The sequence below is a fragment of the Triticum aestivum genome, chromosome 6A, assembly GCF_018294505.1.
Source record: "Triticum aestivum cultivar Chinese Spring chromosome 6A, IWGSC CS RefSeq v2.1, whole genome shotgun sequence".
Lineage (NCBI taxonomy): Eukaryota > Viridiplantae > Streptophyta > Magnoliopsida > Poales > Poaceae > Triticum > Triticum aestivum.
In genome coordinates, this window is record NC_057809.1 from 423407000 (window position 1) to 423551178 (window position 144179).

Genomic DNA, 144179 nt, shown 5'->3' on the forward strand with positions numbered 1-144179 from the left:
TTCATTTGAAAAGTGTTCAGCATGTATCAAAAATATTTCATATGCACAAAAAAATGTTTAACGTGTATTGGCAAATGTAGACATGTGTTGAAAAAAATAAAATCTTAAAAGGAAAAAGGAACAAAAAACAAAGAGAAACGAAAAGAAACTTAAAAAAATGAAAACCCAAAAAACCTCGATGAAAACCAACATCAGAAAACACAAAAAAGTAATAAAAATAAAAGCCACGCAAAATATTACAAAAGTCATTACAACTGGTTATAGAAGCTTTGTAAAACCGTTCTGAAAGAAACACATATTGGGCTGGCTATTGTTAGTTGGCGAGATTATGACCCCTGCTTTAAGTGGCCAAATCCTATTCGGCGCCTTAAGCGCCGAATACAGGCCATTTGGTATGGGGCACCCCCCTGTACACTCGGCTCTATAGCGAGCCGGCCCATCCTGCTTTCCTGTTTTTTAAAAAAAAAATCTTAAAAGGAAAAAGGAGCAAAAAACAAAGAGAAATGAAAAGAAATTTAAAAAGTTGAAAACCCAAAAAACCTCGATGAAAACCAACATCAGAAAACACACAATAGTAATAAAAGTAAAAGCCACACAAAATCTTACAAAAGTCATTACAACTGGTTATAGAAGCTTTCTAAAACCGCTATGAAAGAAACACATATTGGGCTGGCTATTGTTAGTGGTGAGATTATGACTCCCGCTTTAAGCGGCCAAATCTTATTCGGCGCCTTAAGTGTCGAATACATGCCATTTGGTATAGGGCGCACACCTTTTTCTTGTTGCTTCATAAGAGTGAATTGAATAGATTCAACTCACGTTATAAGAGTAAAAATTCCGCGGGTCTTTTCTGCTCTAATCAGATAAAGGGGGGTAAGGACCCGCTAAGCTCCTACTTTTTCATGTTTACAATCTGGTCCCTCCGATTACTATAGAGATGAACCCAATCCAAAATATAACCATAAAAGAAAACACCTATTAAACCAATCACAACAATACAAGCTACAGTACCTATCAGCCAAAGAGGAACTCTTCTAGCTGTACACTCGGCTTTATAGCGGGCTGGCCCATCCTGCTTCCCTGTTTAAAAAAACCTAAAAGGTGCTTCCGCCGCGACTCAAACCCCGCTCGTTCATTCAGGAAGAGACAGCACTAACCAGCTTGACCAGTTGACGACATGTGCTAGTATTATACTTCCTTTTCTATTCTTTATAAAACGCAAAAAAGGCAGCTGTTTTCCCTGTTTCCTTTCCTTTTTTCTCTACCTTTTTTTTCCTTTTTCCTTCAATGCGTGAACTTTTTCAAAAGCGACCAATTTTCTGCAAAATCGGTGAACTTTTTTTCAATTTTGATGAATTTTTCTCAAATCCAATGAACATTTTTCAAATTTAATGAACTTTTTTTAAAAATCATGATTTTTTTAAAAAAATCTTGAACTTTTTTCAAAGTTGATGTACTTTTTCAAACTCGATGAACTTTTTGTCAAACTCAGTGAACTTTTTGTCAAACTCAGTGAACTTTTTGTCAAACTCGATGAACTTTTTCAAAATTGACGAGTTTCTTTTTCAACATTGATGAAATCTTTTTAGATCAATGATCTTTTGTTTCAAAATCAATGATCTTTTTTTACTTTTGTGATTTTTCTTCAAAATTGATATACTTTTTGAGGGATTTCGCAAAAAAAAAACTTTTTTGAGGGAGTTCGATCGAGAGCGAACGTACCTCTGCGCAATCGAGAGTGATATTTTTCTTCTCCGAGCGAGTGCTGCGAATCGATCGATGCTGTGCTGTTTTAATGGGCCGGCCCATTTGTTCCTGCGTGTAGGCGCCAGGAACGGGACCTCCTATGCGCCGCTCTTTGCGTCCGATTCGCACGCGCCGCACAGGTACAGCCCCCCGAATGGGCCGGCCCATCGTCGCGACGAAACAGCAAAATGATCACCTAAAATTATAACGCGGAGCGGGGGATCGATCCCTGCATCTGGAGCTAGTATACTCTTGTCACTAACCAGGTGAGCTAACTACCTCCTTCGGTCATATGTAACGCGGGTACTTTAAAAGATCATCTACTACATATCTAACACCCCCACCTAGAAACCTTAAACATTGGATATGTTCAAAAAATTTAAAACTTGTTCGCGTTTGCTGAATGCTAGAAGAACAACTAAAAAACTTGAACAAAGTTTTGATAAAATGAACACTTTTTAAAATCCCGAACATTTTTTGAATTTAGAGAACAAAATTTTGTACGCGAACGTTATGTTTGAGAGAAAAAGTAAAGTCCGTATGAAATATGTGAACATTCTTTAATACTCCCGAACAAAATTTGAAATATGTGAACAAATTTTTGAAATGGGAACATTTTACGAAACTCACGAAAAAAAATTTCAAACACGAACATTTTCTGAAAAAATGCAAACAAAATTTGAAAAGGAACATTTACTGAAACTCACGAATTTTTTTTTGGAAAAAACGAACATTTTTCTTAATTTGCAATTTTTTTTGCAAAGTTGTGAAATTGTGAAAAAAAACATAAAAAAGAAAAGAGAAACAAAATTTGAATATGAGAACATTTTTTTAACTTTGAATAATTTTTTGAAAGCATGAACATTTTTTCAAGTCAGGAACAAAAATTGAAAATGAGAACATTTTGTGAAGTTTTGAACAATTTTTTTGAAAGGATGAACAAAATTTGAAAATGAGAACATTTTGTGAAGTTTTGAACAATTTTTTGAAAGCATGAACAAAATTTGAAAAATGAGAACATTTTGTGAAGTTTTGAACACTTGTGAGCAACACAAAAAAATTGAAAAGTTAATAATATAACTTTGAAAAGAGAAAAACAAAAAACGAAAAAATGAAAAAGAAAGAGAAAACAGGAAAAAAGAAACATAAAAAACGAAAAAAAGATAAAAAAGAAAACAGAAAAAAAGAACATTAAAATGAAAAAGAAAAAGAAACAGTAAAAAAAAAGAAACAAAAAGGGGTAAAGGGGGGAATAGAAAACCCGATTCAGGAACCTTCTAGAAGGTTCCCAAAACCAGAAAACCCGGCTACGAACTACCTAGAAGTTCCCAAAACCGGATTCACTTTAACTTTTGAACAGGCTGGCCCATCCTAACGCGCTCGTCAATCTGCCTGTGCGTCCGGTCGACTACTTACCGCAAAGAGCGGCAAATAAGAAATTCCACCAGGAACGGGATCGGGCGCTGAGAGCGCTGACGAGGAGATCTCCTTTAAGCGAGACTTAGGAAAACCCTCGCGCTGGAGAACACATCCTTCGTTTTTTCTTCTTCTATTTTTCTTAGGCGAAGACCTAGGGTAGCTCCATATTGACTGGTCCAGGTGCGCTGGAGAATACATCCTTCGGTTTTTTTGTTCTATTTTTCTTTCACATTTATTGGTTCTTGTTACTTTTTTTAATTTCATTTACACTTAACTAAATAATAAACATATATATTAAAAATATATAATTTAATTATATTTTGAATCTTTATTATTTATTTTAAAAAATAAATGTATATAGAAAAAATGATGACCATCTATTAAAACTATTAAACTTGCAATTTAAAATGTTAAATTTGTATTGAAAAATTGTTAAACTTGTATTTCAAAAATGTTATATTGTATAGGAAAAGCGTTGACAATGTATTAAAAAATGTTAAATATGTATAGGAAAATGTTGACCATGTATTAAAAAAATATTGAACCTGCATTTTAAAATTTTAAATATGTATATAAAAAATGTTGACCATGTATTCCAAAAATGGTAAATTTGTATTTGAAAAATGTTAATTGTGTATTAAAAAATGTTGATCATGTATTCAGAAAAATGTGTAAGTTGTATTTGAAAAATGTTAAATGTGTATACTAACAATGCTGACCATATATTCAACAAATGTTAAACTTGTATTTCAAAAAAGTTGAATATGGATAGAAAAAACGTTGTCCCTGTATTATTATTTTAAAACTTGTATTTGAAATATGTTAATAAAGCATTTTGAAAATAAAAATGTTAAATATGTATAGAAAAATGTTGACCATGGACTATTTTTTAATTTGGTATGGAAAAAATGTAATCAAGCATTAAAAAATGTGAAACATGTGTTAGAAAAAATTATTAGTATGTACAAAAAAATGTGTGAGAAAAATTCTTCTCATTTAGTCAAAAAAATGCAATCCAAAAGTAGACAAAGAAAAGCTTTGAAAAGCGAAAGAAAGAAACAAAACAAAAGAGAAAACGAAGAAAAAGGAAAGAAAAGAAAACCCAATGAAAACCCGAGAAATAAATAAAGAAAATTGAAGAGAAACAAAGAAAAAGGAAAGAAAGGAGAAACTCACCCTAGTACATTATTTGTATCTATGTTAATTAAAAGGACTAAAAAATAACTAAAGTATTTAAATTCAAAATTTGAAAAGGGGGGGGGGGGTAATCCTATGCATTGTGCATCGTTACTTAAATAATACTAAAAATAGATTGAATAACCAAGATTTCTTGCCGACAATTTAATAAAAAAATCTATTCAATGACCAGAGGAAAAAACCGAAGAAAACCCCTTGAAAAAAAATATGAAAATAAATATTACAATACCGATGGAAAACCACCTCCGTTAACCTGAAGTAATCCACGCCCCGAGGTACTTATTGAGCATCTTATCTACTTGGATCAGGTAACAACTTCATTTCTTTTCAGAAGCTCAAACACAGTGTTTTCCAATATAGAAGCGGAGTAGTTCTTGTGCAATCTAGGCATAGGGATACTAGAATCCATCACTAAAAGAGGAGTTTTCCGATCTCTATCGACACAACAGGACTCTAGATATTGGCAACAAAAAGGGCACTTACCCCTAAACTAGATTACTCTTCTTCTTCCTATGATGAAGCAGGGGCTGAAAGGGACTCTTTAAAGTCCTTCAACGTTATCACTGGACTTTCGTGTCAATCCAACTTGAGGAGGGAAATCGGGAGAATAAAGAAGTCTTGCACGAGGGCGGCCTCTTTCCATGCCTTCAAATCCATTTGCCACACTTTCAGATCTCGGATATACAATGATGAATCTTGACGATCTACGATCACATAACGTAGTAATATGAATGTCCCTCACGAGCCCCAAGGAGTCAATCAAGTATGCCTGCTTTATTGGCATAGGGAAAGGTAGAACGACCTTCCGCCATGTCAACCGCTCACTAGGCTTCTTGCTGCGGTGAAGTTGCTTCATCACCCGGCTCAACATCAGCCTCATCCCCCCCATTCATAAGGCTTTCAAGGAATATTGAGATATCTACAGAAAAGAGAAACAAACATTCTCAGTTGGTCCACTATTAGCGAGGCCTAAAGTCTTCACTTCATCAGTCTAGGAATAACACTAAAGTAGCACCCCTCACTACATTCTTGTTCACTGAACATAGATCTCTAAAGAACAGTGCACTGGTACACGATATGATCTGTCGTCATGACCCATGAACTGAGCTTCTCACTAATCGAAATGGTCCTCTTAGCATGTTTCAAGGGAAGCAATAGAGGAACAAAAACCGCAGGGTATGAAATTTGGGTAGGGTTGGCAAGGAAAGTCCAGCTGAAACTTTCTTTGATTACCTTTTTTTTCTCCAACTGGCTCAAAGATTGCATTTTCCCTTAACCGGTAACGGGAGAGTAGAAATAAGAGAAGAATGAAGGCCATAATAAGTAGTTATAGAGAACCCTGTCGTGGGAGTTAATGAGTTAAGCCAAGGTAGGTAAGTAAAGATTGGAGTGATGGGAAAGACTATCTGTTTCCTGTAGATGAGCTAGGCAAAGAACGTTCTCAAGGATAGAGGGGCCATTGCTTGAATTCGTATTGGCGTGGAGGAGCCCGAGGAGAGAACCGTTCCCCCTTTCCTTTTGGGAGTACCACTTACTGATCAGGAGTGGTCAAGGGAGGATCATCTTGCGAAGAAGAAGCACGAGGCTCGCCCACAAAGCAATAAACAGAAGGGGGATGGGCATGCACAACGGATTTCAATTAGAAGAGAAGGTGGGGCCGCCCCTTCCGCTCTGAACTACCACTCTACTCCTATGCTAAGTGTCTTTGTTTGGTTTGATTTCTTGTGAAAGCGGCTAGCCCCATCACTAAAGCATGCATGTTCCATATGAAAGGTGATGTAGGTAGGGCTGGTAGGGGAAGTAAGAAATAGGTGAGACTCGTTAATGAAACTAGCCTTCAGCCTTAGATTTCTCTTTACCAACTTTAATTCATAAGGAGACCGAACTCTATGCATGCTCAAGTGAACCACGGGTGATGATATTCCGCTGTTCTGAAATCAAATAGGAAACACATGGCGCTTGAGTTTTTTTATCTCGGCATGAGAAACTATTCCTCCTCCTTTTGCTTACAATCACCTCACTTCCCTTATAAGAACATAATAGTGCTTGTATCCTGGGTCATGAGGTTCCCCTCTTCAGTCTGATAAGAAGAAGTCAAGGTCTCGGTTCCGTATTAAGTAAAGATAAGGAACCCGCCCAAATTTATATATATATATATAATTATTGATTCCATTCACACCCTTTGGGAACAGGAAACGAAGAACTTGTTGCTTTCTTCTGTTTTTGCTGTAGCTGAGGACAACTTAGATTGAAATGATTGACTTGATCTAGGTACGTGGTCCAAACGGATAGGTACAATTACCCAGAGGGAGCCCTAGTTTCGGCATAAAAGGAAGAAGTCGGGTCCGCGCGGTTTGCCTTTTCGAATGCAGCAGACCCAAGTTCAAGACGACCTACCTAAGAGTACAAAAGATGGACAACCAAAAAGCGAGTAACGAGTAAGAGAGCGGCGGGTGACTAGCAGTGCACCTGACCGTAGTGGCTAGCACTGTGGTTGATACTCTTGGAGAGCAGGGTTCGAACCCTGCAACTCTCCTTTCCCCTTCTCTATATTTTTTATTGTGCGTGAACGAGTCGGCCCGATAACTGAAAATGCTTCAGCAAGACATCCTTTCGTCTCGCTGAATGCGAGAATTAGTCGTCGTGGCGGTGTATAGCACCGTCCCCGGCTCTCCTGGGCTGACCAGAGCTTGTTTACTTTTCTTTAGAGGGATCTCAAGGGCTCATTTACGGGAGCGCCTATGTGACCGGTCAGCTGTGTGGGTACTACACTGCCTCATTTTCTCTTTTGTTTTTTTCCACATTTGTTTATTCCATTTATTAATTTTGTTACACTTTCAAGTAGTCTAAACATATATATTACAAAAGAAGACTTTACATAATATTTTTAAAAATATTAATGATGCATTTGAAAAATGTTGAATGTGTATACAAAAAATGTTGATCATGTATTAAAAAATGATGAATTCTTTTGATTATGTATATAAAAATATTAATCAAAGCATTTAAAAAATGTTGAACACGTATTTCAAAAATGTTAGACAAAACATTTGAAAAATGTTAAATGTGTATGCAAAAATTGTTGACCATGTATAAAATAATTGATGAAATATCTTGATCATTTATATAAAAATGTTATTTAAGCATTTGAAAAAATGGTGAACAAGTATTTGTAAAATGTTGATCGAACATTTTAAAATTGTTAAATATGTATACAAAAATGTTGAATATGTATTAAAAAAATGTTGCATTTCTTTGATCATGTATAGAAAATTGTTAATCAAGCATTTGAGAAAATGTTGAGCAAGTATTGAGAAATTGTAATCAAGCATTTCATAAATGTTGAATTTGTGTAGAAAAAAATATTGATAACGTGTTTCAAAAAATGTTAATATTGCATTTAAAAAATGTTAATCAAGCATTTGAGAAATATTAAATGTGCATAGAAAAAATGTTAACCATGTATTAAGAAAATGTTGATCTTATATTTTAAAAATGTTAATCGAGTATTTGATTAAGTTTAGAAGTGTGTGTAGGAAAGAAGTTGGTCATGTATTAGAAAAATGTTGTTGACATATACAAAAAATGTAGAATGAAAACCAATAGAAAAAAAATGAAAACCAAAGAAGAAACAAAAATTAAAGTAATAAAGAAAAACAAAAAAACAAAGAAACAAATGCAACAAGAATGAAAAATGGAGAAGAACAAAGTAAAGAAATAATAAAAAACGAAAAAAAAAGAATAGCTGGAGAATACCGGATGCACTTGCTTCAAGTAGATCACGTCCTTGTACACATATCATGAATTGTACGCCGGCGAGTTGGTTAGTAGTGCTGGTTAATAATCCGTCCTGTTGCCATTTTCCTTCTCTTTTTCCCATTAACTGTGCGTGAAAATGGGGCGGCCCATAACGGCCACAACCAGGAAAAACTGGACGCGAGAGTTTCCTCTGGACTCGCTTAAGGCGAGATATAGTCGCCGCGCTCGTTTACTTCATGTACTAGTTTTCCAATCGAGGAACACATAACCAAAGCTACCGCACGCGTGATTCGTTTGTCTATTCATTCACTTTGTCCAAAATTCTGCGAGTTGAACACCGGCACAAAATTGACGATTCACTCGATGAAGGAAAAGAAATGCTAGCCACCTACCAGAGACAAAATTTACCAGTCGTAAGAATCTATGCCGAGCAGCCTCTGTTTGGCCAAGTCCTTAGGCTTGAGTCATGGTAAAACCGAATCAGATTTACGACGGCGCTACTAGCGGTTGCATGTCAAGCCGGCCGAATGTTTAACTTGTTTTCTTGATCCGGTCAAGCTTTGCTTTTCTTATCTTGGAGAATACGGTGGAACGCGAATACGTTCTCGCCCTGTCAAGACCGCTCATAACACATTCGGGCGATACCACAATGTTGAGTTTGTTGACCCGGAGCCATCTTTCTACGTTAGCAACTAGTAGTAGTAAGGTATTAGTCCCCTTCCATGGCATTTTCTTTTGAACCGAGCTTTTGGGACCGTTAAGTTGCTTCAGACTGCTCTTTGTGTACGGTAAGGTCGTACCCAAATCACAAATGTCGTAAAGCCAACAAGATTCAGCACTCACTCGTAAACAGTGGACCGGAACGGGAACGTCCTGTTTTTCAACGGCCGTGATGGATGGACCTAATTCCACGACGGCAAGTGACGACGACCTGACGGAGTGTCGACACCACATCCCACTTGCTCTTGGATACTGCATGTTTTGCTTTGCACGTATGAAAAACTCCTTCAGTCGCGCTCGTGCGTGTGAACGTATGCGCCTCCTAAATAATATCCTGCTAACTCCCCTACTCGTTTCTTATCCCTCTTCTTTAAGACAGCGGCCTCGTCCTGCTATAAGCTTGTTAATAGTGGTCAAATCCTAATTAGATTTTTATAAATCTACTAGGCTACAGCGATTCTCTGGTGTGAATACGCGCTTCTTGCGGTTGCCGCAGCGGGTCCTACTTGCCTGCAGTCCCTCTACTCGACTCTATTTGTCAAGCTAAGTAAGGACGCATGCCAGTCAATACGACCTAGTAATACCAGCACTCTATAGAGTGTATATACAATGGACTACTGGCTGGTACAAATACAATACCATTCTCTTCCCTGCACGAGGCTATTGTGATTTTTCTGTTTTTTAACAGAGCAAGATTGTGACTTCCTGCTGTGCTGAGAACCGCCTTCATGCCTGGGGGCGGCAGACGTCGCGGATCTTGTCGTGGGGCAGGCAGGCCCCTTTCATGATTACTGCTAATTGCTGTGGATCAGTAGTGCGTACTGTATTAAATTTGGAATGGAAAGAGCCTGGTAGCTGCGTGTGCATGGATGCATCGGTTTTGATTACTTGATGCATGTCAAGTTGGCAACGAGATGGAGAGGGAAAGGCATGCGTACGACTTGTATGTTGCGCACGGGCTCGTGTCTTGTCCTGTGCTGGATCCTACCATGGATGTAGAATATTCGAGCAGGACTGTTATCCTTTGGTAGTAGTATTATCTACTATCCAGAGGAATGAATGTTCAGTTTTTGTCCGGAGGCACCGGTTTCATCGTCAGTTTCATGCGTGGACTACATGTACTGCTCCTTTGTCTTAGCTTAATATGGTTGAAGCACCCAAGTCCCCGCGCAAGAAAAACGAGGTCGCAAGCGTCAACTTTCTCTCGAGACAGAACAATATCTCCTACTAGTACTGCTCATGAACTTTTTTTCTTTCGAAAAGACTGCTCATGAACTTAACTAGACTACTTTCTTAATGACACTGGCCCGGCAGAATATCGCACACGAAAGCGAGATCATACGGCCAGTGTCAACACTTCACTACAGATGGTTGATGGACGACTCGTGTCCTGTCTCCTGTGTATGAACGTGACATCGGTCAGTCGTAGGAGCAAATGTTTGAAGCGGCATCATCAATTTCCTCGTCGCATCCACCAGTAGGAGAGCGTCGTTTGCAAGCTAGTCTGACTAGCTTGGGCGCACATATGGCGGCCCGTTCGCAGTTTGACCATTGCCCTAGCAGCAGCGTAGGTTCTTTGGTCAATATATTACCTACATGCTCACATGCGTGCTAGCGTCCAAACAAAGTTCTATTTAGTGCTCGGTCAATTTATAGAAATATAATACGTACATTGAAATTTTGTATATGCTCAACGTCCTTGTTTTCAACGTATGAACCTTTCACCTCTAGCGTGATCCGCCTGTTTACGCGTCTAAGTTTGTCTTCCAAGTATAGTTTTATTCAATTTTATATTGTCTGAGGGCATCTCCAACGGTGACCTGTAAATTTTCTTCCGCATCCATCCGCAAACAAGAGGACCAGTCCACTCACATGGATACGGGAGACCACCATCCAACGTTATCCTGTATATGTCCGTTAGTAAAGAGAAAATTTCTTATATAACACTATTTTAAGTTTTCTTTCCCTATTTGACATTGATTTTTTTCCTTATTTATCACCATGTCTAAATTTTATGCCCTTAAGTTTTGTTTCCCTATTTGACATTGCAAAACTTTTTCAAGTTATAACGCTTATGAAATTACTCTTTCGGGTTAAGGGTTTACTAATTGTACAAGGAGGGGTTTATTACTGTTTTGGCTTTAGGTGTTATGATTTTTAATATTTACTATGTACTAGGGTTTACTCTAAATAAAATGGAGACAAACATAGAGATTAAGTTTCATCTTCTGTAACTAACTTGTACTTCCAAATTCATGCAACTTTCGGTGCACCAAACTCAGCACAACACGGTTTACATACGTTTACCTAGTACATCTATTTTTATTTGCGTTCGAAGATTCAAAGATTGAATTGTCCCAACATGTGAGTTCATGGAAGATAACATGCGGTACAAGCACAAAAAGCTAGAAGCATAAACATCAGCAATAAAAGCACATACCAAACAGGATGTAACGGTTGTACCAACACAAAACCCAAATGCTGGTCAAGCATACAAATATAGCTAATCTCTTCCACAAAAGGTTTGGATATACCTCTACTATTGTTGTTACTATCCTTGACGTTTTTCAATCGCTAGCAACAGAATTGGATCTGTCCTTTTTACTCTACAACATTGGTGTTCAAACTTAAGAATTGTTGGAAATGAATAGCCTATTTGAAGAACAAAAAGCAAGGAAGAAGAAGAACAAAATGAATAATTTTCCCAAAACGCCACTGTTTCTGTACAAAACAATTTGCATCCACTATTTACTGAAATATCTATAATCATGAAACCAGCCCCACAACATGTATATCGCTTCACATTTACAAAAAAAATATATATATATCAAGAGCTGTACCAGGTGAAATAGGTGATATATACATAAACATACTTCGGAATCCTGGCACTCATCGGCGGTCCACAATCGGCGAACCCCTTCCCCTTGTGCGTCACAAATCGCCTCCCCTAACTCAGTGGAGCTCTAGGGAGAAAGAGTATGAAATGGATTGACACATAGCTGCAAACAAACTAGCAAAATTTTTATTTTGACTTATGAAGCTTAATTAGCTGGGAAGTTTAGTGTCAAAGTTATGTTCGACGATACGTACACCGAAAACCCCAGCATTGACCCAAAAATATAAGATCCGCTCTATTTCGCTGTATCAAGCTGAATTTGTCACACAACATTTTGAATCGATCCCTCCTGCCGTGCGGAAGGATTTCAATTCGAACTTGGTCTGTCAAGCCCGTTCCCCGGTTGCATTTCGCCATGATACTGCTGTCTGATGCGCATGCATGATTGGGACGCATGGGTACTTAATTCAGCACGAATTAACAAATGATCCGCTATCGGGGCCAATTCAGAGAACCCGTCCAGCTTTCCTCGTCAAGTTGATGACTTGATTGATGTTGCTTTGTGCACGTCTTCGTTGCGGCGGGGCCGTGTCATTTTCACTATGGAGATCTTGATGGCTTCTCTGGTTCTATTATCCTCATCCCTTTATCTCATTAGAAAAATCGCCATTCATTATTCCAGAGATGCGAGTCTTTATTAATTTGACCACGTCAACTGAAGCTCGTTTCATTTTTGAAGAAAATAACTGAAGTCTAAAGGTTTTGAGCACCATTTCTCTTCTCGAAGAAGGAAAAAAATATATCTGTGATATCGGTATATATGGCCACTGAATCAACCTGGTACAGTATTCAACTTTCTCTAATTTTCCAACCTTGAAGCCTCAACTTAGCTAACGTACGTCACCCACATGTAGTACCTTATGAGAGACCAGGACAAAGCTGGTGTGATACCAGTTCATCCGTACAGACAGGCTAGCTTACCAATGTGATTACTGATTAATCTTGTAGTACATCTGTGTACCAGTTCATACATTTTGCGTGGTAATTAGTGCAAGTAACACTGAAAGCGTCACAAGATACAAGATAGCTGAAGTAAAAGTTTAATTGCGTCACATATAATGCTCTTTTAATCAATCAAAGAACGCCGCAAAGCCAGGTCTCTCCTCTTCTTCTTCAGGTGAAGCCGGGTCTCTCCTTGTTGAATCGATCAGTATTCAGTAAAAAATGTACTGTAAAAGATTTTGAAAGAGTGATTGCTGATGACACCTCGACGTCGTGTCGACGGCAAGCAACCCGCGCCGATTCGCTACGACTTAGCAGAGACCAAATCAGCTCATAAGATCCACTCGATTATATCATGCATCCTCGCTCGTCTAAAATCGCCCACTTGATGATGATCACACAAGTCCCAAAGGCCAAAAGGTAGTTTGAACTTGGAAGTTGGAACCATGCTGATGACGGAACTGAAACCCATTCAGAGAAATTGGGAGGTGGTTGATAACTAATCAGACATCTCCAGCGCACTTTGCTTCGTCATACTACTAATCATCAGGTACTTACGGACCATACGGCCGGTTCGTCTCAAGGAGAGCGAAAGGAAGAAAGTAAAATGTTGCCGCCACCTTTCCGCTTTCTTTACCGAAAAAGGCTTTCGCCCCGCTTTATATTATAAAGCCAACCGCACAATAAACATCCAACACAGACCAACACACCACAAACACACACACACGGAGGTCCACAGGAACCACAATAGTACACCAAAGGGTCATAGCTGAGGGCACAACACAACAAGCCCTAAAACCAAAAGACGCACGCCACAATCCACATAGATGCCAGGCGGACTAATCAGGCTCAGGGGAAGGAGGCGGCAGCGGGGGAGCCAAGCGGAGCGCCATCGAGCGGAGATCGGAGAGGAGGGCGGTGATGACGTCCCGGTCCTGGGGACGGCTAAGCGGCCGCCAAAGCTGGAGGTAGCCACACAGTTTAAAGATTGCGTCAGTCGCACGACGAAGGGGCACCTTCTGAATAACAAGCTTATTACGGATGTTCCAAAGCGTCCAGGCAAGAACCCCTACGCACAGCCATCTAATATGGCGGTAGCGGGCAGGGCAGGCGTTGAGCTCAGCAAGCAGGTCGGGGAAGTTGGTATTACATCACTGTCCACCAACCGTTTCGCGGAAGCAGGCCCAAAGGAACTGGGCAGAGTGGCACGAGAAAAAGATGTGGTTAGCATCCTCAACGGTGCCACAGATGGGGCACATTCCATCACCCGAGCCATTCCGCTTGAGGACCTCAACACCAGAGGGGAGCCGGCCACGGATCCATTGCCATAGGAAGATCCTGATCTTCAGCGGGAGACGGATATCCCAGATCAGGCTAAATGGTTCCGGGGCCGACGAGGGTGCAATGGCACCGTATAAGGACTTCGTGGAGAAACGCCCAGAAGGCTCGAGGTGCCAGGACAGGACGCCCCGGTCCTCCGCCACCTCCATCGGCAGCAGAGCAATGTCCTGAAGGAGGGAGTCCCAGGCGGCCACCTCAGGGGGACCAAACGGGCGCCGGAAGGCGAGACGCCCTAAGTCAATAAGGGTCGTCTCGACCGAGACTCGAGGGTCAACTGCAATGGCAAATAGCTCAGGGAAACGCACCGCCCGGGGGGGCGTCCCCTAGCCAACGGTCGAACCAAAACAGGGTCGAGGCTCCGGAGCCAACAGATATAGAGGTGCCAATGCATAGTACGGGCAGGAGCTGGATCACAGACTGCCAGAACTGGGAACCGCCCGTACGTTGGCAAAAGGCGAGAGGCTGGCCACGAAGGTATTTATTGCGGATGATGGTGAGCCAGAGGCCTCCCTCCCCATTGGCAATACGCCACAGCCAGCGAGTCAGGAGGGCAATGTTCATGCGTCGGGAAGAGAGGATCCCAAGACCCCCTGGTCTTTGGGCTTGCAAATGTCGGACCAGCCCACCATGTGGTACTTCTGTTTGCCATCCTCGCCAGCCCAGAAGAACCTCGATTGGTATTTGTCCACCTCCTGGTGGAGGGTCTCATGAAGGCAGTAGAAGCTCAAGAGGAACCAGAGGAGGCTCGCCAGCGAGGAATTGATAAGGATCACCCTGGCGGCCTTCGACAGCCAGCGGCCCCTCCAGGGTTCAACCCTGTGTTGCATCCTAGTCACCGTCGGTCGAAGATCCGCGACGGTGAGTCTGGAGTCACTAATGGGCACCCCCAAGTAAGTGGTGGGGAAGGTGCCCAGGCGGCAGTTAAGCCGGTCAGCAATGGACAAGGCTTCGTCCGGGTTGTAGCCAAGGACCATCACTTCGCTCTTGTCGAAGTTAATGGTGAGTCTGGACATTTGTTGGAAGCATAGAAGAAGGAACTTCAGGTTGGCGATGTCGGAAGTGGAGCCTTCAACCATGATAATGGTGTCGTCTGCATACTGGAGGAGGGAGACCCCTCCCGCACCAACAAGGTAAGGAACCACGCCCCGAATATGGCCGCAGGCCTTGGCCTTATCCAGGATGACAGCAAGGGCATCGACCACCATGTTAAAGAGAAACGGGGAGAACGGGTCTCCTTGGCGCACCCCGCATAAGGTGGGGAAGTAGGGCCCGATCTCACCGTTGATGTTGACCGCCGTCCGGCCGCAGGTGACGAGTTGCATAACCCGTGTCACCCAGCGGTCGTCGAAGCCTTCCCGAAGCAAAACTTCCCGAAGGAAGGGCTAGTGAACCGTGTCGTAGGCCTTGTGGAAGTCGAGCTTAAGGAACACCGCGCGGAGGTGTTTCGCTCGAACTTCGTGGAGGACTTCGTGAAAGACTAACACCCCATCCAAAATATATCAGCCTTGTATGAAGGCAGACTGGTTGGGGTGGGTAATAGAATCTGCAAGCAGGGTCACCCTATTGGCGTACCCCTTGGCCAGGATCCTGAAGATCACGTTGATCACGGTGATGGGACGAAACTGGCGGATGTCCGAGGCCCCAGGGACTTTAGGGATGAGGGTAATGATCCCATAGTTCAGGCACCCCAGGTCCATGGTCCTAGAGAAGAACTCATCGAAGAGGGCCATGACCTCCGGCTTGATGGTCTGCCAGAATGTTTTAAAGAACAAAACCGGCAGTCCATCCGGGCCCGGGGCCGAGGAGGGGTTCATTCCTTTGATCGCCGTAAGGACTTCCTCCTCCGAGAAAGGTGCCACTAGAGCGCCATTGGCCTCGGCGGAGACAAGCTGGTCTCCCGACCAGGTATCGGGGGCCAGTGTAGCCCCACCCCGAGGGGTGGGGGTAAAAAGGGCTTTATAAGAGCCATCTACGTGCGCGCGGATATCCGATGGACGAACAAGCTGAGTGTCGTCCGCCCACAAGGAATGAATGGAGTTGCGGCGCCGCCGGCCGTTGGCAATCGCCTGGAAGTAGGCCGTGTTGGCGTCGCCCTGAAGTACCCAACGTTGGGTGCCGCGCAACCGCCAGTAGGCCTCCTCGTCAGAGTAGATGGCCGAGAGCTGGTCCTCGAGATCGTATCGCAACATCCACTCATCTGGGGAGATCCCGGACATGTCTGCCCGGGCGTCCAGGGTCTGGATATCGCTTAAGATGGCCTTCTTGCGCTCACGAATATCCCGGCCAAGATTCGCACCCCAGCCCTTCATAAACTAGCGGGCTAGCTTGGCACAAAACTGCTAGGAGTCGACCGCAGACACGGGCGGCATTGTTTTTCTTATCCAAAAAATCGCTTCGCCATGTGCTCTGGGCAATGTAAAAGTTGCGGCTTCACTGAATAAAATGGTCGACTATGTCAATGATTTTCTAAATTAGTAATTCCATCTGGAAAGGGTAAACGTGAGGAAATGGTCTTCAAATTTTCTTAAAGCTTATCGATCTGGGCATACTTATTTTCTTAAGTCTTCATCATGTCAACACCGTTATGTGCTAAGCATTCAAAAAGCTGTAAAGTGTGTCTGCCCAGAAGATGTATACAGTTAACGTTGGTTCTTGTATACCTTGTCTTACATGAGAAAGAGTATGCGGTTGATGAATACTTCAGCACTGCCAAACCATCTGGACGTGCAGAGGCAGGCTAATCTATGACATTCTGCCATTTTATACAATCATGTTTGCTTCATGCATGATCAATCTACATCATTTCTCCCATATGAAGTCCCTTTGAATCAAAGAGGCTCTATAAATCTGTGTTTTCTCAAACTTAACTACTACTTAACTTGTAATCTGAAATTAGAGATTGTGGCACACGATGCTGAAGTTTGACCTTGGCCATCGGGAAGAAGTTGTGCGGTGTGACATTATGAGAATTGGCAAGCAGACTCCTCTCCAGCTGGTACGTTCCCTGTGACATTATGAGAATGATACTATAGTATCTTCGGCTTTATAATTTGACTCATGTTGAGTTTTCAAATGGGTGTCTTCTTGTTTGCGCAGAGCTTGTCACGAGATTGTGCTTGCTGGCATCAAGCTATGGACTTGCTAGAAAAAGATATAATGGTGTGTTTGGTGCTTATACGAGGCCCCAGAAGATGATTATATGTACTACTTTATTTTATTCTTTGTGTTTTTCTGTATATTGCCAAACAGATTTAGAGCATAGCCATGGCATTATGTGGTATCTGTGTGTGTTCCCTACATTTTTTGTATGTTGATAAACATGGAAACACGCTGTCAGAGTGGGTCCGTTTGTATATCTGAGTGTCTACACATGAATCTTGACTATATATAGTAGTATGGGCACAAGAACCCTTTAAATTTTGTCATATGTCACATCTACTAATTTTTCCTTCCAAATGTTTTAAGTATTGAGAATTCTGAGAGAAGAACAATTCTGCATATATATTATTGGATTGATGAATGTAAATATTATGAAATATAACACAAATGCATTGTTGCATGGTTCTGTGTTTGAAATTCGAAGTCTGTATGGGGGTGGAAGGAAAGGATTGCGAGTCATGCTGCTATCTCTGCCTCCTCAAATGATGCTCGCCACTTATGTTAAGGATTTATGTTTATTTTAGTCCACCAAGAAAAAATAAATTAGTGACCAACTGTGCTTATCTACTACCACTTCAAGATTTTTTTCTTTAAAGGTCTGATAATACATTTGTAGATATTTTGACTGTTTTTGTTACTACTATAAATTTAGTTACATTTCTCAAAATAAAAGTAAATACTAAAATTTTCTATGAACATACAGATCTTAATTTGAATTTACTGTAATTTAGTTACATGAATTATTAAACTCTCGAAGAGCATGTAACAATCACAATGTATGTTTCTCATGCTCAAAGGCTATTCCATGTGCCACTACTCTTCCATCCGATGGTTGTATGTTTCTCATGCTCAAAGGCTATTCCATGTGCCACTACTCTTCCATCCGATGGCAGTGCGAAGCTAGATAGGGCCGACCAAGGACATTAGGGTGACTTCTTCACATCCACACTTCATGGTCCGAAAAGCGATAATTCAACCAGTGGCAACACAAAGGCATATTCACCTTATAAAGAATGAGGGTAACGTTATTTCTGACGTTTGTCGAAATTGAATATAAAAATTTGGCCTGTAGTGGTACGCAGAGCAGGTTTTTCGATAAAAATCACCCGGTGCAACGCACGGGCATTTGTACTAGTATTTTCTTAAGTCTTCATCATGTTGACACCGTTATGTGCTAAGCATTCAAAAAGCTGTAAAGTGTGTCTGCCCAGAAGATGTATACAGTTTTGAGTGTTTACAGGTTGGAGAAGCCCCCCTGCCCTAGGCGACTTGGGGGCTTCTCCAACCCTAGGCGCCGCCGCCGCCGCCCTCTCTTCCTCCCCTCCTCGCGCCGCCGCCGGTTGAGGCCGTCGGGTGAAACCCGCGTGGCAGACGACAGCGGCGGGGGGACTTCCTCTCCCGACTCCCCTTCCTCCGCGGGCGACAGATCTAGGCGGCAGGCGGCGGCGTCATGCGGCGCTCGCGGTCGGGCACGAGGTGTCAGAACTTGGCGAGCGGTGGCGGGGCGTGGGGCGCGCGGTGGCGGGCCTCGGCAGGTGGTGGTGGGCGCTGGGCTCGCGGCGGCGGGCCTCGGCAGGTGGTGGTGCGCGGCGACGCTCTGGCGTGTGCAAGTGGCGACGCTCTGGCGTGTGCAAGTGGCGGTGGTCGTTCCCTTCTTGAAAGGCATCGCCGTGGAGAAGTTCTAGAGTATGATCTGCTACCTCCGGGGGAAACCCTAGATCGACGGATCAGAAGATGGCGACGCATTTGTGTCGTTTCCTCCTTGGAGGCATCTTTCTTGGAGGTGTACGCGGGCTCGAGGTACTAGTGGACGACGTCTTTGGTGGAGTGGTGCTTCATCATGCACATTGATGGTGACAGATCTCGATGGCATGGCGCTCTGGAGATTAGGCGTGTGATGTGCGATGATCGACTCGCGCAGGAGGGTGACACTGTCTGGCGTCGTGGTGGCGTCGACAGAAGCTAGACCGGGAAGGTAGATGCAACAGTACAGCTCTGAAGATGGATTGGTGACAGGTGGTTGTGGCGACCTCATACCCGGAAGGCGTCCTGGTTGAGGAGTGCGCCGGACTGGTGGGTGTCCCATACCCGGCAGGCGTCCTGGTTGGGACCTCAGGTCTTAGATGTTAAGTTTGGCTGCGAGGTCTGTTTGGTATTAGGCCTAGACTATCAGCATCCCTTCATCAACTGGATAGGAGTAACGACAGATATTGCCTAGACGGTGGCTTTAGTCTTACTGTTGTATAACTTTATAAGGTCTTGTATGAATAATTAATAAAGTGGCAGCATGCATCGTCCAAATGTAGAAGCCGGGGATCCTTCTCTTTTTCTAAAAAAAACATGTTTGAAAAATCTTGATAAATGTGTTCTTGAAAAGAAAACTGAATACATATTCTGCTTGTTTGGGTCACAAATGTTTTTTATGAAAATGCCAAAGCCATATATTGAGTAGCCTAAACCATTACAAAAACATCCTTACAGAAATGGGAAAATAAACCCAAATCCAAATCGTTTGGTGTGCCCAAGAACACAACACACGGCCGTGACCAAAACTGCTGCCGCGTTTGAGTCTTCGTTGGAACAGAGCAAACTTGTTGAAATCTAGTAACTTGTAGAAACGGTGGCTAGGAAGTCAAAGACACAAATCAGAAGTTGTCGGTGACCATGATCTGCGTACCAGATCGTAGCCCCAAAAAAGAAAACATCAGAGAGGGCCTATAAATGCCCCAGGTCCGATGAGGCTATTTTGGGGAGTACATCTCTCACATGCTTCCCAACGACGTCGAAGCTGACCAACCTTTGTCGATCAAAACTAGAGTCAGAGGACCAAGATGCTCAGTCGCGCCATCTGCCCCACAGGACATTGCCATCGATATAAACAAGTAGAAAAAAACCACCGACTCGATGAAGAAAATTTATGGACACACCTGATGGGGTTATGTACCTAGGGTAGGGTCACGGACCTGTTCCAAGTAACTTACCCTAGAACATCCCTAGAAGAGGTCGCCTTCCAGTCGACCAACGAGGACTCACTCGACCAACGAGGACACACTCGACTGGCCTGAAGGACTCGACCACGAAGACTCACTCGACCACCAGGAGGTCAAGAGGCACTCTGCACCGCAACGGTCTGTAATTAAGTAGACTTTATGATAGTAAAGGCACTTTATGTGGGGCGTTACCAGTAACGCCCCAGACTTAACTCACCTTAAACCCTCTCCTACGTGGGCTGGCTGGGGTCCTGGCGCACTCTATATAAGCCACCCCCCCTCCACAGGCAGAAGGGTTCGGCACCTTGTAATCCATACATTCATAATCCACTCGACCGCCTCCGGGCTCCGAGACGTAGGGCTGTTACTTCTTCCGAGAAGGGCCTGAACTCGTACATCCTTTGTGCTTACAACCTCTCCATAGCTAGGACCTTGCCTCTCCATACCTACCCCCCACTCTACTGTCAGGCTTAGAACCACGACAGTTGGCGCCCACCGTGGGGCAGGTGTTTTAGCGATTTTGTGGAGAAGTTGCGATTCTTCCGAGTATTTTCATCATGGTGTCTGCTGGAGTTTTGATCGAGGGTCAAGAGATCCGTCTCGGCACTCTCACCTTCATCGCCGACGACTCCGCATGGCTCCAAGAGGCTCCACTCGACGTAGATGCGCTCCCCGTCCGCGGTGCGACGCATTTTCGCGCATGTGTCCGCGGCGTTCTGCTGCGGCAACCATCGACCCAGTATCGGTCGGCTCCTCCGTCTTCCACCCTCCCGGTCTCCCGCCAGCGCAAGCGCTCAGGCCGGTCGAGGCTTCAGCGATGGGTGAGTCACGCGGTGGCTCGCCAGTCGACCACTACACAAGTTGCGGCAATCGAGCCCAACGAATCTCTCTACGGCTTGTTCGATCAGTCGACTGGCTCCGGAGAGACTGCATCCGAGTGCGGAAGCAGTGATCCAGCGGCGGAAATCTTGATGGTCGACGGGCCCCACAGCCCTCCTGGCTTCGCCCGCGGTGGTGGAGCAGGTGACGGCGGCGACCCTGCTCGAGGCTACGAAGAGTACCAGCCCGAGCCACTCGACTCTCTGCAAAGAGAAGAGCTTCGCCGCAGGAACGAGGATCCCCTGCGTATTCCCATCGCAGGAGAAACCCCCGAGGCTCGTGCCTTGGAGGAGGCGCGTCTGGCCAATTTGGCCGAGCGCACTCGACTGGAGAACCTTCAGCGAGCACTCGACGAGCGCGCGCGGCAACGAGTTCCCGACACCAGTCGACGTCAACTCTTCCCGCCGACTCAGGTATATCGAACCCCAATTCAGAATTTAGCAGCTGCGACCCGTATAGCAGAGTCCATTCAGCCTTCGCAGTCAGAAGCTGGCAGAGGTTTGCTGCAGATCAGGGATCTGCTCCGGGCAGCAGGAGATCAGAATTCAGCCGTGTCTCAGTCGCGCAACAGAATTCACAGTCGATCTGTCACTGTGAATACGGTTCAGTCGGCTCACAGCCCCAGATCGCCTCCGCGGCGCGAAGGGCGTGAGTATCGGCGAGATCAATATGGCGACAGACTCGACCGAGATGATAGGCGTCGAGTGCCCTATTCCCCTCCGAGGGGTGGGTCTTACGCTCCTCGGCAGCCAGATGATAGGCGTCAGTACAGTACAGGGCGTAGGGTTCCAGTTGACCCCAGAGAGCCAGGCTTCGACGCGCGATCCATTATCGTGCAAGGGTTGGTCGACCGGAACAGAGCCCATCGAGGTGCACTCGACAGAGAAGTGCCCACGAGCAGTCGAGTACATGTTTCTGGTCCTGAATGTTTCAGCAGAGCTATCAGAGCCGCTGTTATCCCCCCAATTTCAGGTTGGCAACAGGAGTCAGCAAGTTCACTGGTGAGTCTAAGCCTGAAACTTGGCTTGAAGACTACCGAGTGGCAGTTCAGATCGGTGGTGGGAACGACGAGGTGGCCATGAAGCATTTGCCCCTCATGTTGGAAGGTTCTGCCAGGGCATGGTTGACTCAATTACCTCCTAGCAGCATTTACACTTGGGAAGATCTGTCCCGAGTGTTCGTCAGAACGTTCGAAGGGACTTGCAAGCGACCAGCGGGATTGACAGAGTTGCAAGTCTGCGTGCAGAAAACCAATGAGACTCTCAGAGAGTATATTCAGAGGTGGATCACTTTGCACCACACTGTGGAAAATGTCTCTGACCATCAGGCAGTATGCGCCTTCAAAGATGGTGTCAAGAACAGAGAACTGAGTTTGAAATTTGGTCGAACCGGTGACATGACCTTGAGTCGGATGATGGAGATTGCTACCAAGTACGCCAACGGCGAAGAAGAAGACCGACTCCGAAGCGGCAAGCACAAGCCGAGTCAGTCGGAAAAAGGAAACACCAGTCGGAAACAGAAGCGGAAGGCTGAACCGGCAGCTCCTGGAGAGGCTCTGGCCGTGACTCAAGGAAAGTCTAAGGGGAAACCAAAAGGATCCTGGAACCCCAAGAAGGTGAAGGATAAAGAAGGGAACGACGTGATGGATATGCCGTGTCATATTCACACGAAGAAAGATGAAGAGGGAAATATCATTTACCCAAAGCACACCACTCGCCAATGTCGACTCCTGATCCAGCAGTTTCAGGGAAAACAGTCTAAGGACAAGGAGAAGGAGTCAGACAAAGCCGAAGACAAAGAGGACAGTGAGGGAGGATATCCGCATATCAACTCCACTCTGATGATCTTCGCAGATGTGGAAAGCAGAAGTCGACTGAAAGTGATTAACCGAGAGGTTAACATGGTTGCCCCAGCAAAGGCAAATTATCTGAAGTGGTCTCAAACACCCATCACATTCGACCAATCTGATCACCCGACTCATATTGCCACCCCTGGGAGGCAAGCTTTGGTGGTCGATCCAGTTGTCGAAGGCACTCGACTGACAAAGGTGCTGATGGACGGTGGAAGTGGGCTGAATCTGTTATATGCAGACACGTTGAAAGGTATGGGCATTCCGATGTCCCGACTGAGCACTAGTAACATGAGCTTCCATGGAGTTATACCAGGGAAGAAGGCCGAGTCACTCGGCCAGATAGCTTTGGACGTAGTGTTTGGCGATTCAAAGCATTTTCGCAAAGAAAAGTTGACGTTTGAGGTCGTGGATTTTCAAAGTGCATATCATGCCATTTTGGGGAGGCCAGCCTATGCACGGTTCATGGCTCGACCATGTTACGTGTACCTCAAATTGAAGATGCCCGGTCCCAAAGGTGTGATCACTGTCACCGGTGATAGGAAAAAGGCAGAGGAGTGCTTTCAGAAGGGCTCCAAAATTGCCGATTCCCAAGTGACAGCGGTCGAGTTCGAAGAATACAAGCAAAACGCAGATCCGAGTGACTTGCTGCGATCCAAGAAGCCCGCCACAGAATCTGCATTCCAGTCGTCCGGTGAGACGAAGCCTGTTCACATTCACCCGACCGACCCCGAAGCAGCTCCGACCCGCATCTCCACAACACTCGACCCAAAATAGGAAGAAGCGCTCATCCAGTTCCTCCGTGAGAACTGGGACATTTTTGCATGGAAGCCCGCTGACATGCCAGGTGTTCCCAGGGGACTGGCTGAGCATCGCCTAAGAGTCGACAAGTCTGCAAAGCCAGTCAAAGAACATCTTCGGCGGTCCGCCGTCCAGAAGAGAAAGGCCATCGGTGAAGAAGTGGCTCGACTGTTGGCGGCAGGATTTATCCGAGAGATATTCCACTCCGAGTGGCTCGCTAATGTCGTCATGGTTCCTAAGAAGGACAAGTCGCTCCGAATGTGCATTGATTTCAAGCACATCAACCGGGCCTGCCCGAAAGATCACTTTCCTCTCCCTCGCATAGATCAAATTGTTGACTCGACCGCGGGATGCGAGAGGTTGTCTTTTTTAGATGCTTACTCCGGGTACCACCAGATCCGTCTGTATGGGCCCGATGAAGTAAAAACAGCTTTCATCACTCCATTCGGGTGCTTCTGCTATATCACCATGCCATTCGGCCTCAAGAATGCCGGAGCCACATTTATGCGAATGATCCAGAAGTGTCTACTCACTCAAATCAGTCGGAATGTGGAAGCTTATATGGATGATATTGTTGTCAAGTCACGAAAAGGTTCCGACCTGCTCGCTGACCTCGCCGAAACATTTGCCAACCTCAGAAGGTATGATATCAAGCTCAATCCATCAAAGTGCACATTTGGAGTTCCTGGTGGCAAGTTACTCGGTTTTCTCGTTTCCGAACGGGGAATCGACGCCAACCCAGAAAAGATTGGCACTATTCTCCGAATGAAACGCCCTGTGCGAGTGCACGATGTCCAGAAGCTTACTGGATGCTTGGCCGCATTAAGTCGATTCATCTCACGACTCGGTGAAAAGGCATTGCCTCTTTACCGACTGATGAAGAAGGCTGACAAGTTCGAGTGGACTCCAGAAGCTGATGCAGCGTTTGCCGAGCTAAAAGCTCTGCTCTCCACCCAGCCGGTGCTTGCTGCTCCAATCAGCAAAGAGCCTCTGTTGCTCTACATCGCAGCCACAGGACAAGTCGTCAGTACTGTGCTAACGGTCGAGCGGGAAGAAGAAGGAAAAGCTCTCAAAGTTCAGCGCCCAGTGTATTATTTGTCTGAAGTCTTGACTCCATCCAAGCAGAGATATCCTCATTATCAGAAGCTTGTGTATGGAATATACATGACCACAAAGAAGGTTGCTCATTATTTCTCTGACCATTCAATCACAGTCGTCAGCGACGCTCCACTATCAGAGATTTTGCACAACAGAGATGCAACTGGTCGAGTGGCCAAATGGGCGATTGAACTTCTTCCCCTTGATATCAAGTTTGAGGCAAAGAAAGCCATTAAGTCCCAGGCAATAGCAGATTTCCTCGCCGAGTGGATCGAACAGCAGCAGCCGACTGAAGTTCACTCGGAGCATTGGACCATGTTTTTCGATGGTTCTAAGATGTTGAATGGTTCCGGTGCTGGGGTTGTCCTGGTTTCCCCCAGAGGAGATAAGCTCAGATATGTGCTCCAGATTCACTTTGATTCCTCCAACAATGAGGCAGAATATGAGGCCCTCCTATATGGGTTGCGCATGGCCATTTCACTCGGCGTCCGTCGCCTAATGGTCTATGGCGACTCGGATTTAGTGGTCAATCAGGTGATGAAAGAGTGGGACGTGAGAAGCCCAGCCATGACTGGATACTGCAGTGCAGTGAGGAAGCTGGAGAAAAAGTTCGAGGGGTTGGAGCTCCATCATATACCCCGACTGAAAAATCAAGCAGCTGATGATCTAGCAAAGATAGGTTCCAAGAGAGAAGCCATTCCGAGTGGTGTGTTCTTGGAGCATATACATACTCCGTCAGTCAAAGAAGATCCTTTCACCGAAGAAACTCCGCAGCCCAAGAGTGCCACAGATCCGACTGAAGTTGAAGTCCCAGCGGTGGTCGACTTGATCATGGAGGTTTTGGTAGTCATTCCCGACTGGACGATTCCGTATGTCGCATATATCTTGAGGAAAGAGCTTCCGGAGGATGAGGAAGAGGCTCGACAGATCGTCCGTCGATCTAAGGCCTTTACCGTCATCAAAGGACAATTATACAGAGAGAGCACGACTGGAGTCGGTCAGAAGTGCATAACACCAGAAGAAGGTCGACTCATCCTCAATGATATTCACTCGGGGACCTGTGGTCATCATGCGTCCTCCCGGACCATCGTGGCCAAAGCATACCGAGCCGGATTTTACTGGCCCAAGGCGAATGAGATGGCAAAGGAGATAGTGGATAAGTGCGAGGGATGTCAGTTCTACTCGAATATGTCGCACAAGCCTGCGTCAGCTTTGAAGACCATCCCACTCGTCTGGCCTTTTGCAGTTTGGGGGCTGGACATGGTCGGCCCTTTGAGAACAGGACGAAGTGGCTTCACGCATGTACTGGTGGCAGTCGACAAGTTCACCAAGTGGATCGAGGCTAAACCAATCAAGAGCCTCGACACCGGTACTGCTGTTAGCTTCATCAGGGAACTAATATTCAGATATGGAGTCCCGCACAGCATCATTACGGATAATGGGTCGAACTTTGACTCAGAGGAATTCAGAACCTTCTGCAACTCCCAGGGCACACGGGTCGACTACGCATCAGTCGCCCATCCGCAGTCGAATGGACAAGCAGAGCGAGCTAATGGACTGATTCTCAAGGGACTGAAGCCGCGACTGATGCGTGATCTCAAACACGCGGCTGGAGCTTGGGTCGACGAACTTCCATCTGTACTCTGGGGACTGCGGACCACGCCCAATCGGTCGACCGGAAGAACTCCATTCTTCTTGGTCTATGGAGCCGAAGCAGTCTTGCCGAGTGATCTTCTCCACAATGCTCCTCGAGTCGAAATCTACAACGAAGCTGAAGCTGAACAAGCGCGGCAGGACGCAGTCGACCTTTTAGAGGAAGAAAGGGAGATGGCTCTGATTCGGTCGACCATCTACCAACAAGATCTGCGCCGTTTCCACGCCCGAAATGTGAGAGGTCGAGCCTTCCAGGAAGGGGACTTGGTTCTCCGAGTGGATCAACACAAACCACACAAGCTTGCTCCTTCTTGGGAAGGCCCCTTCATCGTCACCAAGGTTCTCCACAATGGGGCGTACCGTCTTTACAACGTCGAGCATAATATCGACGAGCCCCGAGCTTGGAACGCGGAGCTACTCCGCCCGTTTTACACTTAAGTTTTATCACTCGGATGAGTTACAATAAAGAACTTCTGTAATTCATGGGTTTAGAAATAATTGTGTCAGCACTTTTTATTTTTGTCCACATAAAACTCCCCCTCAGTGGGTGGCTTAGCCGCGAATCCGTTTCGCCTAAGTTTATCAAAATCCTACCGAGTGGTAAGCCAGCCTTCCACTCGGGGGCTTAGCTGCAGTCCAAGCACTCGCCTAAGTTTATCAAAATCCTACCGAGCGAAGAGCAATCCTCTCACTCGGAGGCTTAGCTGCAGCCTCGTGCTCGCCTAAGTTATAAAAATCCTACCGAGTGGTAAGCCAGCCTTCCACTCGGGGGCTTAGCTGCAGTCCAAGCACTCGCCTAAGTTTATCAAAATCCTACCGAGTGGTAAGCCAGCCTTCCACTCGGGGGCTTAGCTGCAGTCCAAGCACTCGCCTAAGTTTATCAAAATCCTACCGAGTGAAGAGCAATCCTCTCACTCGGAGGCTTAGCTGCAGCCTCGTGCTCGCCTAAGTTATAAAAATCCTACCGAGTGGTAAGCCAGCCTTCCACTCGGGGGCTTAGCTGCAGTCCAAGCACTCGCCTAAGTTTATCAAAATCCTACCGAGTGAAGAGCAATCCTCTCACTCGGAGGCTTAGCTGCAGCCTCGTGCTCGCCTAAGTTATAAAAATCCTACCGAGTGGTAAGCCAGCCTTCCACTCAGAGGCTTAGCTGCAGTCCAAGCACTCGCCTAAGTTATTAAAATCCTACCGAGTGAAGAGCAACCCTCTCACTCGGGGGCTTAGCTGCAGTCCAAGGACTCGCCTAAGTTGTGAAAATCCTACCGAGTGGTAAGCCAGCCTTCCACTCGGGGGCTTAGCTGCAGCCTCGTGCTCGCCTAAGTTATAAAAATCCTACCGAGTGAGGAGCAACCCTCTCACTCGGGGGCTTAGCTGCAGTCCAAGCACTCGCCTAAGTTGTAAAAATCCTACCGAGTGAAGAGCAACCCTCTCACTCGGGGGCTTAGCTGCAGTCCAAGCACTCGCCTAAGTTGTAATAATCTTACTGAGTGAAGAGCAACCCTCTCACTCGGGGGCTTAGCTGCAGTCCTGCGCTCGCCTAAGTTACAAAAATCCTACCGAGTGAAGAGCGACCCTCTCACTCGGAGACTTAGCTGCAGTCCAAGCGCTCGCCTAAGCACGGGCACCTTGCTTTGAACCTGCAAAAGACATTTTGAGCCGAAGGCAATCATATTCAAGCGCCAAATTCAAGTTTGAATAGATATCTAAAGGAACCGAAAGTGCTCAGGCGTCAAGCCTGTTAAAGTTTGTCGGTTACAATTCCACTCGGCATACCGAGGCAAATTTAAAGAGTTGAGCCAGAAGAAGTTTTTTACCCCTCCTGTGGAGGGCTGGAAGGTGCAACAAATTCATCAAGGTCAATTCCGTCAGCGATCCGAGTGGCAGCTGCAAGGAAAGTCTCCATAAAGGACCTGAAGTCGTGCTTCTTGGTATTGGCCACCCGAAGGGCCGCCAGCTTCTCCTCTCGTGCATCTTTGCAGTGGACTCGGGCCAGACACAGAGCGACATCTGCACCACAACGAGCCGAGGACTTCTTCCACTCCTGCACTCGACCAGGGATCGTGTTCAAGCGGGCCATCAGCGACTCAAGGTCATTCTGAAGTGTCTCCTCAGGCCAGAGCGTCGAGTCGATGCGAGATGTGGCGGCCTTCAGCCTTGCGAGATAGTCCACGACAGCTGCGACACGAGACTCCAGTCGGAAAACATCCATGGCAACTTCGTCGTTCACCGGAGAATTGACGGGGTCAAGGTTTGGCTCCAGTCGGCTGGTTTCCTCTTCAAAGTTTTGACAAAATTCTGCAAGGGTGATCACTAAGTCAAGGGGATAGTCGAATGGAAGAAGCCACAGTTGGAAATATTTGCCAAACATGGAGGTTTACCTTCAAGCATAAGAAACAGCTTCTTGGCAAGGCCACTCAGGAAGGCCTCCAGTTCAGTCTTCTTCTCAGTCAATTTGCTGACTTGGTCGGTCAAGGCAGCTTTGTCAGTTCTCAGTCGACTGACTTCCTTGTTGGCAATCCCAAGAGCAGTTTTCAGATTGGTATTGTCTTGTTCGAGCTTGGTGACTGAAGCTAACTTCTCGTCAGCAAGCTTGATCTTCTCAGCTAGCTCAAGGTCTTTCTTCTGCTGGGCCTCCCTTACCTTACCTGCAAGTTACAGCGAGATCAGATGCCGAAACAAGCAAGGGGAAAAGCAGTCGTCAGGGTCTCACCAAACATACCTTCGGTCTCCTCCTTTGCCTTTGTCAGCTTCTCCTGAACCAGCTTCAAGCTCAGCTCGACTTGAGTATGTTTTGTTCCAGCTCTGAGTAGCGAGCCACAAGATCACAGGAGTTCTGCGAAGAACCAATCGACTAAACGTCAAAATAATTCACTTCCGAGTGAAAAGGGAAAAACACACGTTTCTAAGACTACAGCCGAATACAAGCATTCGACCGTAGTCTCGGGGACTACACCCAGTGGGTGCACTCAGCGTGCCCCCACTAATCCTGTTGAAGACAAAGTCGACCAGTCGACCTCAAAAAAAAAAACAGTGTGCGAGACGCATTCTCTAAGACTGTGATCAACTGCAAGCAGTCGACCACAGTCTCGGGGACTACACCCAGTGGGTGCACTCAGCGTGCCCCCACCGGTTTGCGAAATCCAGTCGACCAGTCGACTGACAGAAAGATTGACATCATAAAGCCTAAGGCCGACTGCCAGCAGTCGACCTTAGCCTTGGGGACTACACCCAGCGGGTGCACTCAGCGTGCCCCCGCTAACACGGAGTTTATTCGACACACCCAGTGGGTGACTAATATAAATCCCGGAAAAGAAAAGTTTTTGGTAGCATATCCAACAGAACAAACAGCAGTCGACTGACCTGGACATTGCTTTGGAGGGCAGAGCTGGCGTCATAAGCTGCCTGGCTCGCATCCCGGATGGTCTTCAGCTGCTCCATCATGAGTCCCGCCTGGCGTATTGCCTCCTTCGCTGCACCAGCTTGGTCCTCTGGGACGTGGTGAGTCGTGAAGAGGGAGGGCTGCTGAGCACTCGTCAGTGGGTCGCGAAGGTCACCGTGTGTCGAGTGGTGTTCTCTTCCTCCACAGTCAGAATTTCAGGCGCTGACACATCCTGAGGCACCTTACTGGCGGACGCTTTCCGACTCCTCCTGTGCTTCAGCGGCTCTTCATCCTCATCATCATCAGGAAGATCGATAACAGTGTTGGGTGGAGCTGCGGAGAAGGGTCAGGATCAGAGATCGCGAGTCAGTCGACTAAGAATGGTATTAAGAACACAGTACCTGGATTCGAAGTTGCTGCATCCTCCATCTCGTGGTCATCGGCCCGGGCCGAGGTCTCAGAAGTAGCAGCACTGCAACTCCAAAGGATCAGTCGACTAACCTCAGCGTCGACCAGAGATAAAGTTCGCACAAGAATAAGAAAATATGAGCAACACAATTACCCTGATATGGTGGGGATGGACACCTTCATCTTCGGCAGGAGCTTGGTCGGCTTCGATGAGGCCGCCCTGGGCTGCTTCGGCGCCTTTTCAGTCGGCGCCGGAGAGGTGGTCCGAGGGCGCTTGGTCGACTGAGTGGCAGTCGCAACCCCCTTACCACGTTCGGTCGAAGGGTCGTGGACAAGCTTCGACCGCCTTTCTGAGCGCGGTGGAACGACCTCCTCCTCCTCTTCTTCCTCGTCCTCGATGTCATCTTCATCACCTTCATCATCATCATCGTCGTCATCATCCCCTGCAGCATCCGAGTCCCATTCCTCCTCTTCCTGGCTCTCGCCCCCCGCTCGCCCCTCGCCCCCCCGCTCGCCTCGCCTTCCTCAGTCGAAGCTTGTGCCCCATTGGGCATCGAGTACAGCTCGGTGAAGGCCTAGCAGATGCCCAAACAAGGATCAGTCGACCAGTCGACAGGGTTAGCAGAAATGAATACGACAAGGACACAATGGAAAGCAGAGCAAGTGTACCTTGTTTGGGATGCTGTTGTGGTCGAGTGGAGGAATCCTTCTGGCTCCGCGCGGGTTGTCCCTGTTTCCGGTAACGGCTACCATCCATCTTTCCAGAGTGACATCGTCGACTTCTTCTGGATGGACTCTAGTCTCGTCTTCGGGCCCACAGTACAACCACATGCAGTGGCTCCTGGAACTGGAGAGGCTGGATGCGACGCTTGAGGAAAACCTCCAAGAGGTCCATGCCTGTCACACCCTCCCGAACCAGCTGCACCACGCGCTCCATCAACATCTTCACGTCGGCTTTCTCCTCCGGAATCAGCTTCAGAGGGGAGGGCTTGTTCACTCGGTCCATGGTAAACGGAGGGAGTCCACTCGACTGCCCTGGCGTCGACTGGACCTGGCAGTAGAACCAAGTCGACTGCCAGCCTCTGACGGACTCGGGAAAGGACATGGGCGGGAAGGTGCTATTATTCCTCACCTGAATCCCCAGGCCCCCACACATTTGGACGACTCGGGTCTTCTCGTCACCTGGGCTCGCCTTCTTCACGGTCTGAGAGCGACACGTGAAGATACGTTTGAACAAGCCCCAGTGCGGTCGACAGCCCAAGAAACCCTCACACATGGACACGAATGCAGCAAGATAGGCAATGGAGTTTGGGGTAAAGTGGTGGAGCTGCGCTCCAAAGAAATTCAAGAAGCCACGGAAGAAAATGCTTGGCGGCAAGGAAAACCCACGATCGACATGAGTGGCCAGAAGCACACACTCACCCTCTTCTGGCTGTGGCTGCCACTCCTTCCCCGGCAACCTCGCAGCTCCGTGAGGGATCAAGCCCTCGTTGGCCATGTCGAGGAGGTCCTTCTCCGTGATGGTCGACTGGATCCAGTCTCCTTGGACCCAGCCTTTCGGCAGGCGGGATCTGGACGAGGACCCTCTGCGGCTGGTGGATCTCCCCTTCGCCTTCTCCGATGCCGACGCCTTCTTGGCACGCTCCAGCGCCGCCGTCTTCTCCTTGGCCATGGTCGCCGGTGAGATGCACGAAGGGAGGTGGTGCGGGGGCGAGAGCGAGCACGCTGAGCAGGGAGGAAGGGAGCAGAGGGAGAGAGGGAGAATGCTGAGGCGCAGCACAGAAATCCTCGCCGGGCACATTTATAAGGTCCCTTCCGAGTGGCTGACATGTGGGCCCGGTCGATCTAATCATATCTGTGAGCAGTTATGAGGACTGGATACGTGGCGAAAAAGGCGGCGCGGAGATCGAGGCGTCTACGCCCCGTCCCATCCGAACGCCGCGGTCTGCCCCGCTTCGCGCGCGCCCCCAAATTTCGCACCCCGCAGAATCCGCGAGCAACAAATCAGTCTGTCAGACGCGGTGATTCCGGCGATCCGTCGCTCGGAGATCGTCGAAGCTCGAAAGATCACTCGACGCAAAAATAGAATGGATCGAGTCGACCGAAGACAAATTGCTCCCTGTCAACGAAGAGATTCTTTGATCCAGAACAGCGCACAACTAGAGCGCAAAGGTTAATCGGAAACGACATCAACTCCTTCTTCACTCGAAGCCTCAATCCATTCGGGGGCTAATGATGGGGTTATGTACCTAGGGTAGGGTCACGGACCTGTTCCCAAGTAACTTACCCTAGGACATCCCTAGAAGAGGTCGCCTTCCAGTCGACCAACGAGGACTCACTCGACCAACGAGGACACACTCGACTGGCCTGAAGGACTCGACCACGAAGACTCACTCGACCACCAGGAGGTCAAGAGGCACTCTGCACCGCAACGGTCTGTAATTAAGTAGACTTTATGATAGTAAAGGCACTTTATGTGGGGCGTTACCAGTAACGCCCCAGACTTAACTCACCTTAAACCCTCTCCTACGTGGGCTGGCTGGGGTCCTGGCGCACTCTATATAAGCCACCCCCCCTCCACAGGCAGAAGGGTTCGGCACCTTGTAATCCATACATTCATAATCCACTCGACCGCCTCCGGGCTCCGAGACGTAGGGCTGTTACTTCTTCCGAGAAGGGCCTGAACTCGTACATCCTTTGTGCTTACAACCTCTCCATAGCTAGGACCTTGCCTCTCCATACCTACCCCCCACTCTACTGTCAGGCTTAGAACCACGACAACACCATCCTCCGCACGTCACCCAATGATGCCAAGAAGCATCATAGAAGAGGACGAAGCGGGAATCGCCTTACCACCGACGACTAGGGATGAAACCTAAACTAAAAACCTTACCCTATCATCAATGGTTTTAACAACAGGGTCTCTGCCCCTCCCTGCGTCGAAGCGGTGGAGGGAGGGAAGGAAGGCTCATGATCTCGTCGAGGAGAAGGTAGATCAACATCGCCGCTCTAGCTTCTAGAGTTTTGATGGAGGGACGGAGTAGGAAAACCTTTAGAATGATCAATTGAGTACTCTCTCAACCACACAACATTTCCAAGGGGTACGGTATAAACAAGGTAGTATGATTTTTCAGAAATGTTCATATTCCTTAACCAAGATGTGTCGGTATATATTGCGTCACACGATATACATCTATGATTTTTTAGATTTTTGAAATAGGAGTTGTTATTAGAACAATTGCTAGTACAACTTTTTTTGGAAATGGAGGTATACCTTCGGCCTCTGCATCATGATGATGCATGCGGCTCTCTTATTAAAAATCCAGAACGTATCATCGTAAAAATCTTACAGCTCGCAAACGGAGCAAAACAAAGTACATAAACCGGAAAATTACAAGTGGACAAAGGCAATCGATACGGTAATAATAAGGATAAACTCTCTAGACTCCTATCCTGTTATGCGAACGCTATCCGAACCGGTTGAATATAACCCGAGCCACCATCTCCCATTAGTTGCACCCAGTAACCAAAGGCTTCCTGGAGTCCATACAAGTGAGTAAGGACCACATACGGATCCAAGCTGTAACTCTGAAGATGACCTGTAAAAAAGTTAAGTTATGTTGTGTGTTAAAAATCATATCATTTCTGCAGTTCCATATAGCCCATAATAACGCACATATTCCAATCCGAATACGAGCTGCCGTGATCTGTTCAACCCCAACTAACCACGTCCCAAACAAAGACGCAATATCTACTGGAGGATTGATATTAAAAACTGTATGAATCGTTCTCCAAAGTAACTTGGCAAGTGAGCATTCAAGGAATAAATGTTGTTTTGTCTCATCCTGAGCACAAAAACAACACCGCGAATTGCCTACCCATCGCCTCTTAAGTAAGTTGTCCTTTGTGAGTATTACTTGCTTGTGGACAAATCACATAAAATTTTTAATCCATAAAGGAAGCTTAACCTTCCATATATGTAGTGACCTTGAGAGGGGGCCAGAATTAATCAGATTCGTATAAAAAAATTTCACCGTAAATATTCCATTTTGCTTGATGCAAACTGCAGTTTACTCAAGGATTGCTGTAGTGCTTGTCTTGCAGGCCCCTGAATCTGATTGAGAATCCAATTGATGTTTTTGTTGCAGCTAAGCTAAGTACGCCCACTCCTGAGACAATCGAGGCAGCAGTTCACTAATCATTTCAGAGAGAATACGGCCACCAGAAACACATGCGCATCCAACATGTGGATTTTAAAATGGGCACACGAGTATATATTAGTAGTAACTAAAGTAGAAGCAAAGCCAGCAATAAACAAGGAAACAAAACCGTACATGGGCTCCATCCAATTCCAAACAACAGAAAAAAGGACAAGTGGGAGCGAACGTTGCTATTCCGCCTCGTTTTGTCACCCAGCGGTGTGGCCATTCCGCTCGATCCTTCCCAGAAGCTGCCCATGAACCCCAATTGACCACGTTTTGCTGTCGACGCGGGCGAGCATAAATAGCCCGACGCCCTCGCAATCCACAAACCATCATCTGCTTCCTCCGAGCATCCGACTCCCTCCCTCGCCTCCGACCCATCACACACACAGCGCGAGCGTCTTATCCGGGCCTGCGCAAAGAAAAGAGAAGAGTGCAGAGGAGCACACAGAGACAGAGTAAGCAACAGCAATGGTGAGGGCTCCTTGCTGCGAGAAGATGGGGCTCAAGAGGGGCCCGTGGACGGCGGAGGAGGACATGACCCTGGTCGCTCACATCGAGCAGCACGGGCACAGCAACTGGCGGGCGCTGCCGAAGCAGGCCGGCCTGCTGCGCTGCGGCAAGAGCTGCCGCCTCCGGTGGATTAACTACCTGCGCCCCGACATCAAGCGCGGCAACTTCACCAGCGACGAGGAAGAAGCCATCATCCAACTCCACGCCATGCTCGGCAACAGATGGTCCACCATTGCGGCCAGGCTGCCTGGCAGGACGGACAACGAGATCAAGAACGTCTGGCACACACACCTCAAGAAGCGATTCGAATCCTCGTCCAAGCCGTCCGGCCAGGCAGCGCCTAAGCGCAAAGCCAAGAAGCCTGCTGTGGCTGCGACTGCGAGCGCGCTAGAGGGACCGACCTCCGAGCCGGCGGCGTCGTCACCGGGGCAGTCCCTCTCCATGTCGCCGGGGCAGTCCCTCTCGACGTCGTCCGCCGCTGACTACTCGATGGCCTCGTCGTTGGAGAACACGGGCAGCTCTTCCTCGGAGTCGGAGGAGTTCCAGATTGATGACAGCTTCTGGTCGGAGACACTGGCGATGTCGGTGCACAGCTCCGGTTCCGGGATGGAAACCAGCGACACCTTCGGCGTAGATAGTGCATCGCCGTCGTCGAGCAACGATGAGATGGACTTCTGGGTCACACTGTTCATGCAGGCTGGTGACATACAGAGTTTGTCGCAGATTTAGATTTTAATGAGAAGATTGGGCCATGTTCATATTTCTCGCTAGCATTCGCGGCGGACCAGGCGAACGGCCTGGCCGAACCTGGACCAGGAGTCCAGGACGAACAAAGGGGCCATTTTGGCCGGAAGTTTCTGTAGTTCGTCGGCTGAGTTGACCCTTGTTGCTGGCTCAGTTTCACGTGTGCATTGGCTGGCCATAGGGAGAGAATTTTCTCGAGGTAGACGAGGGATAAAATACCAACAATTCTGCTGGTAAATTAGAATAATAACCCGAACATTTGATCACTACAGGAAAATCACACGTCACCTAGTATCAAGACATACCTCGACTATTTTCTTTTGAGTGTATGCCAATGACGTACCATATCTTTATAGAAGGTAGAAAAAATATATTTACAAGATGTGTTAACGGGATGCGCACATTCGGTCGACGACACAACCTTTACACCCACACCTACAAACAAAGCCTTATAGCTACTCTCTCACAAAACGTTGTAAACCACCAACTCCACCCAAAGTTTGCTTCCACTCTGCTATCTCCATTAAGATCATCATGGCCACCTCCCTCGGTCTCTTTTGCCGGTCCATCCTGCCGAATACCCTCGCATTTCTCTGTTTCCATAGCGCCCATATTGTCGCAGTGAATACCGTGTCAAACCCTCTCTTTTCTGCTTTGTGGTAGTTACCCCTCTCTTTGAGCCACCATTGCAAAGTAGTGTCAGTCGATTGCGGGCCATGTACTTGGATCCCAAGCGTGTCCCAGAGTGAGTACCAGACCTCCTTCGCAAACGTACACTTTGCCAGTATATGATCCGCATCGACTGTCAAAACACGGGTTACACTTGCTTACATACCTTGACTGTCAAAACACGGGTTCACGGTCCTACATAAGCCAAGTATATATGCAGCCGGGGAACGACACCCCCTCCCAGGCGGCAAGGAGGGAACCCTAGCGGATGCCGCTGGGCTCCCCCTCCTCATCTCCTCGCTCCCTCACCACCACCAGGGGACGGAGCGCGGCTGTCGCTGGCGGTGGCGGGGAGACTTCATCCTCTTGCGTGCGGCCCTGACGCGGGACGGGGCGTCCGGGCTGGGGTGCAGCGCTGGCGGCGGGTGCTGCGGCATGGCGGGGCACCCGAGTGGCGTGACGACATCAGCTTGCTGGCTACGCAACGGGCGGAGTGTGATGGGCGGAAGGGGCTGGAGCAGCGCGGCCCCGCCAGATCTGGCCGCATGGCGACGCGGGTTGCGGGTGACGAGGGCTGCGGGCGGCGTCGTGGTTTTGGCGCGATGGTGGTCGTCTATGGAGCGGTGAGGCCTCGGCTGGTTTGGCCAGCTGGCGGCTGGTGACCGGGGTGGTGGTGCGCGCTTGGCGGCGGACCCGTCCAAATGGGGGTGTGCGGGCGTCAGGCGACACGGGGGGCGGGCTGCGACCTAGTGGGGTCATGGCTATGGCCGTGGACCATGGCGGTGCGCCAGCTGCTGCTACTGGCGGTGGCGGTTGCCAGCCAGATCGGCTCGGATTTGGCCCATGGCCGCCGGTTGGCGGCTCAGGGCTGTCCCCCGGGGGTCCTGGTGTGGATGTGGGCTGCCATGGTGTGGCGGTGGCTCATGGCGGTGGTCTGGGCCATTCCACGGTGGCGCTGGTCTTCTTTGGCGTCGTCCTGTCAGTGAGCGGCTTGCGAGGTGGCAGGTTGGTTGCAGCGGTGGTTGGCTTGTTCCGGCTTCTTCTTTCTCGTAGGCGGCCTATGTCAGCCTTCGATTCCTCTCCTCGTCGTTCAGGCACTACTTTCATCGAAGGGTTGTCCTTCTCCCAGCTGCGGTCCATCGCTCGTCTCGCGCCCGGTGCGGCAGGACCAATCTCGTCTCGCGCACAGTGTAGTAGGACCGAGCTCGTCTCGTGCATGGTGCAGCAAGACCGATCTCATCTTGCACACGGTGCCGCGGGACCGAGCTCATCTAGCACCCGGTGCTGCAGCGTGGGTCAATGGAGGCCAGTTTTGGCCGGCCTATTGGGTCTCGGCGCAGGGAGCTGCCCAGGGATGTGAAAGGCAGGACCTTTTCGCTCGTATCTTTGGTTGGGGTAGCGGCGGATCTTGGGTGAGGTGGTGTCAAGGTCTTGGCTGCTAGGGCGGCGGCCCTGTTGGTGTTAGTGTGGTGCTCATGGGTAGAGCCCGTGGCTTGGTGCTACCCGGTGGCCATGGCCGTGTGGACGGCGTGGTAGTTGGGGTGTGGCGTTCGGTGGCGATAAGTGTTGTCCGAGGTGAAAACCTGCTCTATCTTCGGACAAACCGGCAGCGGCGAAGCTCGTTCCCTTCTTGAAGGCGTCATCGCGTCTCTCACTGCCCGTCATGCGGCTCCAGGGGAAACTCTGATCCTCGGATCACGCGGTGGCGACGCTCCAATATCGTATCCTCCCCGAAGGCGTCGCTTTGAAGCCCACGGTTCATCATATGCGGTTTCATTTTTTATAGACATAATTTCCTATAGACATTATGTCTGGGATAAGTAGACCGTTAATCCAATTGCATCTACTAATATTGCTCCACCCCAAGACCGCTATCCAGCATGCATCACAAAGTATTAAGTTTACAAGAAAAACATAGTAACACGATAAGCAAGATGACATAACGTAGACATGAAGAAATCTAGCGATAAGATTAAACCCCATTGTTTTATCCTTAGTGGCAACATTACAAAGACATGTCTTATCCCTTTCCACCATTAGGATATAGAAATCACCGCCAAATTGAACTCACTACTATGCATCACTTCCTCTAAAGAACTACTCATGTATCTTGGCCAAAGAAAGACTCATAGATCGGAAAGCATACATAGCTATTTTATTATGCACCAAAGAAACTTCAAGAGATTCAATAGAAATCAATGAATAAGTTGGTCATAAATCCATAATTCATCAGATCCCAACAAACACACCACAAAAATTACATCGGGTTGATCTCAAAAGAGAACATGGTATTCAAGATCCAAAAGAGGGAGAGAAAGCCATCTAGATATTATTATGGACCCATAGGTCCTGAAGGAACTACTCACACACTATCATGGAGGCAACAAGGTCGACGAAGATGGCCACCCCAATGGTTTCCCTCTCCCGCAGAACTCCAGAACATGGCTTCAGATGGGTCCGCTTCAGAACAGAGGCTTGCGGGAGTGATAAAATTGTTTCAGGTCTCGCTCTGAGGGTTTTTGAATATATGTGAATTTGCATGCAAGGAATTAGGGCAAATGAAGCCACAAGTGCCCCACAAGCCTGGGTGGCGCGCCGAGCCACCACCCTTGTGGGAGCCTCATGGGTCTTCTGGTCTTCTCACGAAGCTTCTAGCATCTCTATTGTTCCATAAAAAATCATCAAAAGGGTTCATCGTGTTTGGACCTTCATGGGTACCAATTTTCTGTAAAACCAAAAATAAGAAGAAAACAACAAATGGCACTGGGCACCGGATTATTATGTTAGTCCAAAAAAATATAAAGTTATGGAAAAATATTGTAAGAATGAATAGCATGAAACAATAAAGAAATTATAGATACGTCATAGACGTATCAAAGCCCAAAGAAAGCCAAGTCAGCAGCAAAAGAAAAAGGCTTCCCAAGGAGCTTCCAACACCACTACCTCCCAGAAGAAGAGGAAGGCTAGGCCCCACACAAACAGTTCAAGTGCCCCTCACCTCCAGCTCCATACCTATGGATGAGTCATAGAACTCGCCCACCAATGCAAATCACAAACCGACAAACCCTGAACTCAAGAGGCATAAGAAAATGAAAACCAAGTAGTGTATTCACTGCTCTGCACTGCCACCTCTATTAGAATAACATGTTGATTTCTCTCATGATCATCCTTCTACTTTTGCTGACCCTGATGAAGCAAGAGAAACATTATCTATTGAAGAATGTGGCTCCAAATTCTACCCCAATGAAGAAGATGTTGCTACCGTACCAGAAGATAATGCCCCGCCTCCTCCTCAGCCTCAAGTTCCTCCATCTACTGCTGATGATGAAGATGTCTTGGACAATATTCCTCTCTCATGGATCTAGAATGTTAGCTCAGGGACCCAAGAAGGTCCAACTACCTCTGTTGATGGGATTCTTGACTTGGAACCTATCAAAGCCTACATTGCTCACTGGGTAAAGGCCATGAACAATGTAAAAATTGATGATATTCCTCTGCCCCATGCCTCAATGGAAGTCTTTTCAAACTATATGGCTACATAAGAATTCAAAGCTAAGAAGTCCAAGTGACATGCCAAACTATTCAACATATCTGTATAATATGATGAGTGTGTTTCTTGTGGGAGCATGTTCAAGGAAGAGAAGAAAATCCATGAAGCGAAACTGCCCCCGACAAAAAGAAACCTTGCAACAAATAAAAGGTTGGCTCCAAGGTTAGGACCCGGTTTATTCAGCTGTTCACAAAGACTTTGAGAGACTACAATGCAATCATTGCACGCGTAGTCAGTGAGAAGGTTGAGAAAGAAAGTTTTTTCATTGACAAAGCCACAACACAGAAGAAAAAGTGCAAGGAAGAAATCACCAAGAAGAAGAACTTGCAACACAAAAATGTGCTATGGAAATTGAATCTACGCACAAGATGGAGGAGGCAAAGAAGCTTGTTGTCGAGGTAGCTTGGAAGAAAAGGGCTGCCCAAGAGGCAGAGAAGAAAAAGGATACGAAAGCTGCAACAAAGCAAAAGGCTGCCCAAGAAGCAATAAAAAATGGGTTGTTAAGGAAAAGGCCCTAACCAACCAAGCACATGTGTTTGAAACAAGATATTTTATTTCCTTTGATTCATTCACCAACTCCATCACCTTTAAATAGTTTGAATTTCATGTTAGAATTAGGTGGTCTATAAGTCCAGCTTTAATTTCACCTTACTCATCATTAGCACGATGACAAATACCCCCAATGACTCCCCGATACAGCTTATGGTACAAAGTGTCAATCATTTGTGCAACAGTTGCATAATCATAAAGCAGTATCTTTGTGCCCTGGCATCTCGCCAGCCTTGAGAAAAAGCTTGTTGCACCTATACTCCATGTATTGATGCCTCACTTCGCTTATATCAACGACACTTGTGTGCAAACCACCTCCTTTTAAACTATCTAAGGCAGTAGTTGCTGCTTTAGAATTTGCTTCACACAATGTGTAACATTTTGTCCCAGAATAGCTTATTGTTTCAAATATCTTCTTCAATTCGTCTAGTGGTATACTAAATGACATTTTGACATAAAGCATACTGTCTAATACATCCTCCATCTAGTAATCATGCCACATACCTCCTAAGTCTTTTATAACCTGCAACAATGTCGGTCTCCAACGGATCTGAATCTCCTCCAAAGCAACATCTTACATATTACAAAACATGTATGTCACCACCATCAAAGATAAAGAACAAATATTCAGATTATATATGGCAAACAACAAACAAATTCACCTGATCTATCCTTGAATGCTGAGTTGATCAAGGCTGCAAATATAGTCTGCTACCTTCCATTCCAGCCACACTTTTCCTTCTATGATCTACCCACAGACTAAGCTTAATCGAGGACATGGTGGAAGCATATAACTTGTTCCCCGATCCGTTTTGGCTCGATTTTTACATCAACAAAGCTGACCAACTTGTAATAAGCAACAATTGATACACAACCTATTACGTACTTGCTAGGTTCTTGACAGGATAACTATATATGTAATGAACTTATATGTAAAAGTACATTTCTCATTACTTAAGTTTTTTCAGGCAAAACTTGTGGGAACTTTTAACTACCATGCTATATCCTTTAATAAAATACATTTATGTTCCTTACTTATTTTCAATTCATCAGCATTTTTCAAACATACTTCCATTTCTCACCTACTTTATTTATCCTACTGTTCAAATCTAATACCATTCCCAATGTAATAAAGATTCAAAATATGAAATGACACTTTCTATCATCTTTAGTATACCCATAATCCATAAGTTTTGTTCGATGAAACTTGGTAACTATTACTAGGCTAACCACTATGCTATATTGACAAATCATTAAAGTTGTTTTACATACTACTTTGTGACGCCTCTACACTTTTTAACTTTCTTCGAAAGCCTTCAAATCTAGAAGGACTACCATTCCAATAAATAATAAACATCATCATGTTACATGATAGATTATATTATATTTCTAAATAAGTTTGAAATCAATTTCACGTTACCATTTAGGGTGTAGCATTATTATCTAGGATAAAGCATAGGCTTGCTGTTTAAGATTATGGTTTAGGTTTTTGAGGGTAGTTTAAGTTTTGCAAAGTTACACTTTAGTCTTTAGGGTTTATTGTATTATGGCTCTTATGTTTGAGGGTTTTGGTTTAGGGTTAATGGTTTAACTTTCATAGCATATAAGGTTTAGCCGTATCGTTTACTATAAGCGTTTAGAACATTTAGGGATGATGATTTAAGATATAGGGTTTAGGTTTTAAAGTTAGGATTTCTTTATTTTTAAGTTATAACGCTTATGGAATTACCTTTTAGGATTAAGGCTTTACTAATTTTACAAGGGTTTAGGGGTTACGAGTTTAGTGTTTTGGGTTTAGGTGTTAGAGTTTATGTTATATCGTTTTAATATTTACCACGTAAGGTCTAGGGTTTACTCCAAATTAAATGGAGAGAAACATAGAGATTAAATTTCATCTTCTGTAACTAACTTGTACTTTCAAATCCATGTAAGTTTCGGTGTGCCAAACTTAGCACAACACGATTTACATACGTTGACTTTGTACATCCACTTTCATTTGCATTTGAAGATTCAACGTATAAACATTGAAAGAACAAAGATTGAATTGTTCCAACATGCGAGTTCATGGAAGATAACATAGTACAAGCACAAATAGCTAGCAGCATAAACATCAACAATAAAAACACATACTAAACATGATGTAATGGTCCTACCAACACGAAACCCAAATGCAGATCAACGATATGAATATAGCTAATCTCTTCCACAAAAGGTTTGGATATACCTCTACTATTGTTGTAACTATCCTCAACGTCTCTCAATCGCTCATGACAGATTTGGATCTGTTTTTTTACTCTACAACATTGGTGTTCGAACTTAAGAGTTGTTGGAAATGAATAACCTATTTGAAGAACAGAGAGTGAAGAAGAAGAACAAAATGAATAATTTCCCAAAATGTCACCATTTCGGTACAAGACAATTTGCATCCACTATTTACCAAAATATCTGTACCCATGAAACCATCCCCGCAACAACATGTATACCACTTCACGTTTATGAAATAATTATAGGTACATATATCGAGGGATATACAGAAACATACTTCTGGATCTTGGCACTCATCGGCGGTCCATAATCGGTGAGCCCCTTCCCTCTACGCATCACAAATCGCCTCCCTAAGAGCATCTCCACTCGTTTGGCCCCCCAGTGCACCCGGTGAATGCGTTTTGGCATTTACACCGGCGGTTTTTTGCCCTAGGGGCGATCGAGTCCCCAGCCGCGCCCCCAGCTTTTGGCCCCTAGATGCCCAAAAAATCAAACTTGTCTTTCCCGCTGCCAAAAACCGCCACAAGTTCGGCGATCACCATGCCACAAGTCGGCAATCATCATGCCACAGTTCGGCGATCAAACATACCTGAAAGTTTGATGATCAAAAGGAAGGAAGCATAGACAAGGAACACATCAAGCGGCGGGCTCCTCTGGCGTGGGATTGGCCGGGGTCGGCGTGGGTGCAGGCGTGCTCGGCGTTGGCGTGGCTTCTGTGCTTGGGCTCGTAGTCGGCGTCGCCGTGGCTTCCGTGCTCGGGATGGGCGTCAGGGTTTTCCCTAAGGCATGGGCGTAGGGGTGGTGGTCGACGCCGGCTTGGGAATCTGGTTCAAGATGAGGCCACGCTCCGCCAGGTACCACGCCTTGACCTGCTCGTCCATCGTCGACATGTCTGTCACCACCAAGAACGCCAGGTCGGTGTTCCTCTTCTTCATGGCGAAGTTGGTCCTAAGAAGGTCGAGCTTGACTTCCTGCTTCGTCACCAACACCGACCATTGCGCGTTGGATTTCTCCTCTCTCTTTGCGGCGCTGTTCTTGACATCGGTGATGCATTGCTCGATCGATGATTGCAGTCGTTCGGCAGCGGGTGCCGCGTCCCTCGCCACCTTAGCTGTTTTGTTGCCATCAGGGCGCCCATCCGCTGCCCCTGGGACAGGCGCGTCCGGCTTGTACGTCTCCTTGGCCTTGGTGAGGGTGAGCCGGAGCTGCCTCCACTTCTTGCACGACTCGATCCTGGAGAACACGTGAAGGACCTTGAACTCTTGGTCGGTGCTGACCTGGCGATACATGTTGAACATCCGAACCATCTGCACAGCTGAAGAACAACTGTGGCGAAGTACTGAAGGAAATATGCCCTAGAGGCAATAATAAAGTTGTTATTTTATATCTCCTTATTCATAATAAAGGTTTATTATTCATGTTAGAATTGTATTGATCGGAAACCTTAATACATAAACAAACACCGTGTCCCTAGTGAGCCTCTACTAGATTAGCTCGTTGATCAAAGATGGTTAAGGTTTCCTAACCATTGGCATGAGTTTTTATTTGATAACGGGATCACATCATTAGGAGAATGATGTGATGGACAAGACCCATCCGTTAGCTTAGCATAATGATCGTTCAGTTTTATTGCTATTGCTTTCTTCATGTCAAATACATATTCCTAAGACTATGAGATTATGCAACTCCCGGATACCGGAGGAATGCCTTATGTGCTATCAAACGTCACAACGTAACTTGGTGATTATAAAGATGCTCTACAAGTATCTCCGAAGGTGTTTGTTGAGTTGGCATAGATCAAGATTAGGAATTGTCGCTCTGAGTATCGAAGAGGTATCTCTGGGCCCTCTCGGTAATACACATCATAAGCTTGCAAGCAAATTGTCGGTGTCAAAACCGGCGGATCTCGGGTAGGGGGTCCCGAACTGTGCGTCAAGGCCGGATGGTAACAGGAGACAAGGGACACGATGTTTTTACCCAGGTACGGGCCCTCTTGATGGAGGTAATACCCTACTCCTGCTTGATTAATATTGATGATATGGGTAGTACAAGAGTAGATCTACCACGAGATCAAGGAGGCTAAACCCTAGAAGCTAGCCTATGGTATGATTGTTGTGTATGGAGTTGATGTCCTACGGACTACTACCCTCCGATTTATATAGACACCGGATAGGGTTAGGGTTACACAGAGTTGGTTACAATGGTAGGAGATCTTGAATATCCGCATCGCCAAGCTTGCCTTCCACGCCAAGGAAAGTCCCATCCGGACACGGGACGAAGTCTTCAATCTTGTATCTTCATAGTCCTGGAGTCCGGTTGAAGGTATAGTCCAGCTACCCGAACACCCCCCAATCCAGGACTCCCTCAGTAGTCCCCGAACCAGGCTTCAATGACGACGAGTCCGGCGCGCAGATTGTTCGGCATTGCAAGGCGGGTTCTTATCCAAATCTTGTGTACCTGTAGGAATAATGTCCGATTTTTGTAATGTAGTGCTCCTCGGCTTCCACGCCCAATAATGGCCGTCTTCCATGTGTCAAATGAATGCGAAAAGCCGGGGTGTTTTTACATCCACACCCCTAGCCGTATAAACGAGCCGCCTATTTAACGGGATGGGGATTTAGGTCCAAACCACATCTTCTCCTCTCCGCGAGTTATCATCAGAGCGCTTCCAGCAAAGGTCCATTCCAACATGACCAGCCGTCGCAGCTCCTCCCCTCGCCCCTCCGGTCCCAAACCCGGGGACTAGGAGAGTTGCACCATCCCGCATAGCGAGTTAGTGTCACTTTAGGCCAAGGGATTTCTCCCTCCGGCATACATGGTCCCGGTCCGAGCCGGTCTCGCCATCTACAATGGCGGAAAACAAGCGGAGAGCACCCCCAATCCTTCTAAAGGAGTGTGGGTGTGCCTCGTCCCCTATCTAATAAGGGGACTGGGGTTTCCAATTCATCCATTTCTCCGCGAGCTTCTGGAGTTCTACAGCCTCCAGCTGCACAATCTCATGCCCGCCTCCGTATTACATATTGCGGGTTTCGTCGCCCTTTGCGAGCTATTTTTAGGCGTTGAGGCTCATTTCGCGCTGTGGAAGAGGTTATTCTGCCTGGTGCCCCGTTCTCGAGAGGGGTCTATATACCAAGTGGGCGGAGCCAAAGTATGGCGCATCGCCGGGACCGGATACCTATCCGGAACCCCAAAGAAGGCGTCCGAGGACTGGCCTTCGGAATGGTTCTATATAGATGACGTCCCGCTACCGGACCCTATCCGGGTCGGTCTCCCTGAGTTCAACAGTGCTCCATTGAAGAAACGCTTGAGCTGGCGTCCGCAGAGCTCTCAGAGAGAAAGCGACAGAGACGTCCTTTACCTGATGGACCGGATAAGACTGTTGGCTCATTCCGGACTAACCATGATTGGAGTCATGGCCACATGCATTATGCGGGGGGTGCAGCCACTTCAATACAGAGGCCACCCCATGTGGGATTTCAACGGGGAGGATGACGCCACCCGTTACGGTCGTAAGGGGCCGGCCTCAGCTGCCGCTCTAGTAAAGATCTTATCCTCTTTGTACAAGGGAGAAAAGGAGGAATTCCTCCGCGTCAACCCGCAGGCCGGATTTACTATGTACGATCCTCCAAGTTGGGTAAGTGAACAACTGCGCTTGCCCGTTTGTTTTATACTCCCATGGTTAGATATGTAGTCTAACGACTTCAATGCAGGAACTGCGACAGGTGGTAAAGGATATAAACAGCCGCCCTCCACAGCCCGAGGACCCAGAACGGTCCCTCGATCCGGACTCCGAAGAGGATCCGGACATATCGGTGGAGCTTATCGACGGGGTGTTCCATCAGCTAAGCAAGGACAATACCTTGGTAGCCATCACGGCTGATTACCCAGGATTAATCACGGCCTCCCAGGTGACAGAAACCGGAGTCTCATTCCCTTGAGAGAGATTCCACTCTCACGTATTCCGGTGTTTCTGACGACAACCGTGTTTTGCAGGGGAGATTTCTGAGGCAGGAGGCCGAACCTGCGGCGGCTAGCCAACGAGGGGCCGCAGGGCCCCGTGGGGCAAAAAGGAATGTAGTCCGGACTGAGATGCCGGCGAAAAGGTATAGCGCACCCTCTGTTTCCCTGGTGTTATTCTGTCAGGGCATATTAATGTTCGTGCTATCTTCAGAACGAAGAGACCTCGCCGGACTACATCCGGAGAGGTTGCCAATCGCGCCTCCACCAGCCAGGCTCCAACGTCTAGCCAGGAAGCGGAGGCGAGCACAAGGCGCGCATCGGACGCTCCTCCGACAGAGGATGTGGACAGGCTGTGTGCCACAAATTCTGAAGTGGAGAGTGCCATGAACCACAGGCGTCGCCGGATAGTTCTACGCGACGCTTGTTTCTCCCAAGAGGCTTTAGATGCCTTTAATTCGGGAGATGCGTACCTCCTTGCCGCTCAAAATGGTTTAGCCAGAGCCACGGAGCAGTATGTAAAAGACATACGGGTAAGAAAATTTTGGTTATATATATATATATATATATATATATATATTCCAGTAGCCCCCGAGACTTGAAGTAGTTAGAGCAACTGATTTAAGGATCATTTAATATTGAGCTTCTTACAGAGAAGAATACCGTACTGTCCCAGGAGCTGGAAAAGTGCAAGGCCCAACTAGAGGCCGCACTAGCCGCAGCAGGGGAGCCCAAAGAGACCCCCTCAGGTAAGATACACTTCGAAAGATTAGTATTGTGCGGTGTGGGTGCAAATCTGACAAATCATATTGCAGATGGCGCCGGACTCGATCCGGACAAGCAACAACTCTTACGCCGGCTAAAGGCCGGTGAGAGTACGTTGACAAAGGTGAGGCGAGAGAAGAATGATCTTCAGGATGCCAACACCAAGCTGGACGTCGAACTTAAAGATGTTCGTGGCCAGCTGTCGGACTCCACGAAGGAGAATCAGCGGCTTCGACGCGGCATTTTTAGTAAGTGCTTGAACGAACTTTGAAAAAAGAGTTCGGCGAGGAAGTCGACTAACAGAGTAATGTCTGTAGGTATGCTCACAGGTCGTCCTGCAGAGGAGATGCCCGGTTCTACGGGTGACCTTCTTCCCGAACTCATGCAACTGCACGAGCGAATTCGGCAGGCGATGCGAGGCATTGCCCAAGCCTTATGGCCTGCCCACTCCATGCCCGAGGGCCTTGGAGAGCTTGCGGAGAAGCTGAAGGGAGCTCGGCGGCGCTTCCGGTTGTGGAAGATATCGGCCTGCCGACAAGGCGCTAGGGAGGCCTGGGCCATGGTGAAGACCCGTTTTACGAAGTCTGACCCAAACCACATGGCCGAGGTCGGACCAGTGGGGGCTGACGGGAAGGAGATCCCTGTAAGCTTAGTATACGGCCAAGTAGAGTTGGCCGTGAAGTATTCCCAGCAGGACTGTAAATTAGACAGCCTGTTAGATGGTATAGAAGAGGAATACAATCAGTCAGAATGACTATGTAATTTTGAATTGACATGTGTAATGCCTTCTAGCCGGATTGTAGATCGTTTGTCGTTGCCGACCTTTTCGCTTCAACCTCGGGACCTGACGGTCCGGAGTGTGTCCGAATACCATAGCGGTTATATAAGAACCGGGGTATGCGTGGAGACCAGGCGTAGGGGTCATTAGTGCTTTATCAGACAAGTGCCCAACTAGTTATGTTATATTACATGGTTAGTAAGAAACATCTTCCAGAGAGAATAGTTCCGTTAAGGGGTTCCTTTCGCTGGGAGGCATGCCCTAAAGTGCATGTCCGGACTGCGTGAAAAGACGCAGAAAAAGCATCTGGGGGCGCATAAAATGAGTAAAAAGATCATCTTTTATTTCACCGACCGAATATTCCCTTAAGAACGCTAGCTTTCGGCTTCACCCAGTCTGAGGTACACATCCGGCTGACCCGGCAGTAACAATCGCAGAGGTGCTCCCTTTACCGCCTAGCCGAACAATCGGGAACGTAGGGGTAAGCACAGGAGCCAGGCAACCCAGCTTGGCCAAAACTTAAGTCATATCGATGCATATAATGGTGAAGAAAAAGGTACATGCGGAAGTTCGACGCATGTGTTGGGCGTGAAGCCCGTATAAATAAGCTTCTGTTAAAGAAGCCCCAGGTTTAATGAGCGCGAGTGGCGCGTCACTAGATGAGCCTTTAAGGGCTATAAAAGAAAAGAGGGGAAGGAGAGAAATGTAAGACAGAAAAATGCAAAAAATGGACAGAGGAAGGAGACGAACACAGAGTCCGGCGCTAGGCATAGAATCTTCGGAGACGGGTGGCGTTCCACGGGTTCGGCTCGAGTCGGTTATCCGACGCATCTCGCAGGCGGTACGCCCCACCAGTCAGGACTTGGTCGATTATGAATGGACCTTCCCACTTGGGCTTGAGTTTGTCCTTTTTCTTATCCGGCAGGCGTAGAACTAGTTCGCCAACATTGTAATTTTTGGCCCGTACTTCTCTGCTTTGATATCTTCGGGCCTGCTGTTGATAAAATGCAGAACGGGCTTTTGCCACGTCACGCTCCTCCTCCAAGGCGTCCAAGTTGTCCTGCCGATCGAGCTCGGCTTCTCTTTCTTCGTACATGCGCACTCTAGGTGAGTCATGAATTATGTCGCATGGTAGAACTGCCTCTGCGCCGTACACCATAAAAATGGTGTGTATCCGGTGGTGCGATTTGGCGTGGTCCGCAGCCCCCATAGCACGGAGTCGAGCTCCTCTACCCAGTGCGTGTTAGATTCCTTGAGGGACCGCACCAGTCTGGGTTTAATGCCGCTCATGATAAGACCATTTTCGCGTTCGACCTGGCCATTGGTTTGTGGGTGATAGACGGAAGCATAATCGAGCTTGATGCCCATGTTTTTGCACCAGAATTTTACCTCGTCGGCAGCAAAGTTTGTACCGTTATCGGTTATGATGCTGTGGGGGACACCATAACGGTGTACAACCCCGGATATGAAGTCTATCACAGGTACGGATTCGGCCGTTTTACCAGGCTTGACTTCTATCCATTTGGTGAACTTATCCACCATGACCAGTAAGTATTTTTTTCCTATCGGTCCCACCTTTAAGGGGTCCGACCATGTCAAGCCCCCAGACCGCAAAAGGCCAGGTGATGGGTATAGTTTGGAGTGCGGTGGGTGGCATATGGCTTTGGTTGGCAAAAAGTTGGCAACCAGCGCATCGTTGGACTAGGTCCTGAGCGTCTGCCCGGGCCGTCGGCCAATAAAAGCCTGTACGGAAAGCCTTGCTAACAAGGGACCGAGCAGCGGCGTGGTGACCACCGAGTCCGGCATGAATTTCAGCCAGAAGGTTCCGCCCTTCATCTTCGGAGATGCACCTTTGAAGGACTCCGGTAGTGCTTTTCTTATAAAGCTCTCCCTCATGGACTCTATAGGCTTTAGATCGCCGCACTATGCAGCGGGCCTCGTTTTGGTCCTCCGGGAGTTCCTGCCTAGTAAGGTAGGCTAGGAATGGTTCTGTCCACGGGGCGATAACCGCCATTATTACGTGGGCTGAAGGTGTAATTTCATTGGCAGAGCCTCCAATTGTGTCAGATTGTTCGGCGTCGAGTGGTGCGGCTGGGTCCGGGCTGTTATTTGCGGGTTCCCCCTCCCATGCTACGGATGGCTTGAACAATCTTTCCAAAAAGATGTTGGGGGGACTGCATCGCGTTTTGCTCCGATGCGTGCCAGGACGTCCGCTGCTTGATTGTTTTCTCGAGCTATATGGTGAAACTCCAGCCCTTCGAACCGAGCTGACATTTTTAGGACGGCGTTGCGGTAAGATGCCATTTTTGGGTCATTGGCGTCGAAGTCTCCATTTATTTGGGATATCGCGAGGTTTGAATCCCCGCGTACCTCTAGGCGCTGGATACCCATGGATACTGCTATCCGGAGACCATGTAGGAGGGCCTCATATTCGGCTGCATTGTTGGAATCCGTGTACATGATCTGGAGCACATATTGGACTGTCTCTCCTGTGGGGGACGTCAGGACGACGCCAGCCCCAGTCCGGCCAACATTTTGGAGCCATCGAAATGCATAATCCAGTTTGAATATGTGCCGTACTATTTAGGGAGCTCGGCCTCCGTCCATTCTGTGACGAAGTCGGCCAAAACTTGCGATTTAATAGCTCGCCGTGGCTTATAGGTTATATCGAACGGGAGAAGCTCGATGGCCCATTTTGCAATCCGGCCCGTTGCATCGCGGTTGTTGATAATATCATTGAGTGGTACTTCCGAGGCTACTGTTATGGAACACTCTTGAAAGTAGTGTCGTAGCTTCCGGGATGCCATGAATACCGCGTATGCAATCTTTTGATAATGCGGGTACCGTGATTTGCATGGAGTGAGGACAGTGGACACGTAGTAGACCGGCCTTTGAAGGGGGAATTTGTGTCCGTCCGTTTCCCGCTCGACAACGAGCACTGCGCTGACAACTTGGTGTGTTGCTGCAATGTACAATAACATTGGTTCGCCGGTGATTGGCGCGGTCAGGACTGGGTTTGTTGCCAATATGGCTTTTATTTCATCAAGTCCGGCCGTGGAGGCATCCGTCCACTCAAAGTGTTCGGTGCGCCGAAGGAGGCGATAAAGGGGTAGTGCCTTTTCTCCCAAGCGGGAGATGAAGCGGCTTAAAGCCGCCACGCACCCGGTTAATTTTTGTATTTGTTTAAGGTCCTTTGGGACATCCAATTGTGACAAAGCTCGGATCTTGGCTGGGTTTGCTTCAATTCCTCTACCGGATACAATGAAGCCCAAGAGCTTTCCGGCTGGAACGCCGAAGACGCATTTTTCTGGGTTGAGCTCGATGTCATATTGTTGGAGGTTATTGAATGTAAGTCTCAAGTCGCTTATTAGGGATTCGACATGTCTTGATTTGACGACCACATCATCCACATACGCCTCCACTGTTTTGCCGATCTGGTTTGCCAGACATGTCTGGATCATGCGCTGATATGTTGCGCCGGTGTTTTTCAGCCCGAAGGGCATTGTGTTGAAGCAGAATGGGCCATATGGTGTGATGAATGCTGTTGCAGCTTGGTCTAATTCTGCCATCTTGATTTGATGGTAACCGGAGTATGCGTTGAGGAAACACAACAAATCGTGTCCTGCGGTGGCATCGATAATTTGATCGATGCGGGGGAGGGGGAAGGGATACTTTGGGCAAGCCTTGTTAAGGTCTTTAAAATCGACACACAGGCGCCAGGATTTGTCCTTCTTTGGTACCATCACGACGTTTGCTAGCTAGTCCGGATGTTTTATGTCTCTGATGAATCCGGCCTCCAATATCTTGGCTAGCTCCTCTCCCATAGCATGTCTCTTGGGTTCAGAAAAACGCCGAAGGGCTTGTTTGACAGGTTTAAATCCTTTTAGGATATTTAAGCTGTGTTCGGCCAGCCTGGGTGGGATCCCTGGCATGTCTGAAGGGTGCCTGGCAAAAATGTCCAGTTCTCTCGTAGGAACTCTCACAGTGCGGCGTCTGCATCAGGGTTCAGTCGTGCCCTGATTGAAGCTGTTTTATTGGGGTCCATTGGATGGACCTGGAATTTGACTATTTCGTCGGCTGGCTTGAAGGATGTGGATTTGGATCTCTTATCGAGTATCACATCATCCCTGTTAACCGTGGAGCGTAGCGCAGTCAGTTCCTCGGTCGCTAAGGCTTCGGATAGCGCCTCAAGGGCTAATGCGTCCGTCTTGTTTTCGGCGCGGAGTGCTATGTCCGGATCACTAGCTAGAGTGATAATTCCATTCGGCCCGGGCATCTTAAGCTTCATGTACCCGTAATGGGGTATTGCTTGGAAGATTGTGAATGCTTCCCGCCCTAGTAAAGCGTGATATCCGCTCTTAAACGGGGCCACCTGAAACGTGACTTCTTCGGACCTGTAATTATCCGGCGTGCCGAACACCACATCTAGTGTGATTTTTCCTGTGCAGCGCGCTTCCCGACTGGGGATTATTCCTCTAAAGGTTGTGCTGCTTCGCTCGACGCGGTTCCAGTCTATTTCCATTTTTTGAAGGGTTTCCTCATAAATGAGGTTCAGTCCGCTGCCTCCATCCATGAGCACCTTGGTGAGGCGAAAGCCGTCCACTATGGGACTGAGGACCAATGCGGCTGGTGCTCGGGCTGTTCGGAATCTAGGTTCATCACTTGCGTTGAAGGTAATGGCAGTGTCGCTCCATGGATTTATTGTTGCAACTTGAAAGACTTCGGCGAGGCTGCGGAGTGTTCTTTTTCGCACATTGTTTGATGTGAAAGTCTCGAAGACTGTGAGAATGGTACTGGTGTCCTTGGGCTGGCTTTCTGCGGCCTCCGGAATTAAGAGGTCCTCGCCGATTTTGGCCACCTGCCGGAGTATCCAACATGCTCTAAGGCTGTGAGTTGGTGTGGCGTCCTCTGTAGTGTGAATTCTACAGGGTCCATCAAGCCATCTTTTCAGTACGGTTCCATGCCCTGTAGAGGGTTTTGGCTTTTTGGTGTTTATCCCGGGTGTCCTGTGATGATGCACCCTCTTAGTTCGGACGGGGTTACTATTCAAGGCTGGATTATCCCAAAAATTTATTTCAGTTTTCCAGGCGCTTTCCATCGCACAGTATTTTTGTACTATGGACGCCAAGTCAGCGAAGCGTGTGATATCACGACGACTTACATCGTTAAGGATTCCCTTGTCCGTGCAATTATCGCAAAAAATTGAGATTGCGTCTTCCTCGCGGCAATCCTTTATCCTGTTCATAACCAGGAGGAATCTGGCCCAGTAATGATGTACTGTTTCCTCGGGCCTCTGCCTGATTTGGGAGAGATTGCTTATGATTGGGTGGGCGGGTGTCGTTGAATCTGAAACCTCACCCAATCCAAGATTCGGAGGCCGGAGAGTTTCCGAACTCTGAAGTCCGGGTTCTTGGATGTTGTCTAGTGAATCTGGCCCGTTGCCTGATCCTAAGCTCAGGTCTTGAGTTATATCTCCCCCTCCGCGGGTATCTGGCTTGGAGGGGTCGAGAATTCGAACGCAGCTAGTCCTTAAAATAGATGAAGGGTCGCCGCACAGCGTCTCTACCACGACAACGTGGTGGGTGACTTGGGGAGAGTTAATTTCTCTTAGATCGGGTTTAAGCCCAACCTGGTCGTAATCCGTAGTGACCCCCAGGGCGGCGATGCGATCCAAGAGCTCGTTTACGGAAGAGAGCTCCATTGGATCTAGCTGCTCGACGAGCTCCGAGCTGACGTGTAGGTTGCTTTTGATGACCCGAGAGGTCACCGTCGGCGCAACAGCCGAACAGGCGGTCATGAGGAAACCACCTAGCCGGAGGGTTTGGCCAACATCCAAGGCTCCCTTAGCAACGGCGCCGTCTTTAAAGATGGGAGGAGGCATCCTTCCTGATTGTGATGGCACAGAGGAACTCTCAATGAAAGCACCAATGTCGGTGTCAAAACCGCGGATCTCGGGTAGGGGGTCCCGAACTGTGCATCAAGGCCGGATGGTAGCAGGAGACAAGGGACACAATGTTTTTACCCAGGTTCGGGCCCTCTTGATGGAGGTAATACCCTACTCCTGCTTGATTAATATTGATGATATGGGTAGTACAAGAGTAGATCTACCACGAGATCAAGGAGGCTAAACCCTAGAAGCTAGCCTATGGTATGATTGTTGTGTATGGAGTTGATGTCCTACGGACTACTACCCTCCGGTTTATATAGACACCAGATAGGGTTAGGGTTACACATAGTCGGTTATAATGGTAGGAGATCTTGAATATCCGCATCGCCAAGCTTGCCTTCCACGCCAAGGAAAGTCCCATCCGGACACGGGATCAAGTCTTCAATTTGTATCTTCATAGTCCTGGAGTCCGGCTGAAGGTATAGTCCGGCTACCCGAACACCCCCTAATCCAGGACTCCCTCACAAATGAATAAGGAGTTGATTATGAGGTGATGTATTACGGAATGAATAAAGAGACTTGCCGGTAATGAGATTGAACTAGGTATGAAGATACCGATGATCGAATCTCGGGCAAGTAACATACCGATAGACAAAGGGAATTACGTATGTTGTCATAACGGTTCGACTGATAAAGATCTTCGTAGAATATGTAGGAGACAATATGGGCATCTAGGTTCCGCTATTGGTTATTGACTGAACAGGTGTCTCGGTCATGTCTACATAGTTCTTGAACCTATAGGATCCGCACGCTTAACGTTCGTTGACGATATAGTATTATATGAGTTATGTGATTTGTTGACCCAATGTTGTTTGGAGTCTGGGATGAGATCACAGACATGACGAGGAGTCTTGGAATGTTCGGGAGGTAAAGATTGATATATAGGACGATGGTATTCAAACACCAGAAGTGTTTCGGAGGGTACTGGGTACTTATCGGGTCACCGGAAAGGAGTTTCGGGCACCCCCGACAAAGATATGGGCCTTATGGGACAAGAGAGGGAACACACCATCCCACAAGGGGTTGGTGCGCCCCTATTCAGGCCGGCCCTATGAGGAGGAGAAGGAAAGGGGGGAGGGAAAGGACAGTGTGGAGTAGTACTCTCCCTTCCTTCCCTCTCCCCCTCTTTCCTTCCCCCTTCTTCTTACAAGGAAGGGGGCGCAGGGCAAGGCAGCAGCCCTAGGGCTGTCGCCGGGTCTCTTGGGGTGCCCTAGGGGCTGCCTCCTCCCATCCCACCTATATATACATTGGTAGGGGGCGCCACACAAGGACACACAACATTGTCTTGGCCGTGTGCGGTACCCCTGTCCACTGTTTACTCCCTTGGTCATGTTTTCGTAGTGCTTAGGCGAAGCCCTACGGAGATCACTTCACCATCACTGTCATCATGCCGTCGTGCTGCCGGAAGTCATCTACTACCTCGATGTCTTGATGGATCAAGAAGGCGGAGGATGTCACCGAGCTAAACGTGTGCAGGACGCGGAGGTGCCGTGCGTTCGGTACTAGATCGGTTGGAGCGCGAAGAAAGTTCAACTACATCCACCACGTTGTGAAACGCTTCCTGAGGGAGTCCTGGATTAGGGGGTGTTCGGGTATCCGGACTATACCTTCAGCCGGACTCCAGGACTATGAAGATACAAGATTGAAGACTTCGTCCCGTGTCCGGTTGGGACTTTCCTTGGCGTGGAAGGCAAGCTTGGCGATGCGGATATTCAAGATCTCCTACCATTGTAACCGACTCTATGTAACCCTAACCCTATGCAGTGTCTATATAAACTGGAGGGTTGTAGTCCGTAGGCAATCAACTCCATACACAACAATCATACCATAGGCTAGCTTCTAGGGTTTAGCCTCCTTGATCTCGTGGTAGATCTACTCTTGTACTACCCATATCATCAATATTAATCAAGCAGGAGTAGGGTATTACCTCCATCGAGAGGGCCCGAACCTGGGTAAAAACATCGTGTCCCTTGTCTCCTGTTACCATCCGGCCTTGACGCACAGTTCGGGACCCCCTACCCGAGATCCGCCAGTTTTGACACCGACATTGGTGCTTTCATTGAGAGTTCCTCTGTGCCGTCACAATCAGGAAGGATGCCTCCTCCCGTCTTTAAAGACGACACCGTTGCTAAGGGAGCCTTGGCTGTCGGCCAAACCCTCCGGCTAGGTGGTTTCCTCATGACCGCTTGTTCGGCTGTTGCGCCGACGGTGACCTCTCGGGTCATCAAAAGCAACCTACACGTCAGCTCGGAGCTCGTCGAGCAGCTAGATCCAATGGAGCTCTCTTCCGTAAACGATCTCTTGGATCGCATCGCCGCCCTAGGGGTCACTACGGATTATGACCAGGTTGGGCTTAAACCCGATCTAAGAGAAATTAACTCTCCCCAAGTCACCCACCACGTTGCCGTGGTAGAGACGCTGTGCGGCGACCCTTTATTTATTTTAAGGACTAGCTACGTCTGAATTCCCGACCCCTCCAAGCTGGATACCTGCGGAGGGGGAGATATAACTCAAGACCTGAGCTTAGGATCAGGAAAAGGGCCAGATTCACTAGAAAACATCCAAGAATCCGAACTTCAGAGTTCGGAAACTCTTCAGCCTCCGAAACTTGGATTGGGTGAGGTTTCAGATTCAACGACACCCGCCCACCCAATTATAAGCGATCTCTCCCAAATCAGGCAGAGGCCGAGGAAACAGTACATCACTACTGGGCCAGATTCATCCTGGTTATGAACAGGATAAAGGATTGCCGCGAGGAAGATGCAATCTCAATTTTTTGCGGTAATTGCACGGACAAGGGAATCCTTAACGCCGTAAGTCGTCGTGATATCACACGCTTCGCTGACTTGGCGTCCATAGTACAAAAATACTGTGCGATGGAAAGCGCCTGGAAAACCGAAATAAATTTGTGGATAATCCGGCCTTGAATAGTAATCCCGTCCGAACTAAGAGGGTGCATCATCACAGGACACCCGGGATAAACACCAAAAAGCCAAAACCCTCTACAGGGCACGGAACCGTACTGAAAAGATGGCTTGATGGACCCTGTAGAATTCACAGTACAGAGGACGCCACACCAACTCTCAGCCTTAGAGCATGTTGGATACTCCGGCAGGTGGCCAAAATCGGCGAGGACCTCTTAATTCCGAAGGCCGCAGAAAGCCAACCCAAGGACACCAGTACCGTTCTCACAGTCTTCGAGACTTTCGCATCAAACAATGTGCGAAAAAGAACACTCCGCAGCCTCGCCGAAGTCTATCAAGTTGCAACAATAAATTCATGGAGCGACACTGCCATTACCTTCAACGCAAGTGATGAACCTAGATTCCGAACAGCCCGAGCACCAGCCTCATTGGTCCTCAGCCCCATAGTGGATGGCTTTCGCCTCACCAAGGTGCTCATGGATGGAGGCAGCGGACTGAACCTCATTTATGAGGAAACCCTTCAAAAAATGGAAATAGACTAGAACCGCGTCGAGCGAAGCAGCAGAACCTTTAGAGGAATAATCCCCAGCCAGGAAGCGCGCTGCACAGGAAAAATCACACTAGATGTGGTGTTCGGCACGCCGGATAATTACAGGTCCGAAGAAGTCACGTTTCATGTGGCCCCGTTTAAGAGCGGATATCACGCTTTACTAGGGCGGGAAGCATTCACAATCTGCCAAGCAATACGCCATTACGGGTACATGAAGCTTAAGATGCCCGGGCCAAATGGAATTATCACTCTAGCTAGTGATCCGGACATAGCACTCCGCGCCGAAAACAAGACGGCCGCATTAGCCCTTGAGGCACTATCCGAAGCCTTAGCAGCCGAGGAACTGACTGCGCTGTGCTCCACGGTTAACAGGGATGATGTGATACTCGACAAGAGATCCAAATCCACATCCTTCAAGCCAGCTGATGAAATAGTCAAATTCCAGGTCCATCCAACGGACTCCAATAAAACAGCTTTCATCGGGGCACGACTGAACCCTGATGTAGACGCCACACTGCGAGAGTTCCTATGAGAGAACTGGGACATTTTCGCCTGGCACCCTTCAGACATGCTAGGGATCCCACGCAGGCTGGCCGAACACAGCTTAAATATCCTAAAAGGATTCAAACCTGTCAAACAAGCCCTTCGGCGTTTTTCCGAACCCAAGAGACAGGCTATGGGAGAGGAGCTAGCCAAGCTATTGGAGGCCGGATTCATTAGAGACATAAAACATCCGGACTGGCTAGCAAACCTGGTGATGGTACCAAAGAAGGACAAATCCTGGCGCCTGTGTGTCGATTTTAAAGACCTTAACAAGGCTTGCCGAAAGGATCCCTTCCCCCTCCCCCGTATCGATCAAATTATCGATGCCACCACAGGACATGATTCGTTGTGTTTCCTCGACACATACTCCGGTTACCATCAAATCAAGATGGCAGAATCAGACCAAGCCGCAACAGCATTCATCACACTATACGGCCCATTCTGCTTCAACACAATGCCCTTCGGGCTGAAAAACGCCCGCGCAACATATCAGCGCATGATCCAGACATGTCTGGCAAACCAGATCGGCAAAACAGTGGAGGCGTATGTGGATGATGTGGTCGTCAAATCAAGACATGTCGAATCTCTAGTAGACGACTTGAGGCTTGCATTCGATAACCTCCAAAAATATGACATCAAGCTCAACCCGGAAAAATGCGTCTTCGGCGTCCCAGACAGAAAGCTCTTGGGCTTCATTGTATCCGGTAGAGGAATTGAAGCAAATCCAGCCAAGATCCGAGCTTTGTCACAATTGGATATCCCAAAGGACCTCAAACAAATACAAAAATTAACCGGATGCGTGGCGGCTTTAAGCTGCTTCATCTCCCGCTTGGGAGAAAAGGCACTACCCCTTTATCGCCTCCTTCGGCGCACCGAACACTTCAAGTGGACGGATGACGCCACGGCCGGACTTGATGAAATAAAAGCCATATTGGCAACAAACCCAGTCCTGGCCGCGCCAATCACCGGCGAACCAATGTTATTGTACATTGCAGCAACACACCAAGTTGTCAGCGCAGTGCTTGTTGTCGAGCGGGAAACGGACGGACACAAATTCCCCCTTCAAAGTCCTGTCTACTACGTGTCCACTGTCCTCACTCCATGCAAATCACGGTATCCGCATTATCAAAAGATTGCATACGTGGTATTCATGGCATCCCGGAAGCTACGACACTACTTTCAAGAGTGTTCCATAACATTAGCCTCGGAAGTGCCACTAAACGATATTATCAACAACCGTGATGCAACGGGCCGGATTGCAAAATGGGCCATCGAGCTTCTTCCGTTCGATATAACCTATAAGCCACGACGAGCTATTAAATCACAAGTTTTGGCCGAATTCGTCGCAGAATGGACGGAGGCCGAGCTCCCTAAAGAGTACAGCACATATTCAAATTGGATTATGCATTTCGACGGCTCCAAAATGTTGGCCGGACTGGGGGCCGGCGTCGTCCTCACGTCCCCCATAGGAGACACAGTCCAATATGTGCTCCAGATCATGTACACGGATTCCAACAATGCAGCCGAATATGAGGCCCTCCTACATGGTCTCCGGATAGCAGTATCCATGGGTATCCAGCGCCTAGAGGTACGCGGGGATTCAAACCTCGCGATATCCCAAATAAATGGAGACTTCGACGCCAAGGACCCAAAAATGGCTGCCTACCGCAACGCCGTCCTAAAAATGTCAGCTCGGTTCGAAGGGCTGGAGTTTCACCATATAGCCCGAGAAAACAATCAAGCAGCGGACGTCCTGGCACGCATCGGAGCAAAACGCGATGCAGCCCCCCAACATCTTTTTGGAAAGATTGTTCAAGCCATCCGTAGCATGGGAGGGGGAACCCGCAAATAACAGCCCGGACCCAGCCGCACCACTCGACGCCGAACAATCTGACACAATTGGAGGCCCTCCCAATGAAATTACACCTTCAGCCCACGGAATAATGGCGGTTATCGCCCCGTGGACAGAACCATTCCTAGCCTACCTTACTAGGCAGGAACTCTCGGAGGACCAAAACGAGGCCCGCTGCATAGTGTGGCGATCTAAAGCCTATAGAGTCAATGAGGGAGAGCTTTATAAGAAAAGCACTACCGGAGTCCTTCAAAGGTGCATCTCCGAAGATGAAGGGCGGAACCTTCTGGCTGAAATTCATGCCGGACTCGGTGGTCACCACGCCGCTGCTCGGTCCCTTGTTAGCAAGGCTTTCCGTACAGGCTTTTATTGGCTGACGGCCCGGGCAGACGCTCAGGACCTAGTCCAACGATGCGCTGGTTGCCAACTTTTTGCCAACCAAAGCCATATGCCACCCACCGCACTCCAAACTATACCCATCACCTGGCCTTTTGCGGTCTGGGGGCTTGACATGGTCGGAGCCCTTAAAGGTGGGACCGATAGGAAAAAATACTTACTGGTCATGGTGGATAAGTTCACCAAATGGATAGAAGCCAAGCCTGTTAAAGCGGCCGAATCCGGACCTGTGATAGACTTCATATCCGGGGTTGTACACCGTTATGGCGTCCCCCACAGCATCATAACCGATAATGGTACAAACTTTACCGCCGACGAGGTAAAACTCTGGTGCAAAAACATGGGCATCAAGCTCGATTATGCTTCCGTCTATCACCCACAAACCAACGGCCAGGTCGAATGCGCAAATGGTCTTATCATGAGCGGCATTAAACCCAGACTGGTGCGGTCCCTCAAGGAATCTAACACGCACTGGGTAGAGGAGCTCGACTCCGTGCTATGGGGGCTGCGGACCACGCCAAATCGCACCACCGGATACACACCATTTTTTATGGTGTACGGCGCAGAGGCAGTTCTGCCCTGCGACATAATTCATGACTCACCTAGAGTGCGCATGTACGAAGAAAGAGAAGCCGAGCTCGATCGGCAGGACAACTTGGACGCCTTGGAGGAGGAGCGTGACGTGGCAAAAGCCCGTTCCACATTTTATCAACAGCAGGCCCGAAGATATCAAAGCAGAGAAGTACGGGCCAAAAATTACAATGTTGGCGAACTAGTTCTACGCCTGCCGGATAAGAAAAAGGACAAACTCAAGCCCAAGTGGGAAGGTCCATTCATAATCGACCAAGTCCTGACTGGTGGGGCGTACCGCCTGCGAGATGCGTCGGATAACCGACTCGAGCCGAACCCGTGGAACGCCACCCGTCTCCGAAGATTCTATGCCTAGCGCCGGACTCTGTGTTCGTCTCCTTCCTCTGTCCATTTTTTGCATTTTTCTGTCTTACATTTCTCTCCTTCCCCTCTTTTCTTTTATAGCCCTTAAAGGCTCATCTAGTGACGCGCCACTCGCGCTCATTAAACCTGGGGGCTTCTTTAACAGAAGCTTATTTATACGGGCTTCACGCCCAACACATGCGTCAAACTTCCGCATGTACCTTTTTCTTCACCATTATATGCATCGATATGACTTAAGTTTTGGCCAAGCTGGGTTGCCTGGCTCCTGTGCTTACCCCTACGTTCCCGATTGTTCGGCTAGGCGGTAAAGGGAGCACCTCTGCGATTGTTACTGCCGGGTCAGCCGGATGTGTACCTCAGACTGGGTGAAGCCGAAAGCTAGCGTTCTTAAGGGAATATTCGGTCGGTGAAATAAAAGATGATCTTTTTACTCATTTTATGCGCCCCCAGATGCTTTTTTCTGCGTCTTTTCACGCAGTCCGGACATGCACTTTAGGGCATGCCTCCCAGCGAAAGGAACCCCTAACGGAACTATTCTCTCTGGAAGATGTTTCTTACTAACCATGTAATATAACATAACTAGTTGGGCACTTGTCTGATAAAGCACTAATGACCCCTACGCCTGGTCTCCACGCATACCCCGGTTCTTATATAACCGCTATGGTATTCGGACACACTCCGGACCGTCAGGTCCCGAGGTTGAAGCGAAAAGGTCGGCAACGACAAACGATCTACAATCCGGCTAGAAGGCATTACACATGTCAATTCAAAATTACATAGTCATTCTGACTGATTGTATTCCTCTTCTATACCATCTAACAGGCTGTCTAATTTACAGTCCTGCTGGGAATACTTCGCGGCCAACTCTACTTGGCCGTATACTAAGCTTACAGGGATCTCCTTCCCGTCAGGCCCCACTGGTCCGACCTCGGCCATGTGGTTTGGGTCAGACTTCGTAAAACGGGTCTTCACCATGGCCCAGGCCTCCCTAGCGCCTTGTCGGCAGGCCGATATCTTCCACAACCGGAAGCGCCGCCGAGCTCCCTTCAGCTTCTCCGCAAGCTCTCCAAGGCCCTCGGGCATGGAGTGGGCAGGCCATAAGGCTTGGGCAACGCCTCGCATCGCCTGCCGAATTCGCTCGTGCAGTTGCATGAGTTCGGGAAGAAGGTCACCCGTAGAACCGGGCATCTCCTCTGCAGGACGACCTGTGAGCATACCTACAGACATTACTCTGTTAGTCGACTTCCTCGCCGAACTCTTTTTTCAAAGTTCGTTCAAGCACTTACTAAAAATGCCGCGTCGAAGCCGCTGATTCTCCTTCGTGGAGTCCGACAGCTGGCCACGAACATCTTTAAGTTCGACGTCCAGCTTGGTGTTGGCATCCTGAAGATCATTCTTCTCTCGCCTCACCTTTGTCAACGTACTCTCACCGGCCTTTAGCCGGCGTAAGAGTTGTTGCTTGTCCGGATCGAGTCCGGCGCCATCTGCAATATGATTTGTCAGATTTGCACCCACACCGCACAATACTAATCTTTCGAAGTGTATCTTACCTGAGGGGGTCTCTTTGGGCTCCCCTGCTGCGGCTAGTGCGGCCTCTAGTTGGGCCTTGCACTTTTCCAGCTCCTGGGACAGTACGGTATTCTTCTCTGTAAGAACCTGCATATTAAATGATCCTTAAATCAGTTGCTCTAACTGCTTCAAGTCTCGGGGGCTACTGGCATATATATATATTTAACCAAAATTTTCTTACCCGTATGTCTTTTACATACTGCTCCGTGGCTCTGGCTAAACCATTTTGAGCGGCACGGAGGTACGCATCTCCCGAATTAAAGGCATCTAAAGCCTCTTGGGAGAAACAAGCGTCGCGTAGAACTGTCCGGCGACGCCTGTGGTTCATGGCACTCTCCACTTCAGAATTTGTGGCAGACAGCCTGTCCGCATCCTCTGTCGGAGGAGCGTCCGGTGCGCGCCTTGTGCTCGCCTCCGCTTCCTGGCCAGACGTTGGAGCCTGGCTGGTGGAGGCGCGATTGGCAACCTCTCCGGATGTAGTCCGGCGAGGTCTCTTCGTTCTGAAGATAGCACGAACGTTAATATGCCCTGACAGAATAACACCAGGGAAACAGAGGGTGCGCTATACCTTTGCGCCGGCATCTCAGTCCGGACTACATTCCTTTTTGCCCCACGGGGCCCTGCGGCCCCTCGTTGGCTAGCCGCCGCAGGTTCGGCCTCCTGCCTCGGAAATCTCCCCTGCAAAACACGGTTGTCGTCAGAAACACCGGAATACGTGAGAGTGGAATCTCTCTCAAGGGAATGAGACTCCGGTTTCTGTCACCTGGGAGGCCGGGATTAACCCTGGGTAATCAGCCGTGATGGCTACCAAGGTATTGTCCTTGCTTAGCTGATGGAACACCCCGTCGATAAGCTCCACCGATATGTCCGGATCCTCTTCGGAGTCCGGATCGAGGGACCGTTCTGGGTCCTCGGGCTGTGGAGGGCGGCTGTTTATATCCTTTACCACCTGTCGCAGTTCCTGCATTGAAGTCGTTAGACTACATATCTAACCGTGGGAGTATAAAACAAACGGGCAAGCGCAGTTGTTCACTTACCCAACTTGGAGGATCGTACATAGTAAATCCGGCCTGCGGGTTGACGCGGAGGAATTCCTCCTTTTCTCCCTTGTACAAAGAGGATAAGATCTTTACTAGAGCGGCAGCTGAGGCCGGCCCCTTACGACCGTAACGGGTGGCGTCATCCTCCCCGTTGAAATCCCACATGGGGTGGCCTCTATATTGAAGTGGCTGCACCCCCCGCATAATGCATGCGGCCATGACTCCAATCATGGTTAGTCCGGAATGAGCCAACAGTCTTATCCGGCCCATCAGGTAAAGGACGTCTCTGTCGCTTTCTCTCTGAGAGCTCCGCGGACGCCAGCTCAAGCGTTTCTTCAATGGAGCACTGTTGAACTCAGGGAGACCGACCCGGATAGGGTCCGGTAGCGGGACGTCATCTATGTAAAACCATTCCGAAGGCCAGTCCTCGGACGCCTTCTTTGGGGTTCCGGATAGGTATCCGGTCCCGGCGATGCGCCATACTTCGGCTCCGCCCACTTGGTATATAGACCCCTCTTGAGAACGGGGCACCAGGCAGAATAACCTCTTCCACAGCGCGAAATGAGCCTCAACGCCTAAAAATAGCTCGCAAAGGGCGACGAAACCCGCAATATGCAATACGGAGGCGGGCGTGAGATTGTGCAGCTGGAGGCCGTAGAACTCCAGAAGCCCGCGGAGAAATGGATGAATTGGAAATCCCAGTCCCCTTATTAGATAGGGGACGAGGCACACCCGCTCTCCTTTAGAAGGATTGGGGGTGCTCTCCGCTTGTTTTCCGCCATTGTAGGTGGCGAGACCGGCTCGGACCGGGACCATGTATGCCTGAGGGAGAAATCCCTTGGCCTGAAGCGACACTAACTCGCTATGCGGGATGGTGCAACTCTCCCAGTCCCCGGGTTTGGGACCGGAGGGGCGAGGGGAGGAGCTGCGACGGATGGTCATGTTGGAATGGACCTTTGCTGGAAGCACTCTGATGATAACTCGCGGAGAGGAGAAGATGTGGTTTGGACCTAAATCCCCATCCCGTTAAATAGGCGGCTCGTTTATACGTCTAGGGGTGTGGATGTAAAAACGCCCCGGCTTTTCGCATTCGTTTGACACGTGGAAGACGGCCATTATTGGGCGTGGAAGCCGAGGAGCACTACATTACAAAAATCGGACATTATTCCTACAGGTACACAAGATTTGGAGAAGAACCTGCCTTGCAATGCCGAACAATCTGCACGCCGGACTCGTCGTCATTGAAGCTTGGTTCGGGGGCTACTGAGGGAGTCCTGGATTAGGGGGTGTTCGGGTAGCCGGACTATACCTTCAGCCGGACTCCAGGACTATGAAGATACAAGATTGAAGACTTCGTCCCGTGTCCGGATGGGACTTTCCTTGGCGTGGAAGGCAAGCTTGGCGATGCGGATATTCAAGATCTCCTACCATTGTAACCGACTCTATGTAACCCTAACCCTATGCAGTGTCTATATAAACCGGAGGGTTGTAGTCCGTAGGCAATCAACTCCATACACAACAATCATACCATAGGCTAGCTTCTAGGGTTTAGCCTCCTTGATCTCGTGGTAGATCTACTCTTGTACTACCCATATCATCAATATTAATCAAGCAGGAGTAGGGTATTACCTCCATCGAGAGGGCCCGAACCTGGGTAAAAACATCGTGTCCCTTGTCTCCTGTTACCATCCGGCCTTGACACACAGTTCGGGACCCCCTACCCGAGATCCGCCGGTTTTGACACCGACACTTCCACTTACGATCTACGAGGGTACGTAGACACACTCTTCCCCTCATTGCTATGCATCTCCATGGATAGATCATTGCGTGTGCGTAGATTTTTTTGTTTTCCATGCAACGTTTCCCAACAATGGAATCATGAGCCAGGTCTATGCGTAGATGATATGCACGAGTAGAACACAAAGAGTTGTGGGCGGTGATAGTCATACTACTTTCCACCAACGCCTTATTTTGATTCAGAGGTATTGTGGGATGAAGCGGCCCGGACCAACCTTACATGTCCACGCACATGAGACCGGTTCCATGGACAGACATGTAACTAGTTTTGCATAAAGGTGGCTGGCGGGTGTTTGTTTCTCCTGCTTTAGTTGAATCGATATTGACAACAACTAGTCCTTGAAGGAGGTTAAAACAAAAAACTTGATGAATCACCATTGTGGTTTTTTGCGTAGGTAAGAATGGTTCTTGCTAGAAGCCCGTAGCAGCCACGTAAAACTTGCAACAACAAAGTAGAGAACGTCTAACTTGTTTTTGTAGGGTATGTTGTGATGTGATATGGTCAAGACATGATGTGATATACATTATTATATGAGATGATCATGTTTTGTAAGTTATCGGCAACTGGCAGGAGCCTTATGGTTGTCTCTTTATTTTATAAAATGCAACACCATGTAATTGCTTTACTTTATCACTATGCATTAGCGATAGTTGTAGAAGTAATAGTTTGCGAGACGACCATGAGGCAACGATGGAGATCAAGGTGTTGAGACGGTGACGATGGAGATCATGACGATGGGTTGGAGATGGAGCTCAAAAGCACGAGATGATGATGGCCATATCATGTCACATATTTTGATTGCATGTGATGTTTATCTTTTTATGCATTCTATTTTGCTTAGTACGGCGGTAGCATTATAAGATGATCCCTTCACAAAATTTCAAGGTAAAAGTGTTCTCTCTGAGTATGCACCATTGCTACAGTTCATCGTGTTGAGACACCACGTGATGATCGAGTGTGATAGACTCTACGTTCACATACAACAGGTGCAAGACAATTTTGCACATGCGGAATACTTGGGTTAGACTTGAAGAGTCTAGCATGTGCAGACATGGACTTGGAACACTGGAGATCGAAAGGTCGAACGTGAATCATATATTAGATATGATCAACATAGAGATGTTCACCATTGATGACTACCCCATCTCACATGATGATCAGACATGGGTTAGTTGATTTGGATCACGTATCACTTAGATGACTTGAGGGATGTCTATTTAAGTGGGAGTTCTTAAGTAAATTGATTAAGTAAACTTAATTTATCAAGAACTCTGTCCTGATAGTACTTGCATATCTGTGTTGTAGATCAATAGCTCGCAATATAACTCCTATATTTTTTATATGTTCCTAGAGAAAACTAAGTTGAAAGATGATAGTAGCAATGATGTGGACCGGGTCCGTGATCTGAGGATTATCCTCATTGTTGCACAGAAGAATTATGTCCTTGATGCACCGCTAGGTGACAGACCTATTGCAGGTGTATATGCAGACGTTATGAACGTTTGACAAGCTAGGTATTATGACTACTTGATAGTTTAGTGTGCCATGCTTCATAGCTTATAACCGGGACTTCAAAAACGTTTTGAATGCCATGGAGCATATGAGATGTTCCAAGAGTTGAAATTGGTATTTCAGACTCATGCCCATGTCGAGAGGTATGAGTCCTCGGACAAGTACTTTGCCTACAAAAGGGAGGAGAATAGCTCAGCCAGTGAGCATGTACTCAGAATGTCTGGGTACTAGAATCGATTGAATCAAGTGGGAGTTAATCTTCCAGATAAGATAGTGATTGACAGAGTTCTCTAGTCACTATCACCAAACTACTAGAACTTCGTGATGAACTATAATATGCAAGGGATGACGAAAACAATTCCCAAGCTCTTCGCTATGCTGAATGGACAAAGGTAGAAATCAAGAAAGAGCATCAAGTGTTGATGGTTAACAAAACCACTAGTTTCAAGAAAAAGGGCAAGGGACAGAAAGGGAACTTCAAGAGGAACAACAAACAAGTTGCCGCTCCCATGAAGAAGCCCAAATCTAGACCCAAGCCTAAAACTGAGTGCTTTTACTTCAAAGGAAATGGTCACTAGAAGCGGAACTACCCCAAATACTTGGAGGATAAGAAGGATGGCAAAGTGAACAATGGTATATTTGATGTACATGTTATTGATGTTTACTTTACTAGTGTTCATAGTAGCCCCTGCGTATTTGATACCGATTCAGTTGTTAAGATTAGTAACTCAAAACATGAGTTACAAAATGAACAGAGACTAGTTGAGGGCGAGGTGACGATGTGTGTTGGAAGTGATTCCAAGGTTGATAAGATCACCATCGCATACTCCCTCTACCTTCGGGATTAGTGTTGAACCTAAAAAAAATGGTAATTGGTGTTTGCGTTGAGCATAAATATGATTGGATCATGTTTATTGCAATACAGTTATTCATTTAAGTCAGAGAATAATTGTTGTTTTGTTTACATGAATAAAACCTTCTATGGTCATACACCCAACGTAAATGGTTTATTGAATCTCAATCATAGTGATACACATATTCATAATATTTATGCCAAAAGATGCAAAGTTGATAATGATAGTGCAACATATTTGTGGCACTGCCATTTAGGTCATATTGGTGTAAAGCGCATGAAGAAACTCCATAAAGATGGGCTTTTGGAATCACTTGATTATGAATCATTTGATACTTGCGAACCATGCTTCATGGGAAAGATGACCAAAACTCCGTTCTCTGGAACAATGGAGCGAGCCAGTGACTTATTGGAAATAATACATGATGACCCACAAGTATAGGGGCTCTACCGTAGTCCTTTCGATAAGTAAGAGTGTCGAACCCAACGAGGATCAGAAGGAAATGATAAGCAGTTTTCAGTAAGGTATTCTCTGCAAGCACTGAAATTATGGGTAACAAATAATTTTGTGATAAGGTAATTTGTAACGGGTAACAAGTAATAAAAGTAAATAAGGTGAAACAAGATGGCCCAATCCTTTTTGTAGCAAAGGACAAGCCTAGACAAACTCTTATATAAAGAAAAGCGCTCCCGAGGACACATGGGAATTATCGTCAAGCTAGTTTTCATCACGTTCATATGATTCGTGTTTGGTACTTTGATAATTTGATATGTGGGTGGACCGGTGCTTGGGTACTGTCCTTCCTTGGACAAGCATCCCACTTATGATTAACCCCTCTTGCAAGCATCCGCAACTACAAAAGAAGTATTAAGGTAAACCTAACCATAGCATGAAGCATATGGATCCAAATCAGCCCCCTACGAAGCAACGCATAAACTAGGATTTAAGCTTCTATCACTCTAGAAACCCATCATCTACTTATTACTTCCCAATGCTTTCCTCTAGGACCAAACAATGGTGAAGTGTCATGTAGTCGGTGTTCACATGACACCACTAGAGGAAAGACAACATACATCTCATCAAAATATCGAACGAATACCAAATTACCATGACTACTTATAGCAAGACTACTCCCATGTCCTCAGGAACAAACGTAGCTACTCAAAAATCATATTCATGTTCATAATCAGAGTGGTATTAATATGCATAAAGGATCTGAACATACGATCTTTCACCGAATAAACCAACTAGCATCAACTACAAGGAGTAATCAACACTACTAGCAACCCACAGGTACCAATCTGAGGTTTTAGGACAAAGATTGGATACAAGAGATGAACTAGGGTTTGGGATGAGGTGGTGCTGGTGAAGATGTTGATGGAGATAGACCCACTCCCGATGAGAGGATCGATGGTGATGACGTTGGTGATTATTTCCCCCTCCCGGAGGGAAGTTTCCCTGGCAGAACAGCTCCGCTGGAGCCCTAGATTGGTTTCGCCTCATGGCAGCGGAGTTTCGTCCCGTGAGCTAGCTTATGATTTTTTCCTGGACGAAAGACCTCATATAGCAGAAGATGGGCATCAGAGGGCTGCCAGGGGGCCCACGAGGCAGGGGGCGTGCCCCCCACCCATGTGGATGGTGGGTGGCCCCCCTCTGGTACTTCTTTCATCCAATATTTTATATATATTCTGAAACACGCTCCCGTGAAATTTCAGGACTTTTGGAGTTGTGCAGAATAGGTGTCTAATATTTGCTCCTTTTCCAGCCCAGAATTCCAGCTGCCGGCATTGTCCCTCTTCATGTAAACCTTGTAAAATAAGAGAGAATAGGCATAAGTATTGTGACATAATGTGTAATAACAGCCCATAATGCAATAAATATCAATATAAAAGCATGGTGCAAAATGGACGTATCAACTCCCCCAAGCTTAGACCTTGCTTGTCCTCAAGCGAAAGCCGATATCGAAAAATATGTCCACATGTTTAGAGATAGAGGTGTAGATAAAGTAAAATACGTATGTGAGGGCATCATGATCATTCTTATAACAGCAACATATATATATATATTGTCATATGATTTCTTATGCTAAAGTAACAATTCAATCACAATTTCAAGTATGAATCAGAAACTTCATTGAAAACTAAAAAACTATAATCTCAGTCATTGAAGCAATTGCAATTTATCATAACATGGGAAAGATTCAATGTAAGAGCTTTTCAGCAAGTCCACATACTCAACTATCATTTAGTCTTTCACAATTGCTAACAGTCACACAATATTTATGGTTATGAAGTTTTAGTCGTACACAGAGAAAGATAGGGGCTTATAGTTTTGCCTCCCAACCTTTTACCTCAAGGGTAATGTCAACAATAATAGTTCATGAAAACTTACATCCAATTAGCTATATATATCATGATCTTTCCAACACATTGTGCTTGCCAAAGGATAAAATGTAAAAAAGAAAGGTGAAGATCACCATGACTCTTGTATGAAGTATAAGACAAGAATAAAAGATAGGCCCTTCGCAGAGGGAAGCAGAGGTTGTCATGTGCTTTTATGGTTGGATGCACAAAATCTTTATGCGAAAGAACGTCACTTTATATTGCCACTTGTGATATGGACCTTTATTATGCAGTCTGTCGCTTTTATTTCTTCCACATCACAAGATCGTATAAAGCTTATTTTCTCCACACTAATAAATCATACATATTTAGAGAGTAATTTTTATTGCTTGCAACAATGAAAACTTACTTGAAGGATCCTACTCAATCCATAGGTATATATGGTGGAATCTCATGGCAAAACTGGGTTTAAGGATATTTGGAAGCACAAGTAGTATCTCTACTTGGTGCAAAGAATTTGGCTAGCATGAGAGGGAATGGCAAGCTCAACATGTTGGATGATCCATGACAATGTAATTTATTTCAGATGTAAGAAAACATAACCCATTACATTGTCTTCCTTGTCCGACATCAACTCTTTAGCATGTCATATTTTAATGAGTGCTCACAATCATAAAATATGTCCAAGATAGTATATTTATATGTGAAAACCTCTCTTTCTTTATTACTTCTTATTAATTGCAACGATGACCAAAACTATGTTTGTCAACTTTCAACAACTTTTATTCATCATACTCTTTATATGTGAAGTCATTACTCTCCATAAGATCCATATGATCTCTTTATTGCTTTTTATTCTTTCTCTTTTCTTTTATTTTTATTCCCTCAAGATCATAGCAAGATAATCAATCCCTTGACTCAACACTAATCTTTATTATATATAGATCACGGACTCGATTACATAGGAGGATCATAAAGCAAAACTCAAAACTAGATCATACTAAAACTTTATTCTACTAGATCAAGATATTACCAAAAGGATTGAACTAAGAAAAATGGTAAAGGTAAAAGTGTGATGGCGATATGATACCGGGGCACTCCCCTAAGCTTGGCAGCTTCCAAGGGGAGTGCCCATACCCATGTGTTTATGTCTCCTTCCTCGGAGGTGGTGATCATGGAGTTGTTGATGATGTAGGCTTGTCGTCCATCTTCCAAGGCATAGGCTCACCATCATAGAAGGATGATCGAGTCTTCGAAATCCTCAAATCTGCATCCAAAATCATCCTCTTGAATCTATATTCATACTCACAGTTTTGGTTTTGCAGGTCATAGATCTGGGCTTGGAGGCGCTCAATTTTCTCGTGAAGCTTGAAGATGGCCTCCCCAATGTTCTTGTCATCCAGCTTGTGGTTGTTGGTGAACTCCGTGATCATTATATGATTAGCGTCGACTCCACGTTCCACCATCTCCCGGCACTTGAAAACTTGTTGCTCCATTGCCTCGAGCCTTGTCTCCATGCTTCCGGTCCTCCTTGGTCCCTCAGCATCGCGGATGCGCAGCAACCCCTCACGCATCTCAATGGTTTGAGGGTGTTGCAACACCTCCGCGAGGTAGGGGTTGATGACCTTCTCGAAGAACTTGTCCTTGGGGGCACTTGGAGACGTCATGGCGATCTAGATCTGTCAGAAAAACACCTCAAACCAAAGACAAAATATATTTGTATCATACGGTGGTCAAAAACCTTCGGGAGATTATATAGTGAATTTTTACCGACCAAAAGAAGTATCTGCTACCTCTTGAGCACTGTGTTGGTTTTCCCTTGAAGAGGAAAGGGTGATGCAGTAAAGCAGCGTAAGTATTTCCCTCAGTTTTTGAGAACCAAGGTAACAATCCAGTAGGAGACCACGCGCGAGTCACCTCGTACCTACACACACAAATAAGAACCTCGCAACGAACGCGATAAAGGGGTTGTCAATCCCTTCACGGCCACTTGCAAGAGTGAGATCTGATAGAGATGCTAATAACAAGATAAGTATTCTTGGTATTTTTATGATATAGATTGAAAGTAAAAGATAGAAATATAAAATTGATTGGAAACTTGTATGATGGAAAATAGACCCGGGGCCATAGGTTTTACTAGTGGCTTCTCTCAAGATAGCATAAGTATTACAGTGGGTGAAAAATTTACTGTCGAGCAATTGATAGAAAAGCAAATAATTATGAAAATATCTAGGTATGATCATGTATATAGGCATCACGTCCGAGACAAGTAGACTGAAACGGTTCTGCATCTACTACTATTACTCCACAGATCAACCGCTATCCAGAATGCATCTAGAGTATTAAGTTCATAAGAACAGAGTAACGCCTTAAGCAAGATGACATGATGTAGAGGGATAAACTCATGCAATATGATATAAACCCTATCTTTTTATCCTCGATGGCAACAATACAATACGTGTCATTTCCCTTTCTGTCACTGGGATCGAGCACCGCAAGATTGAACCCAAAGCTAAGCACTTCTCCCATTGCAAGACAAATCAATCTAGTAGGCCAAACCAAACTGATAATTCGAAGAGACTTGCAAAGATAAACCAATCATACATAAAATAATTCAGAGAATATTCGAATATTGTTCATAGATAAACTTGATCATAAACTCACAATTCATCGGATCTCGACAAACACACCGCAAAAAGAAGAGTTACATTGATTAGATCTCCAAGAGAATCGAGGAGAACTTTGTATTGAGATCCAAAGAGAGAGAAGAAGCCATCTAGCCACTAGCTATGGACCCGAAGGTCTGAAGTAAACTACTCACACATCATCGAAGGGGCCATGAGTTGATGTAGAGGCCCTCCATGATCAATGCCCCCTCCGGCGGAGCTCCAGAAAAGGCCCCAAGATGGGATCTCTTGGATACAGAAGGTTGCGGCGGTGGAATTAGGTTTTCGTGGTGCTCCTGGATGTTTGCGGGGTACATGGATATATATAGGAGGAAGAAGTAGGTCGGTGGAGCAACGAGGGGCACACGAGGGTGGAGGGCGCCACTAGGGGTTGGGCGCGCCCCTGCCTCATGGCCGCCTCATTGATTGCTTGACGTCCACGCCAAGTCCTCTGGATCATGTTTGTTCCAAAAATCACGTTCCTGAAGGTTTCATTCCGTTTGGACTCTGTTTGATATTCCTTTTCTACGAAACACTGAAATATGCAAAAATACAGCAATTTGGGCTGGGCCTCCGGTTAATAGGTTAGTCCCAAAAATAATATAAAAGTGTAAAATAAAGCCCGTCATCATCCAAAATAGATAATATAATAGCATGGAACAATCAAAAATTATAGATACGTTGGAGACGTATCAAGCATCCCCAAGCTTAATTCATGCTCGTCCTCGAGTAGGTAAATGATAAAAACATAATTTTGATGTGGAATGCTACTTGGCATAATTTCAATGTAATTCTTCTTAATTGTGGCATGAATATTCAGATCCAAAAGATTCAAGGTAAAATTTTAATATTGACATAAAAATAATAATACTTCAAGCATACTAACTAAGCAATCATGTCTTTCAAAATAACATGGCCAAAGAAAGTTCATCCCTACAAAATCATATAGTTTGGTCATGCTCCATTTTCGTCACACAAGAATGCTCTCATCATGCACAACCCCGATGACAAGCCAAGCAATTGTTTCATATTTTAGTAATCTCAATTTTTTTCAACTTTCAGGCAATACATGAGCGTGAGCCATGGATATAGCACTATGGGTGGAATAGAATATAATGAAGGGGGTTATTTGGAGAAGACAAAAAGGAGAAAGTCTCACATCGACGCGGCTAATCAATGGGCTAGGGAGATGCCCATCAATTGATGTCAATGCAAGGAGTAGGGATTGCCATGCAACAGATGCACTAGAGCTATAAATGTATGAAAGCTCAACAAAAGAAACTAAGTGTGTGTGCATCCAACTTGCTTGCTCACGAATACCTAGGGCACTTGAGGAGGCCCATTGTTGGAATATACAAGCCAAGTTCTACAATGAAAAATTCCCACAAGTATATGAAAATGACAAAACAAGAGACTCTATCATAAAGATCATGGTGCTACTTTGAAGCACAAGTGTGGAAAAAAAGTTAGTAGCATTGATCCCCCTTTTTTTTGGGCCTTCTTTTTTTTGCCTTTCTTTTTTTTCTTTTTATGGGACAATTCTCTATTACTGATGATTATCACACTTCTATTTATTTACAACTCAATGATTACAACTCGATACTAGAACAAGATATGACTCTATATGAATGCCTTCGGCAGTGTACCGGGATTACGATGAATCAAGAGTGACATGTATGAAAAAATTATGAACGGCGGCTTTGCCACAAATATGACGTCAACTACATGATCATGCAAAGCAATATGACAATGATGATGCGTGTCATAATAAATGGAAATGTGGAAAGTTGCATGGCAATATATCTCGGAATGGCTATGGAAATGCCATAATAGGTAGGTACGGTGGCTTTTTTGAGGAAGATATAAAGAGGTTTATGTGTGATAGAGCATATCGTATCACGGTGTTTGGATGCACCGGTGAATTTTGCACCAACTCTCAAGGTGAGAAAGGGCAATGCACGGTACTGAAGAGGCTAGCAATGATGGAAGGGTGAGAGTGCGTATAATCCGTGGACTCAACATTAGTCATAAAGAACTCACATACTTATTGCAAAAATTTACAAGTCATCAAAAAACAAAGTATTACGCACATGCTCCTAGGGGGATAGATTGGTAGGAAAAGACCATCGCTCGTCCCTGACCGCCACTCATCAGGAAGACAATCAAATAACACCTCATGTTTCAAATTTGTTACACAACGTTTACCATACATGCATGCTACGGGACTTGCAAACTTCAACACAAGTATTCCTCAAATTCACAACTACTCAACTAGCACAACTTTGATATCACTATCTCCATATCTCAAAACAATCATCAAGTATCAAACTTCTCTTAGTATTCAATGCACTTATATGAAAGTTTTTATTATGCCTAAAAGCAAATTGCCATGTTGTTCTAAAGGACTCTCAAAATAATATAAGTGAAGCATGAGAGATCAATTATTTCTATAAAATAAAACCACCACCGTGCTCTAAAAGATATAAGTGAAGTACTAGAGCAAAAACTATATAGCTCAAAAGATATAAGTGAAGCACATAGAGTATTCTAATAAATTCCAATTCATGTGTGTCTCTCTCAAAAGGTGTGTACAGCAAGGATGATTGTGGTAAAAAAAATAAAAGACTCAAAATACAAGACGCTTCAAGCAAAACACATATCATGTGGTGAATAAAAATATAGCTCCAAGTAAAGTTACCGATGAATGAAGACAAAAGAGGGGATGCCTTCCGGGGCATCCCCAAGCTTAGGCTTTTTGGTGTCCTTGGATTTTACCTTGGGGTGCCTTGGGCATCCCCAAGCTTAGGCTCTTGCCACTCCTAGTTCCATAATCCATCAAATCTTTACCCAAAACTTGAAAACTTCACAACACAAAACTTAAAAGAAAATCTTCGTGAGCTCCGTAGTAAAAGAAAACAAGCCACCACTTCAAGGTACTGTAATGAACCCACTATTTATTTATATTGGTGTTAAACCTACTGTATTCCAACTTCTCTATGGTTTATAAACTCTATTACTAGCCATAGATTCATCAAAATAAGCAAACAACATATGAAAAACAGAATCTGTCAAAAACAGAACAGTCTGTAGTAATATGTAGGTTTCGAATACTTCTGGAACTTAAAAAATTCTAAAATAAATTACTGGACGTGAGTAATTTATCTATTAATCATCTGAAAAAATAATTAACTAAATAGCACTCTCCAATAAAAAATGGTAGCAATTATCGTGAGCCCTAAAGTTTCTGTTTTTTACAGCAAGATCAAAAAGACTTTCCTCAAGTCTTCCCAACGGTTCTACTTGGCACAAACACTAATTAAACACAAAAACACAACAAAAACAGAGGATAGATAAATTATTTATTACTAAACAGGAGCAAAAACAAGGAATAAAAATCAAATTGGGTTGCCTCCCAACAAGCGCTATCGTTTAACGCCCCTAGATAGGCATAAAAGCAAGGATAGATCTAGGTATTGCCATCTTTGGTATTAGGAAAGAAAAGAGAAAATTTCTTTTCTATAGAATTTATCTTTATATTTTGAGATAGAGCATGTACATTGATAGTGGAAGAGAGATTAAGAACGTTACAGAAATTGGCATCTAAGCTAGCCCTCATTTCTTTGATAGTTTCATTTTGGTAAAAGCACAAAAGAGAGGTAGATTCAACCTTCTCACTCATGGGGTGCCCAAATATAGCTTTCATCCTTTCATAAGTATCAATGGGATCCCCCTCAAGAAAACTTTCTTCAAAGATAGAATCTAGAACTTGCTTGAATGAAGAGGGTAAACCGATATAAAAGCTTTTCAGGTAAACCTCAATTTGATACTGGGGCACATAGCTAGCTCGAATTCTTAATAGCCTATCCCAAGCGTCTTTCAAAGATTCATCAAGTAAATAACAAAAAATTCTGGGATCATCTTCATCAAAATTATTCAAAGTCTCATTGATAACCCCGGTAGGTCTCTCCATAACATCATTATTTATGAGCTTAGAGAGGACAGAGGGACTATCCAAGGTAAAACCCAGGAGAGAACCCTTAGCACTTTTTGAACCGGCCATGGTACAAGAAAACAAATGGGAAAGAGAAGAATAAAACGTTAAGGGTGAAGTGGGGGAGAGGAAAACGAGAGGCAAATGGCAAATAATGTAATGCGAAGGATAAGAGTTGTGATGGGTACTTGGTATGTCTTGCCTTGGCGTAGATCTCCCCGGCAATGGCGCTAGAAATCCTTCTTGCTACCTCTTGTGCACTGCGTTGGTTTTCTCTTGAAGAGGAAAAGGTGGTGCAGTAAAGCAGCGTAAGTATTTCCCTCACTTTTTGAGAACCAAGGTATCAATCTAGTAGGAGACCATGCGCGAGTCACCTCGTACCTACACACACAAATAAGAAGCTTGCAACCAACGCGATAAAGGGGTTGTCAATCCCTTCATGCCCACTTGCAAGAGTGAGATCTGATAGAGATGACAATAATAAGATAATTATTTTTGGTATTTTTATGATATAGATTGAAAGTATAAGATAGCAAAATAAAATAGACCGCAAACTTGTATGATGGAAAATAGACCCGGGGGCCATAGGTTTCACTAGTGGCTTCTCTCAAGATAGCATAAGTATTACGGTGGGTGAACAAATTCCTGTCGAGCAATTGATAAAAAAGCGAATAATTATGAGAATATCTAGGTATGATCATGTATATGGGCATCATGTCCGAGACAAGTAGACCAAAATGATTCTGCATCTACTACTATTACTCCACACATCGACCGCTATCCAGCATGCATCTAGAGTATTAAGTTCATAAGAACAGAGTAACGCCTTAAGCAAGATGACATGATGTAGAGGGATAAACTCATGCAATATGATATAAACCCCATCTTTTTATCCTCGATGGCAACAATACAATACGTGTCGTTTCCCTTTGTGTCACTGGGATCGAGTACCGCAAGATTGAACCCAAAGCTAAGCACTTCTCCCATTGCAAGAAAGATCAATCTAGTAGGCCAAACCAAACTGATAATTCAAAGAGACTTGCAAAGATAAACCAATCATACATAAAAGAATACAGAGAAGATTCAAATATTGTTCATAGATAAACTTGATCATAAACCCACAATTCATCAGATCTCGACAAAAACACTGCAAAAAGAAGAGTTACATCGAATAGATCTCCAAGAGAATCGAGGAGAACTTTGTATTGAGATCCAAAGAGAGAGAAGAAGCCATCTAGCTACTAGCTATGGACCCGAAGGTCTGAAGTAAACTACTCACACATCATCGGAGGGGCCATGGAGTTGATGTAGAGGCCCTCCGTGATCAATGCCCCCTCCGGCGGAGCTCCGGAAAAGGCCCCAAGATGGGATCTCTTGGGTACAGAAGGTTGCGGCGGTGGAATTAGGTTTTCATGGTGCTCCTGGATGTTTGCGGGGTACATGGATATATATAGGAGGAAGAAGTAGCTCGGTGGAGCAACGAGGGGCCCACGAGGATGGAGGGCGCGCCCAGGGGGTGGGCGCCCCCTGCCTCGTGGCCCCCTCGTTGATTGCTTGACGTCCACTCCAAGTCCTCTGGATCACGTTTGTTCCAAAAATCACGTTCCCGAAGGTTTCATTCCGTTTGGACTCCGTTTGATATTCCTTTTCTACGAAACACTGAAATAGGCAAAAAAACAGCAATTTGGGTTGGGCCTCTGGTTAATAGGTTAGTCCCAAAAATAATATAAAAGTGTAAAATAAAGCCCGTTATCATCCAAAATAGATAATATAATAGCATGGAACAATCAAGAATTGTAGATACGTTGGAGACGTATCAATATCGTGTAAGAAAATGGAGTCAGGAGAGCGCACGAGGTGCCCACAAGGCAGGGGGCGTGCCAGGGGGTAGGGCGCGCCCTCCTGTAAGTGCATCTAGTGCCCCTTAGTGATTTTGGTGTATTGAAGACTTATAGGTCAAGGGACTAATGCGTTTGTGAGTGTACACAAGTCTATAAGTCTATGAGGAGTTTGATATTTTACAGAGAAAGTCAACCCCTAAAAATGAAGTTCTTCGACTGAAGACTTTGAATTTCTGAAGACTTTGAAAGTGAAGAAATTGGTGTGACCTTGAAGACTTGGTATTCATTCAAGGAACATGAAGAGTGAAGACTTTTGTTTTCGTAGTTTCATTTTCTCTTTCTTGAGTCATAGGAAACACCGTACTGTTAAAGGGGGTCGAGGAAATACTAAGGAAAAATTTCCATGTGATGCTCAACTCAAAATCCTACACCTACCAATCCCTTCGAGTGAAGCCTTTGGAAATCTCATACAGTCCAGTCATATTCTTCAGTGACAGAGACCGAGTTCTTCTGGTCTCTGAGGAATTTGTTCTGACTAAGGAGTTAGGAATTCGCCAGTGCGGATTGCCTACACAGTGAGGAACATGATAACCCTGAGGATTTTGCTACTCAAAATTCCGTCCGTTGTCGTGCTATGCGCCAGCTGTCCCAAAATATCTATCCACCTAACGGTCATATCATTGAAGGGCATTTATGTCTTATCATGTCGGGCTGCTCCCTAGGCTATAAATAGCTGCCCCCTACAACCACTAGCTGGTTGGCTGCTCCGAGAGAAACTGACACTTGTCATTTGATAGCAACCCATCCTCCAAGGACTTTGAGCAAAAATCATCAAGTGAGGAAAAACTCAAACACCTATAAACCCCAAGTGATTGAGCATCACTGAAGAGATTGATCCTGCGTGGATCCGACGCTTGTTACCTTTGAAGACTGTGCTTCTTCTAGACGGTTAGGCATCATGGTCTAGAGCATCCAAGAGGAATTATGGATCGTCAAGTGACCAAGTTTGTGAAGGTTCAGAAGTCACCTGAAGACTTACCACGAGTGATTGGACGAGGTTTGTGTGACCTTAGTTCAAGGAGAATACGGTGAGGACTTGGTGTCCTGAGCTGCGTGTTTAGGACTGGGTGTCCGGGACTGTGTGTCCTCGAGTTTAAATACTCAGCCGCTCCAACCAGACGTACAACTGAGACAGCAGTTGGAACTGGTCTACCAAATCATTGTCTTCACTAAGCTTACTGGTTCTATTTCCTCAACTCTTTCATTTCCTCATAACTGTGTTTTGTGTTTGTTCATATCTGTGTTTGAAGACTTTGACTGAAGACTTTCTCAATTTCTTCAGTTAAATTTCTTTAGTCTGTTTGTCTTCATCCTGTGTTATCCCGTGCTTACGCTTCATGTACTCTGTGCCTGTCTTCATTTCATCATGATGACTATGCTTGTGTTCTGTTATGTTTACTTTTGAGTACTTATTCTGCTGCTAGTAGTTCTTCGCTAAGGAATTTCCTCACCGGCAAATTTCTCAGTGAAGAATTTCATAAAAATCGCCTATTCACCCCCCTCCAGTTGATATAACGCACTTTCAATTGGTATCAGAGCAAGGTACTCCCTTGTTCTGTGTGATTTTGGTTTAACCACCTAGAGTTTTAGTTCTGTCAACCGCAGGTATGATCAAGGTCTCTGCTGGGTGTCCTACCTTCGATGGGACGGACTACCCCTACTGGAATAATAAGATGCGAATGCATCTTGAGGCAATTGATAATGATCTCTGGTATGTTGTGGAAAATGGTGTTCCCTCAGTCACACCTTCTCCGAATGCTGCTGATGTGAAGAGATTCAAGCAACTCGACTCTCAAGCAAAGAATATCATATGTGGCCATCTGAGCAAAGGACAGTATGGCAGAGTGAGTGCGTTGGAGACAGCGAAGCTTATCTGGGATAGGTTGTCCAAAGTGAATGAAGGAGTCTCAACACAGCATGACTCTCGAGTTGATGTTCTTCGCAATCTCTTCAAACACTTCAAAAGACTCGACAATGAAAATGTTCAACAAACCTTCGATCGCCTCACTGACATCTCAAATGAGCTTCAAGCACTTGGTGCCACTGACATCACCGACCATGAGGTGGTGAAGAAATTGCTGAGATCGCTTGATTCCTCATTTGACACTCTGGCATTGATGATACAAGAACGTGCTGATTACAAGTCACTTGATCCCGCTGATATTCTTGAGAGGCTAAATACTCATGAGTTCCAACTTGCTGAAAAAAGAGATCTCTATGGTTCGAGCTATGGCAGATCACGCGCAATGAAGGCCAAGGAAGTATCTGAGTCCGAAGATGAAGACTCTGGTAGCAGCCTTGCTGATCCTGAAGAACTAAGCCATGATCTGGCTCTGCTCGTGAAGAAGTTCCAAAAGTTCTCAAGACATGGTCGCTTTGGAAGACCCTCAAGGAGCAATGATTCCTCATCCAGTGACTACAAGAGGAGGCTCTCTCACAAGTGCAAGAAACCTTTGTCCTCAGTGGGAAAAGGAATCAAAGAAGAAGAAATACAAGGATTACAGTTCTGATGATGCGAAGAAAAAGAAGAAATCCACAAAATCTTCATCATCAAAATCCTAAAAGTCTTCATATCACAAGAAGAGCAGCTCCAAGAAGGCTAGGGCATTCATTGGCAAGGAAATGGACTCTGAGGCTGAATCTGAAGAAAATGAGGAAGAGGAGACATCTGAGGAGTCCGAATCCGGAGTGGCGAGCCTAGCTCTCGCTACTGCATTCGTCAGCAAGTCTATCTTCAACACTGAAGAAAATGACCTCACCAACAAGGCTAATGAAGGCAATGATGACTACGCTCCCACCTATTGCTTCATGGCAAAGGGTGCCAAGGTACTCAAATATACCTCCTCTGAATCAAGTGAGCATGAATCTGATGAAAACCTTAAGCCCAGCTATTCTAAACTTGCTAAGATTGCTGTAAAACAACAAAGGGCTCTTGAAAAGGTTCAAAACATGCTAGACAAAAGTGATGATATGTTGCGTGAAGAAATGGATTGCACTAAAGCCTTGATTGAAAATCTTCAGAGACTTCAGACTAGGTTTGACAATCTTCAAGGTCATCATAACACTATATTATCTGATCATGAGAAGCTTTCTTATGAATTTCTTCAAAGAAAGCAAGACCTTGAGAAGCTAAGAGTGAGTTATGAAGATCTTCAGAAGGAGTGTGATTCATTACTTGCTCAACAAATCAACGCTTCTCAGGAAGAATTTGTTCCTCCATGCTTGAAGTGCATTGAACGTGAATCTGCTAATTCTTCACCTGAATGTTCAAATGCTGCTAATGTTTCAAATTCTTCACATGCCTCTACTATCACTAATTCCTCATCTGAGGATATTGCTAGTATCACTGACGATGCAGGGCTGAAGGAATTGTACATGACAGGCATGTACAAAAGCCTCAAAGGGCATCAGACTCTTTGTGATGTGCTTAAAAAGCAGATCCTCAACATGAACCCTAGGAAAGAGGGTATTGCTTTTGAGAGGAAACTCAATGCTGATGGTACATATTGGAAGCCTGAGCAGTACCCCAAAACTACATGGGTTGCTGCAAAGGGACCTCTAGTTGATCCATCTAACTTATCTAGATTTGCATGTGAATCTCGTCGTTCTGATGATGAGTCATTTGACTCCAACTATAAACTGTTCAAAAATCAGAATGGTGAAGTATTTGCTAGATATGTTGGCACTAACTGCAGGAACGGTCCTCCTATGAAGAAAATCTGGGTTCCCAAAAGATGCCTTGAAAATCTTTAGGTGAATGTCATCATGACACCACCTGTGAAGAATAGGAACCCCAGATCAAATTCTTCATATGGATCCAAGTCCTCATACGGACCAAACTCCTCACATGAATCATATTCCTCAAAAGGATCAAAGTTCTCATATGAACATCATCGTGCTAACCCGTCTGTTTCGCAGGGAAGATCTAAGGATTATGGATATGTGCATTATTCTTCAAATCATTATGTCCATAAGTCCTCGAAGAATTTCTCTGCTTACTCTTATGCTTTGTAACATCCCAAAATTCTAAATTTTGGAATGTTATAATAAATAGATAGATTTGATTGATTGTTTGATTGATTTTCTGAAAGTGAGTGAATTCGAAACTTTTTGAAAGTTAAATGAGAGGGAATAAAAGGACTTTCCCAACTTTCATATTTGCTTTTGATCTCCATGAATTCAAATTCTTTTCAAATACAAAACCCTGGAGAGAAGATGACATGACTTCTTCCATTTATATAAAATGAAAAGGGTGTTTGAAAAATATTTGAATTCCATTAGGAAATATTTTCCATTTCAGAAACTTTATGCAACTCAATGATTTTCATGAGAGAAGATAAAATGACTTCTTCAAATTATGAAATATGAGTTGGGAGTTTTAGAGGATCAATTTCAAGTCCTTTTGGAATTAATTTTCAATTTGGAATGTTATACGTTAGATCATCATGCATATCTTATTTTCTTGCATTTTTGTCGATCCTAGAAATTTCACGCAACTCAAGGACCTTCGGAGAGAGTTGGAGATTTCGTTATTTTCATATTTGAGAGTTTTCTCGAATTTGAAAAGAGAATCATTTGATTTATTTATTTCATCTTCAAATTATTTTTCCGATATCAAAATATATAAGAGAGGGAATAATATGACTTTCCCAAAATTGAGGAAAAATGAAGATTTAATAAATAGATCAAATTTTGTTTTCCGGTGTTTATTCGCATTTTATTTGGATAGGAAAAAATGCGTGTTTTCAAAAATTGCATTTTAGGCCCGGAGTAAAGTTCATTTTGTTCGGCTCATTTTTAGGAGTCGGGGAAAATTTACTTTAGGAATTTTGGAGCTCGTTTAGATTTTCTTTTCTGTGTTTTTCTGCGCGCGAAACCGTTAAAAAAAAAAGCCAGGCCAGCCGGGCCAAAGGCCCAGCCAGCCGCCGCTGCGCCCCAGCCCCAGCGTGCGCTGCGCGCCAGGCGCCAGGAGCCGGCCGCCGCCTCTCCGCTCGATGGCCGAGTCCCAATAGGACTTAGGCCGGTTAGCCCCCTTTTTTTTCCTTTGTTTTGTTTTCCTTTTTCCTCTCTTTTTCTTGCCCCCTACCCCAAGTACACCCCTCCCCTCACCTATATAAATACCCCCACACCCCCCATCTCCTCACACCAAAAACCCAAACCCCCTCTCCTCCCCAAGCCGCGCCCCACCCCACGCCCCTCACCCGCCGCCGCCGCCCTATAGCGCCGCCGACGCCGCCCTAGCACGCCGCCGTCGCCACCGTTCGCCCCGCCTCGCCGGAGGTAGCCCCGCGCCTCTTTTTTTCTTCCCTGCTGTTCGGTTCTTTTAAAAGAAACCGTTCCGGTTTTCTTTTTCAGTTTTTCTCTCCAATTCTTCGTTTCGGTTTCTTTTCCGAAACCCTAGATCGGTTTTCCGTTTTCCTTTTCAGTTACTTTTCCGAAAACCCTAGATCGGTTTTCGTTCTTCTTTCGGACCGTTCGTCTCAACGAACGTGATCACCGATTATTCCCGGTTAACGACGCCCGTTCGTTTAACCGTTCGTCTCTTTCTTTTCGTCGGATTTATTCCGTGATCGCGATCTCAGATCCGATCTTCGTTCTAATTTATCTTCTCGCCCGTTTATCGGAATCAGGTGATTCAAGCCCTGATTGGAATGGAAAAGTCCAGAAAGAGAAGTAGATTGGATTCCAGGAAGGATCTGAGTCATGTCACCTGTTATGGGTGCAAGGAGTCAGGGCACTACCTCAACAAATGCCCAAAAAGGAAACCTCGATACTTGTCAGAAGTAATATGTTTTAGTTGAAATAAAGCAGGGCACTTTGCTAGAGAATGGCCCAAGGAGAAGGAAACTTGTGCTAGATAGTTGAGTTTGCAACAAAAGAAATGGAGTAGTAGAAGTGAGAACATTTTCTTTTATATCGAGGTGTTGAGTTGAGACATGTAATGGAAAAGCAAGAGATTGTAATTAATTGAGAGTGAATAAAGTTAGCAGTGTTGGTACTGATTTGGATCTTTGAGTTACTCTATGAGGAAAGATGTTGACCGTTTTTGAGGATATGAGAAATATGGTCTATAAAATATTGGGGCATTTTAAGGGTGGTAGTACCCTGTAAGAACCGTTGACCCCTGGAAAAGATAAGGATACCCCATTGAGTGGATTTCGGACAAAATGAATATGAGTTTTGTCTCGATATGTGCGATACCCCAAGAGTGTGTGGGATGAAGTTGGAGACGTCAGTTGTTTGGACCAAATGTGATCAAGGAGTCAGAAGAGAATGTTAAGTTGAATTGAGATAGACTGAAGGTAGCTCAGTCCAGGCAGAAGAGTTATGTAGACTCAAAAACTCAAGGAGGTAGTCTATGAAATTGGAGACAGAGCATGTCTTCATGTGTTCCCTCTGTGAGGAGTTAAACGAATTGGAATTAAGGTAAAGTTAGCCCCGAGATTTGTAGGACCATACCGAGTTTTGGAGCATATGAGAGAAGTGGCCTACAAGTTTGAGTTACCGGAAGGACTAACAGGAGTTCAAGATGTGTTTCACGTTTCCCAGTTGAAGAAGTGCCATGCAGAGATGACCAATGTTCCCCTGTAAGGACGCTTGACCGCGGAAAGGATAATGATGTTCCACGAAGTGGAATATGGACTTCATAAGTATAAGTTTTTTATCTCGGTATGAGGGATATCCCACGAGGATGAAGAGACAAATTACTATTGGATATAAAGGAGGTATGATGTTGGTATTATGGAACGATTATAATTCCATGATGAGTCTGAGTAATCATGTCCTAGTTTGGTGCCAATAGACGGAAGGAAGACAGTACAATTGGATGGATTTAAGAATACTAGGAAGTTGGATGTTGGAATAATGATCGGTTGCCCGATGATAAGTTCAAGGACTACAAGTGATGAGATGGGCCATAACCCACAGGCCCAGGACCTGCAAAGAAGCAAGCACATTCTTGCTGAAGGCAGGACCCTGGAAGAGGATATACCTTTGTCGACAGACGATCTTATAGGAGTTACGCAAAACCTGAGAGTTGTGAAGGAACGATAGATGGTTGTTTGGCTTGCAGAATCCATGGAATTATCCGAACTTAGTTCGTCGACAAGAGAAATTCTGCAAGGCTTGTGAGGAATGACCAAGTGTTAGTATGCGAGATTCGCTAAACTGTGTACATGGTAATGATTTGGGTGCGGGATGGATTGATCACCATACCGACTTACTCTTATTATTCGCCTTGCTATATGGGATGGTAAATCTAAGTGACTTACCTATAGTAGAGAGACGACGATGAAAACCTTGTTTAAACCTTTAGAATGGTATAAGTATTTTTCCCTTGTACACGGCAGTTGTGCCAACCGTAGGTTATACGGTGAGGATCAACCTAGACCCATTTCCTGCAGGAGAAACCATAAATTGTTGACCACCATGAGAGATCGATAGTTGTTTAGTCTTGGCGCCAGACCCATCAGCTAAGAAGACCCAATCTCGGAAGAACCTTACCAAGATGAAAGGATAGAAAAATTGTGGTAAGGTTATGCCACTACATGAAGAGCCTAGAGAAGGAATTGTCCTTACGATCTGAGAAGACCGACACTGTCAAGAATAAGGATGGAGTATATGAGTTTCAATGGAACCGTAACAATGATTCTAAGGGTGGTAGCACCCCAGACACCGTGTGATGATCGATGGATTTTGAGAAGACCCCCAAACCCTAACCTTTTCTTGCTAGCCTCTCCGAATCTCGAGGACGAGATTCATTTTAAGGGTGGTAGGTTTGTAACATCCCAAAATTCTAAATTTTGGAATGTTATAATAAATAGATAGATTTGATTGATTGTTTGATTGATTGTCTGAAAGTGAGTGAATTCGAAACTTTTTGAAAGTTAAATGAGAGGGAATAAAAGGACTTTCCCAACTTTCATATTTGCTTTTGATCTCCATGAATTCAAATTCTTTTCAAATACAAAACCCTGGAGAGAAGATGACATGACTTCTTCCATTTATATAAAATGAAAAGGGTGTTTGAAAAATATTTGAATTCCATTAGGAAATATTTTCCACTTCAGAAACTTTATGCAACTCAATGATTTTCACGAGAGAAGATAAAATGACTTCTTCAAATTATGAAATATGAGTTGGGAGTTTCAGAGGATCAATTTCAAGTCCTTTTGGAATTAATTTTCAATTTGGAATGTTATACGTTAGATCATCATGCATATCTTATTTTCTTGCATTTTGGTCGATCCTAGAAATTTCACGCAACTCAAGGACCTTCGGAGAGAGTTGGAGATTTCGTTATTTTCATATTTGAGAGTTTTCTCGAATTTGAAAAGAGAATCATTTGATTTATTTATTTCATCTTCAAATTATTTTTCCGATATCAAAATATATAAGAGAGGGAATAATATGACTTTCCCAAAATTGAGGAAAAATGAAGATTTAATAAATAGATCAAATTTTGTTTTCCGGTGTTTATTCGCATTTTATTTGGATAGGGAAAAATGCGTGTTTTCAAAAATTGCATTTTAGGCCAGGAGTAAAGTTCATTTTGTTCGGCTCATTTTTAGGAGTCGGGGAAAATTTACTTTAGGAATTTTGGAGCCCGTTTAGATTTTATTTTCTGTGTTTTTCTGCGCGCGAAACCGTTAAAAAAAAGCCAGGCCAGCCGGGCCAAAGGCCCAGCCAGCCGCCGCTGCGCCCCAGCCCCAGCGTGCGCTGCGCGCCAGGTGCCAGGAGCCGGCCGCCGCCTCTCCGCTCGATGGCCGAGTCCCAATAGGACTTAGGCCGGTTAGCCCCCTTTTTTTTCCTTTGTTTCGTTTTCCTTTTTCCTCTCTTTTTCTTGCCCCCTACCCCAAGTAAACCCCTCCCCTCACCTATATAAATACCCCCACACCCCCCTCTCCTCACACCAAAAACCCAAACCCCCTCTCCTCCCCAAGCCGTGCCCCACCCCACGCTCCTCACCCGCCGCCGCCGCCCCTATAGCGCCGCCGCCGCCGCCCTAGCACGCCGCCGTCGCCGCCGTTCGCCCCGCCTCGCCGGAGGTAGCCCCGCGCCTCTTTTTTTTCTTCCCCGCGGTTCGGTTCTTTTAAAAGAAACCGTTCCGGTTTTCTTTTCCGGTTTTTCTCTCCGATTCTTCGTTTCGGTTTCTTTTCCGAAACCCTAGATCAGTTTTCCGTTTTCCTTTTCGGTTTCTTTTCCGAAAACCCTAGATCGGTTTTCGTTCTTCTTTCGGACCATTCGTCTCAACGAACGTGATCACCGATTATTCCCGGTTAACGACGCCCGTTCGTTTAACCGTTCGTCTCTTTCTTTTCGTCGGATTTATTCCGTGATCGCGATCTCAGATCCGATCTTCGTTCTAGTTTATCTTCTCGCCCGTTTATCGGAATCAGGTGATTCAAGCGCCTGGAGTTTCGTCTCGAAACCGCCATTCTGTCTAATCAACTTGAACAAGATTTTGCTACAGTAAAATTTGACCTAGTTTCAACTTGCTAGAACTGAGTTGTTTTCTTCCGCCGTTTGTTTTCCGTCGTTTGTTCGGTTCGTTCTTTCTTTGCAACCGGAGTTCTTAAGTTGAACTATCTGGTTCGTTCTCTTGTTCGAGTTTTACTTGTGCTTTAGATGAGTACTTATTGTGTGGTTACTATTGTTTGCTTACGATAGATTGACCGGAGTGTGACGAGTAGATCTATCAAGAGTTTTAAGTGCGAATCATCTTCATCTACATTGCAGGCAAGTTCACACTTTGATCATACCTTTTTCTACAACCCATGTTTTATTGCATTAGATCAATCCTCTCACATTGCATGATTAGGATCTAATTAAATTGTGGGATGGGAAGTAGATGAGGTAGTACCTATTACCTGTTTATTATGAAACCTTTGGGAGTTACTTCTACGTTTGCTTATTATGCCATGCTATGCTAGTAGACATGGATTGGGTGAGTGATATCCATGACAGATGTGAGTTGATAATTTTAATGGTTTATCTAAGGTGGCAACTTAAACACACATCTGGGTGGATTGAGGCACCTGATGTCTATCAGGACTTGCCTGTTTTTTTCTGGACCGCCACCCAGGCTCAAAGGGATCATAAGATCTTTCATGCTAGAAACTTCCGTGTGCAGCCACATGCTACTATGGGCTCTGGCATAGTTGACTAAGTTGTGCGAACTCTTACGGGGTGGACTAGCAGATGTAGGGGTTGTAGGTGGTACGGTCTACCCCACATGTAAGGTGCTAGCGCTTCTGAAAGACTATGTCTCGGTCACCCGTTTCTCAAACACCTTGTAGTGCGAGAAAACAAACGGAGGCGATCGAGTCATGTGGGGAAAAGTGCGCAAACCTCTGCAGAGTGTACAAACTAATCATGATTAGCCGTGTCCCCGGTTATGGACATCTTGAGTATCTAGTTCTTGGATTATCCTGTTGATCTCATCACGTTACTTCTAATTAATGTTGTTGGGTTTTAATTGTACTTTTAATTGGGATTGAGAATGCTGTCAACCATTCTCGATGTTTCACAACCACCATGATAGTTAAATAAATTTATTCCTTTGCAGTAGGGAAAAATTGGCTTTTCGCAAAAACCTTATAACCATAGAGCTTTTCCACCAGCCATATATGCATATAGTGATAGCCATTGTTCATCATTCTCTATGGTGTGAATTTGCCAGTACATTCAATGTACTGACCCGTTTCGGGCTGCAATGTCTTATGTTGCAGGTTTCTTACGACGAGTAAGTGATACGTTTACGATTTCTACACTCAACTTTGCCGTTGGTGTTGATGGGAATCCACAACTTTGTTGCTTCCGCTATATGGATTGAGGTAATAGTATTGACGTTGCTTTTTACATGTGATTTACCTCTGTTATAAATCCTTCGAGTACTGTGTGTGTCAGCATACCGATCCAGGGATGACACATAAGCACAGAGACTTGATCCATTCGGGTCGGGTCGCTACATGCTTACTCTAACCCCTCTTATGTGAAACGAAATGGACTGGCTTCTATGCCATCCTTCTCTTATGGAGCTCGCAGAGTGATGAACTCTTTGCCACCCCTTCAGATGTGGGTGGTGAAGAAAAAGAACTAATCTCTTCTGCAGGGTCAGGTCTCCAGACATACGTAATCGTGTGAAGAATTTGCTGGAGACCTGAGTATGCCTGATAGGACGCAGGCTAATCATGAAGAAATGAACTTTCATTTCTCATGTCCTCATACTGCTTTATCTGTTCTATTGCTTGATGAAATTGATCTAATGAATGGATGTCATATTCTTCACTGATGAAGTATATGAGTTTGTAAGCTGCACTAATTCATCTGCAGGATGATCAACCCAAAGCCACTGAGTGGGTCCTCGATAGTGGATGTACAAATCACATGACTGGTGACAAGAATCTATTGATGGATGCTCCATTATCTCCGTCGCATCTGAAGCATATCATGTTTGCCAACAAAGGAAAAAGTTAGGTATTGGGTCTAGGTAAGGTTGCAATCACAAAGGATCGACACATGGACAAAGTCATGCTTGTCGAGTCCTTAGGATACAACCTTATGTCTGTCTCAATGCTTTGTGATCTTGATATGGTTGTTGTCTTTGGCAAGTATCGTTGTGTTGTGGTTATGGAAGCTGACAATTCCAAAGTCTTCGAAGGCTTTAGGAGAGGAGACCTGTATATTGTTGATTTCTCTACAGGACCACAACCAGCTGTGTGCCTACTTGAAAAAGCTTCAGAAGGCTGGCTCTGGCATCGACAACTTGGTCATGCAGGCATGAGGAATTTGCACACGCTTGTGAAGAATAAGCATGTCATTGGCATCGAGAATGTCAAATTCCTCAAGGATCACCTATGCGGAGCCTGTGAAGCCTGTGAGGCCAAGCATCCAAGGAAGACTATCATAACCACTACTCGCCCATTTGAATTGCTTCACATGGATATCTTCGGTCCTAATCATTATTCTGCTGTTTCAAATAAAGCATATCAATATGGCTTTGTTATTGTTGATGATTACTCTCGTTACACATGGGTACACCTTGTTACTTACAAACATGAAGGGCAGGAAGTCTTCAAACGATTTTCCTTGAGGGCTTCAACCAACTTTGATGTCAAGATCAAGCACATCAGAAGTGACAATGGCACTGAGTTCAAGAATTCTGGTCTCGATGACTATCTTGATGAACTTGGTATTACTCATGAGTTATCTGCTCCTTACACTCCTCAGCAGAATGGCGTCATGGAGCGCAAGAACATGACTCTTGTTGAGATGGCACGCACTATGCTTGATGAATACAAAACGCCTCGTCGTTTTTGGACTGAGGCAATTGATACTGCGTGCCACATCATCAATAGAGTATATCTTCACAAATTCTTCAAGAAGACTACCTATGAACTCCTCACTGATAAGAAACCAATGTAAGTTATTTCAAAGTCTTCGGTGCTAAATGTTGGATTAGAGATCCTCGTCACAACTCAAAATTTGCACCGAAAGCACATGAAGGTTTTATGCTTGGTTACGGAAAGGACTCGCACACCTACAGAGTCTTCAACAACGTTCTTCACAAGGTTGTTGAAATTGTAGATGTGCGGTTCGATGAAACAAATGGCTCGCAAAGAGAGCACCTACCTACTGTGATAGATGAACCAGCACCTGAGGAAACTATCAAGTTCAAGGCTACTGAGGATGTCATTCCTACTGAAGAATCTGCTGAAGAATTCATTCCAGAACATGAAGAACGTCGAGCTAATGCACCTGAAGAAAATACTGAAGAAAATGGTGCTGAAGAGAATGCTGATCAAATTCCTCAACGACAACCAGCTCATCGTCACATTGCAAAAGAAGTGCAAGTTGAAAAGATCATCAATGACATCAAAGCGCCAGGTCCTCTCACACGCTCAAAAGCTTCACATTTATCTAACTTTTGTGGGCACTATGCCTTTGTCTCTATCACAGAGCCCACTAAGGTAGATGAAGCATTTCTGGAGCCTGAGTGGATTCAGGCCATGCAAGAGTTACATCAGTTCGAGCTCAACAATGTCTGGGAACTGGTCAAACGTCCAGATCCTCGCAAGCACAATATCATTGGCACAAAGTGGATCTACCGCAACAAGCAAGATGAAAATGGCCTTGTGGTGAGGAATAAGGCACGGCTTGTAGCTCAAGGCTACACACAGGTTGAAGGAATTGATTTCGATGAAACTTTTGCACCTGTTGCTAGACTTGAGGCTATTTCCATATTACTTGCTTATGCTAACCATCATGATATCACTTTATATCAAATGGATGTGAAAAGTGCATTCCTCAATGGTAAGCTTCAGGAAGAAGTATATGTTGCTCAACCCCCAGGTTTTGAAGATCCAAAGAATCCTGACAAAGTCTTCAGACTCAACAAGGCCCTCTATGGCCTCAAGCAGGCCCCACGGGCGTGGTATGATACCTTGAAGGAATTCTTCATGAAGAAAGGCTTCAAACCCGGTTCACTCGACCCTACTCTTTTCACTAAATCTTATGATGGTGAATTGTTTGTGTGCCAAATATATGTTGATGATATTATCTTTGGCTGTACTGACCAACGTTATAGTGATGAATTTGCCTATATGATGAGTGAAGAATATCAAATGTCTATGATGGGAGAGTTGAAATTCTTCTTAGGTCTTCAAATTCGTCAACAACGCAATGGCATATTCATATCTCAGGAGAAATACCTCAAGGATGTACTGAGGAAATTCGGCATGCAAGATTGCAAAGGCGTCAAAATTCCTATGCCCACAAATGGCCATCTGTGCACTGATGAAAATGGTATTGACTTCGATCATAAGGTATACCGCTCCATGATTGGTTCTTTATTGTACTTATGTGCATCTAGGCCAGATATAATGCTTAGTGTTTGCATGTGTGCCCGATTTCAAGCTACACCGAAGGAATCACACCATAAGGCTGTGAAGCATATTCTTCGATATCTAGCTCACACACCAACACTTGGATTATGGTACCCCAAGGGCTCGGCTTTTGATCTCATTGGATATTCTGACTCTGACTATGCTGGTGATCGTGTGGACCGCAAGTCAACATCTGGTACATGTCATTTCCTCGGACGATCTTTGGTCTGTTGGTCCTCGAAGAAATAGAACTGCGTATCACTATCTACTGCTGAAGCTGAGTACATTGCCGCTGGTTCTTGCTGTGCTCAATTGCTATGGATGAAGCAAACTCTCAAGGACTACGGCGTCAACATGAAGAATGTGCCTCTCTTTTGTGACAATGAGAGTGCCATCAAGATTGCTCACAACCCAGTTCAGCACTCGAAGACTAAGCACATTCAGATTCGTCATCATTTTCTTCGTGATCATGTGTTGAAGGGCGACATTTCTATGGAGCATGTGAAGACTGAAGAACAGCTAGCCGATATCTTCACAAAGCCCTTGAATGAGAAGAGATTTAGCAAGTTGCGGTGTGAGATAAATATCCTAGAATCTTTGAATGTTCTTTGAAAAGGACACTCATCCTAACACTTATGCAAAATTGATGACTTAGATGTGCAACACATGAAGAAACGTTTTTCCTCAATCAATGAAGAATAACACTCTTAGTGTGAAGAAATTAATGAAGAATTTGAACCTCAGAACCCTACGATAATTGTACGCGGTGTCTGAAATCATCATTCTTATACGGTGGGTCACGCCACCACCAAAAGTTGAAATTCCTCAATTGTTCATATTCTTCAACTTTGCATTGTCTTCACTGTTTCCTTCGTTTTTCTTCATTGGCTATATATATATATATATATATATATATATATATATATATATATATATATATATATATATAAGTTTATGTCCTCTACAGCATTCACTTATTGCTAATTCTTCAACTTGGTTTTTCTGCTAAGTAAATGTGATCGGACCCTTTCCCCTCTATGCTAAACTCAACCCAATCTGTTCACAAATTCTTCATGTGCATTCTATTTGAAACTCGTTCAAAATCTTCATTGTGTCCTTGTCAGCTGAAGAAATTGCGAACGGAACTTTAAAAACTATCTTATCTAAATTTTCGGCTTTGCCGCTCAAACCGTTCCGCATCCCACGATACACTTATCCTTTCACCCACGATCGCACACGATCTCCACCTCTCAGTACATGGGTGACACATGTCAAGCGAATGAGAAGGGTCAGGGGCACGTTCGTCCAATTTCTTCGGGCGAACAGTTTTTCACCGTGGCTATAAATAGCCCTCTTTCCCTTCCTCACTTCTTTTACTCCGCTCGACCTCTCTCTAGCTCGAGCTTCTCAAACCCTAGCGCCGCTACTACTTCATCGTCGCCGGTGAGGAAGAGCTTCACTGCCTCGACCTCGTCGCCGCGTACTCGCGCCGGCCGCGGAAATCTTCACTCCGCCGCCGCCGTAGCCGTCTTCCTCTGCCAAGTTAGGGCGTGGAAGATCTACACAGACGAACTTCACCTCTCCACCTCACTGTTCGTCGTGTTCTTCATCCAGGGTAATTAAAAATTACTTTTACTGCCCTCGTTGATTCAAATGATTATCTACAAAATCTTCAAAGGTGTTTTTCTTCAAATCTTCACACACTAAAACACCTCACATATCATCTATTCTTGATTCGTTTCTCTAAGCTATGTTTTTCTTCAAGATTCCTCAAATGTGTGGATTTTTTATCTACACATCTCTGGAACCTAAGACAAAGAACGCTTAGTGAAATTCTTCAAGACTCATCTGGTCAAATTCCTCAAACTTGTTCTTTTTACAAAACCTTCTGAGAACGCATATGACCTCTCCAGATTCCTCGCAACTATACTCTGTTCACAGGTACTCATTTCAGCTGCTGAATCACTAGGTTCTCATCAACTTAACTCATTTGCAGCGTTCCTCGAAGAAAAGTTGCATACTTCTTCAGAGAATTCAATTGTTCAAATTCCTCAACTGAAGAAAATGGTTGACGGTAAAAAGCCATAGAAAGGAGGAAAGAGGGCTGAGGTCAATACTGCTTTTGAGATCCCTGATGAAATATATGCTGGGTACTGCACACCTCCTGAGGAAACCAAGAATGAGCACAAGGTGCGCATTCAGAAGATAGAGAGGAGATGGGCAAGAGAGTGGAGGGAGTACAGGTATGTTACTCCCAAGTACATGAAGAAATTCACACTTAATCCTCCATGCCCAAGACCTCCATTGGCACCTGGCCAAATAGCTGATCCCACCAGCCTCAAGCGCGGCGAGGATTATCGTGACGAATGGACAAAGCGCCAAGCCAAGCTGGCCAGGCAAGCCAGAGAAGCAGTGAGGAAATTCAATGAAGACTCTGCTGCTGCCTCTGCTGAGGCCTCTGCTGTCAAGCCAAAGAAGGCTATGTCAAAGAAGCCTGCGCGCAAGCCAAGTGCTTCACCAACAGTGCCCTCAAGGCCAAATTCCTCAGCAATGCCCTCGCGGCCAGAATCCTCAAAGCCCTCACAGCAAATTCCTCATGCTGCTCCTGCTCCTTCAAAATCCTTAGCTCCTCCAAAGTCCTCAGCTGTTCTGACAAAGTCCTCAGCACCTGTGCATCTTGCCTCATGCCAAAGGACTGCAGGCATCTCAATTGCCTCAGGAGCTTCAGCTAGTTCCTCAGCTGCACCAAATTCCTCAACGGGACCCTCACTACTAAAGACAAAGGCCACTGCTGGACGAGGTCCTCGCCCTAGTCCTTAGAAGAAGCATGTCGCCTTCCAAGTGCCGTCTGAAGAAGACGAAGCTGATGATGATGAACTTGCTGAAATCATCAGAGATAGGCAAGTCAGGGCCGCTAGAGCCAAGGGAACAAATGTGCCATTAATGCTGGATCCCAAGTTGATCCTAGACTTCATTGACTTGTGGCACAAGGACCCCAACACACCTCTGCCTGAGCTGAACCTCACTCCTGGTCAAAGTCATGTACTGACTCACTTCATTGATGAAAAGAAATGGAAATTTGAACGGGGGAGGAGGGTGAAGAAAGCACAGTACAAGAAAGAGCGCTTTTTTGAAGCAAAACATTCTGAAGCTTTCACCTAAAGAACTTGTTGCTCTCCAATCTGAAATCAGGAAACTGAGTGATGAATTTGATCGCTACTATGCTGACTGGCTGGGAGCCAAAGTTAGATTTGTAAAGATAACATAACAGTTCACCTCCAATGTTGCAGCCCCAACGCAACAGGAAATTCCTCAGGCTGAAGCATCTGCTCAGCCTACTAAAGAAAATGCCAGCACCGCTGATGACAATCAGGCTGCTGAAGAAAATGTGAGTTCCAGGGCTGATGACTGCATTCCAGCCGCTGAAGAAATTGCCAGGGCATCCACTAGTGGTGCGCCTGAAGAAACAGAAGAAATCAGGGCAACTACATCAGTTGTGCCTGAAGAAAATCAACCAGATTCCTCTGCTCCTCCTACGCCAACACCAACTCCGATACTTCCATCTACATCAGATGTGAAGAAAACCAAGGCTGCAAAGCGTGCAGTAGTGAAGAAAAGGAAAGTATCAGCTACTTCAGATTCTTCAGCTCTGAAGATGATGAAGCCTTTGACCAGTTCATTTGCTAATCCCATTGATGCTGTTCCAATCTCAACCATGTCATCAAAGGACCTTGTTCCTTTTGGTGAAAAATATGAGATCCCTAGCGGACCTGATGAAGAAAATCATTCTGCTGCTTCGTCAAAGCAGATTGATGAAGAAATTGAAGTGGATACGATCCCTTCAACACCTATCATCTCCTCGCCCATGCCTCAGTTCATAGCTGAAGAGGCTGGCATTGAAGAAATGGAAGATGAAGATGTTGACATTAGCTGCTCCACACAAGTAATAAGTGATGAATTCTGGGAAAGTCAGCATCCAAACTCTCCAATGTTCATGTCGTTGTAGCAAATACCTCAGTCACCTGCACAAACTGTTCAAATGGGCTCTGAAGAAACTCACCCCACTTCATCTGTGCATGAAGAAATTCCAGCCAGTAGCGCTAAAGAAACTGCTGCTGCTGAACATTTGAAGACACAGACTGCCACTGAAGAGGAACCAGAAATTCCTCAGCCTGAAGAACCTGAGATTGTGATTCCTGAGGTCGTGATGCAACTCACTGACACTCCTCTGCCCAAGCCAAAGGATCCATTCTCACGCAAGCAAAAGTTCAAGGCTGATGATTTCTTCGGCGAGCATGTATTCTTCGAAGACTACAACCCTTATAACTCTGCTCGCATTAGGAAGAGGCATTTCTGGACTGCTGGTCAAGCCAATTTCTATTCCTCAGTGCTGTTCAACAAAGAGAAAAACTTCTACCATGAGCACATTCCTCACGTGGATATGGAATCTCTGCCGTGTTTCGGGTCAGTCCTCAGTGTTCTTCATGATGCTGGACTGTTAAACTTTTGCTCTGACATCTGTGATTGGAGTGAAGAACTGATTCTTCAATTTTATGCAATGCTACACATCACAAGAGATTCTGAAGATGTGAATTCATAGGTGGTGGACTGGATGACTGAGAACACTCACTACACAACACCAGCTTCTGAATTGCTTCGTGCCTTACCACTCAGTCCTCCCCTTGAAGAAGCTCGTTGCATCTATAGTGAACCTGAGCTTATAAATCACTACATGCAGGTTCTGATGAAACCTTTGAAGCCAGGTCAGGCCCCACAAACCAAATTCCTCGTGAAGGAATTACTCTATGTGCCCAGAACTGTCTATCATATTCTTACGAGGATAATGAGTCCTATCAAAGGCCATGACTCATCTGATGAGGAAATTGTTGGCATCATGAAGAATCTGGTATTCAACATCATTCATGGCATTCCTGTCAATTATCACAATTTCTTCATGAGGACTCTGGCAAATGTTGCACTGTCTCCGTTTGAGCTGAAGCCTTATGCACCTTGCATTATGAGATTCCTCAGGACAAGGTCTTCACTCAACTACAAAGCTGATTTTCAGAATCACCTCAGCTACTTGCCCCCGATTGAAGTCCTCAAGAAGACCTATTCCTCAGTTGATGAAAGGGCAAGGCACCAGCTGTTATAGATGAAGGCATTCGTCCATTGGATGGACAGTTTCGCAAAGCTGCCTCTTATTCCACCAATGATGACTCTGCCACACATGACTCTGCCAATGCACCCAAGTCTACTCCTCAAGCCACTGCTCCTCGTGTGATGACTGATCGTGAGCTTCTGCTTAGTCTTCACCAGAAGGTGGATCGAAATCATAAATGGGTTAAGCGTCAGTTTGGTTCATTTCTTCACAACATGACTGCTACACACAATGCAGTGAAGAAAAACCATTACTACCTCCATGAAGTCTTCGGTCGCACCTGGGCAATACTGTCACATCTGTATGGTGAAGAAGATCTGAAGAAAATGGGTCTCAAGGAAGATTTTGACTGGTCTGCACCTCCACCGAAGAAATTCAAGAAGGTCAAGGTTCCTTCCTTGGTGGCCAGCTCATATTCTTCATCGCGCGACACTGATGAGAATGAAGACTTGGACGACACTGCGGCAGGCCCTACTACGACAAACGACCCCAACAACGCTGGCGCTCCTTCATCAACTTGATATTCTTCAGGGGCGTTAGTCCTCATATTCGATCCTTTTGGTCATTTGATGACAAAGGGGGAGAATTTTGAGTTAGTCTTCAAGCGGGTCTTTCTATATGGGCGTTTTTTTCAAGTTACAACTCTCGTTCTTCTGAGACTTTATTGGATCGAGTTGTAAACTTAAACCCGATGGTGCTCTGATACTTTTGATATGTTTTTCTGCATGCTTATTCCTCATATATGCTAATGCACGCATGCTGAATTACATCAGTCACCATATTTCATCATGCATTTCAAATTCTTCATTATGATATGTCAAATGCGTGTATGAATTTCAAGATATAGGGGGAGATCTCCATGATTCAACTCTTCAAGTGTGCATTGCTTCAAAAGCAAATTCCTCACTATGCACATATTCAGGGGGAGTTCTTCGATATCTTGCAATCAAATTCCTCAATATCAGTATTTACACTTCATATGTTTATCCCCGTTGAAAACTTAACCTATATTGTCATCAATCACCAAAAAGGGGGGGGTTGTAAGTGCATCTAGTGCCCCTTAGTGATTTTGGTGTATTGAAGACTTATAGGTTAAGGGACTAATGCGTTTGTGAGTGTACACAGGTCTATAAGTCTATGAGGAGTTTGATATTTACAGAGAAAGTCGACCCCTAAAAATGAAGTTCTTCGACTGAAGACTTTCTGAAGACTTTCTGAAGACTTTGAAAGTGAAGAAATTGGTGTGACCTTGAAGACTTGGTATTCATTCGAGGAACATGAAGCGTGAAGACTTTTGTTTTCGTAGTTTCATTTTCTCTTTCTTGAGTCATAGGAAACACCGTACTGTTAAAGGGGGTCGAGGAAATACTAAGGAAAAATTTCCATGTGATGCTCAACTCAAAATCCTACACCTACCAATCCCTTCGAGTGAAGCCATTGGAAATCTCATACAGTCCAGTCATATTCTTCAGTGACAGAGACGAAGTTCTTCTGGTCTCTGAGGAATTTGTTCTGACTGAGGAGTTAGGAATTCGCCAGTGCGGATTGCCTACACAGTGAGGAACATGATAGCCCTGAGGATTTTGCTACTCAAAATTCCGACCGTTGCTGTGCTATGCGCCAGCTGTCCCAAAATATCTATCCACCTAACGGTCATATCATTGAAGGGCATTTATGTCTTATCATGTCGGGCTGCTCCCTAGGCTATAAATAGCCGCCCCCTACAACCACTAGCTGGTTGGCTGCTCCGAGAGAAACTGACACTTGTCATTTGAGAGCAACCCATCCTCCGAGGACTTTGAGCGAAAATCATCAAGTGAGGAAAAACCCAAACCCAAACACCTACAAACCCCAAGTGATTGAGCATCACTGAAGAGATTGATCCTGCGTGGATCCGACGCTTGTTACCTTTGAAGACTGTGCTTCTTCCAGACGGTTAGGCGTCATGGTCTAGAGCATCCAAGAGGAATTGTGGATCGCCGAGTGACCAAGTTTGTGAAGGTTCGGAAGTCACCTGAAGACTTACCACGAGTGATTGGACGAGGTCTGTGTGACCTTAGTTCAAGGAGAATACGGTGAGGACTTGGTGTCCTGAGCTGCGTGTTCAGGACTGGGTGTCCGGGACTGTGTGTCCTCGAGTTTAAATACTCAGCCGCTCCAACCAGACGTACAACTGAGACAACAGTTGGAACTGGTCTACCAAATCATTGTCTTCACCAAGCTTACTGGTTCTATTCCCTCAACTCTTTCATTTCCTCATAACTGTGTTGTGTGTTTGTTCATATCTGTGTTTGAAGACTTTGACTGAAGACTTTCTTAATTTCCTCAGTTCAATTTCTTCAGTCCGTTTGTCTTCATCCTGTGTTATCCTGTGCTTACGCTTCCTGTACTCTGTGCCTGTCTTCATTTCATCATGATGACTATGCTTGTGTTCTGTTATGTTTACTTTTGAGTACTTATTCCACTGCTAGTAGTTCTTCGCTAAGGAATTTCCTCACCGGCAAATTTCTCAGTGAAGAATTTCATAAAAATCGCCTATTCACCCCCTCTAGTCGATATAACGCACTTTCACCTCCACCCTCGTGGAAGCCTCGTGTCCATCCCGGACTGCTTCTTATTTTACTATTTTCTTAAATATTCCAAAACAGAGAAAAATTGCTATTAGAACTATTTTGGAGTCGGTTTACTTACCGTACCTCATACCTATTCGTTTTCGGAGTCTGAAACATTCTGGAAAGTTTCGCTTATATATTCCTCAGGGTTAAGGTTTCAATAACATTAGTTTCAATATTTATGGGATTACCTGAGATACAATGTTTGATTCTTTGACCGTTCACCACCCTTGGATTTGTGCCTTCAAAGTTGTTGATTTTTATGGCACCGAAACGATAGACCTCCTCGATGACGTAAGGACCTTCCCATTTAGAGAGGATTTTTCCTGCAAAAAATCTTAAACGAGAGTTGTATAACAATACATAATCACCTACATTAAACTCACGTTTTTGTATCCTTTTGTCGTGCCATCTTTTAACTTTTTCTTTAAACAGTTTGGCATTCTCATAAGCCTGGGTTCTCCATTCATCAAGTGAGCTAATGTCAAAAAGCCTCTTCTCACCTGCAAGTTTGAAATCATAATTGAGCTCTTTAATGGCCCAATATGCCTTATGTTCTAGTTTGACAGGTAAGTGACATGCTTTTCCATAAACCATCTTATACGGAGACATACCCATATGATTTTTATATGCAGTTCTATAAGACCATAATGCATCATCAAGTTTCTTGGACCAATTCTTTCTATATCTATTAACAGTCTTTTGCAAAATTAATTTAAGCTCTCTATTGCTCAGTTCTACTTGACCACTAGACTGTGGATGATATGGAGATGCAATTCTATGATTAACATCATACTTAGCAAGCATCTTACGAAAAGCACCATGCATAAAATGTGAACCACCATCAGTCATTAAATATCTAGGGACTCCAAACCTCGGAGAAATAACTTCTTTAAGCATCTTAATAGAGGTGTTATGATCAGCACTACTAGTTGGAATAGCTTCTACCCACTTAATAACGTAATCAACAACAACTAAAATATGTGTGTACCCATTAGAGGAAGGAAACGATCCCATATAATCAAAGCCCCGAACATCAAATGGTTCAATAACAAGTGAATAATTCATAGGCATTTCTTGACGTCTACTAATATTACCAATTCTTTGACATTCATCACAAGACAAGACAAACTTACGGGCATCTTTGAAGAGAGTAGGCCAATAAAAGCCGGATTGCAATACCTTATGTGCATTTCTATCTCCAGCATGGTGTCCTCCATAAGCCTCAGAGTGACACTTGCGTAGGATATGTTCCTATTCATGCTCAGGTACACAACGTCTAGTAACACCATCTACTCCTTCTTTATAAAGGTGTGGGTCATCCCAAAAGTAATGTCTTAAGTCATAGAAGAACTTTTTCTTTTGCTGGTATGTGAAACTAGGTGGTATAAATTTAGCAACAATATAATTAGCATAATCAGCATACCATGGAGCAGTACGAGAAGCATTTATGACAGCTAATTGTTCGTCGGGAAAGCTATCATCAATAGGTAGCGGGTCATCAAGAACATTCTCTAACCTAGACAAGTTGTCTGCAACGGCGTTCTCAGCTCCCTTTCTATCAATAATATGCAAATCAAATTATTGTAGCAAGAGAACCCATCTAATAAGTCTAGGTTTAGCATCTTTCTTTTCCATAAGATATTTAATAGTAGCATGATCAGTGTGAACAGTAACTTTAGAATCAACTGTATAAGGTCTGAACTTATCACAAGCAAATACAACTGCTTAAAACTCCTTTTCAGTAGTAGCATAATTTCTTTGAGCACTGTCTAGAGTTTTACTAGCATATTGGATAACATTTAATTTCTTATCAACTCTTTGTCCTAGAATAGAACCTATAGCATAATCACTAGCATCACACATAATTTCAAATGGTAAATTCCAATCAGGAGGCTGAATAATAGGTGCAGAAATCAAAGCTTTCTTAAGTATTTCAAATGCTTCTACACAATCATCATCAAAGACAAAAGTAACATCTTTTTGTAAGAGAATAATCATAGGCCTAGAAATTTTAGAGAAGTCCTTAATGAACCTCCTATAAAAGCCAGCATGACCAAGGAAACTTCTTATACCTTTAATATCCTTAGGACACGACATATTTTCTATAGCATCAACCTTAGCTTTATCAACTTCAATACCTCTTTCAGAAATTTTATGCCCAAGACAATACCTTCATTTACCATAAAGTGGCACTTCTCCCAATTCAAGACGACATTAGTCTCTTCACATCTCTGCAAAACTCGATCAAGGTTGCTTAAGCAATCATCAAAAGAAGTTCCATATACAAAAAAATCATCCATGAATACCTCAATAATCTTTTCACAAAAGTCAGAGAATATAGCAGTCATACATCTTTGAAAGGTAGTAGGTGCATTGCATAAACCAAAAGGAACATGTCTATAAGCAAAGGTACCGAAAGGGCAAGTAAAAGTTGTATTTTCTTGATCCTCTTTTGACACAGGTATTTGAGAGAAACCAGAATAACCATCTAGAAAGCAAAAATGTGTGTGTTTGGATAATATCTCTAGCATTTGATCAATAAAAGGTAAATGGTAATGATCCTTTTTAGTAGCTTTATTTAATTTGCGGAAATCAATTACCATTCTATAACCTGTAACAATTTGTGGGATCAGTTCATCTTTATCATTAGGAACAACAGTAATACCTCCCTTCTTAGGGACACAGTGGACAGGACTTACCCACTGACTATCATCAATGGGACAAATTATACCTGCCTCCAGAAGCTTTAGCATTTCTTTTCTTACCACTTCTTCATCTTAGGATTTAACCATCGTTGGTGATGAACAACCGGTTTCACGTCTCTCTCCAATTTTATTTTGTGCTGGCATAGAGTGGGGCTAATGCCCTTAAGATCATCAAGAGTATATCCAATAGCAACACGATGCTTCTTGAAAGTTTTCAATAATTTCTTTTCTTCATGCTCTGAAAGGTTAGCACTAATAATAATATGATATATCTATTTCTCATCAAGATAAGCATACTTAAGAGTATCGGGTAAAGGTTTAAGCTCAAACACGGGGTCACCCTTGGGTGGAGGAGGATCCCCTAGAATTTCAACATGCAAGTTGTGTTTCAAAATAGGTCCCTGTTTAAAGAATACTTTGATACGTCTCCAACGTATCTATAATTTTTGATTGTTCCATGCTATATTATATCCTGTTTTGGACATTATTGGGCTTTATTATACACTCTTATATTATTTTTGGGACTAACCTATTAACTGGAGGCCCAACCCAGAATTGTTGTGTTTTGCCTATTTTAGGGTTTTGCAGAAAAATAATATCAAACGGAGTCCAAACGGAATGAAACCTTCGGGAACATGATTTTCGGAACGAAGATGATCCAGAGGACTTGGACCCTACGTCAAGCAATCAACGAGGAAGGCACGAGGTAGGGGGGCGCGCCTACCCCCCCCCCCCCCCAAGCGCGCCCTCCACCCTCATGGGGCCCATGTTGCTCCACCGACGTACTCCTTCCTCCTATATATACCTACGTACCCCCAAACTACTAGATACGGAGCCAAAACCCTAATTCCACCGCCGTAACTTTCTGTAGCCACGAGATCCCATCTTGGGGCCTTTTTCGGAGCTCCGCCGGAGGGGGTATCGATCACGGAGGGCTTCTACATCAACACCATAGCCTCTCCGATGTAGTGTGAGTAGTTTACTTCAGACCTACGGGTCCATAGTTATTAGCTAGATGGCTTCTTCTCTCTTTTTGGATCTCGATACAAAGTTCTCCCCCTCTCTTGTGGAGATATATTCGATGTAATCTTCTTTTGCGGTGTGTTTGTTGAGATCGGTGAATTGTGGGTTTATGATCAAGTTTATCTATGAACAATATTTGAATCTTTTCTGAATTCTTTTATGTATGATTGGTTATCTTTGCAAGTCTCTTCGAATTATCAGTTTGTTTTGGCCTACTAGATTGATCTTTCTTGCAATGGGAGAAGTGCTTAGCTTTGGGTTCAATCTTGCGGTGTCCTTTCCCAGTGACAGTAGGGGCAGCAAGGCACGTATTGTATTGTTGCCATCGAGGATAAAAAGATGGGGTTTATATCATATTGCATGAGTTTATCCCTCTACATCATGTCATCTTGCTTAAAGCGTTACTCTGTTCTCTTGAACTTAATACTCTAGATGCATGCTGGATAGCGGTCGATGTGTGGAGTAATAGTCGTAGATGCAGGCAGGAGTCGGTCTACTTGTCTTGGACGTGATGCCTATATACATGATCATACCTAGATATTCTCATAACTATGCTCAATTCTGTCAATTGCTCAACAGTAATTTGTTCACCCACCGTAATACTTATGCTCTCGAGAGAAGCCTCTAGTGAAACCTATGGCCCCCGGGTCTATTCTCCATCATATTAATCTTCCAATACTTAGTTATTTCCTTTGCCATTTATTTTACTTGCATCTTTATTTCTCTTTATCATAAAAAATACCAAAAATGTTATCTTATCATATCTATCAGATCTCACTCTCGTAGGTGACCGTGAAGGGATTGACAACCCCTTTATCGCGTTGGTTGCGAGGAGTTTATTTGTTTGTGTAGGTGCGAGGGACTCGTGCGTGGCCTCCTACTAGATTGATACCTTGGTTCTCAAAAACTGAGGGAAATACTTACGCGGCTCTACTGCATCACCCTTTCCTCTTCAAGGGAAAACCAACGCAGTGCTCAAGAGGTAGCATACTTCATCTATTTCCCTTATTTCATTCATAAACATATCATTTTCATGGTTGAGCAAATATTGTTCTAAAGGATCATTAGGAGGCATGGCAATAGAAGCAAGACCAATAATTTCATCTTTACTAGGCAATTCTTTATCATGGAGTTGTCTACGAAATTTAGCAAAATTAAACTCATGAGACATATCCCCCAAACCAATAGTAACAACATCCTTTTTGCAATCGATCCTAGCATTAACAGTATTCAAGAAGAGTCTACCAAATATAATGGGACAAAAGTTATCTTGTGGGGAACGAAGAACAGGAAAATCAGGAGGATATTTAACTTTCCCACACAAGACTTCAACATCTCTAACAATCCCAACTGGTGAAATAGTGTCTCTATTGGCAAGCTTAATTGTAACATTAATTTCCTCTATCTTAGCAGGTGCAATATCATGCATAATTTCTTTATATAAGGAATGAGGTATTGCACCTGCACTAGCACCCATATCACATAAGCCATGATAGCAATGATCTCCTATTTTAACAGAAATAACAGGCATGCCTACAACAGGTCTATGTTTATTTTTAGTATCGGGTCTAGCAATTCTAGCAGCTTCATCGCAGAAGTAAATGACATGCCCATCAATATTATGGGCCAAGAGATCTTTAACCATAGCAACACTAGGTTAAACTTTAATTTTCTCACAGGGAGTAGGTGTTCTAGTATTACTCTTACGAACCACAGTTAAAGCTTTAGCATGATCCTTTATTCTAACTAGGAAAGGTGGTTTCTCAATATAAGCAGTAGGAACAACATAATCATTATAAGTGATAGTATTTTCTTCAACTTTAATAGGTGTAACTACTTTTACTTCAATGGGAGGATTACATTTAAACCACTTCTCCTTAGGGAGATCAACATGAGTAGCAAAGGAGTCACAGAAAGAAACTACTATCTCAGAGTCAAGTCCATATTTAGTGCTAAATTCATGGAAAGCATCGGTATCCATAAAAGATTTAACACAATCAAAATTAGGTGTTATACCTTACTCCTTACCTTCGTCTAGATCCCAATCTTCAAAGTTGCATTTAATTCTTTCCAATAAATCCCATTTGAATTCAATAGTCTTCATCATAAAATAGCCAGTACAAGAAGTATCGAGCATGGAGCGATTATCGAGAGAAAGCCGAGCATAAAAATTTTGAATAATATTTTTTCTTGAAAGCTCATGATTGGGGCATGAAAATAACATTGACTTAAGCCTTCGCTAAGCTTGAGCGATGCTTTCTCCATCACGAGGCCAAAAATTATATATATAATTACGAACACGATGAACAAGATGCATAGGATAAAACTTCTGATGAAATTCCAATTTCAATCGGTTGTAGTTCCATGATCCCATATCATCACATAGCATAAACCATGTCAACGCCTTTCCCTTCAAAGATAAAGGGAAGACCTTCTTCTTGATAACATCCTCGGGCATACCTGCAAGCTTAAATAATCCACAAACTACATCCACATAGATTAGGTGCAAGTCGGGATGTAATGTTCCATCTCCTGTAAAAGGATTAGCTAGCAGTTTCTCTATCATAACCGAATGAATTTCAAAGTAAACATTTTTAGTAGGTTCAGTAGGTTGAGGAGAAACTCTTTGATCTACTGGTCAGGGCGAAGATACCCCTAACAAGCCCCTCAAAGGATTATGTTCCATAGTAACAAGTGACAGTAAATTTCAGCACACTATATAATTTTTTCCTGACCAAATTCCACCTACCAAAGGTGCTTCACTCCCCAGCAACGGTGCCAGAAAAGATTCTTGATTACCCACAAGTATAGGGGATCTATCATAGTCCTTTCGATAAGTAAGAGTGTCGAAGCCAACGAGGAGCAGGAGGAAATGATATGCAGTTTTCAGTAAGGTATTCTCTGCAAGCACTGAAATTATCGTTAACAGATAGTTTTCTGATAAGGTAATTTATAACTGGTAACAAGTAATAAAAGTAAATAAGGTGCAACAAGGTGGCCCAATCCTTTTTGTAGCAAAGGACAAGCCTGGACAAACTCTTATATAAAGAAAAGCGCTCCCAGGACACATGGGAATTATCGTCAAGCTAGTTTTCCTCACGTTCATATGTTTCGTGTTCGGTACTTTGATAATTTGATATGTGGGTGGACCGGTGCTTGGGTACTGCCCTCCCTTGGACAAGAATCACACTTATGATTAACCCCTCTTGCAAGCATCCGCAACTACAAAAGAAGTATTAAGGTAAACCTAACCATAGCATGAAGCATATGGATCCAAATCAGCCCCTTACGAAGCAACGCATAAACTAGGATTTAAGCTTCTGTCACTCTAGCAACCCATCATCTACTTATTACTTCCCAGTGCCTTCCTCTGGGCCCAAACAATGGTGAAGTGTCATGTAGTCGTCGTTCACATGACACCACTAGAGAAAAGACAACATACATCTCATCAAAATATCGAACGAATACCAAATTCACATGACTACTTATAGAAAGACTTCTCCCATGTCCTCATGAACAAACATAACTACTCACAAATCATATTCATGTTCATAATCAGAGTGGTATTAATATGCATAAAGGATCTGAACATATGATATTTCATCGAATAAACCAACTAGCATCAACTACAAGGAGTAATCAACACTACTAGCAACCCACAGGTACCAATCTGAGGTTTTAGGACAAAGATTGGATACAAGAGATGAACTAGGGTTTGGGATGAGGTGGTGCTGGTGAAGATGTTGATGGAGATTGACCCCCTCTCGATGAGAGGATCGATGGTGATGACGTTGGTGATGATTTCCCCCTCCCGGAGGGAAGTTTTCCCGACAGAACAGCTCCGCTGGAGCCCTAGATTGGTTCCGCCTCATGGCGGCGGAGTTTTGTCCCGTGAGCTAGCTTATGATTTTTTCCTAGACGAAAGACCTCATATAGCAGAAGATGGGCATCAGAGGGCTGCCAGGGGGCCCAAGAGGCAGGGGGCGCGCCCAGGGGGTAGGGCGCGCCCCCACCATCGTGGATGGTGGGTGGCCCGCCTCTAGTACTTCTTTCGCCCAATATTTTTTATATTTTCTGAAACGTGCTCCCGTGAAATATCAGGACTTTTGGAGTTGTGTAGAATAGGTCTCTAATATTTGCTCCTTTTCCAGCCCAGAATTCCAGTTGCCGGCATTCTCCCTCTTCATTTAAATCTTGTAAAATAAGAGAGAATAGGCGTAAGTATTATGAAATAATGTGTAATAACGGACCATAATGCAATAAATATCAATATAAAAGCATGATGCAAAATGGATGTATCAATACATACCGATGTATGCGGTCCAATGAGTGTTGAAGCACGCGGCGGATATCATCATTTTCTGTTCTTCACAGATGATTTGAGCAGATATGGGTATATATACTTAATGAAACACAAGTCTGAAACATTTGACACGTTCAAAGAATTTTAGAGTGAAGTGGAGAATCATCGTAATAAGAAAATAAAGTTCTATGATCTGATCGCGGAGGCGAATATTTGAGTTACGAGTTTTGCCTTCATTTAAAACAATGTGGAATAGTTTCACAACTCACGCCACCTGGAACACCATAGCGTAATGGTGTGTCCGAACATTTTAATCGTACTTTATTAGATATGGTGCGTTCTATGATGTCTCTTATCGATTTACCACAATCATTTTGGGGTTATGCCTTAGAGACAGCTGCATTCACGTTAAATAGGGCACCGTCTAAATCCATTGAGACGACACCATATAAATTGTGCTTTGGCAAGAAACCTAAGCTGTTGTTTCTTAAAGTTTGGGGATGTGATGCTTATGTCAAAAGGCTTCAGCCTGATAAGCTCAAACTTAAATCAGAGAAGTGCGTCTTCATAGGATACCGTAAGGAAACAATTGGGTACACCTTCTACCATAGATCCGAAGGAAAGATCTTTGTTGCTAAGAATGGGTCCTTTCTAGAGAAGGAGTTTCTCTCAAAAGAAGTGAGTGGGAGGAAAGTAGAACTTGATGTGGTAGTTGTACCTTCTATCAATTTGGAAAGTAGCACAACATAGAAATCCGTTCCTGTGATGCCTACACCAACTAGAGAGGAATCTAATGATGATGATCATGAAACTTCAGATCAAGTTACTACTGGACCTCGTAGGTCGAACATAGCATGTTCCGCACCAGAGTGGTACGGTAATCATGTTCTGGAAGTCATGTTATTAGACCAAGGCAAACCTACGAACTATGAAGAAGCTATGACGATCCCAGATTCCGACAGATGGCTTGAGGCCATGAAATCTGAGATAGGATCCATGTATGAGAACAAAGTGTGGACTTTGGTGGACTTGCCCGATGATCGGCAAGCCATTGAGAATAAATGGATCTTCAAGAAGAAGACATACATTGATGGTAATGTCACCATATACAAAGATCGACTTGTCGCGAAAGGTTTTCGACAAGTTCAATGGGTCAACTACGATGAGACTTTCTCACCCGTAGCGATGCTTAAGTCTGTCTGAATCATGTTAGCAATTGTCACATTTAATTATGAAATCTGGCAAATGGACATCAAAACTGCATTCCTTAATGGATTTCTTAAAGAAGAGTTGTATATGATGCAATGATGACCCACAAGTATAGGGGATCTATCGTAGTCCTTTCGATATGTAAGAGTGTCGAACCCAACGAGGAGCAGAAGGAAATGATAAGCGGTTTCCGGCAAGGTATTCTCTGCAAACACTGAAATAATAGGTAATAGATAGTTTTGTGATAGGATAATTTGTAACGAGTAACAAGTAACAAAAGTAAATAAAGTGCAGCAAGGTGGCCCAATCCTTTTTGTAGCAAAGGACAAGCCTGGACAAACTCTTATATGAAGAAAAGCGCTCCCGAGGACACATGGGAATATCGTTAAGCTAGTTTTCATCACGTTCATATGATTCGCATTCGGTACTTTGATAATTTGGTATGTGGGTGGACCGCTGCTTGGGTACTATCCTTACTTGGACAAGCATCCCACTTATGATTAACCTCTATTGCAGGCATCCGCAACTACAACAAAAGTATTAAGGTAAACCTAACCATAGCATGAAACATATGGATCCAAATCAACCCCTTACGAAGCAACTCATAAACTAGGGTTTAAGCTTCTGTCACTCTAGCAACCCATCATCTACTTATTACTTCCCAATGCCTTCCTCTAGGCCCAAATAATGGTGAAGTGTCATGTAGTCGACGTTCACATAACACCACTAGAGGAGAGACAACATACATCTCATCAAAATATCGAACGAATACCAAATTCACATGACTACTAATAGCAAGACTTCTCCCATGTCCTCAGGAACAAACGTAACTACTCACAAAGCATATTCATGTTCATAATCAGAGTGGTATTAATATTCATAAAAAATTTGAACATATGTTCTTCGACCAAATAAACCAACTAGCATCAACTACAAGGAGTAATTAACACTACTAGCAACCCACAGGTACCAATCCCGGACTTGGAGACAAGAATTGGATAAAAAGATGAACTAGGGTTTTGAGAGGAGATGGTGCTGGTGAAGATGTTGATGGAGATTGCCCTCTCCCGATGAGAGGAGCGTTGGTGATGACGATGGCGATGATTTCCCCCTCCTGGAGGGAAGTTTCCCCGGCAGAACAGCTCCGCCAGAGCCCTAGATTGGTTCCGCCAAGGTTCCGCCTCGTGGCGGCGGAATCTCATCCGGAAAGATGGATTATGATTTTTTTCCTCATCGAAAGACTCCATATAGCAGAAGATGGTCATCGGAGGGCCACCAGGGGGCCCACGAGGTAGGGGGGCGCACCCATGGGGGTAGGGCGCGGCCTCCACCCTCGTGGGCTGGGTGTGGCCCCCTGGTGAACTTCTTGCACTCAGTATTTATTATATATTCTGAAAATGACTTCTGTGAAGTTTCAGGACTTTTGGAGCTGTGCAGAATAGGTCTCTAATATTTGCTCCTTTTCCAGCCCAGAATCCCAGCTGCCGGCATTCTCCCTCTTTATGTAAACCTTGTAAAATAAGAGAGAATAGACATAAGTATTGTGACATAATTTGTAATAACAGCCCATAATGCAATAAATATCGATATAAAAGCATGATGCAAAATGGACGTATCATGCAACCAGAAGGTTTTGTTGATCCTAAAGGTGCTAACAAAGTGTGCAAGCTCCAACGATCCATCTTTGGACTGGTGCAAGCATCTTAGAGTTGGAATATACGCTTTGATGAGGTGATCAAAGCATATGGTTTTATATAGACTTATGGTGAAGCTTGTATTTACAAGAAAATGAGTGGGAGCTCTGTAGCATTTCTGATACTATATGTGGATGATATATTGTTGATCGCAAATGATATAGAATTTCAGGATAGCATAAAAGGATACTTGAATAGGAATTTTTTGAATGAAAGACCTCGGTGAAGCTGCTTATATATTGGGCATCATGATCTATATGGATAGATCGATACGCTTAATAGGACTTTCACAAAGTACATAACTTGGAAATTTTTTGAACAAATTCAAAATAGATCAGTCAAAGAAAGGGTTCTTTTCTGTGTTGCAAGGTGTGAAGTTGAGTAAGACTAAAAACCCAACCACAGCAGAAGATGGAGAGAGAATGAAAGTCATTCCCTATGCCTTAGCCATAGGTTCTATAAAGTATGCAGTGCTGTGTACCAGACCTATTGTGTACCTTGCCATGAGTTTGGCAAGAGGTACAATAGTGATCCAGGAGTAGATCATTGGACATCAGTCAAAATTATCCTTAGAGTGGATCCTTTCTAGAGAAGAAGTTTCTCTCGAAAGAAGTGAGTGGGAGGAATGTAGAACTTGATAAGGTAATTGTACCTTCTCCCGAATTGGAAAGTAGTTCATCACATAAATCAGTTCTAGTGATCTCTACACCAATTAGTGAGGAAGCTAATGATGATGATCATGAAACTTCAGATCAAGTTACTACCAAACTTCATAGGACAACCAGAGTATGGTCCGCATCAGAGTGGTACGGCAATCCTTTCTGGAAGTCATGTTACTAGACCATGACGAACCTACGAACTATGAGGAAGCGATGATGAGCCCATATTTCGCAAAATGGCTTAAGGCCATGAAATCTGAGATGGGATCCATGTATGAGAACAAAGTATGGACTTTGATTGAATTGCCCGATGATCGGTGAGTCATTAAGAATAAATGGATCTTCAAGAGGAAGACATACGCAGATAGTAGTGTTACTATCTACAAAGCTCGAATTGTCGTGAAATGTTTTCGACAAGTACAAGGAGTTGACTACGATGAGATTTTCTCACTCGTTTCGATGCTTAAAAGTCTGTCCGAATCATGTTAGCAGTTGCTGCATTTTATGAAATCTGACAAATGGATGTCAAAACTATATTCCTTAATGGATTTCTTAAAGAAGAGTTGTATATGATGCAACTAGAAGGTTTTGTCGATCCTAAAGGTGCTAACAAAGTGAGCAAGCTCTAGCGATCCTTCTATGGACTGGTGCAAGCATCTGGGAGTTGGAATATATGCTTTGATAAAGTGATCAAAGCATATGGTTTTATATAGACTTGCGGTGAAGCCTGTATTTACAAGAAAGTGAGTGGGAGCACTACAACATTTCTGATAAGTATATGTGAATGACATATTGTTGATCGGAAATAATGTAGAATTTTCTGGAAAGCATAAAGGAGTGTTTGAAAAGAGTTTTCAAAAGAAAGACCTCGATGAAGCTGCTTACACAATGAGCATCAAGATCTATAGAGATAGATCAAGACACTTGATATATTTTCAGAGTACATACCTTGACAGGATTTTGAAGTAGTTCAAAATGGGACAGTCAAAGAAGGAGTTCTTGCCTGTGTTGCAAGGTGTGAAGTTGAGTAAAGACTCAAAACCCGACCACGGGAGAAAATAGAAAGAGAATGAAAAGTCATTCCCTATGCCTCAGTCATAGGTTCTATAAAGTATGTCATGCTATGTACTAGACCTATTGTATACCCTGCCCTGAGTTTGGCAAAGGAGTACGAGAGTGATCTAGGAGTAGATCACTGGACAGCGGTCAAAATTATCCTTAGAGGACTAAGGAAATATTTCTCGGTTATGGAGGTGATAAAAGATTTTGTCGTAAAGAGTTACGTCGATACAAGATTTTGACACCGATCTAGATGACTCTAAGTCTCGATCTAGATACATATTGAAAGTGGGAGCAATTAGCTAGAGTAGCTATGTGCAAAGCATTGTAGACATAGAAATTTGGCAAAATACATACGGCTCTGAATGTGGCAGACCTGTTGACTAAATTTCTCACAAGCAAAACATGATCACTCTTTGGGTGTAAATCAAATAGCGATGTGAACTAGATTATTGCCTCTAGTAAACCCTTTGGGTGTTAGTCACATGGAGATGTGAACTATTGATGTTAAATCACATGATGATGTGAACTAGATTATTGACTCTAGTGCAAGTGGGAGACTGAAGGAAATATGCCCTAGAGGCAATAATAAAGTTGTTATTTATATTTCCTTATATCATGATAAATGTTTATTATTCATGCTAGAATTGTATTAACCGGAAACTTAGTACATGTGTGAATACATAGACAAACAGAGTGTCACTAGTATGCCTCTACTTGACTGGCTCGTTGATCAAAGATGGTTATGTTTCCTAGCCATGGACATGAGTTGTCATTTGATTAACGGGATCACATCATTAGGAGAATGATGTGATTGACTTGACCCATTCCGCTAGCTTAGCACTTGATCGTTTAGTTTGTTGCTATTGCTTTCTTCATGACTCATACATGTTCCTATGACTATGAGATTATGCAACTCCTGTTTACCCGAGGAACACTTTGTGTGCTACCAAATGTCACAACATAAATGCGTAATTATAAAGGTGCTCTTCAGGTGTATTCGAAGGTACTTGTTGAGTTGGTGTATTTCGAGATTAGGATTTGTCACTCCGATTGTCGGAGAGGTATCTCTGGGCCCACTCGGTAATGCACATCACTATAAGCCTTGCAAGCATTGTAACTAATGAATTAGTTGTGGGATGATGTATTACAGAACGAGTAAAGAGACTTGCCGGTAACGAGATTGAACTAGCTATTGAGATACCGATGATCGAATCTCGGGCAAGTAACATACCGATGACAAAGGGAATAACGTATATTGTTATGCGGTTCGACCGATAAAGATCTTCGTAGAATATGTAGGAGCCAATATGGGCATCTAGGTTCCGCTATTGGTTATTGACCAGAGAAGTGTCTCGGTCATGTCTACATAGTTCTCGAACCCGTAGGGTCCGCACGCTTAACATTCGTTGACAATATAGTATTATATGAGTTATGTATGTTGGTGACCGAATGTTGTTCGGAGTTCCGGATAAGATCACGGACATGACGAGGAACTCCGGAATGGTCCGGAGATAAAGATTGATATTGGGATAATAGTGTTTGGTCTCCGGAAGGGTTCCGGAATTCACCGGAAGGGGTTCCAGATGTTTCCCGAAATGTTTGGGTACGAGAACACTTTATTTGGGCCAAAGGGGAAAGCCCACAAGGTTTTTGTAAAACGCAAAAGGAAGTTTTGTGGAGTCCAGGGGCCAGACGCTAGGGTCCCTAGCGTCTGGCTCCAGATGCCGGGAACCCTGGCGTCTGGCCCTGGAGTCCGAGAAGGACTCTTGCCTTTCGGGTGAAACCGACTTTGTGGAGGCTTTTACTCCAAGTTTCGACCCCAAGGCTCAGCATATAAATAGAGGGGTAGGGCTAGCACCCAAGACACAGCAAGAAACACCAAGCCATGTGCCGGCTACTCCGTCTCCTCTAGTTTATCCTCCGTCATAGTTTTCGTAGTGCTTAGGCGAAGCCCTGCAGAGATTGTTCTTCACCAACACCGTCACCACGCCGTCATGCTGCCGGAACTCATCTACTACTTCACCCCTCTTGCTGGATCGAGAAGGCGAGGACGTCATCGAGCTGAACGTGTGCTGAACGCGGAGGTGTCGTACGTTTGGTACTTGATCGGGACGAACCGTGAAGGTGTACGACTACATCAACCGCGTTGATAAACGCTTCCGCTTTTGGTCTACCAGGGTACGTAGACATACTCTCCCCTCTCGTTGCTATGCATCACCATGATCCTGTGTGTGCGTAGGATTTTTTTTGAAATTACTACGTTCCCCAACAGTGGCATCCGAGCCAGGTTTTATGCGTAGATGTTATATGCATGTGTAGAACACAAGTGAGTTGTGGACGATACAAGTCATACTACGTACCAACATGTCATACTTTGGTTTGGAGGTATTGTTGGATAGCGGCCCAGACCGACATTACGCGTACGCTTACGCGAGACTGGTTCTACCAATGTGCTTTGCACATAGGTGGCTGGCGGGTGTCACTTTCTCCAACTTTAGTTGAACCGAGTGTGGCTATGCCCGGTCCTTGAGAAGGTTAAAATAACACTAACTTGACGAACTATCGTTGTGGTTTTGATGCGTAGGTAAGAACAGTTCTTGCTCAGCCTGTAGCAGCCACGTAAAACTTGCAACAACAAAGTAGAGGACGTCTAACTTGTTTTTGCAGGGCATATTGTGATGTGGTATGGTCAAGACATGATGCTATATTTTATTGTATGAGATGATCATGTTTTGTAACCGAGTTATCAGCAACTGGTAGGAGCCATATGGTTGTCGCTTTATTGTATGCAATGCAATCGCCATGTAATGCTTTACTTTATCACTAAGTGGTAGCAATAGTCGTAGAAGCATAAGTTGGCGAGACGACAACAATGCTACGATGGAGATCAAGGTATCGCGCCGGTGACGATGGTGATCATGACGGTGCTTCGGAGATGGAGATCACAAGCACAAGATGATGATGGCCATATAATATCACTTATATTGATTGCATGTGATGTTTATATTTTATGCATCTTATCTTGCTTTGTTTAACGGTAGCATTATAAGATGATCTCTCACGAAATTTCAAGATAAAAGTGTTCTACCTGAATATGCACCGTTGCGAAAGTTCTTCATGCTGAGACACCACGTGATGATCGGGTGTGATAGGCTCTATGTTCAAATACAACGGGTGCAAAACAATTGCACACGCAGAATACTCAGGTTAAACTTGACAAGCTTAGCATATGCAGATATGGCCTCGGAACACTGAGACCGAAAGGTCGAGCGTGAATCATATAGTAGATATGATCAACATTGTGATGTTCACCATTGAAAACTACTCCATCTCACATGATGATCGGACATGGTTTAGTTGATTTGGATCACGTGATCACTTAGATGATTAGAGGGATGTCTATCTAAGTGGGAGTTCTTAAGTAATATGATTAATTGAACTTTAGTTTATCATGAACTTAGTCCTGCACTACTAGGAAAAGCCATGCTAGTGGCGCACCAGTTTTTCCTTCTAATGGCGCACTACTGGTGCGCCACTGGCATCACGCCATTAGAATTAAATTCTAATGGCGCATGTCCGGTGCGCCATTAGTATCTGGTGTTCTAATGGCATACCACGTAGTGCGCCATTAGTATAGCCTTCAGTGCGCCATTAGAATGCCTCCCAGGGGCCATACGTACCCATGTGCTTTGGCATTCTAATGGCGCACCAGTGGGTGATGCGCCATTAGTGTGATTATCACAGTGCGCCATTAGTGTCTTGTGTGGTGCGCCACTAGTATGAATATTATGGATTTTTTTCATTTCTGATATTTTCACAGGTTACAAAATATTAGAGATAACATACAACACAGATCTGCTTAGCTTACATATAGGGGGCCATATGTAACGATGTTACCCGCGTCCACCAGATCATATCCAACACACAAGTTTCATCATATATACATACATAGCTAACACATAGTTCCATCGTTACATATTACAAAAGTTTCACAATGTTCATTCAACACCGTTATCCATCAATTCACAAAAGTGAACAATTCACAAAAGTTTCACATTGATACAAAATAAAAACACAAATGGAAAAGAAGCACTCCATCCATGCAAGCTTCCGTGAATTAAATCAAATCTGCAAAATGATAAACAAGAAGTTAGAAGAAGAAGAAGAAGAAGAAGAAGAAGAGAAGAAGAAGACTAGAAGAAGAATAAGAAGAAGAATAAGAAGAATAAGAAGAAGACTATAAGCTTATTATGTAAACTTGATCATTTTGTGCTAACATAAGTAATTTTGGAGCTAACCTATAGGAAACTAAGCATATAAGCTCTAAGTTAGCATATTAGAGCCAACTTAGGTAAAATGAAGCTAACCTATGTCATTTTGGATAAGAAGAAGAATAAGAAGAAGACTATAAGCTTATTATGGAAACTTGATCATTTTGTGCTAACATAAGTTATTTTGGAGCTAACCTATAGGAAACTAAGCATATAAGCTCTAACTTAGCATATTAGAGCCAACTTAGGTAAAATGAAGCTAACCTATGTCATTTTGGATAAGAAGAAGAAGAATAAGAAGAAGACTATAAGCTTATTATGTAAACTTGATCATTTTGTGCTAACATAAGTTATTTTGGAGCTAACCTATAGGAAACTAAGCATATTAGAGATAACATAGGTAACTAAGTATATATATATATACATATATATATATCATTTTGGAGATCTGACATACCTGACATAGTTTAGTTCTCATTGTTCTTCTCCTTCTCCTTCCTCATCCTGATGCGCCAAGAGCGGCAAGGCGGTGGAGGCAGCTGTGGGATGTAGTCTTCTACCACAATTGGCGTGGTCATGGCGCCCAGCTATGGGATTGCCGGCGCCACCACCGGTGCGTGGTAATTGTCAGTCACCACCACCATCGCGAGGCCACCCTCAGCCACCACCATCTCTTGCCCATGGTCAGCCACCACCATCTCTTGCCCATGGTCAGCCACCACCATCTCTTGCACCTGGTCAGCCACCACCATCTCTTGCCCTTGGTCAGCCACCACCAGCACTAGGTCATCCTCAGCCTGATGCCCATCGTCATCCTGCAGCTCCTCATCCCCACTCTTCTCCTCTTCTCCCCCACTCCAGTCCGGATCATCCTTCTTGTTGTCTTCGCTGCTGCCAGAATCGCTGCTACTTTCGCTAAGGCCAGAATCGCTGTTGCTTTTGCTACAGCCATAATCGCTGCTACTTTGGCTGTAGCCAGTGCCGCTGCTGCTGCTCCCATTGCCTGTCCAAATGCAACAATGACCGTTAACAATCGATGTGAGACAAAGCCAAATGTAGAGGAATAAGAAGAGGCAGAACGCACTAGCATCTTCGTCTTCAGCGTAGCGCATGCGACACATAGTCGCGTTGAAAACCTTCACGATGAGCAGTGTAGCGTCATCGTCGTACCTCAAGAGAAGAAAGTACCCGGTCCGCAGGTTGTAGGCACTGTAGAACTTCTCCCAGCCATGGCACAGGTACATGTGGCACTCCTCGATCACCAACTCCACGTCCCACAGCCTGCGAACCCCATTGCCGGCCTGTCGAAGCTTCACATTATCTGGTGGATCTTCACCCAGCATCTTCATAAAAGCGTCAGGTAGCCTTTGCAATTTGGGACAATGAGTGATGTAGCAAACAACAGAGTTATCATAATGAGATGGGTGAAGGGGAGATCTCTCGTTTTATATACCTGCCTCGTGACTGGTACTGAAGAAGAAAGTATGATAGTGAAGAACTCGAAAGCATCCAACTCGTACTCCGGTGAGGCAGAGCGGCGGTGTCTGCTTCCCCCCATCTCTGATAAGCAGCAGAAGAGACCAATTAGTACCCTTACAACATTATCATACAACATTATGGCAACATAAATTTTGAGCAGAAGATAATCAACATTAGTCGCAAGTACCCCATATGTCCTATTTTTAGCAAAGTCATGCTAAAATTCACGGAAAATTTCAGCATGACCTTTGCTGAAAATAGGACATATGGAGTACCCGAATTTGCCGGAACGGAAGTTAATCGACATTCCGGCAAACTCAAGGGCCTCTCGGGGTACCTGCAAATTCATCACGACACAATGGTCGGAGAAAAAACCCAGCAACTTTACAAGTCTTTCACAGATTTGTTTGCAAGTTCTGATATGTAATAAAGATGAGCCTCAAAGATGAGCCTCCAATGCTGATTTGTTTGCCTCAAGACAAGATGAACCTCCAATGCAACAAGTAATAAAATGTTTGCAAATTCTGATATGTTTGCAAGATGAACCTCCAATGCAACAGTCTTAGACATTAGGACACTACAATGATCTACAACATTATGTAAAGTGACCACCTGGGGTTGGTTGGACTAGTTGAAGCAATTAGATGGGGGCTGTGTATTTTTCCTTTTTCATCAGGTTGTCTTTTCTAACGATATATATATGCGCGCATACAATCAATCAGACAGAGTCACCCTTCAGTGCTAAGCAGGACAGGGCAAGCAAGCAGCATGTCAAACCAATTAGATAGTTTTTATTTATACAGAGGACACACGAATCTGACTTCAACAGCAAATCAGACCTGATATTACACTTGTTACTACTAAAACTAGTAGGAAGATGAAAAGAAAAAGGAGCGTAAAATGTGAATGCATGTATCGGTGTTGACAGGGCCGGCGGTGGCCTGCTTGTAGAGGTTGTAGAGGCAGAGCTTGCTCTCGTTGGTGGTGGTGTCCGACAGCGTCTTGGCCTTCTCCGCGTACTCCTCAAACTCCTCCTGGAATAAGAACAAGAACAGGCAAGCACAACATAATCTAATCATCAACTGACAACTGTTACTACTGATAACTGTTACTTGCGCTCATCAGCCAATTCAACAAGTAGATTCGGACAGTAACAAACCCTGAAATTTCAGTTAAAATAAATCCCCTCAACATATTCATGAAATAATCAATCTCAAGACAATGACACGGAGATCTACAACATATTCAGATAGCAAAGCTGAACTGAACTTGTGCAGGGCCATACAACCGTCCTCCTTCACCACAAAAGTAACTAAACCAGGTGGTTAGTGTAAGAAAATAACCCCCATGGTTCTAAAACATTTGACTGCTCTCTGCAAGATGAGTCAGTTTAGCAAATTCTAAACCTTCCCCTGCTGCTGAAAGATAAGTTTAACCCGCACGAGTCAGATACTTGACAACACAAGTTGCATCAGAGCAATGGTGTATGTCTGCTTTGGTGAGAGTGAGAGCTGACTGCATTTTTTTCTCCTCTTCGCCAAAATCTGCAAGATTTTTGTGGTTCTACCCAAATTGATTCTACTTCCTTTATGTTTGGCTTGTACCCAGTCTGGTGCTCTGTAACATCACCATGTTCAATGGGCAATGGGTGAATTACTGAATTTTTAAAGACCCTAACCACACAGCCACAGGAGATTAACAAAAGACCATGTGTTCCCCCAATACTGCAGGATGCCCTATATCATCAGCGAAATCACAAATCGCTAACTCATTTTTTGAACCTAATTTGACCTAAATTCGAGAGGGATTTGACCTAAACCTAGCAAAAGAGAGAAGAAGAGGGCATGGCCGGGAGGGAGGAGAGGAGGAAGAGAGGAGAAGAGAGGCAGAGGGAGGAGGGTTACCTGACCACGATGAGGTGGTGGCCGGAGCGGAGACGACGGAGGGCGAAGACAGCGAGCTTGGGGGAGGCGGGGATAGACGACGGGGAGGTCGCGGGCCTCCTCTCCTAGTGGACGTGGGGCGGCTCCGAGGCGAGGGAGGCGGCGCTCAGGGGGGAGGCGGGGCTCGGGGGGAGGCGGCGAAGGGAGAGGGAGGCGGCGGGGGCGCGTGGGCGGTTGCGGCGAGGTTAGGTCGAGTGTGGGGGATCTGGCGAGGGAGGGAGAGAGGCCAGAGGGAAATAGGTGGAGTGGGGGAGGGTTAGCAATGGCGCACCTCCCCCTAGTGCGCCATAAGTACGCCGACAGCAATGGCGCACCTCCTCGCGGTGCGCCATTAGTAAAAAAAATTATTACAGTTCGAGCACTCAGGTTATATTCCACCTAACCGTATCCGAAACAGAACACACACACTAGCCCGACTGGTCAGCACACAGCACACACATTGGGAGGTCTTGGGTTCGATTCCCAGGCTCCCTAATTTTTTATGCATTTTTTCTTTGCACATATTTTTTATGCATGCATCCAAATATAACATGTCACATATGCTAGATGCTCAAAATTTCATGTAGAAAAATAATATGCAGTTTGTTGCCATGTTAACAACATTTAAAAAGTTGTTTGATATTTATTTGTGTTTAAATATGTTCAAACTTGTTTAAATCGTAACTAAATATCCATAACTCCAAATTTGACAAACTTTATATGCTTTTGGGAGTAACATATATGCGGTGGGTCGTTGGCGGCGGTGGAGTGGGGGAGGGTGCGGTGCAGATGGAGGGGGATAGCGATCGAGATTTAAAAATATTCATCAAATTTGAAAAAATATTCATGAATTCAAAAAGTGCCCATGTAATACAATTGAGAAATGAAGACTACGATTTAAATACAATCGATCTTAGCTAGCTAGCTATCTGTTCAGAATCTTCTTGCCCTTCTTTTTCGCAAATGGAGTTCTTCTGTGGAACGGACGTCCTTTAGGTAGGGTGGTCCTGCTTCTTCTTGTGGTGTATGCTGCTACTTCATCATCGTTGTCATGTTTGATCTTCGGGTCGCCGTACTTGTCGAAGTCTTTCTCATTGGCTACTCTATCCATTTCGATGATCTTCCTTTTGCCTCTCCTCACGACAACACGACTCGGCTTTGATGGGTCGGTAATGAAGAAGCATTGGTCCACTTGGGAAGCCAGTACCCATGGCTCATTTTTTGCGGTGACGTTTGCGCCCGCGGTCTTGGATTTGGCTTCGGGTATAACCATGGTGGTGAAATACCGGTCTTCTTTTAGGACGCTCTTGGCCCATGTGACACGGAACATCGGGACCTTCTCTCTAGCGTAGCTCAGCTCCTAGATCTCCTCAATCCTTCTGTAGTATCTGTCCTTGTCGTTACCGGTGTAGGATTCCATCGTTACACCGGAGTTCTGATAACCATCGCTCTTCATGTCCTTGTCCTCGGTGTAGAATGTGTAGCCGTTGATATCATACGCCTCATAGGTCATCAGGTTGTGCTCGGCGCCCTGTGACAAGGCGAATATGAGTTGTTCTTCCGTGGAAGAATCCTCATGTAAAGGGTACGACAGAAGCTTCTGCTTGAACCAACGCGTGAAACATGAGTTGTGCTCTTTGATTATATCTCCGTCCGTCGTCTGTTGGCCTCGGTCATTGTACATCTTCTCAATAAAGGTTTTGTGCTCTACCACCCAAGGATCGACCACGTCTATGTGTTGTAGCGCGACTAGGTTTGCTCTTTCAAAGTCGGCGAGTCGACCCTCGAAGTCGACATGCATTTCGCGGCGACCCTCATGGTGACCCCATCCAGCGAGCCTGCCGAGGTGCCTGTTGACGGGCAGACCAACGGGGTCCTTGATGCCTAGATAATTCGGGCAGTAGGAGATGCACTCTTCGGTCAGAAAGCCCCTGGCTATGCTTCCCTCTGGACGTGACATGTTGCGAACGTATCCTTTGATGACACCATTCATCCTTTCAAACGGCATCATGCTGTGCAGGAACATCGGCCCAAGTTGGATGATATCCTCCACGATATGGACCAGTAGATACACCATAACATCGAAGAATGCGGGCGGGAAGTACATCTCAAGCTCGCATAGTATCACCACGATCTCTTCCTGTAGCCTTCTGAGTTGCCTCACGCCAACCAACTTCCGAGAGATGACGTCGAAAAAGTTGCATAGGCCAAATAGCATTTCAAGGACGTGCGCGTCCATGATCCCACGGATTGCAACTGGAAGTATCTGCGTCATCAGCACGTGAGAGTCGTGAGACTTCATCCCGCTGAACTTCTGCTTCGCTGGGTCTAAGTATCTGCTTATCTTCCCGGCGTAACCGTAAGGAAGTTTTACTCCTACGAGGCAGGTGAAAAACCGCTCGATCTCCTCCTGACTTAGAGTGAAGCACGCGGGAGGGTAGTCATTTCCGGTCTTCTTGGCCTTTTTGCCTTTGCGATGACTTTCCGTGTCTTGCTTCGCCTCATCATCATCATCATCAGCGTGAAGCTCCTCCCTGATGCCCATTGATTTCAAGTATGCCCTTGCTTTCGGCCCATCTTTGGTCCTCTCTGGCATGTTGAGTAGGGTACCAAGAAGACTCTCGCACACGTTCTTCATGATATGCATGACATCAAGGCTGTGAGGCACACGGTGGATCTTCCAGTATGGCAAGTCCCAGAAAACAGACCTCGTTTTCCATACCTTCAGCAGCGGCTCTAGCGCCTTTCGCTTCTTTCCCGGCTATGGTGCCTTTTGCTTCTTTCCCGGCTGTGGGCAATCTTTCCAATTTTTCAATAGCTGGTCTATTTCCTCGCCGCTCCTCGTACGCGGGCGTTTTCGGGGTTCAGTTTCACCATCGAACAGATCCTTGCGTTTCCTCCACGGGTCATCATCGCGAAGCCACCTTCGATGTCCCATGACCACGGTTTTTGAAGACCCGGGATCTCTATCTAGCTGGCGATACGTTGTGTCATCCATGCACCTGACGCATCCAGAAAATCCGTGGACCACCTGCCCCGCGAGATATCCGTAACCGAGATAGTCGTGCACCGTCGTGAGCAGTGCGGCTCTCATACAGAAATATTCTTTCTCTGTGGTGTCCCATGTATTGGCTGGCGTTTTCCACAGCGTGTCTAGCTCCTCTTTCAGCAGCCCCAGATACAGATTGATGTCGTTCCCTGGTTGTTTCAGCCCTTCAATTAGCATACTCATGTGAATGTACTTCCTCTTCATGCACAACCAGGGGGGAAGGTTGTACATCCACACAAATATAGGCCAGGTGCTATGTGTGCTTCTCTGGCTGCCAAACGGATTGACTCCATCGGTGCTCGCGCCCAACACGATATTCCTTGGATCCTTCCCAAATTCTGGGTGTTCTAAGTTCAACGCTTGCCACTGGCTCGCATCCTTTGGGTGACTCAGCATCTTGTCTTTTTTATTTATCTCCGGATCATTTGTGTCATCTTCTCGCTTCTTCTCCTCCCTATCCATGTGCCAAAACAGGAGCTTTGCTACCTTAGGGTCCGCGAAATAGCGCTGCAGACAAGGAGTGATCGGAAAGTACCACACCACTTTTCGAGGAGCTTTCTTCCTCTTCTTGTATCGAGTGACGCCGCACACCGGACATACGGTAGACTCCGCGTGCTTGTCCCGATAAATGATGCAATTGTTCATGCACACATGGTATTTCACGTGCGGTAAATCCAGAGGACACACGATTTTCTTTGCCTCCTCGAAACTGGTCGGGCACTTGTTCCCCTTGGGAAGACGTTCGTGCTAGAATGACATGTTCTCATCGAAGCATGTGTCGGTCATTTTGTGTTTTACCTTCATCTCCAGAGCCATGAGCGTTACTTTCAGGCGGGTATCCTCGGGCCTGCATCCTTCATACAATGGAGTAACCGCGTCTATCTCCAGTTGATCTAGCTTGACTTTCTCTCGGGCGACAGCTCTTGCGTTATCCGTCTGCTTGAGAAGCAGCTCTTGAATATGAGGGTCCTGCACCCAGCCCATCGATGGTCCATCGTCGTCTGCTCCGACGACATCTTCATCTTCATGATCATGCCCTTCATCTAATCCGACATCTTCTACATGATGACTGTGTACAGCATCACCGTCGTGATCATGTCCTGGAGATTCTCCGTCTTCTCGCCCGCCCGAGCCGTGCTGGTTGTCTTGCTGCCCTTCCGCGTTTCTTGCCCGGCCCCCATGGACGACTTCATAGTCATCTTCATCACCTTGCCACCGATAGCCATCCATGAAACCATGCAAGAGCAGGTGGTCCCGCACCTGCCCGGAATCCGGGTCCGCAATAAGGCTCTTCAGCTTGCATCTTCGACACGGACATCTTATCTCCTTCTCGTTCTTTTGAAGCATCTCGGCCTTCGCGGAGCTCAAAAACCTATTCACGATGCCTTCGGTCATCGTGCGGACCATGGTCGCCTGCGGGGTAGAGCAAAACGATATTTTAGAACCAAGAAAAAATTTGGCATGACTTTCCCTAAAAATAGGACCAAAAAGAATGCATAGTGCCAAAATTCTCGCCGAAACGGAAATGAATCAACATTCCGGCAAAATAGGCAACTATCGCATTTCAAATACCGGTACTTTCAAACACAAACATATATGCAACACCACAAACATACGCAACACCACAAACATACATAGATCTAGCTAGGCCACAAAAAGTGCATGTGCACGTTGTTGGAGCAAGCTAGGGAGAAAAAAGTAGATCTACAACATGAAGATAGCTTTCCCCTTACTTACCTATCAAAAAAGGTAATTTCACCACTTAATTTTGATGAATCTATGGTGCAAATGAGGTGAGGAGGAGGAGGCATCCGACAAGCTTGGAGAAGGAGGTGGAGGGAATGAAGTGGGGAAAGTGAGTGTGTAGGTGTGGCTGTGCAAAATATCTAGTTGGTCCCAGGTTATTAATGGCGCACCACCTGGTCGTGCGCCATTAGTAACCCAACATACTAATGGCGCACCACCTAGCCGTGCGCCATTAGTAGTTTTGCAAAAAAAAGTTAAATATATATATATATATACTAATGGCGCACCGTGGCATTGTGCGCCATTACTAGTTTAAACTAGTAATGGAGCACTATGCCATGGTGCGCCATTAGTAGTTTTGCAAAAAAAGAATAAAAAAAGTACATTAGTGGCGCACTCTACGGCTGGTGTGCTATTACTAGTTATAACTACTAATGGCGCACTTCGCCCGGATGCGCCATTAGTATGTTTGGAAAAATGAAAAAAAAATTGTTACTAGTGGCGCACCTTCTGCCTAGTGCGCCATTAGTGTCTTCCACACTAATGGCACATCACCAGATGGTGCGCCATTATTATATAGTAGTGGCGCACTGCTTCTCTGGTGCACCATTAGTGTCTATTTCATCTATAGCCCTTTTCCTAGTAGTGCTGGTAGTATTAGCATATCTATGTTATAGATCAATAGCTCGCGTTTAGCTCCCCTGTTTTATTTTGATATGTTCCTAGAGAAAACTAAGTTGAAAGATGTTAGTAGCAATGATCCGGATTGGATCCATGATCTGAGGATTATCCTCATTGCCGCACAGAAGAATTATGTCCTTGATGCACCGCTAGGTGACAGACCAATTGCAGGAGTAGATGCAAATGTTATGAACATTTAGCAAGCTCGGTATGATAAGTACTTGATAGTTTAGTGCACCATGCTTTACGGCTTAGAACCGGGACTTCAAAAATGTTTTGAACGCCACGGAACATATGAGATGTTCCAAGAGTTGAAATTGGTATTTTAGACTCATGCCCATGTCAAAAGGTGTGAGACTTTTGACAAGTAATTTGCCTACAAAATGGAGGAGAATAGCTCATCTAGTGAGCATGTGCTCAGAATGTCTGAGTACTACAATCACTTGAATCAAGTGGGAGTTAATCTTACAGATAAGATAGTGATTGACAGAATTCTCTAGTTACTATCACCAAGTTACTGGAACTTCGTGATGAACTATAATATGCAAGGGATAACGGAAACAATTCCCAAGCTCTTCGTGATGCTGAAATCGACGAAGGTAGAAATCAAGAAAAGCATCAAGTGTTGATGGTTGACAAGACCACTAGTTTCAAGAAAAGGGCAAACGGAAGAAGGGGAACTTCAAAAAGAATGACAAGCAAGTTGCTGCTCAAGTAAAGAAGCCCAAGTCTAGACCTAAGCCTGAGACTAAGTGCTTCTACTGCAAAGGGACTGGTCACTGGAAGCAGAAATGCCCCTAGATACTTGGCGGATAAGAAGGATGGCAAAATGAACAAGGTATATTTGATATACATGTTATTGATGTGTACTTTACTAGTGTTTATAGCAACCCCTCGGTACTTGATACTAGTTCAGTTGCTAAGAGTAGTAACTTGAAACGGGAGTTGCAGAATGAACAGAGACTAGTTAAAGGGTGAAGTGACGATGTGTGTTGGAAGTGGTTCCAAGAATGATATGATCATCATCACACACTCCCTATACTTTCGGGATTAGTGTTGAACCTAAATAAATGCTATTTGGTGTTTGTGGTGAGCATGAATATGATTTGATCATGTTTATTGCAATACTGTTATTCATTTAAGTTAGAGAATAATTGTTGTTCTGTTTACATGAATAAAACCTTCTATGGTTATACACCCAATGAAATTGGTTTGTTGGATCTCAATCGTAGTGATACACATATTCATAATATTGAAGCCAAAAGATGCAAAGTTAATAATGATAGTGCAACTTATTTGTGACACTGCCGTTTGGGACATATTGGTGTAAAGCGCATGAAGAAACTCCATGCTGATGGGCTTTTGGAATAACTTGATTATGAATCAGTTGATGCTTGCGAACCATGCCTGATGGGCAAGATGACTAAGACTCCGTTCTCCGGAACAATGGAGCGAGCAATAAACTTGTTGGAAATAATACATGTTGATGTATGTAGTCCGATGAGTGTTGAGGCTCGCGACGGGTATCGTTATTTTGTGACCTTCACAGATGATTTCGGCAGATATGGGTATATCTACTTGATGAAACATAAGTTTGAAACATTTGAAAAGTTCAAAGAATTTCAGAGTGAAGTGGAAAATCATCGTGACAAGAAAATAAAGTTTCTACGATCTGATCGCGCAGACGAATATTTGAGTTACGAGTTTGGTCTTCAATTAAAACAATGTGGAATAGTTTCACAAATTCATGCCACCTGGAACAGAACAGCATAATGGTGTGTCCGAACATCATAACCGTACTTTATTAGATATGGTGCAATCTATGATGTCTCTTTCCGATTTGCCACTATCGTTTTGGGGTTATGCACTAGAGGCAGCTGCATTCACATTAAATAGGGCACCATCTAAATCCGTTGAGATGACACCGTATGAACTATGGTTTGGCTAGAAACCTATGCTGTCGTTTCTTAAAGTTTGGGGTTGTGATACTTATGTGAAAAAAGTTTCAGCCAGATAAGCACAAATCTAAATCGGAAAAGTGCGTCTTCATAGGATACCCAAAAGAAACTATTGGGTACACCTTCTATCACAGATCCGAAAGACAATATCTTTGTTTCTAAGAGTGGATCCTTTCTAGAGAAGAAGTTTCTCTCGAAAGAAGTGAGTGGGAGGAATGTAAAACTTGATAAGGTAATTGTACCTTCTCCCAAATTGGGAAGTAGTGTTGGGCAACGTAGTAATTTCAAAAAAATTCCTACGCACACGCAAGATCATGGTGATGCATAGCAACGAGAGGGGAGAGTGTTGTCCACGTACCCTCGTAGACCGAAAGCGGAAGCGTTAGCACAACGCGGTTGATGTAGTCGTACGTCTTCACGATCTGACCGATCAAGTACCGAACGCACGGCACCTTCGAGTTCTGCACACGTTCAACTCGATGACCTCCCTCGAACTCCGATTCAGCTGAGTGTTGAGGGAGAGTTTCGTCAGCATGACGGCCTGGTGACAATGATGATGTTCTACTGACGCAGGGCTTCGCCTAAGCACCGCTACGATATGACCGAGGTGGATTATGGTGGAGGGGGGCACCGCACACAGCTAAGAGATCAAGAGATCAATTGTTGTGTCTTTGGGGTGCCACCTGCCCCCATATATAAAGGAGTGGAGGAGGGGAAGGGCCGGCCCTCTCTATGGTGCGCCCTAGGGGAGTCCTACTCCCACCGGGAGTAGGATTCCCCCCTTTCCTAGTAGAACTAGGAGCCCTTCCAAGTAGTAGGAGTAGGAGGGAAGGAAAGGGAAGGGAAAATGAGAAGGAAGGAAGGGTGCGCCCCCCTCCCTAGTCCAATTCGGACCAGCCCATGGGGAGGGGTGCGGCCACCCTTTGAGGCCTTTCTCTCCTTTCCCGTATGGCCCATTAGGGCCCAATACGAATTCCCGTAACTCCCCGGTACTCCCAAAAATACCTGAATCACTCGGAACCTTTCCGATGTCCGAATATAGTCGTCCAATATATCGATCTTTACGTCTCGACCATTTCGAGACTCCTCGTCATGTCCCCGATCTCATCCGGGACTCCAAACTCCTTCAGTACATCAAAACACATAAACTCATAATATAACCATCATCGAACTTTAAGCGTGCGGACCCTACGGATTCGAGAACTATGTAGACATGACCGAGACACGTCTCTGGTCAATAACCAATAGCGGAACCTGGATGCTCATATTGGCTCCTACATATTCTACGAAGATGTTTATCAGTCAAATCGCATAACAACATACGTTGTTCCCTTTGTCATCGGTATGTTACTTGCCCGAGATTCGATCATTGGTATCTCAATACCTAGTTCAATCTCGTTACCGACAAGTCTCTTTACTCGTTCCGTAACACATCATCCCGCAACTAACTCATTAGTTGCAATGCTTGCAAGGCTTATAGTGATGTGCACTACCGAGTGGGCCCAAAGATACCTCTCCGACAATCGGAGTGACAAATCCTAATCTCGAAATACGCCAACCCAACAAGTAACTTCGGAGACACCTGTAGAGCACCTTTATAATCACCCAGTTACGTTATGACGTTTGGTAGCACACAAAGTGTTCCTCCGGTAAACGGGAGGTGCATAATCTCATAGTCATACGAACATGTATACGTCATGAAGAAAGCAATAACAACAAACTAAATGATCAAGTGCTATGCTAACAGAATGGGTCAAGTCAATCACATCATTCTCCTAATGATGTGATCCTGTTAATCAAATGACAACTCATGTCTATGGCTAGGAAACTTAACCATCTTTGATCCAACGAGCTAGTCAAGTAGAGGCATACTAGTGACATACTGTTTGTCTATGTATTCACACATGTATTATGTTTCCGGTTAATACAGTTCCAGCATGAATAATAAACATTTATCATGATATAAGGAAATAAATAATAACTTTATTATTGCCTCTAGGGCATATTTCCTTCAGTCTCCCACTTGCACTAGAGTCAATAATCAAGTTCACATCGCCATGTGATTTAACATCAATAGTTCACATCACCATGTGATTAACACCCATAGTTCACATCGTCATGTGACCAACACCCAAAGGGTTTACTAGAGTCAATAATCTAGTTCACATTGCTATGTGATTAATACCCAAAGAGTACTAAGGTGTGATCATGTTTTTCTTGTGAGGGAAGTTTAGTCAACGGGTCTGCTACATTCAGATCCGTATGTATTTTGCAAATTTCTATGTCAACAATGCTCTGCGCGGAGCTACTCTAGCTAATTGCTCCCACTTTAAATATGTATCCAGATTGAGACTTTGAGTCATCTGGATCAGTGTCAAAACTTGCATCGACGTAACCCTTTACGACGAACCTTTTGTCACCTCCATAATCGAGAAAAATATCCTTATTCCACTAAGGATAATTTTGACCAATGTCCAGTGATCTACTCCTAGATCACTATTGTACTCCCTTGCCAAACTCAGGGCAGGGTATACAATAGGTCTGGTACACAGCATGGCATACTTTATAGAACCTATGGCTAAGGCATAGGGAATGACTTTCATTCTCTCTCTATCTTCTGCCGTGGTCGGGTTTTGAGTCTTACTCAACTTCACACCTTGTAACACAGGAAAGAACTCCTTCTTTGACTATTCCATTTTGAACTACTTCAAAATCTTGTCAAGGTATGTACTCATTGAAAAACTTATCAAGCATCTTGATCTATCTCTATAGATCTTGATGCTCAATATGTAAGCAGCTTCACCGAGGTCTTTCTTTGAAAAAACCCTTTCAAACATTTCTTTATGCTTTGCAAAATAATTCTATATTATCTCCGATCAACAATATGGCATTCACATATACTTATCAGAAATGTTGTAGTGCTCCCACTCACTTTCTTGTAAATACAGGCTTCACCGCAAGTCTGTATAAAACTATATGCTTTGATCAACTTATCAAAGCGTATATTCCAACTCTGAGATGCTTGCACCAGTCCATAGATGGATCGCTGGAGCTTGCATATTTTGTTAGCACCTTTAGGATTGACAAAACTTTCTTGTTGCATCATATACAACTCTTCTTTAATAAATCCATTAAGGAATGTAGTTTTGTTTATCCATCTGCCAGATTTCATAAAATGTGGCAATTGCTAACATGATTCGAACAGACTTCAGCATAGATACGAGTGAGAAACTCTCATCGTAGTCAACACCTTGAACTTGTCGAAAACCTGTTGCGACAATTCCAGCTTTGTAGATAGTAACACTACTATCAGTGTCTGTCTTCCTCTTGAAGATTCATTTAATCTCAATGGCTCGCCGATCATTCGGCAAGTCAATCAAAGTCCATACTTTGTTCTCATACATGGATCTCATCTCAGATTTCATGGCCTCAAGCCATTTCGCGGAATCTGGGCTCATCATCGCTTCCTGATAGTTCATAGGCTCGTCATGGTCAAGTAACATGACCTCCAAAACAGGATTACCGTACCACTATGGTGCGGATCTCACTCTGGTTTACCTACGAGGTTCGGTAGTAACTTGATCTGAAGTTACATGATCATCATCATTAGTTTCCTCACTAATTGGTGTAGTAGTCACAGGAACAGATTTTTGTGATGAACTACTTTCCAATAAGGGAGCAGGTACAATTACCTCATCAAGTTCTACTTTTCTCCCACTCACTTCTTTCGAGAGAAACTCCTTCTCTAGAAAGGATCCACTTTTAGCAATAAAGAAATTGCCTTTGGATCTGTGATAGAAGGTGTACCCAACAGTTTCTTTTGGGTATTCTATGAAGACACATTTCTCCAATTTGGGTTTGAGCTTATCAGGTTGAAACTTTTTCACATAAGCATCGCAACCCCAAACTTTAAGAAACGATAGCTTAGGTTTCTAGCCAAACCACAGTTCATATGGTGTCATCTCCATGGATTTAGATGGTGCCCTATTTAACATGAATGGAGTTGTCCCTAATGCATAACCCCAAAACGATAGTGGTAAATCGGTAAGAGACATCATAGATCGCACCATATCTAATAAAGTACGGTTATGATGTTCGGACACACCATTACACTGTGGTGTTCCACGTGGCGTGAGTAGTGAAACTATTTCACATTGTTTTAACTGAATGCCAAACTCATAACTCAAATATTTTACTTCTGCGATCATATCGTAGAAACTTTTATTTTTGTTACGATGATTCTCCACTTCACTCTGAAATTCTTTGAACTTTTCAAATGTTTCAGACTTGTGTTTCATCAAGTAGATATACTCATATCTGCTCAAATCATCTGTGAAGATCAGAAAATAATGATACCTGCCGCGAGCCTTAATATTCATCGGACCACATACATCAGTATGTATGATTTCCAACAAATCTGTTGCTTGCTCCATTGTTCCGGAGAGCGGAGTCTTAGTCATCTTGCCCATGAGGCAATGTTCACAAGCATCAACTGATTCATAATCAAGTGATTCCAAAAGCCCATCAGCATGGATTTTCTTCATGCGCTTTACACCAATATGACCTAAACGGCAGTGCCACAAATAAGATGCACTATCGTTATTAACTTTGCATCTTTTGGCTTCAATATTATGAAAAATGTGTATCACAATGATCGAGATCCAACAAACCATTTTCATTGGGTGTATGACCATAGAAGGTTTTATTCATGTAAACAGAACAACAATTATTCTCTAACTTACATGAATAACCAAATTGCAATAAATATGATCCAATCATATTCATGCTCAATGCAAACACTAAATAACATTTATTTTAGGTTTAACACTAATCCCGAAAGTATAGGGAGTGTGCGATGATGATCATATCAATCTTGGAACCATTTCCAATACACATCGTCACTTCACCATTAACTAGTCTCTGTTCATTCTGCAACTCCCGTTTCAAGTTACTATTCTTAGCAACTAAACTAGTATCAAATACTAAGTGGTTGCTATAAACACTAGTAAAGTACACATCAATAACATGTATATCAAATATACTTATGTTCACTTTGCCATCCTTCTTATCTGCCAATTACTTGGGGTAGTTCCGCTTCCAGTGACCACTCCCTTTGCAGTAGAAGCACTTAGTCTCAGGCTTAGGTCCAGACTTGGGCTTCTTCACTTGAGCAGCAACTTGCTTGCCATTCTTCTTGAAGTTCCCTTTCTTTCCCTTTCCCTTTTCTTGAAACTAGTGGTCTTGTTAATCATCAACACTTGATGCTCTTTCTTGATTTCTACCTTCATCGATTTCATCATCATGAAAAGCTCGGGAATCATTTACGTCATCCCTTGCATATTATAGTTCATCACGAAGTTCTACTAACTTGGTGATGGTGACTAGAGAATTCTGTCAATCACTATTTTATCTGGAAGATTAACTCCCACTTGATTCAAGCGATTGTAGTACCAATACAATCTGAGCACATGGTCACTGCTTGAGCTATTTTTCTCCATCTTTTAGCTATAGAACTTGTTGGAGACTTCATATCTCTCAACTCGGGTATTTGCTTGAAATATTAACTTCAACTCCTGGAACTTCTCATATGGTCCATGACGTTCAAAACGTCTTTGAAATACCGATTCTAAGCATGGTGCACTAAACTATCAAGTAGTTATCATACCGAGCTTGCTAAATGTTCATAACATTTGCATCTGCTCCTGCAATTGGTCTGTCACCTAGCGGTGCATCAAGGACATAATTCTTCTGTGCAGCAATGAGGATAATCCTTAGATCACGGATCCAATCCGCATCATTGCTACAAACATTTTTCAACATAGTTTTCTCTAGGAACATATAAAAAAACAGAGGAGCTAAACGCGAGCTATTGATTGTAGCGACCAGACCTCAAACAGTCTGATCTCTGTGCTCCGGTGTCATCCCTGGATCAGTAATGCTGACACCACACAGTACTCGGAGGATTTATAGCAGAGTAGCAATCACACACTTATTACATCGAGTGTCTCAAAAGAGAACTTATTACAATAAATATGGCTTAAGGCCGTCTAATAACGATAACAGCGGAAGGCTTGGAAGATAAGTGAGTCCATCAACTCCAATGGCATCACTGAGTATAGAACCACGACCTAAAAACTCCTTAATCGTCGTCTGAAAAGTCTGCAACATTAACGTTGCAGCCCGAAAACGGGTCAGCACATGGAATATGCTGGCAATGTAACACATAGAGAGTAATGGAATGAAACAGCTATACTATATGCATATTTGGCTGGTGGAAAGCTCTATGGTTACAGTTTTGCGTAAAGCCAATTTTTACCTACTTCAAAGGAATATATTTAATTACTATCATGGTGGTTGTTAAACATTGAGAATGGTTGACAGCATTCTCAATCCCAATTAAGCATCATCATTAAACATAACCCAACAAAATTAATTTTAGAGTAACATGTTGAGATTCACATGATAATCCAGGTACTAGATACTCAAGATGTCCATAACCGGGGACACGGCTAACCATGATTAGTTTATTACACTCTGCAGAGGTTTGCGCACTTTTCCCCACAAGACTCGATCGCCTCCGTTTGGTTTCTCGCACTACATGGTGTTTGAGAAGACGGATGACCGAGACATAGTCTTTCAGAAGCGCTAGCACCTTACGATCGGGTAGACCGTACCACCTACATCCCCTACATCTGCTAGTCTACCACTGTAAGAGTTCGCACGACTTAGTCAACTATGCTAGAGCCCATAATAGCTTGTGGCTGCACACGGAAGTTTCTAGTATGAATAGTCTCATGATCCCTTTGAGCCTGGGTGGCGGTCCAAAAGAAAACAGGCAAGTCCTGGAATACCCAGGTGCCTCAATCCACCCAGATGTGTGTTTAAGTTGCCACCTTAGATAAACCATTAATTAACAATCTCACATCTGTCATGGATATCACTCACCCAATCCACGTCTACTAGCATAGCATGGCATAATAAGCAAACGTAGAAGTAACTCCCAAAGGTTTGATAATAACAGGTAATAGGTACTACCTCATCTACTTCCCATCCCACAATTTAATTAGATCCTAATCATGCAATGTGTGAGGATTGATCTAATGCAATAAAACTGGGTAGTAGAAAAGGTATGATCAAAGTGTTACTTGCCTTGCTGATGATCCGCGAAACCTAACGATTCGAAGTAACAGGCGGAGCACTCCGGGTACTCTATCGCAGATAAACAAACAAGCATACAATAAGTACTCATCTAATGCACAGGTAAAACTCAAATAAGAGATCTAACCAGAAGGTTCAACTTAAGAACTCCGGTTGGCAAAAAGAATCAAATCGAACGAAGCAACGAAAAACAAACGGCGAAAGAAAACAACTTCGTTCTAGTAATCTGGATCTAGGGCAAATTTTACAGTAGCAAAATCTTGTTTAAGTTGATTAAACGGATAGAGGGTTTCGAAACGAATCCCTAGGCGCTTGAATCGCCTGATTCCGATAAAAGAGCGAAAAGTTAAACTAAAACGAAAATCGGATCAGGAATCGCGATCAGAAAAATCGCGGATTTAATCCAAGAAAAAGAAAAACGACGAACGCTGACCTTTTTTTTTTCTTTTTTTTCTTTTTTTCAGCACATAAAACGAGGCGCGACGAACCTCGGCGGCGAGATCTGGCGACGGCGGCGGTGGACGTCGGCAGCGGCGGCTTAAGGAGCTTTAGGGTTTCCCTCGGGGCCGGGCCTCGGCTTATAAAGGCCTTCCGGTCGGTGTCCAGGTCGGACATGGCCCGTTAAGTCGGTTTGTTTCTTTTTAATTATTCCACTCGGAAGAAAAATAAAAGGAAATAATAAACGGACTCCAAAAATTCCGAAATAAATTTTCACGGGCTTCTAAAATCAAGCCGCACCAGGTGAACATTTATTTGGGACCTAAATGCAATTTTGAAAAACGCACTTTTTTCCTAAATTCAAATAAAACACCGAAAAACTTCGAAATAAAATATTATTTGATTTTATTATTAAATTCCCAATATTCCTTTATTTTGGGAAAGTCATTTTATTCCCTCTCTCATATTTTTGAAATAGAAATAATTGATGATAAAATAAATAAAATCAAATGATCCTATTCTCAAAATTTGTGAAAACTCAAATATGAAAATAACGAAATCCCCAACTCTCTCCGTGGGTCATTGAGTTGCGTAGAATTTGTAGGATCAACCAAATTGCAAAATAAAATATGATATGCAATGATGATCTAATGTATAACATTCCAAATTGAAAATTTGGGATGTTACAAACCTACCCCCCTTAAGATGAATCTCGCCCTCGAGATTCGGGTTGGCTAGAAAATAGGTGAGGGCGGTCTTTGAGCAAATCTTCCTCTTGTTCCCAGGTGGCTTCATCCTCTGTGTGGTGACTCCATTGAACTTTGCAAAACTTGATAACCTTGCTGCGGGTAACTCGGTTGGAAAACTCGAGAATCTTAATTGGTTTCTTCTCGTAGGTCAAATCGTTATCCAACTGAATAGTTTCCAAAGGCACTGTGTCTCTCAACGGTATATCAGCCATCTCCGCGTGACATTTCTTTAACTGAGAAACGTGGAACACATCATGTACTCCTAACAATCCTTTGGGCAATTCCAACTTGTAGGCCACTTCTCCCATATGCTCCAAAACTCGATATGGTCCTACAAATCGTGGCGCTAACTTCCCTTTAACCCCAAAACGCTTTGTTCCCCAAAGTGGAGATACTCGAAGATAAGCTCTATCTCCAACTTCGTAAACTGTATCCTTGCGTTTAGAATCCGCATAACTCTTCTGTCTGGACTGGGCTACCTTGAGCCTATCGCGAATCAACTTCACCTTCTGTTCAGATTCTTTAATCAAGTCAGGTCCAAACAACTGGCGGTCTCCAACTTCGTCCCATGACCGCGGTGTCCGGCACCTCCTTCCGTACAAAGCTTCGAAAGGGGCCATCTTCAAACTGGTTTGCTAACTGTTGTTGTAAGAGAACTCTGCATATGGCAAATTATCGTCCCAGCTAGATCCATAATCTAGCGCACAAGCTCTCAACATATCCTCCAAAATATGATTGACTCTCTCGGTCTGTCCATCTGTCTGTGGATGAAAAGTTGTACTGAATTCTAGCCTGGTACCCAAAGTTTCGTGCAACTGCTTCCAAAACTTTGAGGTAAACTGCTATCTGATACGATACTCCTTGGAACTCCATGCAGACATACGATCCTGGTCATGTATATCTTTGCCAACTTAGCACTGGTGTAAGTGGTCTTTACTAGGATGAAATGAGCTACTTTCGTCAATCGATCAACTACAACCGAAATCGAGTCATAGCCTGAACGAGTCCTGGGCAATCCCGTGATAAAATCCATGCCTAGCTTATCCCACTTCCATTCGGGTATCGGCAATGGTTGTAACAATCCTGCTGGCTTCTGATGCTCTGCCTTTACTCTTTGACATACATCACAAACTGCTACATACTCCGCAATATCCTTCTTCATTCTGGTCCACCAGAAAATATCCTTCAAATCCAAATACATCTTGGTATTTCCTGGGTGAATTGAATACGGTGAGTCGTGTGCCTCTTGCAGTATCAACTTCCTGATCTCCGGGTCATTGGGCACGTAAACACGGTCTTCAAACCATAGGGTGTCGTGCTCATCCTCACGAAATCCTTTAGCTTTTCCTTTGCTCAGTTTCTCCTTTATAGCGGCAATCTCTTTGTCAGCTTTCTGAGCTTCTCTGATTCTATCCATCAAAGTTGACTGAATCTCCAATGCTGCTACATAGCCTCTCGGAACTATTTCCAAACATAGTTCACGAAGATTTTCTGCTAACTCCGTGGGTATTTCTCCCGTCATTAATGTATTGACATGGCTCTTACGGCTTAATGCGTCAGCTACTACATTAGCCTTTCTGGGATGATAATGCAATTTCATATCATAATCCTTGATAAGCTCCAACCATCTCCTTTGTCTGAGATTCAACTCCTTCTGTGTGAAAATGTACTTCAAACTCTTATGATCCGTGTACACCTCACAATGATTTCCAATCAGAAAATGTCTCCATGTTTTCAATGCATGCACTACGGCTGCTAACTCCAAATCATGCGTGGCATAATTCAACTCATGAGGCTTCAGTTGTCTTGAGGCATATGAAACAACTCTCCCTTCCTGCATAAGCACTGCTCCAAGTCCTCGACGTGAAGCGTCGCAATACACCTCATAATCCTTGGTCTGGTCTGGCAAGATCAATACTGGTGAGGTAACTAAGCGTTTCTTCAACTCCTGGAAACTAGCCTCACATTCCTCTGTCCATATGAACTTGGTATCCTTCTTCAACAACTCAGTCATAGGCTTCGCAATCTTTGAGAAATTCTCAATAAATCTCCGGTAGTATCCTGCGAGTCCAAGAAAACTCCGGATCTCTCCAACTGTTGTTGGGGCTTCCCACTTGGTCACGGTTTCAACTTTAGCGGGATCTACTGCTATACCTTCTCCAGATATAACGTGTCCGAGGAATCCTACTTCCTTCAACCAAAACTCACATTTGCTGAACTTGGCATATAATTGATGTTCTCTGAGCTTTCCAAGTACCAAACGCAAATGCTCCTTATGTTCCTCTTCATTCTTCGAATAAACCAGGATATCATCAATGAACACTACGACGAACTTATCCAAAAACTCCATAAACACTTTGTTCATCATGTTCATAAAATAGGCAGGTGCGTTAGTCAGACCAAATGACATAACGGTATACTCATACAGCCCATACCTGGTGGTAAAAGCTGTCTTCGGAATATCCTGTTCTCGAATCTTCAACTGGTGGTATCCTGATCGCAGATCGATCTTGGAAAATACCTTAGCTCCTTGCAATCGATCAAACAGATCGTTGATCATTGGTAGTGGGTACTTGTTCTTGATCGTTACTTCATTCAATCCTCGATAATCAACAACCATCCTTAACGATCCATCCTTCTTCTCCACTAGAAGTACTGGCGATCCCCAAGGCGAAGAACTTGGGCGAATATATCCTTTATCCAGTAACTCCTTAATCTGCTTCTTAATTTCCACCAAATCCTTTGCTGGCATCCTATATGGTCTCTTTGATATTGGCCCTGTGCCTGGCAATAGCTCAATCAAAAACTCAATATCTCTATCCGGTGGCATGCCTGGCAACTCCTCTGGAAATACATCAGGGAAATCCCTTACCACTGGTACTTCCTCCTGCACAACTCCTGTTAGGCAATTTACTTGAGTCCTCTTTGGCACATGCCGGGATACATACTTGATCCTTCTCCCTTCTGGGGTGGTAAGCAAAATTGACTTACTAGCACATTCAATATTCCCTTCATACTTTGATAACCAATCCATGCCTAATATCACATCCAATCCTTGAGATTCCAATACTATTAGGTCTGAGGGAAAAACATAGTTACCAATCCTTAATGGTAACCGATCACACCATAGACTAGCCACATACTCTGCTCCGGGCGAGGTTACTAACATGGGTGACCTAAGGGCTTGGGTTGGTAGGTTATACTTATCCACAAATCCCCTTGAGATGTATGAATGCGATGCACCAGTATCAAAAAGAACGAGTGCAGTAAATGACTTAACCAAAAACTTACCTATTACTGCATCGGGCTGAGCTTCAACCTCCTCCACGCTAACGTGGTTCACCTGTCCCCTGTTAAAAGGGTTCGGCTTCTTCCCAGAACTTCCATTGCTATTTCCATTTTGCAATTCAGGACATTCATTTGCATAATGTCCTGTCTTCGAACACTTAAAGCAAGTGACTTGGCTTAAGTCCTTCTTGGCTGGGGTTGATGGGTTGGTGCGGTTCTGGCCGTTGCTTCCTCCATTGCCATTACCATTCTTGGTGCCATTGTGATTGTGCGAGCTACCTCCTCCATGGGTATGCTGAAAATGTCCTCCCGGTCTAGGGGTAAAACGTGGCTTCTGCTGAGCTCCTGAATTGTACTTTCCTTGTCCATACTTCCTCTTGCGGTTCTCAATCTGCTGCTGCTTCCCTTCAATCATAAGAGCACGATCTACCAACTCCTGGTAGTTGTTGAAGGTTGCTACCATCAACTGCATGCTCAACTCATCATTCAGTCCTTCCAGAAACTTCTCCTGCTTAGCTGCATCCGTAGCGACGTCATCTGGGGCATAACGTGCTAGCTTACTAAATTCCTCCACATACTGGCCAACTGTCCTTCCTCCTTGGCGCAAGTTGCGAAACTCACGCTTCTTCATGGCCATAGCTCCTGCTGAAACATGTGCAGTACGAAAAGCCTGCTGAAACTGGTCCCATGTGACAGTGTCGACAGGGAAAGTGGCTGTGAAATTCTCCCACCATGATGCTGCGGGTCCTTCTAACTGATGTGCGGCAAACTTCACCTTCTCCGCATCTGTGCATCCTGCTGTGGTCAACTCCCTAGCTGTCTTGCGGAGCCAATCATCTGCTACTATCGGCTCGGTGCTACTGGAAAACACCGGCGGATTCAGCCTAAGAAAACGGGCTAAGTGGTCAACATGTGGTGGTGGTGGTGGGTTGTTGTTGTTGTTCCCCTGATTCTGATTCTGGACTAGCAACTGCATCAATGTGTTTTGCTGCTGGATCAACTGGGTGAGCTCCGGTGGAAAGGCAAATCCGGGGTCACGTCTCGGAGGCATCTGAGGGTTTAGAAAAGATGAGATATAAGAATAGAGGGGGTCTAAAGAGAAAACACTACCCATATGCACATGAGGCAAAACAAACAATTCACTTCAATCAATCAAACAAGGGCATACAATCGATCTAACTATCGCAAAAGTGCTCGGACTACTATATTTACATGGTGGACTACTACTACTAATGAGGTGGTCTACTAGAAATATTCTACGGTCGTTGACTCCATGATATCTACTTCGGCTTCATCAACATAGTCATCATCGCTACTATATGCTTCCGAGTCGGTGTCGTCGATGATGATGTAGTCTTCCGGGCTAATTTCCTTGGGTTCTTCGTCTTCATCTACTGGTGTAGGGCCTCCCATAAATATTCTAATCTTCTTGATTAGGTCATCATTCTTCTCCACCAATACTTCAATTTCTTATTCATAATCTTCACATGTAGCCTTGAGTTCTTCCTCCAATTCCTTGATTCTAGTCTTAGCCTTCTTCAGATCTATCATGTTGGCGCACATCTGGTTCTCCTGTCATCGAATGTGATAGTTTAATTCCTGGATAAAAGCTGCAATTGATCTATCCTTCCTAGTGCTGATCATCTCCCAGTGTTCATCTCGGCGCCCACAAATCTGGTAGATAGTATCCTTGAGATCCTTGCGGTAGACTCCTCCAATGCGTCCCATGGCGATGTGAGCTGCCATGCTCTTTCCTAGACTCCAAGTTGATGCATCAAAAGAAAACTCTATGGGCTCAGTGACTGGCATGAACGTCCTTCCTGGAACTTGAACTTGAATCATCCAGCGCTCTTCTTCAGGTAAAGTGGCGTTGTAGGTTCCGTGAAGCTTGGTACTCCTATGTTCAGGTATCTAGTGACTTCCTTCAAGTGTCGTCCAAAGGGTGTATCTTCATCCGGTTGTGTGAACTTGTTCCTTGCATCCGCCATCCTAAAGAGTAGAAAAGATGAGAGGTCAGAAGAGAAGAGAGTGAATAGTGATCTAGGTCTTGTGCTTAGTGGTCGTGTCCTACAGTCAGCGTGTGCTCTGATACCATCTCTGTAGCGACCAGACCTCAAACAGTCTGATCTCTGTGCTCCGGTGTCATCCCTGGATCAGTAATGCTGACACCACACAGTACTCGGAGGATTTATAGCAGAGTAGCAATCACACACTTATTACATCGAGTGTCTCAAAAGAGAACTTATTACAATAAATATGGCTTAAGGCCATCTAATAACGATAACAGCGGAAGGCTTGGAAGATAAGTGAGTCCATCAACTCCAACGGCATCACTGAGTATAGAACCACGACCTAAAAACTCCTTAATCGTCGTCTGAAAAGTCTGCAACATTAACGTTGCAGCCCGAAAACGGGTCAGCACATGGAATATGCTGGCAAGGTAACACATAGAGAGTAATGGAATGAAACAGCTATACTATATGCATATTTGGCTGGTGGAAAGCTCTATGGTTACAGTTTTGCGTAAAGCCAATTTTTCCCTACTTCAAAGGAATAAATTTAATTACTATCATGGTGGTTGTTAAACATTGAGAATGGTTGACAGCATTCTCAATCCCAATTAAGCATCATCATTAAACATAACCCAACAAAATTAATTTAGAGTAACATGTTGAGATTCACATGATAATCCAGGTACTAGATACTCAAGATGTCCATAACCGGGGACACGGCTAACCATGATTAGTTTATTACACTCTGCAGAGGTTTGCGCACTTTTCCCCACAAGACTCGATCGCCTCCGTTTGGTTTCTCGCACTACATGGTGTTTGAGAAGACGGATGACCGAGACATAGTCTTTCAGAAGCGCTAGCACCTTACGATCGGGTAGACCGTACCACCTACATCCCCTACATCTGCTAGTCTACCACTGTAAGAGTTCGCACAACTTAGTCAACTATGCTAGAGCCCATAATAGCTTGTGGCTGCACACGGAAGTTTCTAGTATGAATAGTCTCATGATCCCTTTGAGCCTGGGTGGCGGTCCAAAAGAAAACAGGCAAGTCCTGGAATACCCAGGTGCCTCAATCCACCCAGATGTGTGTTTAAGTTGCCACCTTAGATAAACCATTAATTAACAATCTCACATCTGTCATGGATATCACTCACCCAATCCACGTCTACTAGCATAGCATGGCATAATAAGCAAACGTAGAAGTAACTCCCAAAGGTTTGATAATAACAGGTAATAGGTACTACCTCATCTACTTCCCATCCCACAATTTAATTAGATCCTAATCATGCAATGTGTGAGGATTGATCTAATGCAATAAAACTGGGTAGTAGAAAAGGTATGATCAAAGTGTTACTTGCCTTGCTGATGATCCGCGAAACCTAACGATTCGAAGTAACAGGCGGCGCACTCCGGGTACTCTATCGCAGACAAACAAACAAGCATACAATAAGTACTCATCTAATGCACAGGTAAAACTCAAATAAGAGATCTAACCAGAAAGTTCAACTTAAGAACTCCGGTTGGCAAAAAGAATCAAATCAAACGAAGCAACGAAAAACAAACGACGAAAGAAAACAACTTCGTTCTAGTAATCTGGATCTAGGGCAAATTTTACAGTAGCAAAATCTTGTTTAATTTGATTAAACGGATAGAGGGTTTCGAGACGAATCCCTAGGCGCTTGAATCTCCTGATTCCAATAAACGAGCGAAAAGTTAAACTAAAACGAAAATCGGATTAGGAATCGTGATCAGAAAAATCGCGGATTTAATCCGAGAAAAAGAAAAACGACGAACGCCGACCTTTTTTCTTTTTTTCGGCACGGAAAACGAGGCGCGACGAACCTCGGCGGCGAGATCCGGCGACGTCGGCGGCGGACGTCGGCGGCGGCTTCTTAGGGCGGCGGTGGCTTAGGGCGCTTTAGGGTTTCCCCCAGGGCCGGGCCTCGGCTTATAAAGGCCTCCCGGTCAGTGTCCAGGTCAGACACGGCCCGTTAAGTTGGTTCGTTTTTTTTAATTATTCCTCTTGGAAGAAAAATAAAAAGAA

General features: G+C 44.8%; 1 protein-coding gene across 1 annotated transcript; it reads left to right on the forward strand.

The window, feature by feature from the left end:
• Positions 1–34768: 34768 nt before the first annotated feature.
• Positions 34769–35846, forward strand: LOC123127729 (transcription factor MYB30). The gene has a single exon (XM_044547544.1). It carries the CDS (start codon positions 34908–34910, stop codon positions 35676–35678), a length of 771 nt encoding a protein of 256 aa, XP_044403479.1. The 5' UTR covers positions 34769–34907; the 3' UTR covers positions 35679–35846.
• The last annotated feature ends 108333 nt before the right edge of the window (positions 35847–144179 follow it).

What these genes read in the sequence shown, in the direction of transcription:
- LOC123127729 (XM_044547544.1), top strand. Translation starts at nt 34,908, where the DNA reads ATGGTGAGGGCTCCTTGCTGCGAGAAGATGGGGCTCAAGAGGGGCCCG.